The 139,186-nt window shown below is 51.2% G+C and overlaps 7 protein-coding genes across 22 annotated transcripts; 6 read left to right on the top strand and 1 right to left on the bottom strand.

The window, feature by feature from the left end:
• Positions 1 to 1,254: 1,254 nt before the first annotated feature.
• Positions 1,255 to 6,076, top strand: CIMAP1D (CIMAP1 family member D; the record flags this gene model as incomplete). Of its 2 annotated transcripts, none has more annotated exons than XM_081076845.1 (4): positions 1,255 to 1,493; positions 2,277 to 2,384; positions 4,298 to 4,411; positions 5,592 to 6,076. In XM_081076845.1, 4 exons carry the CDS (start codon positions 1,367 to 1,369, stop codon positions 6,074 to 6,076), a joined length of 834 nt encoding a protein of 277 aa, XP_080932971.1. The 2 variants fall into 2 exon arrangements, with proteins under 2 accessions (XP_080932971.1, XP_080932970.1); XM_081076844.1 differs by having other exon boundaries at positions 1,367 to 1,493; positions 2,244 to 2,384.
• A 2,256-nt stretch (positions 6,077 to 8,332) lies between these two features.
• On the top strand, positions 8,333 to 25,628 carry SHC2 (SHC adaptor protein 2). 5 transcript variants are annotated; one of them, XR_013995099.1, is made up of 14 exons: positions 8,620 to 9,163; positions 11,550 to 11,620; positions 11,993 to 12,053; positions 12,216 to 12,335; positions 12,678 to 12,731; positions 12,845 to 12,896; positions 12,986 to 13,112; positions 14,119 to 14,281; positions 14,901 to 14,958; positions 15,378 to 15,521; positions 16,240 to 16,622; positions 16,711 to 17,462; positions 19,421 to 19,554; positions 21,175 to 21,650. XR_013995099.1 is itself a non-coding variant. In XM_081076403.1 (13 exons), exons 1-12 carry the CDS (start codon positions 8,690 to 8,692, stop codon positions 19,547 to 19,549), a joined length of 1,764 nt encoding a protein of 587 aa, XP_080932529.1. In that variant the 5' UTR covers positions 8,333 to 8,689; the 3' UTR covers positions 19,550 to 19,554; positions 21,175 to 21,650. The 5 variants fall into 5 exon arrangements, 2 of the variants coding, with proteins under 2 accessions (XP_080932529.1, XP_080932528.1); XR_013995100.1 differs by lacking the exons at positions 16,240 to 16,622; positions 21,175 to 21,650 and adding exons at positions 23,772 to 23,895; positions 25,494 to 25,628 and having other exon boundaries at positions 8,621 to 9,163; positions 17,152 to 17,462; XM_081076403.1 differs by lacking the exon at positions 16,240 to 16,622 and having other exon boundaries at positions 8,333 to 9,163; positions 17,152 to 17,462.
• A 1,238-nt stretch (positions 25,629 to 26,866) lies between these two features.
• C2CD4C (C2 calcium dependent domain containing 4C) lies at positions 26,867 to 30,489 on the top strand. Its single transcript, XM_081076404.1, has 2 exons — positions 26,867 to 26,997; positions 27,556 to 30,489. Exon 2 carries the CDS (start codon positions 27,595 to 27,597, stop codon positions 28,855 to 28,857), a length of 1,263 nt encoding a protein of 420 aa, XP_080932530.1. The 5' UTR covers positions 26,867 to 26,997; positions 27,556 to 27,594; the 3' UTR covers positions 28,858 to 30,489.
• Positions 30,490 to 43,712: 13,223 nt separating this feature from the next.
• SPMAP2 (sperm microtubule associated protein 2) lies at positions 43,713 to 52,596 on the top strand (the record flags this gene model as incomplete). Its single annotated transcript, XM_081077418.1, has 8 exons — positions 43,713 to 43,761; positions 44,102 to 44,294; positions 44,541 to 44,612; positions 44,968 to 45,029; positions 45,923 to 45,992; positions 47,085 to 47,202; positions 48,057 to 48,216; positions 51,367 to 52,596. 8 exons carry the CDS (start codon positions 43,713 to 43,715, stop codon positions 51,603 to 51,605), a joined length of 963 nt encoding a protein of 320 aa, XP_080933544.1. The 3' UTR covers positions 51,606 to 52,596.
• A 470-nt stretch (positions 52,597 to 53,066) lies between these two features.
• Positions 53,067 to 75,641, top strand: MIER2 (MIER family member 2). Of its 6 annotated transcripts, XM_081075647.1 has the most exons (15): positions 53,067 to 53,111; positions 61,662 to 61,752; positions 62,790 to 62,920; positions 65,568 to 65,693; positions 66,301 to 66,424; positions 66,929 to 67,020; positions 67,379 to 67,448; positions 70,473 to 70,624; positions 71,061 to 71,142; positions 71,228 to 71,322; positions 72,981 to 73,105; positions 73,224 to 73,351; positions 73,928 to 74,345; positions 74,500 to 74,531; positions 74,679 to 75,641. In XM_081075647.1, the coding sequence occupies exons 1-14, from the start codon at positions 53,103 to 53,105 to the stop codon at positions 74,501 to 74,503; spliced, it is 1,647 nt and encodes a 548-aa protein (XP_080931773.1). In that variant the 5' UTR covers positions 53,067 to 53,102; the 3' UTR covers positions 74,504 to 74,531; positions 74,679 to 75,641. The 6 variants fall into 6 exon arrangements, with proteins under 6 accessions (XP_080931773.1, XP_080931772.1, XP_080931774.1 ...); XM_081075646.1 differs by lacking the exon at positions 74,500 to 74,531; XM_081075648.1 differs by having other exon boundaries at positions 74,500 to 75,639.
• Positions 75,642 to 80,634: 4,993 nt separating this feature from the next.
• Positions 80,635 to 108,105, top strand: PLPP2 (phospholipid phosphatase 2). Of its 6 annotated transcripts, XM_081077636.1 has the most exons (7): positions 80,663 to 80,826; positions 87,973 to 88,124; positions 88,351 to 88,625; positions 91,115 to 91,172; positions 91,402 to 91,578; positions 91,854 to 91,981; positions 106,171 to 108,105. In XM_081077636.1, exons 1-7 carry the CDS (start codon positions 80,775 to 80,777, stop codon positions 106,223 to 106,225), a joined length of 897 nt encoding a protein of 298 aa, XP_080933762.1. In that variant the 5' UTR covers positions 80,663 to 80,774; the 3' UTR covers positions 106,226 to 108,105. The 6 variants fall into 6 exon arrangements, with proteins under 6 accessions (XP_080933764.1, XP_080933763.1, XP_080933762.1 ...); XM_081077638.1 differs by lacking the exon at positions 106,171 to 108,105 and having other exon boundaries at positions 80,635 to 80,785; positions 91,854 to 93,235; XM_081077637.1 differs by lacking the exon at positions 106,171 to 108,105 and having other exon boundaries at positions 80,637 to 80,826; positions 91,854 to 93,832.
• LOC308509542 (large ribosomal subunit protein eL43-like) lies at positions 103,562 to 104,093 on the bottom strand. The gene has a single exon (XM_081077640.1). The coding sequence runs from the start codon at positions 104,071 to 104,073 to the stop codon at positions 103,693 to 103,695; it is 381 nt and encodes a 126-aa protein (XP_080933766.1). The 5' UTR covers positions 104,074 to 104,093; the 3' UTR covers positions 103,562 to 103,692.
• Positions 108,106 to 139,186: the final 31,081 nt, after the last annotated feature.

The following is a 139,186-nucleotide window of genomic DNA, read 5'->3' on the forward strand; positions in this document are numbered from 1 at the left end:
GCTCATTTTATGACCTTTTCCATAGACGATAACATTTTTACTACAAAGTTTAAAAATTGCAGAATGCATTAAAATTACTTTGCAAAATGAACTGTGGTGAGTGAATTATAACTCAATAACGCTGTTAAAAAATCATAGTGCAAAGGGGCCTGGCAACACAGCGGCAAGCAAGGGCACTGTGGGGGAGACAGGGATTTGAATTCCATTCAGCCAAGTTTCCCTGAGCCCCATCTTGGAGCTAGGCACAGCGGTAGCCACCTGAGCAGACAGGGACCTTAACTCTAGGCTGGGCTGGAGTAAATCCCTGTTGGCTTCTGGGAGGCAGTGGCTGGAGGACCACACCGCCTCCTTGGTATCCTTGCTCCTGACCTAGAGCCTTTGCTCGGCCATTGCCTTGTCCTCTTGTCTTACCTTCTCAATGAAGTGACCCCTCATCCCACCCGAACTAATACTTGGCTGGCTCCGCTCTGCTCCCAACCCTGCTCTGTGTTTTACAACACATTTAACACCTTCCTAATATACTACACTCATGTGTTAATGTATTTATTTTCTGTCCCTTCCCAAGAACATCAGGTCCTTGTCTATGGGTCCTGTTGTGTCCCCACCAACCCAAACAGAACTTAGTACACAGTCAGTGCTTAATAAATTCTTATGGAAGGAAGGAAGGAAGGAAGGGGAAGAAAGAAAGAAAGAGAGAGAGAGAGAGAGAGAGAGAGAGAGAGAGAGAGAGAGAGAGAGGAAAGGAGGGAGGGAGGGAGAAAGGAAGGAAAGAAGGAAGGAAGGAAGGAAGGAAGGAAGGAAGGAAGGAAGGAAGGAAGGAAGGGAGGGAGGAAGGAAAGAATCTGCCTTCTTGGTGCAGAGTTGGCCAACTTGCTGTATGACTTTGAGCTGCACCTCAGTTTCCCCAGCTGTAGAAATGGGGCCACAGTGCCCATGACCTCACCAGTCCCTCCTGCTATAAGGCTGTGGGTGTCATGTTTGTGGCTCCAGCTCCCTGGGGCCTGCACTGGCCCCAGCTGCCCAGCTCAGCCAGCTCCCAGGGGACCTGCTCTGCTGACACCAGATTCTTTCCTGGACCGTCCAGCCATCTGGCCGACACTCGATCCTGGCCCCACTTCCAGGCCAGCATCCACCGACCAGCCTGCTTGGGCCAAGGCCCCAAGACTCCCTGCTGAGGGACAAGGGGCTGTCTGTGCAGTCCCTGGGAGGGTGTGGCGAGGCCCGGACTCTGCCAACACCGGCAGAAGCTTCGAGGACTGGGGACATTGCCGAGACCTGCGGCCCAGAGCCACTGCAGCCGAGGAGACAGCACCAGCTGTGGGTGTTGCCAGACCCTGTGCTCCCTGTGGCCCCTCCCCTGATCACCATGGGGACCCTCAGCTGCGACCCTGCTCCACAGCTGACCTCAGCACCCCTGGGCCGGCGGGCCACAGAGTGCCAGATCCCGGAGACCGGCCTGAGGAAGACTTGTGGGACGGCCACCTTGGAGAACGGTACACACTGGCCATGGAGGGGGGGGCCAGGTGGTGGGACCCTTTCTGGGAGCCTCCGAGGACTCCCTGCACGCTCCCAAACCTCAGCTTCCTGTCTAGTAGGGCAGGTGTGGACACAGCGTCTCCATGGGCTCTGCACATATGTCCACCCAACAAGAACTAGGTACTTCGTGGGCCAGGCACCCGGCTTGGTGCTGAGGGGACAGCAGTGGTCAAAACAGCCAAGGGCCTGGCAAGACAGACACCAGGCAAACCACGAGGGAGAGTTTATGGTGTAGTGATCAGTGAGTTGGATATTCCACTCTGACGTTAACTGTGGGGTGGTGGTTAGAGTCTTGGCCCGCACCTCAGTTTCCCGGTCTGTTATGAAACATCTGGAGTTGGACTCCATGGCTGGATTTCCTGGCTCTTGTGGCACTGGCATTCCTGCAGAGACCACCAAACATTGCACCTGTGACAGTGTATCTCCGTCTGGGCCTGTTTCCCCACCTGTAACAACATATCTGTGTCTGTGTCTGGGCCTCAGTTTCCCCACCTGTGACAGTGTATCTCTGTGTCTAGGCCCGTGCATCCCAAGGCAGGAGGTGGCTGCTGGCCCTGCAGCCGCTTCCTGTGATTCGTGTCAGACTCATAATGCCTGTTTGTGGGAGGCAGCTCCTGCCCCCCATCCCTGCCATGGATGGTGCTGGGAACCTGGGAAGGGGCTCAGGGACTGGGCTCTGGGCTCCGCCCCATGGTCCGGGCACCTAGCCCCAGGCCGTGATCTGAGGGCTTTGGTCACAGGCTCTGGTCCGGGCTTGTACGTCCTGCCATCCACTGTCGGCTACATCAACCACGACTGCACCAGGGTGGCCAGTCCTGCCTACTCACTGCTCCGGAGGCCCAGCGAGGGTAAGCCCAGCCCGCGGCGGGAGTGGGGTGTGGGGAGAGGAGGTTCTGGGAGGCCTTCTGAGCTGCCAACCTCCCCCAGGGGCATTTCCTCACCAGATAGACCAAGGCCCCATTGAGTGAGGCAGGGCCACTCAACCACTGGCTTGCTGTGTGATCTCAGGAAGCCACTATGTCTCTCTGGTTCTGTTTCCTTATTGAGGAAGAGACTCCGGGGAGGAGTAGGTGGCTGGTTGGACCTGACATGCATTTGTCTTTAACACTTTGCACATTTCTTGCTGCTTGACTGCTCTGTGCCTCGGTTTCCTTCTCTGTAAACAGTGACAATACATTCCTTGCACAGTTGTCAGGATTGTATACAATGCCTGGAGACATTCATTAAATGCCTTAAAAGTAGCAACAATGGTGGGTATCTGGTCAGTTCTCAGAAAAGTGGGCTTGGAATGTGAGTGCCAGCCTCAGTTTCTCCATCATCAAGCCTGGGGCTCTGCAGGCCCTGCTCACCTCACAGCGTGTGGTGAGGGCAGAGTGAAAGTTCTTTGATGTGTGGACAGGCAGGGGTGGCAAGACAGCAGGCTGTGGGCGCGCTGGCCTCACCTCTGTGGCAGTGAGGTTTTTCCTGCCAGCACTGAGTGACGATAGGGTGAGAGAGAGTGCCAAGGGCAGGGCTGCGGGTGGCCCCCGGCCACAGTCAGCTGTCCCCTATGTCAGTGCCTATGCCCTTTATATGGATGCCCACAAACCCCATCACCCCATTTTCTAGAGCTGCTCTGAAGTCCCAAGTGGGCCAGGGTTAGGGTCCAGAAGGGGTCCCACATGGGGAGGTTGAGTCACATGGGTGGAGGCTTGTTAGGAGGGGGCAGCTAGCAGTGGCTCCTTCAGAATCAGCAAAGATCCCAAACCAAACTGAAACAGAACTCAGGAAGCAGCAAGGGGCTCCAGAAGGCAAGTGAGGGAATCAGGGTCAGATCTGTCACCAGGAAGGTTAAGAACTTAGCCTGCGGCCCAGAGCAACCAGGCTTCCCAGTTCTAATCCTCGTCATAGGACACGCCTGGGGAATCAGCAGCGGGGTGGTGGTGGTGGAGTGTGTAGACTTTGTTGAATGCTCGGGGACTTCTTGGAGGTGGAGGCATGGGACCTGGGCTCTGTGGGATGAGTAGGTGTTCAGTGGAGGCCTCAGAAGACGGGAGCTCCAGGAAGAGTGTACAGCACAGGCAAAGGCCTAGAGGTGGGAAATGGGACAAGTTGGGATGTGCTCATTTGTCATGAACATGCTTCATCACGTGTGTGCCTGGTCTCACATACGTTCACATGTACACCGAATAATACTTGTCCTACCTCCTATATATTTATACCTGAATGTGCTTTTAAAAAGTAGTAATGGCAATCACAGTCAGTGTTCCCAAGTTCTCTGTGCCAGGCACCCTATTCATGGCTGGCCTCACTTTTCAGTGTTCTTACCCAATTACTGAGGAAAAGGAGGCTTACACAGGCTCGAGGAGACAGCTCATAGAGCCACAGCTGGATTTACACGTCCAACTTAGAGCCCTCCTTTAAGCTTGTCACATGTCAACCAGCCCAGGCACTAAAAGGACCCTTAGTCGGAGCCTGCTTATTCTCACTTTATGTGCAAGTCTAACCAACCTACGAGCTGGTTCTCTAGAGCCAGTTCCCTAGCTGGTGGCAGAGGAGAGGTTGAGGGATGGGACAGCTTGGATCACTAGGGCACAGAAACGCTCGTCAAGACAAAGTCAAACTCAGGCCTGGTCAGGGCAGTCAGATCTCAGGAGGCCGAGGTCCCAACTCTCCAAGATGAGGCTGGGGGCAAGTGGAGGGTGGAGGAGCCTTAGGGCGAAGCAGGGGCACTGAGCGGGGCCATCAGAGGTGCCGTGTGGACCTGGGCTCCTCTCCTCAGCATCTCCGCAGGACACCAGCCCTGGGCCCATCTACTTCCTGGACCCGAAAGTCACCCGGTTCGGCCGAAGCTGTACCCCTGCCTACTCCATGCAGGGCCGGGGCAAGTCTCGAGGTGAGTGTCTGATCTGTGCAGCCCTGTGAGGACCCTGCCCTTTCAGGATCTTGGCGACTCTCTCGCCACTGTCCTCTCCTTCCCTTCCATTCCTCAAATTCTTAGAACTTCAGTGTCTTTGGAATGACAAAGCCCAAGATGTCAGCAGAGGGGAAGGGGGCCTCAGAAAACCTGAGTGAAGCAATGAAGGGTGACGGTGACGGTGCCCTGTTGAAGCAATGAAGGGTGACGGTGACGGTGCCCTGTGCACAGGTGGTGCCATGAGGGCAGCGGGGCTCATCCTGGGCATCGGGGTGCACTGGGCACTGTGGCAAACGTGGAAATCCCCTTCGCAGGCTGCAAACAGCTTATTTTCACCTAAAGTGCCTGATTTCATCACCCAATTCCAGTCTCCCATCCACTCACCCTTTCATCTTTTCGCCTATCACCCAATCTATTCATCATCCACTGATTCATCTGCTCATCGGCCCATCAATCATCCACCACTCACCCATCCATCTATCATCTATCCATCCATCTATCCTTCCACTCATCCTCCACCCATCCATCTGTCCACCCGTCTGTCCATTCACCCATTCATCCACTCTTTCATCCATTAATCCACCCATCCATGGATCTATCTATTCATTCACTCCTCATCCAACCGCTCACCCACCACCTATCCTTGTACTCACTCATCCTCTCAAACACATATCAGGCCTCTGCTGGGAGTCGAAGTAGATGTGACATGTCCTTGCTTTTTATAAGACCCCAGAATGGAGATGGAGTCAGACTCAGACGGGGACCATCCCACTTCAGGGTGACTATGTCTGGAAAGAGGGGAAGACCCAGGCAGGGGGCTCTCCCTGAAGGGTTGTGAGGGCTCTGCCTAGAAGGAGGGTCTGGGGAAGGTAGCAGGAAGGAGGAGACTCTGGGGCTGATGGAAGGATGAGAAGCAGCTCCCAGGAGGTGGGAATGTGAAATGGAAGGCTTGCCTGGCACAGAGTTGAGCTTGGGCCTGGAGGCTTGAAAGAGAACAGAGTGTGTGTGGAGTGAGGGAGGAGGAGAACTACCTTAGGGTTTCTTCAGAAGTCCTATGAGCTCCAGGATGCATGTGGACAAGGTGGGGAGGGGCATGCAAGCAAGGTCTTTGAGCAGGTGAGGACTGTCTATTGCCAATGCTTCTGGCCCATCCTCACAGGTCTGGAAGTGACGCCAGGTCCGGGGGCCTACAGTCCAGAGAAGGTGGCCCCTCTGCGTCAGCGGACTGCTCCAGCTTTCACCCTGGGCTCCCGCCTGCGTCCTCAGCCCCTGGACACCTCAGCCCCTGCCCCCAATGCCTACACCCTGCCCTCTCTCTGGGGTGCCCAGATCTTCGTCAAGCCCAGTAGCCCTAGCTACACAGTGGTGGGCCGCACCACCCCTGCCCGCCCCCCACAGGACCCCGCTGAGATACCAGGCCCAGGCCAATATGATAGCCCAGACCCCAACGCTTACCGTCAGCGCCGGCCTGCCTTCACCATGCTGGGACGGCCCCGTGCCCCACGCCCCCCGGACGAGACACCTGGCCCTGGCACCCACAGCCCTGAGCAGGTCACCGTGAACAAAGCCAGGGCCCCGGCGTTCACTATGGGCATCCGACACTCCAAACGGGCAGCCACCATGGCTGCAGATACCACACCCTGATGCTTCTCAGGGACAGGATACCAGCCTGGGCTGAGCCTCAGTTTTCCTACCAGAGAAGTGGGATGTGGGCAGGCCCCTACTGGGCCTGGCTTTGGCTGGAGGCAGGGTGGGGGGGTTCCTGGAGAAGCCAGGGGAGGGGGAGGCACCTCCTTCCTTCCCCTTTTCTGAACTATTCGAGGTCCTTCTAGGCCACCTGCTTCCTCCAGTCCCTGGGGGCTGTGACCCCGTGGCCCTGTGCGGGGCGCCCCAGTTTCTTCTCTCCCGGTCATGCCAGGCCAAGCCAGGCCAGGCAGAGAAAGAGACACCCCTGGCCCTCCCCACTGGCTGGCTGGAGACGGAGCTTCCTGTGTCCTAGAACTCAGTGTCCGTCCGCTAAGGCCTGGGTCCCTGACACAGCTCAGGTTTCTGCCAAACTTGGGCTCTTCCCTGCTTCTCATGGAAGCACAGCTCTTTTCTCCATCCCACCGTCTAGCTGCTTGCCAATAAATCTCTGTGGCACCAAGAGCTGTCAGCATCACACACGTGTGTTCATTTAACCCATGGTCTGTTTACATCACAGGAAAGAGATCTGAAACACTGCTCTCAACATCCAGACCCCTGACTCTGCAGCCCCTTGGGGGTCTGGCTAGGACCAGAGGAGGGATTTGGGGTTTTGAGTTGGGGGAGCCAGGTAGGCTTCTTGGAAGAAGGGACATTGGAAGTTGGGTTTTGAAGGATGTATATGAGTTTGATGTATTCTACTATTCATCAGTAGGTACTCTACAATGTTCCAAATATTGACAAAGATCACTTAGGCTTCACAACAAATCTGTACGCAGGTGATGTTTGCCAAGAGGAAATTGGACTTTGGAGGGATTGGACACTTGTCTGAGGGCACAATATGAAGCAGTGTTTGTCTGATGCCAGGGTTTGAATCCTGCCCAAGGACACTGTTCCTGCCATTCTTTCTTAGGAACAGGAAAGAAACACATGGATGGTGTCATGAAACTGAGCTCTCTGTATGATGACACCTGGGCCCAGCCTTAAAAACCCCAATCCAGAAAGGCCCTAGCGCAGGAGTTTGGCAGGGACAGACTGCCATTGTTCTTCCCCGGAGGACACGCCGCCGAGGGCAGCACGGGCAGTGGATCCTGGCTCTCCTGACTGTCGGTCTTCTCAGCCTGGGGATGCCACAGTTGACCATACACCCCTTCAGCCCACTGGGTGGACACGCACCAAGACCCCTACAGACACACTTCAAACTGCACATGTATCCCCCAAACACACACCTGGGAGGAACTCAGACCCTCTCCTCACATGCACACACACGTTCACATCTGCACACAAGATACACACAACCCGACCCTCACACAGTCCGCGCTAGTAGGTGGACCACACACGGCACACACAAGTCCAGATGGGGGATCTGGCACAGACCCAGAGGCCACGCCCTTTACCCCCACTCACCCCAGACCCCACAGACGCACAATAGCTACCACAGCGAGATAGTCGCAGGCGTGTGGCATCACCGACCCCCACCCCTCGGCCCCGTTGTGGGCCAATTGCGGCCGCACGCGCCTCCCCCAACGTCTCCTCCTCCCGGGCCCCGCAGGCGTCGGCCGGGCTGTGATCTCATCTCTGGGTCGTATTGATTTGGCTCCAGTCGGCCTCGCGCTCCTTCCCCACCTGCCCGCGCTCCTCGGCCCCCTCCCTTGGTTTCCCAGCAGTCAGCCCTAGCCTGGGGCGGGGCCGGGGGGGTGGTGGGGGAGGAGGAGGAATCGGCCGAGGCTGAGCCCGAGAGGCTGGGTGTTGGGGTGACTGTAACACCCAGTTCTCCGGTGCAGAAGGAAATCAACCCTTGAGGCCTGCCTAGGGACAGAGAGGCGGGGGCGGAAGGGGCCAGCAGGCCTGGGAGGCTCAAGCCCAAGGGCTCAGTTGGGTTGTTGCTGGACTGGGCTCCCTAGAAATGGAGGATGAGCCCACACTCCAGCCGGCGCCCCTGCCTTACAGCCTAGGAAACTGAGGCCCAGGAAAAGGCAGCAGAGGAGACACTTAGCTTTGCTCTGAGCCCGCCCCCCACCCAGCCAGGCCACCCCGGCACTCCTAGGTCCAAGTCTCCTCTGTGTGCCCTCAGACACACCTCCTTCCCTCTCTGGGTCTCAGTCTCCCCATTAGGGAATAAAGCAGGGCCTGATTTTCAAATAACTTCCGGCTGGAACAGTGGGAATGGAGAGGACTAACCCTTTGGTTTGGGGCTGTTCTCTGACCGCGCCTCCGTCCCGTTCCAGGCCTCCTTTACTCATCAGTCAAAAAAGGGAGGAAAGGAGGTGATTTCTAAGTCGGGCGAAGTAGGGGGTCTTTGCCCGGGCCCTGGGTTAGAAACATCGCTCCCTCTCTGGCTGCCGGATCCGAGTCAGCGCCGTGCCCTCGGCGGACCTCAGTTTCCCCAGCCGCCCTGCCAGGCGCCGGGACGCCAAGGGTCGGGGTCCCAGGGGCGCAGCCCCCCGCGGCTGCGCGCTGGGCCGGGTGGATGACATCACCGGGCCCGGGGCGGGGAGGGAGCGGGAGGGAGCGAGAGGGCCTCCTCCGCGCCAGGCGCAGCGCCGGGTCGGGCTGGGTCCGGCGGCCGCGGCCATGACGCAGGGTCCCGGCGGGCGCGCGTCCCCCGGGCCTCCTGCGCCCCCGGAGCCCGAGGCGCCCACCACCTTCTGCGCGCTGCTGCCGCGCATGCCGCAGTGGAAGTTCGCGGCCCCGGCCGGCTTCCTGGGCCGCGGCCCGGCGGCGGCGCGGGCGGCGGGAGATGCGGGGGTCGCGGGGGGCACTGACCCCCAGCCGGAGTCCGCAGGCTCGGCTAGCGTCCCGGCGCTGGCGGCCGCGGTTCTGAACGCCTGCGAGCCGCGCTGCGCCGCGCCCTGCCCCCTGCCGGCGCTCAGCCGCTGCCGGACGGCCGGGACGCGGGGGCCGCGGGGCACGCGGGGGACGGTCGGGCCCCCAGACGCCGCCGCCGACGAGTGGATCCGCAAAGGCAGCTTCATCCACAAGCCGGCGCACGGCTGGCTACACCCAGACGCCAGGGTCCTGGGTCCTGGGGTCTCCTACATCGTGCGGGTGAGTGCGCCGGCCGGGACCGCTGGGATCCCATCCTCCACGGACCCCAGACCTGGGGACTGGGGTTCCCCTCCTAGACCTCTTTCTCTAGGACACCCCGGGTCCTGAGAGCCGGTTGTCTCCTCTCCACCCTTCCTCCTCTCCCCACCACCCGGGACCCCCATCTCCAGCCCTCACTCTGCTGCTGGGCGCCCCCAGCGGGGAGGCACCGGGGTCGAGGTTCCCACGGCGTCACGTGGGGAGGGGCGGGGAGATGGACGCAGGTGGGTAGGGGGACACGCATGCGCAGGTTAAACATCCTCCCCCAAATCCTGTTAGGCTGGGGTCTGGGCGTTGGGGACGTCATTGGGGGCATCCTGTCCTGCTACCCACACCCCCATTAAAAAGCTCCTTCGCAGACGACAGAATCGGAACCTGCGGAGACCTTGGCCTATGGGGGGCGCTGGGGAGGGGTATCTGCAAAGGGGCGGTGTCCAGCCAGACCTCAGAATTCGAGATGTGAGACTCAGGACTTTGAATGTGGTGTAAAGGAACGAGCTGTTATTTATCCCGGTTTTTTATTATGAACCTTTCAAACATACGGAAAAGCTGGACGAATGGATCTCCTGAGCGCCCACACCTCCGGCTGTTATCCTCACGTTCTCTGCACAGTGTGTCTGTCGCTGGGTATAGTTGTGACGAACCAGTACCAAGGCCATTAAATGCTTCCACACGCCTCTCCAGCTAGCTGTCCTGCACGCCCACAGTTCCATCGTTACTCTACAAACAGTAGCTGGGATTCCAGAGTGTGTTTGACAATTTGGCGGGATTCACATCTCAGCTTGCTTTTTGGGACCAGCACCCTGGACATTGATGTGTTTACATTTGGTTGCTGCCTTTACCACAGTCCCACTCCCTGGGTACTGGGTTGAGTAGTGTCCCCCACAGAACGTGGCCTTATTTGGTAATAGGGTCTTTGTAGACTTAATCAAGTTAAAATCAGGTCATCCTGGAGTGGGGTGACCCAAATGTAATGACGGGTGATCTGACGGAAAGAGGGAAATGCGGACCAAGACACACAGGGGAAAGATGGAAGCAGAGTAGAGTGGTGTGTCTGCAAGCCAAGGATTGCCGGCCATCACCACCAGAAGCTGGAGGAGATAAGAAAGGACCGTCCCTGGAGCCTTCAGCTGGAGCAGGGCCCCCTAACACTTCTATTTTGGACATCTGGCCTCCAGAACTGAGAGAGAATACATTCCTGTTTTAAGCTGCCCAGTTTGTGGTGCTTTATTACAATGGCCCCAGAAAACTAACACTCTTGGTTAAGGTGACATTTCTCTCTGGTACAGGTAACCACTTGTTTCCTTTATAGTTAATAAGTATCTGTGGGACGTACTTTTTTTCTTGGTCAGACTTTTAAAATTTAAGGATAACATAAATATGCTACTTTAGTGTAAACAAGTCTCAGGTGCAGGGCACCCAGACTGAGCTGGACAGTGTACCCAGTCCCCTCCTGGCCAGCACCACCTGCAGCCTTCCCACTACCCCGCTTCCATCACCATAGTTTACCTTAAAAGTTGAGGTAAAGTTCACATAACAAATTTAACCACTAACCATTCTAAAATGGACAATTCAGTAGCATTCACAAGGTTGTGCAACCATCACCACTGTCTAGTTCCAGAATGTTCCATCACCCCGATAGGAAGTCACCCCCAACCCCTAGCAACTGCAAACCCACTCCTGTCTCTGGATGTGCCTGTCTGGGACGTTTCACATGGATGGGGTGATATGACCAGTGCGGCCATGTGGCCCTCCATCTGTACCAGGTACCCTCCCAGCAGCATAGGCATTGGAATGATGGTTATGGCCATCATCTGATCCTCACTCCAGGAATTCCGCTGGCTATTCCCACCTCCTCTGCCCCTCAGCACCATCTCCTGGAGATTCTGAATTACCTTTCCATGGAAATGGCGGTCGAAGCGGAAGTCCACACGCTTTTCCTGTAAGGGGTCAAAGATGTTCAATGTCTTGGTCTCCGTCTCATCTGCTTGCAGGCCCTGTGCTGGGCTCTGGGACGCAGCAGTGAGCAAGATGACCACCGTCCCAGTCCTCCTGGACTTACGGCCTAGTGACACGGTTCAATGAACAGTCACGGTTGAGCCTGGAGGAATTGAGAACAAGTTACGTAGTCAGGGAAGACACTCTGAGGCAATGACACTGAGACTGGACGTGGAGAGGAAACAGCCTGCAAATAGATGGGGGTGGGAATGGCAGGCGTCAGTGGGTCCAAACGCCCTGTGGCTATCAGCTGGACACTCAGGGACGGTGGGAAGGGCTTGGAGCCCTGAGTACAGAAGGCGTGTGAGGAGCCCGCTGGGCTGCTTGCTCACTTGTCTCTCTTCCCCAGTACATGGGCTGCATCGAGGTCCTGCGCTCCATGCGCTCCCTGGACTTCAACACTCGTACCCAGGTCACCAGGTGAGCTGTGGGAAGGGGGCGGGGACCAGGTTCAGGGGCTGTGCTGGCCCCACTGAATCAAACACCCATGCCTTTGATTGGAGCTGTGGCCCAGGCATGCGCTGGCCACTGAGAAAGAGCAGGAGGGAAAGCGCTGAGGGGGTATCTGCCAGATGCCCAGGAGCCCCCCCCCCCACGCCTCCCGTTCCCTCTTCTCCCCAAGCACCCTAGAGTCCCTGCCCCTCTGGTCCCCTCCCTCCTCGGAGCCCCTCCCCGTCTCAGAGTCTACTGAACCCTTTTCTCAGCTCATCGCCCTCTGACCCCCACCCTTCTCTGAGCTCTTGGCCCTCCGTAGGCCCCTCCCCTCCAAGCTCTCAGCCCCTCCCTCCACAGGGAAGCCATCAACCGGCTCCATGAGGCTGTTCCGGGCATCCGTGGCTCCTGGAAGAAGAAGGTAGGTGAGAGGCTGGTGGGGAAGCCATGACCACCCTCTGACCGTGCCCAGCCCCAGCCACTCTGCGGGGGGGCAGGGCTCTCTCCAGTCCCCCCACCCCCACCCTGCAGCCCCCCCTTCCGGGGCCCACCCCCCCAACCCTGCGCCTTGTGCTGCTCCCAGGCCCCCAACAAAGCGCTGGCCTCCATCCTGGGCAAAAGCAACCTGCGCTTCGCAGGCATGAGCATCTCCATCAGCATCTCCACCGACGGCCTCAACCTCTCGGTGCCCGCCACGCGCCAGGTGAGCGCCGCCTGCGCTATTCGCAGCCCCCACAGCCCCACGCAGGGCCGGCTCTGTGGACTCACACATGTGGAGCCCAGAGGGGCGGCGGGTGCAGGGGTGTGTGTGACCTGTTCATCTGGACACGAGCTGAGGCCCCAGCCTGAGCCAGGAGCCCAGGGGGGACGCAGCCACTGCTGTCACAGCGCCCCACAGTTGTCACGACGGGGTGGGGGTCTCCTGGCGGGAGTGTGTATGTGCGTGCGCCTGCGTGTCTGCGCGTCTGTGCACCGCAGTCCTCGCACCCCCTCCTGGAGCCCTGGCCCCTGGCCCGGGCTGCGCCGTGACACGTGTCTCTGGCAGGTCATTGCCAACCACCACATGCAGTCCATCTCCTTCGCTTCGGGTGGGGACACGGTAAGAAGGGGCTGGGCGGGTAGACATGGCCCCCTCTGTCTCCTGTATTGCTGGGGCGGGCTGCCAGGAATCCTGGCCCAGGGGCTCCTCCCACCCATCCCCTCTCTCCCCAGGATATGACAGACTACGTGGCCTATGTTGCTAAGGACCCCATCAACCAGAGAGGTGAGGCCCAGTGGGCCGGGTGGAGGGGGTGCTGTGTAGTGTTTTAGCCGCAGAGGCCACGCTGACGCTGTGTCACAAATGGCCCCCAGCCTGCCACATCCTGGAGTGTTGCGAGGGCCTCGCCCAGAGCGTCATCAGCACCGTGGGCCAAGCCTTCGAGCTGCGCTTCAAACAGTACCTGCACAGCCCCCCCAAGGTGGTTGTCCCCCCAGAAAGGTACCAGCCCTTTGTCCTCTGCCTGGGAGTGGGTCCACTTTGTCCCCGGTCCTCCCTCATCTGTAAAACCCAGATAAAAACAGCTCCCACTTCCGGGGCTGCCCTGAGGATTCAGGAGCCAGTCGGCATCGCCCGCATTACGTCATCATCGTCCGGGGCGGCCCACGCTTCTGCAAAGGGCCAGACAGTCTACATTTTCTGCGTTGTGGCTGCCAGACGTACAGGCTGTGGTCTGTGTAAGCAGATGCGGAGGGTTCTGAAGCGGTGGACAGGCGGCAAGCCAAGAAAACTGTGTTTATAGATGTGCAAATCTGAATTTCAATAACTTTCTTATCTTGCCAACTACAGTCCTTTGGATATCTTCGTAACCATTTAAATGTTTTATTGCTTGAAAGTGTGCAGATCACTCTTGGCTCTTGGGCTGGTCCCCGCTCTCAGCTACTTAAATATCTATTAATTGTTAGAAATTCAAACATGCAGACACCGAAGAGGAAGTATACATGTGAATTCATGCAGCCCCCCCACCCCCGACCCTTCCCTGGAGGTGAAGTGGCCTTTTTTGCTTTCGTCACCTGCTCACTTGTCCCTCACATGTGCACACTGGGTTTCACCTGTCTGGCTGGGCACCTGGGGATAAATTTCTACAGGTGTGACAATAGGGCCAGATGGTGAGGTCCTTCTCTTAAACACTGAGGGTGTCCCCCTGACCTGTTCCTGGGCGCCCGCCTGAGGTCAGAGGCAGGTGCAAAGGGCAGCAGTGGAGACCAGCTCTCCTGAGCACCCACTATAACCATGCAGTGTTCCGTCACAGGCCAGGGGTGAGAAAGACAGCCCCCAGCAAGCATTTCCTGGCTGAAGGCTCAGCTGATGGGAGCTGGCGTCTGGCTTGTCCCAGCCACCGTAGAAAGCTCAAGCCCCAAGGTCTTGGCATCCCTCAGACACCTCTGTTCCTTCTGCCCTGTGTGCTGGGGCTCTGCCTGTGCTCACACTTGCTGTCTGCCCCCAGGCTGACTGGGCTGGAGGAGCCGGCCTGGGGAGACGAGGAGGACCCAGAACACAATTACTACAACAGTGTCCCAGGAAAGGAGCCGCCCCTGGGCGGGCTGGTGGACTCCAGGCTCACCCTGACACAACCCTGTGCCCTCGGGGCCTTCGGAACCCTGAGCCAGGTCAGCCTCTGGGGATTCATGGGGGAGGGACTGGCAGGGCCATCCCCAGGTGCTGACTCCTTGGGCCTTGTCCCTAGCTTTTCCTTCTGCTCTTCCTTGATCCTAGATGGTTTTTTGCTCCCACAACCCTCCCTTCACAAACTGCACAGATACGCTAGGCCCTGTTCTCACACTGCAGATGTTGAGTAAATGATCACAGTGATTTAATCAGGGCTGTGACAGGGCTCCCAAGGAAGGTGAAACAGGGAGACTGGCTTTGTGGTCAGGAGGAAGCAATGTTTGGGCTGGGCTCTGATGGGTGAATAGGAGTTGTCCAGGATAGCGGTGCAGGGAAGAGAATGCAGATGGCGAGAGTAGCATGTTCAGGGCAGCAGGAGGGTACAGGCTGCTTTCCCAAGTGGAGAGGGCCTATGAGGCTATAGCAGGGGTGGGAGGTGGGCACAAAGCTGGCCGTGGTGGGCAGCTGGCAGTTTGAGGGGGAACGGTTAGAGGGTGTGAGCCTCACCTCACATCTGACTTATGTTCCCAGGGATTTAGGTGGGCTGGGTGAGGACACTGGGTGTGCTTGGCTGCGAAGAGTGGCTTGCACATTGCAAGAGGACCCCACGCTCTTTTTCAGGGTGCATCTCCTGCTCGAAGAGATGCCTGTGGCCTGCAGTGGGAGCTGGGCCTCTCAGGTGAGGGTAGGATGCTCTGGGGGCATGGGAGTGCCCCGGCCTCTCTCTGACTGGATGCCTGGGTCCCACTCAGTTTCTCCTCTGCATCATTTCACTTTCACTCCCCAAGCTCTTATGAGATTTGACATCATCAGTTTCTTTTCATCGAGATTTCTGGCTTCTTTTGAAACTGGGAAGGTCTGGCCCACGGGGCCACCTTCCTCCCTGGGGGCAGATGTCCCCTGCCCCATTATCTCTGCTTGGGCATTTATGGGTGTTTCACTCCTTATGGTGCTGCTCAAATGCGCGGGGACTCTGCCTTCCTGGAGGAGACAGGTACGGGTGGGGCTCCCAGGTGGGGCCCGCCCCAACCCCTGCCTCCCCAGGGCCTCTCCCCTGGTTCCCCTAGCTGACCCCACCACCCCTCTCGCCCGCTTCAGCCCCACCTGGGGACGGCTATGTGCAGGCGGACGCCAGGGGGCCCCGAGACTACGAGGACCACCTGTACGTCAATACGCAGGGTCTGGACGCCCTGGAACCCCTGCAGCCTGAGGACAGCCCCAAGAAAGACCTGTTCGACATGCGTATGTGGGGGCAAGCCAGCCTGAAGGGGAGGGTGCACACATGCCACCTGTGGTCTGATGGGGGAAGCCCAGCCTCCTCTTCTGGGGATTTTCCAAGTTGATGAGGGTGGGGTGCGAAAGTGTTTCCTATGGGACTTCCTAGTCTGATAGGGGAGGCTCTGCCTCCTCCTCTGTGGGACACCCCAGCCTCTTGGGGGTGACCCAGCTTCTTCTCCATGAGGGTCCCCAGTCTGACAAGAGGAGCCTAGTTCCTATCCTAAAGGAGTGGCTAGCATGATGGGGGAGGCTCAGGTCCCTCTTCTCTGTGGGTCTCCCCAGTCTGACAGGGAATTTAAACTCCCTTCTCATGTGAGTCCATGGTCTTAGGGAGGAGGCCCCAACCCCTTCCTATGGGAATCCCAGTTTGATGGGAGAGGCACTGTCTGCTTCCTGGGGGCCCCCCAGTCTGATGGTGGTGGCCTAATCCACATCTTGATAGAGCTGACTAGCAGACTTTGGGGCCTGTTCCTGCCTCTCTCAGAGCCTGAGAGAGGGCTCAGTCTGATGGAGGAGGCTTGTGTCCAAAATGACCTCCTTACTTCCCACATCCATTCCACGCTCTTCCACAGCACTTGGAAGTGCTGTCCAGGCAGGATGGCCCTTCTCCTTCAGGACACCTTCCTAGTTGGAGGTCCTTGAGAACCTCCCAAGCTAACTGCATATGTCTTCCTTCATAAAGTTTGCAAAGCCCTGTTCCCGTCATCTGACAACTGGATTTCTTATCATTGCAAGAATGACACGCACAGGTTTGGACTGAGCACCTACGGTGCACTGGGCACTGGACTAGGAGTGTGCCCCCCGCCCGGGCACCTCCCAGAGACCCTCCCCTGGGAAAGGAGTTAGGAGCTCCCTGTGAGGCAGCTCCCTTGGGAGACCAGCAGCCCCTGTGGAGAAAGGTGCTTCAGCCAGGCTCTCACTGGTACACACAGTGCACACACCATAGTCAGCATGCAGTACACACCCAGCACACCCAGGGCACACAGAGCTCACACTCGGCACACTGAGCACACAGAGCTCACACTCGGCACACTGAGCACACAGAGCTCACACTCGGCACACTGAGCACACAGAGCTCACACTCGGCACACTGAGCACACTCAGCGCCCACTCGGCACACTGAGCACACAGAGCGCCCACTCGGCACAATGAGCACACTCAGCGCCCACTCGGCACACTGAGCACACACAGCGCCCACTCGGCACAATGAGCACACTCAGCGCCCACTCGGCACACTGAGCACACTCAGCGCCCACTCGGCACACTGAGCACACTCAGCGCCCACTCGGCACACTGAGCACACTCAGCGCCCACTCGGCACACTGAGCACACACAGCGCCCACTCGGCACACTGAGCACACTCAGCGCCCACTCGGCACACTGAGCACACTCAGCGCCCACTCGGCACACTGAGCACACTCAGCGTACAGCTGGCGACGCATTGTGGTGCTTAGTGCAGGCCTGATGCACTGTAGGTGCTCAATCAGTGTTGTCCAGTTCTCAAGGGTGGGTCCTTCCTTCCAGCCAGGCCCCCCCTTCCCAGCAAGAGGCAGCTGCCTGCCCCCTGCCTCCTGCACCCCGTCCTCACCCGCAGGCCCCTTCGAGGATGCCCTGAGGCTGCATGAGTACTCCGTGGCGGCTGGCACAGCGGCAGCCCCCATTCTCTTGGAGGACCAGTGGCCCAGTCCCCCCACCCGCCGGGCCCCCATCGCCCCCACGGAGGAGCAGCTGCGGCAGGAGCCCTGGTACCACGGCCAGATGAGCCGTCGGGCTGCGGAGAAACTGCTCCGAGCAGACGGGGACTTCCTCGTGCGTGACAGCGTCACCAACCCGGGGCAATACGTCCTCACTGGCATGCATGCTGGGCAGCCTAAGCATCTGCTGCTTGTGGACCCTGAGGGAGTGGTAAGGCGGGGCGGGGCGGGCCGGGAAGGGGGCGGGGCGGGGCGGGCCGGGCCGGGCCGGGAAGGGGGCGGGGCGGGGCGGGCCGGGCCGGGATGGGGGCGGGGCGGGCCGGGAAGGGGGCGGGGCGGGCCGGGAAGGGGGCGGGGCGGGGCGGGGCGGGCCGGGATGGGGGCGGGGCGGGCGGGGCGGGCCGGGATGGGGGCGAGGCCTGGCTTGGAGACAGGGCGGGCCGTGCTGGCGCATGACAGGGGCAGCTTCTTAAGGCCCTTTAGATTTAATGACATACATTCCAAATTACAAAGCCCTTTACGTTTACAGATTCTGTTCCCGTTTACCAGGTACTTTAGAATTACAATTTTCCAATTTAAGAATTACAAACTATTTTAGGGTTTACAAAGTATTTTGGGTGTTACAAAATCTTTTCCAATTTCAAGGCTTTTCAGGGTTTACAAAGTACCATATTTCAACAATTGTAAGATGCACTTTTTTTTTCGCATTCTGTTGTGCCACAAATAGTGATGTCTTTGGTAAATACGGTATTTTCAGTTTCTAATGTATTTTAGGGTTCACAAAGCATGTTTCAATTTACAAGGAGCCTTAGGGTCTACAGATTGCTGAACGCTTCAAGCCTCTGATACACACTTTTTTCCCTCTCATTTTGACGTCTCTGAGGTCCGGATTATATTTTTAACCATCAGTTGCATCTTTGAACCTACCTCCCCACCCCCACCTCACCCCCGTGGTACATGAAATGGTGATGCATTTTACAGTTGCTTTGAGCCAATGAGATTTGGTCTTTTACAGTTCCTAAAGCATTTTAGGGCTTACAGAGCATCTTCCAATTTACAAGGCATTGTAGGGTTTGTGAAGCACTTTCCAGCATCCTTGGGCTCTATAGGTTACTTCCCAGGTGCTTAGGGGTGTTGAGATCTTTCTTAGAGTTTACCAAGGGCTTTAGCTCCATCTAGCTGAATCCTAAGAAGTGCCCTTGGTGGCTGCATATGCTTCTGTCTCTATATGGGTCACACTTGGGTGGAAGATGGTTGTGTGACCAGGCCCAGAAATGTGCATTTTTACTCTGTTCCCCAGGTAATATGTGCCAGTGAGCCCAGCATTGCCTGTGAAATGCCTGGCAGCCAGGGGACCCGAGGGTCTTTCTGTGCTGCACCCATATCTAGCATGCAGTGATGCTAAGATCTTCTCATTTGAAGACACAGATGGTTTTTGGATTTGGTGATTCTGATTTCCAGATCTGTATCTCTGAGATTCCAGGGGTGTGTTTATTTTCTAGGGCTGCCCTACAAAATGACCACAAACTGGATGGCTTAAAACAGTAGGGATTTATTGCCTCCCAGCTCTGGAAGCCGAAAGTCTGAAATCAAGGTGTCGGCAGAGCTGGTTCCCTCTGAGGCCATGAGGGAGAATCTGTTCAGGTCTCTTCCAGCTTCTCATGGTTGCTGGTAGTTCTTAGTGTTCCTTGGCTTGTTGACATATCACTCACTCCAGTCACTGCCCCTGTCTTCTCATGCATTCTTCCTGTGTCTCAGTGTCCAAGTTTTTCTCTTTTAAGGACACAAGCCACTGGATTTGGGGACACCTGGGTAATCCAGAATGAGCTCATCTCAAGACCTTTCACTCAATCACATCTGCAAAGACGCTTTTTCCAAATAAGGTCCTGTTCATATGTTCCAGGGGTTAGGATGTGGACATGTGTTTTGGGGGACACTATTCAACCTGCTATAGGAGATGTGGCTCCAGAATCCTGGTTGTTCTGGAGCCTGTGTCCATACCTGGTTCTGGCTCTACGAGTCTCGGACCCAAGGTGCTCAGATTTGAGTGTGCATCGGGACGTGGGCGGCTTGTGTAAACATAGTCCTGATTCAGCAGCTCTGGGCTGGCCAAGTTTGCTCCCCAACAGGCCCCTGGCGGTGCTGATACTGAGGCCTCTGACCCCACAGGTGCGAACAAAGGATGTGCTGTTTGAGAGCATCAGCCACCTAATCGACTACCACCTGCAGAACGGGCAGCCCATCGTGGCTGCCGAGAGTGAGCTGCATCTGCGCAGTGTGGTAAAGCGGGAGCCCTAAGCCAGGTGTGTAGTCAGTCACTGGCGCCGGCAGCTGCCCAGTGGCCACACTTTCTCTCCTTTTAAACACTGAGAAGGAATGAACATACCATGCAATTCACCCATTGCAGTGGATACCTTAGTGGTTTTTAGTATATTCGCAGAGTTGTGCAGCATCCCCTTGTCTAATTCCAGAACATTCCATCACCCCAAAAGAAATCCCGTCTGCAGTCACCCCCATCCCTTCCCAGCTCCTGACCATCACTAACCCACTTCCTGTCTGTGGACGTGCCTGTTTGGACATTTCCCATAAGTGGAATCACACACTGTGTGGCCTTGTGTGTCCGGCTTCTCTCATGAGCACCACGTGTTCAAGGTCCATCCACGGTGTGGCGAGTGTCAGCGCCTTCCTCCTTTTCACGGCTGCATGACACTCCAGTGTGTGGATGGGTCACATTGTGTTTGTCCATAACCTGCTGATGGACACTAGGCTGTTTCCACTTTTTGGCTGTTACAAAGAATGCCACTGTGAACATGTGTGTGAAGGTTTTTGTGTGGTCGTGAGTTTTCATCAACCTTGGGAGTGGAATGCTTGAGTTGTTATGGTAACTGTTTAATTGGTGATAAAGATCTCTTGAGGGAGGCAGCATTTGTCTACCCTGGAAGAGGGAATGACCTGGGTCTGGCTGGGCTGCTGTATCAGGTGGGGTGGGTGAGATGAGAAGGTGCACCCTTGGTCTTTCACTTTTGCTATTGGGGAGCCATGGGAGGGTTTTGAGTGGGTCAGGGACAGACAGGTCCAGGACCTCTCTGGTGAGAGAGGAGGGGCTCTGGGGTGAAACAGGGTTGGGAGGCAGTCCAGACAGTAGAGGACATGGCTGAACTAGGGGTGCGGGGGTGGGGGGTGGAGTATCATAAGCAGCTTTTGTGAAGAGACAGGATCTGGGGACAACAGGAACTGGGGGTTGGGCTCGGGGAGGGAGGGACCGCATGGGAAGGGGGCTGTGGAATTTCCCCAAAGGATGTGTGAGAGGAGCTTCTGGGCCAGGTTGGGCTGCTCTCCTGTCCCCATGACAACGGTCTCCTTTCTGCCTCCTCCCCCACTCAGTGCGGGCCTCCTCCCTGCCCCCAGAAAGGCCTGGCTGCTGGCAGAGATGGGGTTCCCAGTCTGGAGAAGGGATTCAGGGGTTGGGGGTGGCCCTATGGAACACCTGAAGTGACCTGCAGCACTCTGGGCCTGTGTGTTTGCATGTGCCAGGGTACGACCTGCTTGCCTTTTGTCCCCAGAGTTGTTTTGTGACCTAAGAAAGAATGCTGATGGCAGCTATAATCGGTGCTAATGCAGCCACTGCTGTGTCCAGAGACTGTGCTCAGCCCCTCCCCACAGCATCTCACCGACTCCCATGAGGTTGAGACAGGCGCTGTTACTAGCATTCTCATTTTGCAGAAGAAGAAACAGCAGAGAAGTTAAGACACTACCCTAGGTCACACTGGAACAGCAAGGGGGAGCTGGGCCGCTGGGCGTGAGGCCCCTCTCTGGGTCACTTTACTGCAGTGTAACTGAGGTTTGGAGCCCTGACACATGAACCTAGGTCTTTGGTTACTCTCTCAGCTGACCCTTGACCTCTCCTTCACTTTCTCCCCCAGGTGATGGTTCTAGTCTCGGCTCCTGTCCCTGCTCCCAGACACCCCTGGTGTGGTGCCCTTAAATGGTGGCTCAGCCTTTCTCTGGACCCTGGTCAGGCCGGAACCGCCGCTGTCTCTCCTTCCTCCACATGGGCCTCGAATCTCTTCTCTAGCAGGCCTTGTGTTGGGCTGGGTAATCCAGGCTGGGTTGTCCGAGGCCCCTCATTCTAAGGCCCCTCCTGCCTCCACCCTTCACCTGGAGTGAGGGTGTACATACCAAAGACAGAACCATTTCTTGCCTTTAATGAAATGATATCAGAAAGGAGCCTTCTCTCTCAGAGCCCTGGCTGAGGTCCCTATGGGGACGGAGGCACCGGCTCTTTTCTGGGCTGGACCTCAGTTCAGGAGGGCTCCCAAGCCCCTGGCATGGAGATGGAATCCTGTCCTGGCTGGCTTCAGTGTTTCCAACGGAAAAATTGGTGCACAATTTGTTTGTTTGTTTGTTTGTTTTTTTAAAGATTTTATTGGGGAAGGGGAACAGGACTTTATTGGGGAACAGTGTGTACTTCCAGGACTTTTTTCCGAGTCAAGTTGTTGTCCTTTCAGTCTTAGTTGTGGAGGGCGCAGCTCAGCTCCAGGACCAGTTGCCCGTTACTAGTTGCAGGGGGCGCAGCCCACCATCCCTTGCGGGAGTCGAACCGGCAACCTTGTGGTTGAGAGGACGCACTCCAACCAACTGAGCCATCCGGGAGCTCAGTGGCAGCTCAGCTCAAGGTGCCGTGTTCAACCTTAGTTGCAGGGGGCCCAGCCCACCATCCCTTGCGGGACTGGAGGAATTGAACTGACAACCTTGTGGTTGAGAGCCCACTGGCCCGTGTGGGAATCGAACCGGCAGCCTTCGGAGTTAGGAGCACGGAGCTCTAACCGCCTGAGCCACCGGGCCAGCCCCCACAATTTGTTTTTGGAGGGAGAACAGAGGTGCTTTGGGTCCTCAGGACAGGACATGTGCTGATGTCCCAGTGGGGGGCAGCCTTCGGGTGTCGACCTGGACTGGACATTTGGAATCTGTTTGTAATTAAACCTGGGAATGACTGCACACTAAAGGGCACTCTTAGGTTGGGGGGCTGGCCAGGGAAAAAGCCAGGCAGCATCTGATTTGGCCTCCCTGGGGCTGGAGGAGGGGGGAAGCCCAGGGCCTGGAGATGGAGAGGAGGGAGTCACGTGTGGGAGTGCGCCTGCTGCCGGGGGACAGTCTGCTCTCTCCCAGAATCCCGAACACCTCTCCTACACCTTTGTTTTTTATCCAAAGATAAAGTACAGCCCAACTCCCCTATTAAACATACCCAGTTCCTCTCTGTAAACACCCTAGTTGATCTCCCAAAGGCTACAAACCTCTCTCGAGATACTCCCGACGTCTTCAAAAAGTTCCTTGTCGTCTTCTCCAAACTGCTCCTAACTTGCCTATAATTCTGGCCTCATTTCCCAGGGGTCCCAACTCCTCTCCTCCCCATTTTCTCGACCTGCCTCCGTCACCCTCACCTATGCTTCTCCCTCATGCCCAGCTTTCTACTCTAGCATCCCGACTTCTGTCCTCCAGGCCTTCCTGCACATGGATTCTGGGCCTGTCCGTCTCAGAGAGACCTCCACTCTCCCCAGGACCCTCCTTCAACTCACCGTGGAGGCCCCTCTCCCAAAGTGGTCCCCAGTCTGCCCCACATCCTGCCAGGGTCCAGATCGCTGGAGAGGGGTTGTGCTTTGTCCCCAGTCAGCGGGCCTTTTCCCACACCTGGGGCGCCTAGCAAGGGTGTGGGAGTAAAAGTCACTCTGCTCTTCCCATAACTAGGGGTGAAGCCATCCAAAGGCAGAGACAGAAGGGGACTCTGATGGCATGTCTCTTACTTCAGAGACATGGAGACTGAGAGCTACCAGTTTGTCCATCTATTCACCCACTCAGCCACTCATCCATCTATCCGTCATTAACCTACCTGTCTGTCCGTCCATTTGTCTTTCATTCATTCACTCATTCATTCATTCATTGGGCCATCAATTCACACCCCCCATCCTAATATCCTTTAATTGAGTGCCTTGAGCTCCTCTTATGTAACAGGACTGCTGGTGGGTCAGGGGAGGCAACAGTGACCTAGCCAGACTTGTCCTCATGGAGTTAATAGTCAAATGACAGAAATCAGCAAATCACCATGAAGTGTCTAATGACAACTGTGAAAAGGCGAGGGTCCTGGGGCTTAGAGATCTCTGATCTGGCGGATGAGTAGGATAGAGTTCTGAGTGGGAGGGGATGTCGTGTGCAAAGGCCCTGTGATGTGTGGAGCTCAGCACATTCGGGTGCAGGAGGATGGGCAGTGGCTGGAGATGAAATCGGAGGGTGGGTGGAGTGGGAGCGAAGCCTAGGTGCCAGGGAAAGCCAGTGTGGACCTTTTAAGCACAGAGGTAATAAGATTCCCAAGTTGGAAATATGCACTAGGGACAGGATAAGAATGGTGGCGGCTGAGAGAGTGCACTGGGGGCTGGCCCAGGGAGTGTCAAGAAGTGTCAGATTCCAGAGATTTATAGGACAGAGAGGGGTCTAAACGCTATTTATTCATTCATTCATTGTCCAGGGTCTTGCAAGGCCGGGCACGGTCCCTCAAAGTCTCCATCTAGCACTCCTGCTGGGCTTGTGCCAAGAATTTCAGACTCAGATTTTCTCTGCTTTCACAGATGAGGAGATGGAGACTCAGAGGGGTGAGATGGCTGCCTAAGGCCGCACCACTGGGGGGTGGCAGAGCCTGGATTCGAACCCCATCACCTCTCCTGTCCTGCCCCCAGGTCTGGGGTGCCCCCACGGTGACAGCTGGGTCCCCCACCTTGTCTCCTGTCCCATTCTGTCATCTGTTATTCAGCAAATGCTCCCTGCCCCAGCCTAACCGTCAGTGGGCCCGGGGTGGGAAGCAGTAGAGATATGGCTTCATATTAAATTTTTCTGTGCAGCCTTAAACCAGTCGCTTCCTTTCCCTGAACTGGGCGCCCCCCCCACCCAGAATTGGGCCATCCCCTGTGTCTCAGTTTCCTTATCTGGAAACCAGGGATGATGCCCACCCCCGAACCTCCCACCGTGGGTTAGCCTGTGCCTTTTTGGGCCTGTGTCCCTCCTGAGAGTTTGCAGACAGGCAGCCTTCCCTCCCATTCCCCAGGGGAGGAGACTGTTCAGCCCAGAGCTGCATGGGCACAAGGTGGCTCCTCTTGCTTGGAGCTCTGGACCCCAGGCCTTTTGTCTTTGAGCCACTTTCCCTGTGGGTCCTCCAAGCCCTGCCGCTAGATGCTGCAGGGGGCCGCTATGACTCAGGCCTGGCTCCTGGGAAACACCACCCTCCTGCCGCCTCCTCGAGAACTGCCACTTTCCACTCCCCATGTACGGCAGGTCCCTGGGGGGTGGGTGAGGATCAGGCCGTTCAGCACAAGGTGGCACAACTTAGGGCGGGAGGGGCTGGTGGATACTGCCTGGGCTCCCTCCCCTGCTTGGGCCTGAAGTCTGCAGCCGCCCGATCTCTGGTTCCGAGATGCCTGCAGCTCAAGGTTTGGGGGAAGTCCTGGGGGGCTGCCACGCCTGCGAACCACAGGGCTCTGCAGAGGACGCAGCTTTTGTTGATCAGGAGAGGGTCCCGTTTATCACAGAGCCTAAGCCAGCCTCTCAGCCCCTGCCCCTTCTGGGGAGGGGGTGCTGCAGCAGCCCACAGAGCAGGTGTTTGGGACCTATCCCCTGGCACTTTTCACCTCTGGGCTTGTTTCCCCAGCCCCCAAATGTGATGGGGTGGGGAAGAGGGGTGGGGCTTCTGGCTGAGGTAGGCTGTGCTGGGGTCAGGTTCTGGGGTTCATCTCGAGGCTTGGCAAGTCCTCTCCTGGCTGAGTCCCTTTCCTTACCAGTAGCAGCTTCCGTGAAACAAAGACCAGCACATTCTGGGCAAATAGTCACCATGGTGCTGTGATATCCAGGGACCACTGAGGAGAATGGAGGCACAGAGATGTTTGGACACTTGCCAGAAGTTGCACAGCAGGAAGTGTTGGCATCAGCACTTGAACCCTGATTTAGTGGCTCCCTGATTAGAGTTGCTTAGCACGGAGTAAACCCACCGCCTCCTCCACCAGCCCAGCAACAGTGAGTGGGGAGTGAAGCCCCCAATACCCAGGCCATCCAGGCCTTGCTCCTTCCTGAGCCCCACGGTCCCTGTCCCTGCAGTGGAGGAAGGTGGCTGAGGCACCCCGAGACCCCTGCTATAGGAAAGAGTGCTGTTCCAGGAGGCATCCTTCCTGTGATGGCATGTATCCTTCCGTTTCTCTGGCAGGTTCTCATGAACGACCTCGGCATCTTGGGGACACTGCAGGGCTACATTGGTGCAACAATCCTTTCTCCAGGCAGCTCCAGGCCCAGCAGGGGCAATGACATCACCCAAGTCATTGCTCCAGAGCATTCTTCATGGTAGCGTGCTCTGTCAGGCTGTGAAGAACCCAGCCAGGCTGTCAGGCAGGGCAGGCTTCCTGGAGGTGGTGGTAAGGTGACGCATTTATTGGTATCTGTCCCCCATCAGACAGTGTTGCTATTGCACAAAGAGGGGCTCATGTTTGCTGGGTGAACAAAGCTGAGACAGGCCTGTTGGAGTCGCGGCCCCTCTGAACCTCACTTTCCCCATCTGGACGGTGGGACTCTAAACCCTACCTCTCTCCAAGCTGAGCGGTGGTGATGAAGGGGCGGGGCCTCCGTCTGGCCACATTATCTTGCTGGCTCCTCACAAACCGAGACTGGACTCTGGACTGGTTGGCCTTGGGTTCCAGTAAGGGAAACTGAGGCTGGGAGGGAGGCAAGCAGTGAGGAAACAAGGGGTTTGCGCCTGGCAGATCACAAGATAGGAAGGGTGGGATCCCAGAGGGACCCTGCAGTCCTAGGAGCTGCCAGGCCTGGGGTTTCCTCCTGTCTCTGTCTGTGGACAGCTCGCTGGTGTTCTCCCTTCTCTCCTTTAATCTCATCTTCCTGTCACAATTCATATTCACTGTGTACCTCTGGGTGCCTCACAAGGTGGCTGCGTCCTGCAGGGTTGTGTCCCCAGATCCCTGTCCAGCATCCAGTAGGTGTTCAACAGACATCTGTCGTCGCGCGTTTCTGGGGTGGCTGCACTGAGCGAGGCCCATTCACCAGGAGGAGCGGGGCTTAGCTGCTGGGCCCTTATTTCTAGAGGGAAACCCTCATCTTTCTCATCTGTAAATGGGGCAGCAGTAGGACCTACCAGCAGTAGCCCGTTGTAAGAATCAGCATTGGAGAAAGGACATTAGTCTGCTACCAGGAAAGAGCTCAATAGTAAATTCAAATGACGTTATTATTATTGCTATTATTTTACTCGTCATCAGAGATGATGCTCGGGAAAGCTTCTCACCAGAGAAAGGCCCAGCAGCAGGTGGGGATCTGCACCCCTCCCCAGGTGAACTGAGGCAGGGCTCGGGGTTTATGACCTCGCCTTCCGGGATTCGCAGGCGCGAGCGCTAGGCGTGATCAGCAACAAACAGCGATCAGCTGCTTCCCTCCTACCTACCCCCGTCAGCGCCCTGGGTCCCCGCGAGGCTCCTGGGTGCGACCGGCCCCAGGGTGGGGGCGGGAGCGGCGGCCGTACTAGGAGGAATACGGCGGCCCGGCTGGGCGGTTTCCCGCCGCCGCCGGTGAATGAGTCCGACTGCGCTGCCGCCGCCGCCCGTGTGCAAACTGCGGCCGTGTCCCCTGCGCCAGGCCCGGAGCCTTCGCTCGGAGACCCCAGCGAGTGCGCGGGACACCCTCAGCCTCGGGCCACCATCCCCGGCCAGGTGAGTTCAGGGACCACACCATGTTCCGTGGGGGCTGCTAGGACCCCAGCCCCATCCCAAGCTAAGATCGGAGGAGGAGGATGGAGGGGAGCGGAGAAGAGGGGTCAGCCGGCTGCTCTGTCAGTCCGCAGACTCCCCTTCTCTCCCTTCCCCCACCCGCTTATCCTGACCCTCAACCCAGGGAGAAGCCACAGGTGGGTGGGAGCCAGAGGGGGGGGTGGAGCTGGGACACTGGGGGGTGCACCCATACCCTGGGGTGTCTTCCCTGGGGCCTGAGCGCGGAAACCTTTAGAAAGCGCTTTGAGATCCTCAAAGTGAGGGTGGGGTCAGGAGAGGGGCCGCTGTCCCTTGGGGTTTCTCTAGAGTGGGAGCGCCCCCCCCTCAGCTTCCGTTTCACGTGGAAGTTAAGCACGTCCCTCTGGGCGAGGAGGATAGGGGAGCGCCCCCCCCCACCCCGGTCCTGGGCGCTGTCCAGGCTCCCTCCCCCCAGACAAGAGCCCCTCTTTCAGCCCCCAGAGCAGGGTGCCTGCAGCTCCTGACCTCTGCGTCTCTTCCCAGACTCTGCAGGCCCCTCCTGGTCTCCTGCCTGCCGCCTCTATGAAGAAAACCAACATGTGGTTCCTGGAGCGGCTTCGGGGGTCCGGGGAGAATGGTGGTGCTGGGGGCGAGGGGGGGGACAAGGCCTCCAAGGGGCCTCTATACAGCAACGTGCTCACGCCCGACAAGATCCCCGACTTCTTCATCCCCCCCAAGCTGCCCGCCAGCCCCGCAGAGCCTGAGGGGCAGGCTGAGCCTGGCCTGCCTCCTTTGGAGCAGAAGCTGGCCTCTGCTGTGCCCCGCCGAGTCCCCCGGAGTCCCCGGCTGCCCACCAAGCTGGCAGCTGAGAGCAAGAGCCTGCTGAAGGCGGCCACCCGGCACGTGATCCAGATCGAGAGCGCTGAAGACTGGCCAGCCGAGGAGGCTGCCACCAATGCTGACCCCCAGGCCCAGAGTGCCATGTCCTTGCCCTCGGTGCCCAAGGCCCAGACGTCTTATGGCTTCGCTACGCTGGCTGAGAGCCCCCACACGCGACGCAAGGAGTCCCTGTTCCACAGCGAGCACGGGGCCCTGGCCCAGGTGGGCTCCCCAGGTGCTGGGCGCCGTCGGGGGGGTGCCAAGGCCAATGGGGGCGACGGGGTGCCCAGGGAGGCCAGCGGGGCCCTCATGAGCCCCAGCCGCTACTTCAGCGGTGGAGAGAGTGACACCGGGTCCTCCGCTGAGTCTTCCCCATTCGGGTCCCCTCTGCTCTCGCGCTCGGTGTCGCTGCTCAAAGGCTTTGCCCAGGACAGCCAAGCCAAAGTGAGCCAGCTCAAGCATTCGGTGGGCCGCCACGGCTCCCTGTCGGCCGACGACAGCACGCCGGACACCAGCCCTGGGGCTCGGCGCCGCCTGACCCGCAGGGCCACTCCGGAGCCAGGCCCTGAGCCAGGCCAGACGCCCCGTGCAGAGCACACGGTGCGCATGGGTGCACGTGGCAGCGTGAGGCTGGTGGCCGAGTACGAGGCGGCCCAGGCGCGCTTGCGGGTGCGCGTGCTGGCCGCCGAGGGCCTATATGACCGCCTGTGCGATGCGCGCAGCATCAACTGCTGCGTCGGCCTGTGCCTGGTCCCCGGAAAGCTGCAGAAGCAGCGCAGCACCATCATCAAGAACAGTCGCCACCCGGTCTTCAACGAGGACTTCTTTTTTGACGGCCTCGGGCCAGCCTGCGTCCGGAAACTGGCCCTCAGAATCAAGGTGGTCAACAAAGGCAGCAGCCTGAAGCGGGACACGCTGCTTGGGGAGAAGGAGCTGCCCCTGACCTCCCTGCTCCCCTTCTTGTAAAGGCTCTTTGCTGCCCCTTCCTTCATCCCTCCCGTGGGTGCCCAGGGTAGACCCTGCCTCCCTCCCCACCCAAACCCTACCAGGCAGGAGGCCAGTTGACCTGGGCTGAAGGGGGAGGTGGGTTTAAACTCAGGCTGGTCTGGGCCTGACGCTGCAGTGGGCGCCCGGGCTTTCCTGGGTTGATGATGGTGGCCAGGATACAATTTTTCATGGGATTAAGTTTTTCAGAGGACAAAGAAAGGGGGCTGCTGGGTAAGAGAAAGGGCCATTTGCAGGGCTGAGCATCCCCTGGGCCCCGGGTTTCATGCCAGTGATCTTCAGAATTCTGGAAAGGAGTTCTCAGGGCGCTGGGAACCTGTGCTAGGAGGGTGGCCAACGTGGATCACAGACCTAGAGGTATGCAGTCCTGAGGCGGAGCCAAATCTTTCCCCGTATTGCACGAGTGTCCTCCATCCCCAGGCCTACCAGACACCCCCTAGAAAGCAGTGCCAGGCCTGGGTTCCACAAACAGTGCCCCCATGGGGCTGTGGGAGGCAGCTGTGTGCCTCAGAGCTCAGGCGCAGGACACGCAGATGAAAATGGGAGCAATGGCCCCTCTCCTGTTCCTGGAGCCAGACAGTGCCCCCACCCCCCAACCCCCATGGATGTTTTCTTCCAATATCTACTCTGCTTGCTTTTCGCGCACAGAGCTGCCTGTCCTGTCTGCTGCATCTGCTCAGGACCCCTAGGCCCTGCTGGGGCATCTGGAGCCTCCCTTCCCTGGAGGGGGTTGCTCAGAAGATGCCCAGAGAGCAGCCCCCAGCCCATGGCCTGGCCCTCCCACCCCTTCCAGGCTGCCGTCTCCTCCCCTCTCCTCATGGCCTTGACCTCTGGACGCCAGGGAGTGATGCCCAGTGACTGATGGCCGTGGCTTTTACTCCACGTGTGTAAATAGGTTTTGGTTAGGATAGGTGGGACAAAGGGACAAGGGGACAAAAGGTGGGCTGGGAGGACCCTCGTGGCTTTTCATGCTGCTAGGTGACTGCATGGGTTTGCTTACTGTGTCAACATGTGGGTCCTTGAGTGATTTCTATAGAGGTTTTCCAGCTCTACGAAACAGAAATGATACAGTTTGAAGCAGGGGCCAGCAAGGCCAGGCCGGCTCTGCCCCTTTGTCTTCCCTGGGCTGCCCACAGATGGACCAAGGCAGTTCATGGGGACCTTGGGGTACCCCTCCCTGTTCACACATTGTCCCTCCTGACTGTAGATTTCCAAATCTCACTGGGGGAGGAGGAAAAGGCAGATTTCCCCCAGGGCTGGGGAAAGCACCGGTGCACCCTGGAGACTAAGATGGAGGAGCCCTGGGAGCTGGGGACCCACCAGCCTCTGTCCTGTGCCTGTTCCTTCATGCTACTGCTCCTGGCTTTGTAGGGGCTCCCCCTTCACTCTGGAACCTGGGAACCACCAGGGCCAGGCTTATGGGCTAAGGAGGCAGACAGAGGGCCCTGCTTGGAGAGCACACCCCTCCCCTGCTCTGATCCTGACCTCTCCCTGCATTTTATATGCCCCTGCACTGTTTCATATCTCTGTATTCGAAGTCGACTCTGCGTAAACCTTTAAGACACCCTCCCCAAGTGTGTTTGTTTATAAATGCTGTTTTTAGTGCAATAAAGGTGTTTGGGGAATGAGGGGGCGGAGATCTGCCTTCTTGGCTGTTTAATAACAAGAGAGGAATTCTGCCTGGAATTCCAGGGAGGAGGGGGGCCCCCAGGCCCTGTCGTAACAACAGCTGACATTCACTCAGCAGATGTCTACGTGATGGCCCCTGAGGGGGCCACCCACATCCTCACCTGCCCAAGAAACCCTAGCCAATGGGAGCCAGGACTGGGAGACAGAGGCAGGGTCTGCCCCTTCTCGGCTGTCTACTGGGGACAAAGACTGGACATATGGTGCCATCACCGATGGGCACCCCTGCGGATGAGTCAGCTGCCAAAATGGGAGTGCCCTCATGGACCTACTCCTCGTTCTCATCTATTCTGCCCCAGCCCCTGCTACCACACAGGAATCAGAAAGCAAGCGTTTTGGCCAAGAGCCCAGTCCCCACCCTTGTGTCAACCACAGCCCCCCCCAGCGCGGGCACGTCTCTCCCCGCAGATCCCCCAGTCCAGGGCCCTGTCTCCTGCTCTGACTCCAGGTCCTGCTCCTTCTCTTCTTATTCCCAATGGGGCGCAGACTTCCAGTGCTGTCAGGAAGCCACCAGGAGCCTCTGTGTGGGGTTGGAGTCCTCAGCAGCCCTCCACCCGCTGACTGCCGCCAACTGAGCCTTGCTAACAAGGCCTGGTTGGGTCCCAGGATGTGTTGCCAGGGCAACCAGGCACCTTCTAGCCTCTGCCCCACCAGCCACTCAGCACTGGGCAGCCTGTGTGTATGCGGGTGTGTGACTAAGTGCATACAACCATGTGTTTCTGCACATGTGTGACCATGTGTGTGCCCTTATGCACACATGTATGTTAGTATGGTGACATGCATGCAGGAGTGCAGTCGTGTTTGTGCACAAGTGTCTTGGTGTGTAACCATGTGAGTACATATATGAACATGAGTGAAGCCATGCATGTCAGCAAGTGTGTGTGCATGTGTGCTTGCATGCCCACATGTGCTGTTTGCAGTATGGAGCCATGTGAGAGTGTGTGTGTGTGTGTGTGTGTGTGTGTGTGTGTACGCGCTGTGGTTGCCCTGTGTCCCAAAAGGACATATGGAGACCCGCAGCTTGCGAAGACCCCCCTCCCGCCTCTCTCCATGCTGGTTCCCTGCTGGGATCCAGCCTATGTCCTCTCACTCTGCCTCTTCCTCAGGGCAGCCCCCACCCCAATGAGGTTAGGCCCCTTTGATATTCCTTGTCACGGCCATACACTGCCTTATGACATCGGTCCAATCATAATGTTTGCACCTGCAGCATCCCAGTGCTCAGTCCATGGTACAAATGAAGGTGGCACCAGCACTCTCTCCTCCCAGCTGGGCCACCATCCTGAGCCTTCCTACTTTTAGAAGGGCCACGGGCATCCAGGGCAACCACTAGCAGCAGACACCTGATATGGTGCAAATCACAGAACGATGCCCCTTTCTCAGAGTGGAGCCAGCACAGTGCACAGCGCAGCTAAGCATGAGGAGACAGATGCCTGGAGACCTCATGGACACCTGGATCCAGCTGTGCCTGAAATCCACAACTGCACATTTTAGTTCAGAGGGCCAATAAAGTCCCTTCTTTGTTTAAGCCATTTGACTTTTTTTCCCTTCATTCGCAGCCAAGGAACACTGATACAGTATGTCCAGTATGAAGGAGGAGGAAGAGCGTGGAGCTAGGTGTGCCCCACTATGACAGGAAGCCTAGAGAGTGTGGCCCAGGATGAAAGGAGGGAGCCTCCATCAGGGCATTAGTCAGGGAGGGCTTTGCAGAAGGAGCAGGACCTGAAACAAAGTGGCATGGGGCAGCCGGCACATTCTGGAGGAAGGGAAGGGGCTGTAATCCAGCGCACTGTGGGCTTCTACTCCACCGCAGCCTGGCCGCACTGCCCATCCAATCCGTCCACCTCCTTCACCTGCCACCCCGCTTGGAAATCTTCCAGGCTCATCATGGCCCCACACCCTGCCCCACAGCCCATGCCCCCTTCCTGGCGCCTTGGCTCTTATGGAGCTGGCCTGCGGGCACATCTGGGAACCTGCAAATCTGAACTTCGACCTGCCAGGGAGTGGCCCATGACTTTCTACTCCGCGGTGTGGCCCCAGGCTAGTCATGTGGCTTGTCTGAGTCTCAGGGTCCCCATCAGCAACACTTCAGCCCAGAAGAGGCCCAGGCTCCTGTGTGGTAAGAGCTTATGCACAGGCGCGTTTGTGGGAAGCAGGCCAGCACAGTGTGATAATTAATATAATCACATTAGGATGATAATTGTAGGCTACCATAAGACCCTTGGGGGCCGGGCCTTCCTTGGCCTCCCTGTGCGGGGGTGGGATGGGGGGGAAGGGGCCTTTCCCCGCTGCACCCCTTGCCCCCAGTGTGGGATTCAATTAAGCTTTTGTTTTCTTCTCAGCTCCTCTGCAGGGGGTAGGGGCTGGCCCCCTCAGTCCACCCCCACTCCCGCACAGACAGGAGGAGAAAAATGACTTGAATAAAAAGGAACGGCACGGGAGCCTGCGTGTGTGCGCCCTCTCCAGGGGGCTCGGGCCGCCCATACCCCCATCCCCTCACACCCCCTCCCTGGTGGAGGTTGGGAGCATGGGGCGGGTGTGCACTGTTGTCCCTGAGAAAGAAAAAAGCTACCGAGAAGGGCTCCTTGTGGCTCACTGGGCTCAAATTTAAAAGCAGAGCTTCTCACACAAACTGGACCTGAGAGAGAAGCTGGGACTGACCCACCTGTGGGCACTGTGTTCCTGCCATCCAGCCCTTATAAAGGGGTTCCTGGAATTCTATTTCAACCAATAGGACTGAGGCTTTCCCCATCTGCAGCAGAGCCTGCAGCTATATTCTCATTAGCATCTTCACCAACCAATCAGAGTGGCTCCATTCTGACCAATCAGGACAGCACCTTTTGGATCAATCAAACTGTGATGATTTGGAGTCTTCATTTGCACCAGGATGGACCAATCAGGGACCAGGGGTGGGACTTCTGTCTCTATAAAGGCAGCTCTGGTTTTGGGAGCATACTTTCCCCTTCCACCAAAGGTTGAGGGCTGTGTTTCTTGGTCATGTTGTTGGTGCAGAACTGTCTCTCGGGAGAGGGGCCTTGCCCAGGGGCTACTTCATCCAGGTGCCATTCCACTAGTGAGCTGTCTGTTTTCACTGAATGAGATTTCCTTCACTGAACTCCAAATTGGGGGTTCCTGTTGGTGCTGAATTGGTACAAATGACCATGGGCTGAAACCAGCTGCAAAAGTGCCTCCAGTGCTCACAGCTGGCTTCCTTGCTCTCTGGGCCTCAGTTTACCCCCTCTGGACAATGGAGATGTTACAGGCACTACCCTTTAGGATTACATAAAATATGTATACACAGTGCAGGGCCCATATGGTGAGAGGATGATGCCTTGAGTCTTCACCAGGACTCTGCCAGCCCCATTTTCACATGGGGAAACTGAGGAATAGGCAAAAATGACCTGCCCAAAGCCACCCAGCTCGCAGGTGGCAGGATGGCAATTTGAACCAGGGCTGTGTGCAGACCAAGCCCTTCAGCTCACTCACACTGCCTTCTTACATCCCTGCAGGCTCATCCTTGCAAGAGGCCCCCTGCCCTTCAAGCCCTGCTTGAGCCACAGGGCCTGGGTTTGAATTCTGACAAGCCACTCTCTCTGCTGTGACTTAGTTTCCTCTTCAGTACCCTATATCCTACTCTGTGCATACGGGCAAGGGTGGAGGCCTTTGGGGTAAATCTCTGCCTTATACTCCCTCACTTGCCCAGAGACAGGATGTCAAGTCTCTGGGATACGCTGGGATGGAATGTGGGCGGTGGGGGATCCTGCTGGACCCCTGTCTCTCAGTCCCACTCACTCCCACCCCCCAGCAAACCCAGAAGGCTCTGCCGTCCCTGAAAAGAACGAGCTGCACACAGCAGCCTGGATGGACCTCAGCACTGATGTTGAGTGAGAGAGCTGGGCGCAGGAAAACACGCCGTGCAATTCCATTCACTAGAAGTTCAAGAACAGGCAATGTGACTACACTGACTGGAGTCGGATGGCTGCCACCCATGGTGCAGTGACTATGGTGACAGGGCTGAGGACGGCCTCTGGGGAGCTCTCACCGTCAACATTTTCATCTAAGTGGTGGTTGCTGTGGTGTTTATAAATGTTCACTGAGCTCATAAGGGCTCATAATATATTTTTAAAAGTTCTTACAACTCAGTAACAAAAAGAAAAACAATCCAACTAAAAAGTGGGCAAAGGACCTGAATAGACACTTCCCCAAAGAGAAATGACCCACAAGCCCATGAAAAGATGCTCCGTGTCGTTAGTCATCAGGAAATGCCGATCAAACCCATGAGAATGTACTAATTCACATCCATAGGATGGCTGTGATCAGGAAAATGAACACTAACAAGTACTGGTGAGGATGTGGAAAAACTGGAAGCTTACTCCCTGTTGGTGGGAATGCAGAACAGTGCGGCTGCTGTGGACAACAGGTGGGCACTTCCTCCAAAAGTTCCACATGGAATTACTGTGTGCCCCAGCAATTTCCCTCCTGGGTGTACCCCACAGGTACAGTCCTCAAACAAAAACTTGTACATTAATGTTCATGACAACGTTATTCACAACAGCCAAAAGGTGGAAACAGCCCAAGTGTTCATCAATGGATGGATGGGTAAATGGCCCATCCACACACTGGGGTGTCACCCGGCCGTGAAAAGGAGGGAGGCGCTGACAGTCTTCACAACGTGGATGGACCCTGAACACACGGGGCTCATGAGAGAAGCCAGACACACAAGGCCACACAGGGTGTGATTCCACTTATGGGAAATGTCCAGAACAGGTGCGTCCACAGACCAGGGGCTGGGGAAGGGGTGGGGGTGACTGCTCATGGGGATAGGGCTTCTTCTTGGGGTGATGGAATGTCCTGGAATTAGATGAGAGGTGCTGACTGCACATTGTGAATGTCGTAAATGACATGAATCATTCATTTTAAAATGTTTAGTTTTATTTTTTGTGACTTCTTCAATTTTTAAAAAAGTTTGCTGAGCTTGATACACTTATGATTTGCATACTTTACTGTATATAAGCTATATTTCAATAAAAAGGATATTAAAAAAGTTCCCAGAACCTGCCCACTTCTCTGTCCTTTTCAGTCCTTGCTGAGATTGGGCACCACCATCCACTCTGTCCACATCATCCCTCAGCCACCATCCCTTCTGGCATCACCTTTCTCTCCCCATGCTGACCACGTTCTGTTCTTTCCCACAGTCACCAGAGGACATCAAGGAAAACCAAGTTCACGTGTCCCTGCTCTACTCACCGCCCTCCATGGCTCCCACACCCCTTGGAGTAAAAGCCTAAGTCCTCCTGCGCACAGGGGACCCTGCGTGACCTGCCTTGTCACCTCCCTGCTCTCTCCTCCTCTCTCTCCCCTCACTCACTCTGCTTCAGCCACATGGGTCTCCCTGCTGTTCCCCCAACATGCCAGACACAGACCTGCCCCAGGGCCTTTGCACATGCTGTGCCTGCTTCCTGATGTTCCCTTTTCTCCTGATGTTTCCACAGACCTCCATAGGACCTTCAGTGCAGAAAGGCCTTCCTCTTACCCTTCTTTATTTTCTTTCTAGCACTCTAGGAGGGCCAGGACCACCTCCCTCCTGTCTTTCTAGGTCTAGAACAGTGCCTGGCACGTAGTAGGTGCTTGACAAATATTTGCTGAATGAATGATCCAGTGAATGACAATCAACCAGCTAAGAGACTGCATTTTCCTAAGAAGTCGGCAATGTGAGTAGCAGAGGTCAGGCGTCCTGCCACCTCCAGAGGCAGTTGCAGATGGCCCCACCCCAGCTCATGGGAAGGGCTGTTTCGTGGTCATACTAATGAGTGTTTTAACTGTACGATGATTAGCGTGGGTCAATGGGTGAGCAGCTCAAAAATTACACCAGCACATGCAGCACATATGTGGGTGCCCATCTGGGCCACGTCCTGCACGTGTCCGCCCTCACGTGGCCCCTCTGCAGGCCAGGGCAGCCCTCCCGTGCATGTGCATGCCTGGCACTGGCATCTGCCCACTCACGGGGTGGCAGGCGGGTCCTGTGAAGTCCCGGCCCCTTGTAATGGGGTGTGCCAGCCCCTCGCTGCGTTCTGACCTTGCTGTCTTCACAAGGTCCCTCCACGTTCCAACATACCTCACCTCTGAGCCTTTACTCTGTGTGTGCTCCCTGCCAGTGCACTGTCTCCCATTTCCCATAACTCCCTCCCTCCCATCTTTGTGCAAAGTCCCCTTCATGGTAAGACCACCCACCCCATGACCGCCTTATTTAACCTGCCCCCACACCACCTCGAGCCCATGCTGGTTTGCTCCCCTCTTGACACTGCCCGTGTGTGTGTGTGTGTGTGTGTGTGTGTGTGTGTGTGTGTTTGTCTCCTTGCTAAGATGTCAGCTCCAGGGTAGAGGAATTAGTCAGTTTTGTTCACAGCTGGCTCCGCCCTTTGCCAGCATGCACAGAGTAGGCACCCAGTGTATGCTTAAAGTGTGTGTGAGTGACTGACTGACTGGGAACATGGCCAGCTCTTCCTGGAAGTGTCTGCATCTGGCCAGTGCTTCCCGGTGGGTTGAGTGGTACCCCAGGAGGAAGGGGTCCATATCATTGTCTCCCTGCCCAAGATTCCCTCTGTACTCATCCCCTGGGCGGCTGCACCAAATGGCTGCACAGTGGGCAGCTTAGACAACAGAGACTTACCTCTCACAGCTCTGGGGCCAGAAGTCCAAAATCAAGGTGTCGGCAGGACTGTTCCTTCTGGGCTATCTGGGGAACACTCTGGTCCAGGCCCCTCTCCCAGCTTCTGGTGATGCCTGCCGTCCTTGATGGCCCTTAGCTTCAATCCATTGCTTCTGTCCTTCTTCTGACCTTCTGGCCTTTGACCTTTTCCATGTGTCTGTGTCCACATTTCCCTCTTCTCATCGGGACACCAGTTACTGGATTTAGGGGCCACCCTACTCCAGTACAGCCTCGTCTTAACTGGGTTACATTTCCAAACTCCCTGTTTTCACATAAGGTCACATCCACAGGTGTAGGGACTTGGGACTTGAATGTATCCGGAGGGCACAATTCAACCCGCAACACCCTGCTCGTCCTCAGCTCTTACATTGGATTCTGGGCCTGTTTACAGCAGGAGAGTCAAGTCATGCACTTCACAAGTTTACATTTTGATATAATTTCAAACGTACAGAAAATTTAAAGATATGTACCAGAAACTCCTGTAGACTCTGTCCAGATTCCCCAGTGGGATGTGTTTTGCCCTATTTGCTGTACGGTCTGCATCTACCTGTTACCTATGTGCATATATATACATAAACTGATATGCATTTCCTGAACCATTTAAGATGACATTGGAGGTGCGATGACCTTTCACTCACAAACACATCACCATATATTTTCTAAAAACCAAATTTTCTTTTATAACCCAGTACAGTTATCAAGGTTGAGAAATTTCACATTGAAACTATCTCATATCTGACCCAATGATGTCTCACTAGGGGGCCTTGGTAACCGAGCAGGTTGCCATGACAACAGATGCTGGCAGCCAGGTCAGCAGACAACAGCTCAGAGGAGCCAGCCTGGAGGATGGGGGCCCCCACCAAGCTTAGGGATGCTCAGAGTTAATAGAGCCTTGGGGACCACTGACAGTGAAATTCCCCTTGGTCCTCTTAGATCAGCTGGGGGTGTGGGGTCGGGACTTGAAAGTGTCTTTTTGGGGAGACGCAATTCAACCCAGTCCAAGTACAGTGTAAATTCCTGGGGGCACGGGGTTTAGACATTAGCTGAGTTACTGTTGGGCAAGGCAGTGGTATCTGGTGGTGGACAACCCGTCCATGTTGGGCATCTCCAAGCTGCCCCTCACCCTGCAGGCCTTCTGTGACTGCCCCATACACATGGTGACACCCCCCCCCACTTGCTCCGTCTCTCATGCTTCCAGGATTGTAGTCCGCCCACCAACCTCCTTCCTTGAGGATAGAAGCTGACGTCCAGTCCCCACCCCACGTGACTCTGGGAAACCCATCCTACCTGGGTGCTGCTTAAAACCCTCACTGGTGTCCCACCCCGTTGCTGGGGTAAGCTTATGTGTGGACCTGTGACTCCCTTCTGGCCAATAAAACGTGAGGGAGGTGGGGTGGCTTCTAGAAGCTACTGCATTCCATTCTGTGGCTCATGATGTCTTCAACTTGTAGACTTACTTGTCACGCTGCCATCTCTGGTTCTCTCTCTTCTGCCTCCTACTTCCTCTTATAAGGGCCCTTGTGTTACATTGAGCCATCAGATAATCTAGGATCATCTCCCATCTCTCATGGTCAGCCAATTAGCAACTTTAGTACTTCCTCGGTTTCCCCTTGACATACAAAAGGACACATGTACAGGTTTTGGGGATCCGGGTGTGGACATTTTGGGGGGTTGTTATTCTGCTTATCACAGGTTTCCTTGCTCCTAAAAGGGAGGCCCAGGAAAATGGTCCCTTTCTGCCTGTGGCCATTGCAGCTTCATGATGAGATGTTTCGAGCAGCTGCAGCCATTTTGGTGCCCAGCTGAGGATGAATATCATAGAAAAGGAGGCACAGCCAAGAAAACCGTGGAGCAGCACAGTGGAGAGGAGCCCAGGAGCCTCTTTTCGGAGGAGATAACACTTTGCCTCATCGCTTACGCCCGTCTGAGGCAGGATTTTTAGTTGCTTTACAGCCAAAGACATCTACAGAGAAGACTTTTAGCTTCCCCTTAGAGGCCTTGGGAATCTGGGTGTGCGTCTCTCCAGCCTTCTTTGTGACGAAGCATGGCCCTGTGATCACGTGTCAGCCAATGGGATGTGAGCAAGAGTGGTTGAGCCTTCAAAAGTAAGGAGTACTGGGGCTGGCCCAGTGGCTCAGGTGGCTAGAGCTCCGTGCTCCTAACTCCAAAAACTGCCAGATCGATTCCCGCATGGGCCAGTGGGCTCTCAACCACAAGGTTGCCAGTTCAATTCCTCGAGTCCCGCAAGGGATGGTGGGCAGCGCCCCCTACAACTAAGATTGAACACGGCACCTTGAGCTGAGCTGCCACTGAGCTCCCAGATGGCTCAGTTGGTTGGAGTGCGTGCTCTCAACAACAAGGTTGCCAGTTCAACTCCTCAACTTTTGGACTCCGACTATCTATCGCAAGGGATGGTGGGCTCCACCCCCTGCAACTAACAACGGCAACTGGACCTGGAGCTGAGCTGCGCCCTCCACAACTAAGACTGAAAGGACAACAACTTGACTTGGAAAAAAGTCCTGGAAGTACACACTGTTCCCCAATAAAGTCCTGTTCCCCTAAAAAAATGGTAAGGAGTACTAAACCTAGAAACTATCCAAGTTCCTGTCAGCAGTGTAATGGACAGAAAAATCGTGGTGCGTCCACTCAGTGGCTGGCTTCCCAGCCATGAGAAGGAACATGGACAAACTACACAGACACACTTTTGAGCTTAAGAAGCCAGACAGAAAATAACATAAACACCAAAAAAAAAAAATTATATTTTATAAAGTGAAAACCAGCCAAAACCTATCAGTGTTGTTAGAAGTCAGGACGGTGATTGTCCTGGGAGAGGGGAGAAGGAGGGGTCTGGGGGCTTTGGGGCTGTTGCATGGCGCTGGTCTGTTGTGGAAAGCCCTGCACTTAGGGTACATGGTATCTGACACTGAAAAGGAAAAAGAAAATGCCAAGAGGACGGGCCTAGTTGTCCTCCCCCTTCTGTGTGGCACTGGGCATGGGCTGCAGGTACCCAGACTTCTGCAAGGAAGAAAGGAGCTTCTGTTTTAAGAAGCCACGACCCCCTGGGTCTTTGCTGCCACTGTGAAACCACTTGCCTCTGGAGAAAGATGAACTGTCCTCGTTGCGTCCGAGAAATCAAGCCCAGGCAGTGCTCTTGCAGGGTGGAAGTTTCTTAAACACGACTGAGCAATGCTTTGCTGCTTTAGCAAGAGCAGATGGTGTATGTTTCATCCTACTGTTAGTGATGGGACATACCACACCAGGCCTCACTCGGGGCCACTCAGCGATGGGGACACCTGTGGTTGTCACGACTGGGGTGCTCCTGGCATCGAGTGGGTGGGGCAAGGGATGCTGCTGGACCCCGCCGGACAGCCCAGGACGGCCCACAGAGATGACCCAAGCATCCACAGCACTGAGCCAGAGACACCCGCTGTACATTAAGGGACATGCAGCAGATGGAGGCCCCGCGCCGCCTCCAGGGCTCTTCTGAGAGCAAGGCATCATCCACGGGCCTCACTGGGCTCTTGGCGTCTTCACCACCGGAGTAGGGGAAGTGACGGCGCCCACGGCTGCCTTTCCCAGGACAGCCATGCTGACTCCCGCCCGGCTCACGTATCCCCTGCGTTTTGGGAAAACTAGTTAGTGTTAGGCCGAGCGCGGGGCGGAGGAGCTTTGCGCATCACTGTCTCTGTCACTCCTTGAGTCTCCATGGGAACCAGATTGTGCTGGAAAGGCAGCCATGGAGGGGGTGTTGGTTCTGAGTCCTTGCTCCTGCCTCCGCTGGGGCACCCCTTCCCAGAGGCAGGAAGGCACCGGATCCCTCAGCTTTTGCCACAGAAAATGCCCTTCAGTCAAGGGCCTTTTCCATCATTGCTGAATTTTACAAATACTTAAGAGTCGCAAATGCTGAGCCCTCCCGGAGGCAGCCTAGCGCTGAATGCAATCTTGGGCAATGACTTGGCCTCTCTGTTCGAAATGGTGGTGACAATACTGAAGCCTATCTCGCAGGACGGACTGTGGGGAGGCTTCCAGGAGGCGGTGTCGCGAAGCCCAGCGGAGCGACTCACATGCCCTTGAGAGGGGCGCCCTCTTGCGGCCGCGCTGCGGTACTGCTGCTCATCTCCGGCGCTGTGGTCACTGAAAACCCGCAGTCGGCGGGGCCTGCTCTGGGTGCTGGGAATCCTGGCAGGAGCAAGACTAGGACGGTCCCCGCGCCACGGAAGCCCCGTATTCCAATGGGGCAAAAAGTCAGTTAAAAACGCAATGTGGAATAAGATCATGGTAAATGCTGTGGAACAACCACCTTAAAGTCTCATCGACTCAGCGAGGAAAGCCCTGCTTTAGGTAGGGAAGAGTGTTAGAAGGAGGTGATATTCAAAGTCAAACTGGCAAGACTCAGCCACTTGAAAATTGAGGGGCATACTCGCTGCAGGGTGATGGGGGGGACACAAGGTTGATGGGGGCGTGGGCTTCAGTAGGCCAGCAGCAGATGGCAGGGGGTCTCCCTCCTGAGGCAGACACTTGTCAGGGACACCGCAGGGCTACTGGCTGCTTTGAGAAACTTGTGTAGGGCAGGATTGCTGCAGAGCAGACAGCCCCAAATTGGTGGCTTAACATCATGAAGGAGTGACTGCACGCTGGGGTAGGCTCAGTGTGTCAGCTCTCACTGCACGTAGTCTGTTGAGGCTGGAACTTGGAGGGTGTCCTCTTCCCTCCTGTCTAGGAAGCTCACACACAGAGAAGTCTCCAGGGCTGTCAAGTTTATAGGCTCAGTGATGCCACCAAAGACCTGCCCTTCAGCTCACTGTCCTTGGACAAGCAGGTCTCATGGTCACAGAATGGCCGCCTTAGCTTCAGACATCACAGGCGGCCCCGTAAATAACCAAGAAGTGGAGCCGGGTCTTTTCCTCATGTCTCCTGTCAAGTGAGAGCAGCCATTCCTAGGAGAGCCCTGCAGACGCTCCTCAGGTCTCATTCCCAGAGCAGTCCTGGGAGGGGCAGGACCACTGGTGACTGTAACTGCCAACACTTCCTCTGGTCTGAGCCAAAGCGTCTCTTACCAGGAAGCCACGTGGGATGCAGTCATGTCTGCTCCAGCGCGGAGCTTGCCCCCAATCTAACCACTCACTCAGCTGCTCTTCCCCAGAGCCTTCTGTGGGCCGGGCACCTTCTAGGCACTAGGACATGCAGAATGGGACATCAGCCCCTGGTCTGGGAGGTGACTTTCTACAAGGTCGAGAAGAAAACAAGTCAATATTGTTGTAGATGAGGCCAAACGCCGTGGAGAAATCAAACTAGATGCTGGCACGCAGAGAGACTCGGAAATAGGGCTGCCTTTCTGAGGAGGAGCCTGCCTGGGACGTGTGTGGGCAGAGGGACCAGCAAGTGCAAAAGCACTGAGCAGGGGACATGCCTGGCTTGCTTCTGGAACAGGAAGGCAGTGACAGGGGAGGGTGAGTGAGGGGTCCAGACTGGCAGAGCGTGAGCAGTACCTGGCAATGGGCACCTGCAGAGTGGAATGCGGACACCGAGAATGTGGCCAGGCCATTGTCCTGTTGCCCGGTGACACCTGGGTGATTTGGGAGCAAGAGTGCTGGACTGGGGAGGGCCCTGTCCATGGGGGACCACCGGCAAAGTTTGACTCACAACCACCACTCGGAGGCTAAGGGCAGGTCAGAAAGGGGGCCGGATGATGATGGCCCGGCCCTCCAGAGTGCTGAGCCTGAGAGTCCAGGGTCCAAGGACCCCGAATACCAGGACTTGGATGGTGGGGTGCTGGGCTTCAAAGACCAAGAAGAGGAAATTCCCCCCGAGGAGTTGGCCGGGGAAGAATTCCTGGATGACAGGGACCCAGGAGAGGCCATCCTGCAGCTGGCGAGTGTTCTGGACAAAGATGAGGAGGATGCCGTGCCCGAGATGAGGTGGCAGGGGGTGGACTCGGGTGGAGGGGAGGGAGCAGTGTGCCCGCACCCAGCCCATGGCCCTGGGGCAGTGCCGCAGGCTGGGTCCTCCCGGGGCCATGCGGGCAGCACCCTCACTGGTCTCTGAGGCAAAGTCGGCAAACACAACCCGTCCAGGCAGCAAGTGGGTAACGGTGGAAAACCCTACAACAGTTCCCGTTTTGGAGTCAGACAGCATTCAGATGGCAGAGCTGAGAGGTCAGGAGAGGTGGCCCCCAGTCTGACAGAGAGAAAAAGAAAAGGGGACATCCCCCAGCTCGGAAGCCGCAACCAGTCCAAGCCCACACATTGCCACAGCCGGTTAGGATGGTTAGGACGTCTGGGGGACATATCCTGGGCAAACTGGGAACTGGTGAATTAAGCATTTGTGGGGAGTGATTTTTGGCCAGGGGTGCCGTCCTGGAAAGAGCCAAGTGCTGTCTCCGCTGTGACTTAGTCTGTGCGGGGCCTTGTCCTTCAGCCGGGCCATGTTCTGGGCTCTTCTCGACTATGGCCAGCCAGGCAAGAAGCAGCCCCGTGGGTCAGCCGGTGCCCTCTTTGGTGTCACCTCCCATACCGCAGACAGATGTCTGCCAAAGTGACCTCTGATATCATGGGTGCAGTAACAGGGGCTGGGGAGGACCTTTGAGCCCATTGTCTGAGGGCTCCCTGAGGCCTCTCTGTGGCCCACTCCTCCTCAGGGCCGAGACATGCACGAGCTGAGAAATCGGCCATCCTGGGAGGGGTGGGCAAATTTCTCTTCCATTGCACAGTGGAGGGAGTGGGCCACCTGGCCAGGGTCACAAGTCTGGTGCCACTGGAGCTAGGACTGCAGTCCACGGCTTCTGCCACCAGAATTCGCGCCCCCTCCCCCCAGAGGCCCCTTCGGAGGGCGAGGAGATTCCGGGGCTGGAAAGCCAGCAGCTGCAGCCTCACCACCCAACTCCCCACAGCCGGCTGTCCATCACCCAGAGGTTCCCCAGCACCTCCATGGCCAGAAGGAGGAAGAAGGACAGGCGGCTCTTCGAACTGGCAAAACCCAAGACCAACTGGCACGTCTTGAAAGACAGGTGCGGTGGCAGGCTGGTGGCCTCACTGGAGGCAGGGGTGGGGGGTCCATGAGGTGGAGAGCAGCCCCAGGGAGTCCCGTTGGTCACCCATACAATAAACTTGGGGTGAGAAGTCAGGGTGCAAACGGAGAGAAGTTGGGGGGCACAATGGTCCATGGTGGCCTCTAGATGCCGGCCACGGACAGCAAGGTGTTGAGCAAGTGGGAGCCACAGAGCAAGGTGGGGGCTGGGCCTGTGTCCTCGCAGGATGGGGTGCTGCTGTAAGGGCTATGCCTGGATCGCCCCATGCATGAGGACCTTGCAGTTCTGTGTCTACTGGTGAGTCCCAGGGGCGTCTCCTTTCTCTGTGTTCTGCCCAAGTTGGGGGGAAACAGCCAGGCCCTGGGGCCCTTTTCTTACTTTTGCCTTCTTTTTCTGGCTCCCCCCTTCTCTGAACACCAGCCTTGCTCAAAATAATCTACATTTCCCGGTGACTGTAAGACTTTTCCGAGTCTGCCCTTCTCCTGCGTCTCCATTGTCCCCTCCCTTCCCACTGGTCTCGCCACCCCATTATGCCCCAGCTACCCTGTCTGTGCACCTGTTTATGGGGTGCCCTGAGTTCTGTTTCAGAGCAGGGCGCAGGAAGGCTGTATCCTGCTCCCCTTGCCCTGAGCCATGCCCGGGTGTATTCCAGGCCATCTGTGTACTGGACGGAGAGGTTTCTTGAAGATACCACCCTCACTGTCACGATGCCCGGTAGGTTGGGGCGCCCAGCACCTCCACTTCTCCGTTAGAGGCCTCCTGGGTCAGGCGTTGGTCAGAGGTGGCCCTTGTCCCAGCGCTGGCACCTGGCCACCCTTTCTGACAGGCTGCTCCTGCTCTTCTGGGGCTGGGCCACCTCCATGTCACCCAGACCTTTGCCTGGCTCCAGTGGGGGCTGCGTCAGGGCCTCCCCGAGCCCTAATCTTCTGGGGTCCCTGCCATTTCTCCCCCATCCTCCATCTCTCAGTGTATCTGTCCCTGCCCCCCCATCCAGGGAGCTCATCTCTTGACTCTGTCCCCTGGGGAGCCAGAGCCAGCTGGAGGCTGGTCCTGGGGGTGAAGGGTATGGGGCAAACCCTCCAGGGGAAACCCCGGTTTGCATCACAGCCAAGATGGGGTTATTATTCACTGTACAAAAGGACCCTTTGCTTCCCTCCCGCAAGGGCTTCCACCTCCTTGAGAGCAATGGATCCCTTCAAATAAAACTAATTAAGGGGAGAAGGAACAGAGCAGGTTCTCAGTTGGGTTTAACATCTCCCCACAGTGGACACTAACCTGGCAACCCTAGGCTTGTACAAACTTCAGGGCCAGATCCACTTTCCCCACCAGTGGGTTGTTGGTGCCGCAGGAGCCCCATGGAGGGACTCAGGGCCTGAGCTCCCATTCCAGCCCTGCCAGCTCCATCCTGGGCGCTGTGAGTAAGGGACTTCAGGCCTCTGACCCTGCTGTCCCCAGAATGCTGACAGCAAAAGTTATCTCTGCACAAGATGTCTGGCACTGAGCTGTCTGGATGCGGTCTTGCTTTAGCACATGGGAAGTTGCTCCGTGGGAAGGAAAGCCCTGGGGGCAGGCAAGTTTAAAGTTGGGGCTGTTTCCCATTTGTGCAGCGGTGTCCCGCCGAGTGGAGGAACTGGCCCGGCCTAAAAGGTTCTACTCAGAGTTTTACAACAGCAGCAGGTGAGGGAGGGGGCCCGGTGGGCTCTTGGCAGCTGGGCAGAAAACCTTCCCCCTCCCTTGATAGAGTGCAGATGGGGAGCGCTCAGGTGCCAGGACGCAATAGTCCAAGACCCTAGAGACCTCAGCTGTCCACCTGCACAACAGGTAGTAGTGGGGACCCTACACAAAAGGCACTTAGCATGGCGCCTGCCAGAATGAGTGCTTCGGCATGTTACTTACTGCCATCATGCACAATTTATGACACAATTCCTTCTTATCACCTAAACTTTCATGCTTGTTGAAAGTGATCTTTAGAGTTCATTTTGATTACTCCTTCTAATGCATATATAAAAAGGAAAGTGTAACTGAACTAAGTTAGTTGGAGTGTGTCTGAAGGTTTCAAGTCATTTTTTTGACTCAGAGATGTTGACATGTTCCACACACTGTTTTTAAGGCTGTTTTTGTGAAAACAACTTTTCACTTGAATGCCGAATCACAGTGTAATCTGAAGATAATTTACACTGCAGTTAAACTTAACATCTGTAAACCAAGAATGCACATAACTTGACTGAGGTTATTTCAGTGGGAACAGCTATGTCTGCACACAGGCAGAGACAACTGGGGAGTCCGTGACGTCTTGGCTGGTGGCATTTATCATATAAGCTGATGTGAAAAGAAGAAAAGTCTGCCTTAGATCAATGAAACATAGCTTAATTTCTGGAGCAGAGGCACAGCTAAGGCCCGACCTCAGGAGACTCAGCAGAAGTTCACTTTCCCAGTTTTCTGCAGACACACACTATTGTCCCTTGCATTCTTGTCATTGACCGCAGTCCCAGTGACCGGATATGAGGACGGCTTCAGGACAGGGTAGCTCCAGCCTTGAGAACACTTAGGGGCTCCCATTAGGGTTTCTTTTATGAGTCTCGTCTTGGAGGTGTTTTCCAAACCCTCCACTCCCCTAGGTTCTCCTGTATACCCAGCATCAGAGGAACTGAGAAAGAGATCACACCACACACACACATACCCACACACATGCACACACACATGCACACACAAGCACAGACATGTCTCCCCCACGGCTAAGCTAGTGTCTCAAATGTGGCTGTCCCTTAGGACTATGCCCATCTGGCCCATCCCTCGGTCCACCTTGGAACATCAAGCGTCTAGTCGCCTGAGGGAACTGGCCACACCAAAAGTCCGGAATAACATTTGGAGCATAAACATGTCTCAGGTAGGTGCCTCCCTCTCCCTGGGGTTCCCCTCAGCCGTTGGGGCTCTGCCCACTCTCAGTGGGCTGGGATCAGGGGTCTAGATGGACAAATGGGAACAGACTCCAGAGCAAAAGACGTGTGACTCTGGCCAGCTCTGCCTTATTTCCGTTTATACTTAGTGCACACAGAGACCCATAAACCACAATCATCATGTTTTTAATATACATATGCAGCATCTTATTTCTTGCTTGTCCCCTCACTATTTTTACAGCACTACATGCTCATATGAAACAACATCTTACGTAACTGCCAGCTCACTCTCTGTCCTTCGAACATGCCAGTTAGTTTACTTGGCCCCTGTTGATGGGTGATGAGGGTGTTTGCAGCAGCAGGGAGCAGCATTGCACTCAAGCCCTGTGCCCCGCTGAGGCAGCTACGTGGCAATGCTCGCGTGAGCATGTGCTCAGCTTCTCCTGAGACGGGTGAAGCGCGCTCTGAAGTACTTGTGCTACGGTCCTGCCCCGCCAGCCATGCATGAGGGCACGTCGCCTCCCACATTTTTGACAGGGTCCCACCAGTGTCAGACTTTTCTGTTTTTGCCACACTTGTTGGTTTGGACTGATATTTTGTTGTTCTAATTTACATTTCCCTGGCCGACAGAGAGGATGATGGATGATTTAGGCTTCTCTTCTAGAAGGGTGGCCCAGTCCCCTGCGGATTCTTGGGCTTCTGGATTTAGAGCTCTTTACCTACGATAACCACTGAGCCTTTGCTGAACACAGTGCAGACCTACTTCCTCCCAGTCTTCCGCCTTTTGGTGTTGCTTCTGGGCTTGTTTCAGTCCAGAGTCCTTCCCCTCTCATTCTGTTTCCAGGTGTCCCAGGTGTCCAGGGCAGCCCAGATGGCCATCCCCAGTGCAAGGACTCTCCAGCTGGCAAAGCCCAGGACGCCAGCCACCCTGTTGGAAAAGTGGGACCCTGTGCCGAAACCCAAGCCACATGTGTCAGACTACAACCGGCTTCTTCACTTGGCCAGTAAGTAGATCCTCGTGTCCTTCCCCACTGGATGGGGTGGGGAATGGTCAGAAGACCTGGACGTTAGGCCTGCTTCTGCCAGATTTGTGTCTGCCTCTCCGTGTCTCTCTCGGACTGTAGACCAGCTGTTAAACCCCTACGGACGAGCTGGACCTCACAGGTCCCCAGGGTCATGGTCCTGAGGCTAAGAGCTGTGTGAATGGGTCTCCTAGCAGAACAAGTGGGTGCAGATAAGGAAGTCGAGGGCTACAGGGTTAGGGATGAGGGAGCCAAGCGGAGGTGCAAGGGCAACTTTGAAATAGTGGCCTGATTCTGTTCCGTCCTTTAAAACAAACGAAATACGCTGTCCTCCCATGACAACAGTAACGTGTGCTAGTTATAGAGAATTTGGAAAATGTAGAAGAGCTTAAAGAAGAAAAGAATCCCATCACCCAACAATAATGTAGTTTGTTGCCTTCTGGGTGTAACGCGGAGGTACACACAGACCCACAAGCATACACAGCCACACGTGTGCCTGTGAGCATACTTCTCCCAGGCGCTCTCCCTGCCCGACCCCTCCCTTCACACCCCATGGCCAATACTCCTGCGGGCTCTGCCTTCTGTGCATGAGAACCTACCCACTGTCCCCCACCCCACAACCCCTTTGTGTCACCTCTGGCCCAGTCCCCGGGGCCACCTTCACCTATTTGCCATGTGCAGCCACAGGGATCTTGCTGAATTTAAGTTGGATGCTGCCCTTTCCTGCTTACAACCCTCCCAGGGCTCACTCAGCAGGCCAACCGGCCTTTGTGACCTGTCCCCTGGCACCCCCCTGCGCTCCACTCCTGCTGCCTGAAACACTGTCCCCGGACCAGCATGGCTCACCCCTGTGCCTTCTGTGGGGCGGGGCTCCCATCTGCTGTCTGGGTGAGGCCTCTCCGAGCACTCTGTGTAACCCCAGCCTGGGCCCACCACTGGGCATCTGTGTGCCCTCTGCACTGCTCTCCTTGCGTTTTCTGTGGTCCCCTGTCATGTTCTGACATACTTCACATTTATGCATCTGTTTATCCTTTGTGGTCTGTTAAGTGCCAGGCCCACAACGTCAGAAGCTTTAGAGAGACTGTGTGTCCCCTCCTTCCGGCACAGAATTGCCAGAGTGTGTGGTTGGCTCTTTGGGTTCACTCTGCTCTCATTTCTCCAGGTTCCTGTTTCCTGTGTCTCTGGTTATTGATTGAGGGCAGCTCTTTATATCAGATGGTCACAAATCCTTTGCTGAGCATGTTGTACAATAACTTCTCCCTGGTCAGTCTGTTCTTTTAACTTTGCTCAGAGGGTCTTCTGTCTGTTTTATTCACTCATTTACCCATTCCCTTAGTATTGGCATGTTTCAGATGGACCTGTAATTATACATCCATGCGCGAGTGTGTAAGAACAGTGTAGGTTGTGCGTTTCAAACAAGAAACTTGCACGCATTAATGGGTGTGACCAGCATTTTAAAAAGTGAAATGACAAACGAATTGCATGGACTGTGTGGGTGGGAGCAAGTCTGCGGCTGTTTTGTTTCTCTGTGTGTTTTACACGTGTGCGGTGTAGCAGTGGTCAGTCACCACTGTTGTGGTCAACAGAGCTTAGAAGCCCAGATCTCACAATGGTGGAAGTGCTCCAGAATTCTCGCAGAGGAGTTCAAAGAAGGTTAGATTCTGGGCATGGCCTTCTCAGCACCCCAAGGGGCTACCGAGGCCCGAATGTTTGGCCCCCTTCCCTTTGGAAGGGACGGTCATCTGCCTGGCAAAGTTGTGGTCCAGCTTCGATGGCCTTGCCCAGTAGTCGGCCCTGTGTGGGCTTGTGCTTGCTGGAAGGAACCCCACTTTCTTTACAGCAAGGGCCCCTCCAGCGAGATGGCACCTGTCTTGCCATTTGCACAAAGGCTCTGAGCAAAGAGGGGTTTGGAACAGAGGCTGTAGCACCCCTCCAAGTCAAGGGTCCCGGAGGCCCCCGACACGAGGCTAAGGCAGTGGCACCGGTGACCACCACCCTTCTAGTCCCCCAAGCAGGCCCGTAAGGAGGGGGGGGGGAACAGAGAAGTGGTGAGAAGGGGGCCTGGCTGAGCCTCAGGGGTCCACCTCTGAGCTCCATGCATGACAACAGCCACTGGCCACGTGTGGCTCTCAGTGATGTACAAATCAATCAATTGGTTGGTCTAAATAAGTTAATTGATTTCATTCAAATTAACTAGAATAAAACTCAAGCCTATATTAGGCACTCCCTAGTCATAGGTGGCTGGTGGGGGCCATGTCACCGGTACTCCCGAGGGCCTGGCTGAGGCTGCAGGCAGCTGGGCAGTGATGGCAGGAGCCCAGGGGATCGCGGTGGGAGGCTGAGTCCTGAAAGGCCTGCATGTCCAGGGAGCTGCCCCCTTGCTCCACCCAAGGTGCCTGTAGGATCAGCCAGGGGGCAATGCCTCCTGCAGCCATTGCTCGCTGCCCCTCCCATCATGACATCTGAGGGAGGAGAGGGTGTGAAAGGGCACACGGAGCCCTCTCCTCACGTTGGCCTTCAAAGCATTTTTGGCCAGTCCCTCTGAGTCCCCCTGACTGGGACCTATGGCCATTTGAAATATTTTTTTCTTTACAAGTCACCCTTTTTAAAGTGTACAATTCATTATACTTCCATAAAAATTAAAATGTACAACTCAATCGTTTTTAGTACATTCAGAGTTGTGTGCCCATGACTACAATAAATTTTAGAACGTTCCATCACTCCAAAGAGAAATCCCCAATTAGTGGTCACTCCCTAGCTCCTGACAACCACTAACCCACTTCACGTCTGTGAACGCACCTGTTCTGGACATTTCCCATAAGTGGAATCACACACTGTGTGGCCTGTGTACCTGGCTTTTCTCATGAGCACCGAGTGTTCAGGGTCCATCCACGTTGTGGCGAGTGTCAGTGCCTCCCTCCTTCACATGGCTGAGTGACACTTCAGTCTGTGGACAGACCACTTTATTTATCCATTCCTCTATAGATGGGCCACTTGAGTTTGCCCATTCCTCCATCGCTGGATAGGCCATTGAACTTGAAAACATTGCTGGGCCCGTTGAGCTTAGGGATGTGAGCGGCTGCACATCCAGGCTCCGGTGCTGAACGCTGCCCGTCTCTCCTGTCCCCTCAGTGCCGAAGGCCCAGTCAGAGAAGTGTGTTCCTGACCGAGATCCACACTGGAGGGTGCTGGACGTCACCAAGAAGGCGGTGGCCAGTCCCCGGGTCATCTCCCTGGCCAAGCCCAGATTTCGCAAGGATCTCAACGAAGGCTACGACCCCTATTACATCTCCCGGGCCGCCTTGGTGGCTCAGGTGTCCCCTCGCCTGTATGAGCTTGCCACCCCTAAGAGCATCACCAAAAAAGTATGAGTGACCCAGGCTTGGCCCCTGAGGTCCCATCCCAGTAAACACCCAAATGCACCCTCACCTTGCATGTGTGGCTGGCTCTGAGCGGTTTCGCCTGGAGGAGGGAGGGCGGGCTGGAAGGCCTAATGGATAGGTGGAGGGAAATAATAATACTTATGTTTGCAGCCACCCTGCCATTTGTCGAAGTCACTTTCATGCGCTATCTCAGGCTTCTGCGATGTCAGGCGTCAGCCTCTGTCTTAACACCAACATCTTCCCTCTGAATCTCTTATGTCCTGACTAGCTTCTCCAACTGGATCACGGGTGTCCACAAGCACTTCAGGCTTGGTGTGACCCCCACAATACAACCGACCCCCTACCCCCACTATTGCTCTGCTCTCTCACCGCTGGCCTAAGAAAAGTGCCTTGTTCTCATGCCCCCATCAGACCCAAGCACCTGACTCAGCGTTCTGCTGGTGGGTAGCTGGGAAGGGGTGGGGTTTCTGGGTCCCCCTGCCCATTCCATTCTTCCATTGGGAACCGCCATGCACTCATTTGTGCAAGTCAGGAATCTGGGAGAAGACCTTCTGTACACCTGCAGGCTTTCCGAGTATCCTGTGGGGGTAGTCCCCTCATCTGTCCCCTCCCCGCCCACTGCAGTCCCGCATGAGGTCTCTGCCGGGCCAGCGCTTCCTCCCTGGCCTCCCTGCTTCCTCTCTTGCTGTCCACACATCTTCTTTCCTGATGCTCACAGCACAGGTCAGTCTGAAATTTAAAATGTAGCGAACCCGTTAGGAGTGTCCCGTTCAAACTCTCCCCCAGAGCCTAGCACAGGTTCAGAACGTGCAAACGGTCCCCAAGTATTTAATCAGTTAATCAACAACGACGACGAAAGACTGCAGGGCCAAGCGGTCCTCGGTTCGAGTGTGTCGCCCCCGCCCGCCCGGTCAGCACTTCGGCGCCCTGATGCTCAAAGCTCTCCCGAAGGCGCGTTCCGCGCGCCCCCCCCTCGGCTCTCCGGCTCACTAGACGGCTCGTTACTGCTGCACAGGTGCTGCAAGTTCCAGAACCACGCTGCTCACACTGCAGTCGCAATCCCGTGTTTATCACTTACTGCACTGGGTGGGCCGTCACTCCGGGCCTCAGTTTCCTCACCTGTAACGCGGGGTTTAGCCGCAGGACTGGAGCGATGAAACGGGACCTGAGCTCCCTGCGCAGGTGCGGTTATCAGCAATCAGTGTGTTTGTTCACGGCATCCCCCACCTCCCAGGACACGGCCAAGGCCAAGGTCCGGCGAAGACCCGGGACCCGGCGAACCCCGCTCCCGCCCTCCTGCACACTCGCTCGGCGCAGCCCCGTCCGCGCACCTACTGTGCGCCGCGCGCGCCCCGCCCGCTCCAGGCCCCGCCCGCCCCAGGCCCGCTCCGGCGCTCCGCCTTCCCGGGGGGCCGTAGCCAATGAGCGCACGACCCCGCATCCGGGGATCCCGGCGCGGCCACCGCCTCCCGCGCGCACACGGCCATGGCGGAGGTGAGTGAGCGGGCCGGGGGAGCCGGACCCCCGCCCCCGCGCGCCCGCGCCCACGCCGCGGCGACTCGGCTGCGTCGTGGCCCTGGGCGCGGAGACCTCCCGCTCCGGGGCTCCGAGGCCGGGCCCGGAACGCTTCGCCCGTCGGGGTCCGAGGAGCGCGGGGCTCCGTCGGCAGCCGCCCCCGGCCCCCCCACCCCCCGGCTGCCACATCGCGGGCTGCAGTGCGCATGTGCGGGCGCGGCGGCGCGGGCGGGGGGCGCGGAGTGCTCACGGGAGGGCCGCTCCGGGATGGGGGCAGGCCTGCAGTTCCCGGCAGTCCCCGCCGGGCCCCGCCGGCCCCCCGCCCGCCCCCCGCCGGCCCCCCGCCGGCCCGTTTTGCGGAAGGCGCGTCTGGTCGCGCGGTCACAGCGCCGCGCTCGCCCCACCGGGACCCCGCGTGGGAGCCGGCGCCGCAGCCCGCCCTCCAGCCCCCACGGTGCCGGGCCCCGCGGACTCGCCGGCGCTCCAGATCGCGGGCGGCGTCTTCCTCCGGGACGCGCAGTCAGGCCCTCCGGTCCCGGCGGCTCCAAGTCACTTCCCGGAGCTGCCGCTCTGTCCCGAAGCACCACCGGGCCCCGCTCCCGAAATCCTTGGGGCGGATTCAGAATTTTTCCGAGTTGAGGCTCTGCGGGGTCTGGATCTGTGATGCTTGATCAGACTCACCTGGGATCTTCTGGGATAAAGCACGACACCTCAGGATTTCTGGTCGGGACAAACCCGGCATGAAAACTTGAAGTTTGGGAGTTTCCTCGACTTGGGAACGTTGGGTAGAGCCGTGCCGACCTGCTCCCACCTTCTAGGGCTTCCGTGCGGAGGGGGGGCACTGATGCGCCACCTGGGGGCCCAGTCATTGTGACTCTTACCGCGTGACCGTTTAGTCTGGGGACGCACAAGTGAAGGCCGCTGCCAGTCAGGTCCCCAGACTCGGCCGGTGACCCTCATCGCGTGGGTGGGGCCACCACGGCCACCCAGTCAGGCACAGCCAGTTTTCAGGACATGGTGCATGTCATGGCGCGATGTTGAGTGTTTATCTCTTAGCGGAACGGGTAGGTGTGGAAAGCAGGAGTGGTTTTTCTCTCCCACTAGTGATGTTCTCAGGGGCGGCAGCAGGCCCTGCATTTCTGCCAGAGGTGTGGGCATCTGGGTTCAAGGCCAGCCCTCACCAGCCAGCTCCTGTCTCGTGCCGGGTGCCTGAATCCAAAGGGTCCTCTCTGAGGGGCATGTAGGGAAACTGACGCCTCATGGGGGCAGTGGCTGGCCTTGCAGGGGGGAGGCAAAAGCAAGGTCTCCCGATGGCCCAGCAGGGGCATGGTGGTGGAGTGTGTATGTGCACCCTTGGCTCAGGGGCATGGGTGCCATTCTTTCTGGGCACCAGGTGTCCTGGCCTGGCAAGTAGCTGTGTGTCACGGATAGAAGGGTCAGACTCCCCAGCCAGCCTCCACCGTGAGCTGTTGGGTTTGGCTGTTGACTCTGCCTTGCCTAAGGCTGAGCCCCTGGAACCTTCCCGCAGCCAGGTTCCCAGGGTGCTGTGTTACCTGTTGACAATATAGGGTGGTGCCCTCTTGAGTGAATTTGAGTGGTGTCCTTGGAGAAAGCCTATGTGTGATGTGAAGTCCCCTACGCGCCTGGCTCTGTGGGAGGTCTTGAGGATCTGGCCATGAGCAGAAACCCAACAGTGCCTGTCTTAAAGGGCCTTCAAGGCGGGTGGGGAAAGGACCAACAAGTGTGCAAATGTCAGACGTGTTGAGCCACGGCTGACCTCTGCCCAGGAGACCCCTCGCGGTTATCGTGCCTCTTATTCTGTGTGACCTTGGGCAGGTTGCTGAGCCTCTCATACTTGCGGTTTCATCTCTGAACAGGGACGAGCCAAGAGGTTGCACAGGATCTGGGATTGGGGGGCTTGCTGAACAGAGAAGCTGAACCTTATAAAGTCAGATACTCAGCTGTTGGACCGATGAAAGTGGCGATTTGTTACCTAGCAGTGAGCCTTTGATCAGGGTCAGCTGCCTGCTGTTATTGTTGCCAAAATGGCCAAGAACAGCTTGAGAGGAGACTGGAATTTTGCGTTGTTTTCCTCACAGAAGCCTAAGTGCCCAGTCGTTTGTGCTGAAAATCCCAAAGCGCTCCTTACCCTTCGGATGCAGTGCGTCTCCTCACTGCGACCCCACCCAGTGGTGTGGTCCATGTCACCCACGCCAGTCCTCCGGGCTCCTTCGTTGGAGGGACTCTGCTATCACCATGCTGCCCCAGTGCCCACAGGCCCTATCTGGAGATGCCCTGAGGCCTTGGTGACCCCAGTTGTGCAGGTCCCCGCCCCGTTTTCTCCCCCAGTTACTGTATGCCTCCGCTTGTTTGTTCTCTGTGTCCCCAACTACACTGGTAACTTGTGGGTGGAGACTGGTTTCTGGATTGACTGTCTGGCCTGGTCCAGGGGAAGCTCAGTGGGTGCTGGTCAGGTGGCACTGGGAAGCTGGGGCAGCCAAGGCCTGAGCGCCTCTGCCAGTGTGGGTGGGGGTTTCAAACCCACAGTCCTTTCATTGTCATCTTCGTGGTTCTGAGGGTGCATTGAGCTTGGCCAGGCCGTTTGTCCCTGGGTCAGTCATGCAGTTGCAGTTGGTTGGTGGCTGGGGCTGGAGGAAAGCTTCCTCGCTTACGTGTGGCTGCTGGTGCTGCCTGCTGGCTGGGACACCTCTCCACGGCCTCTGTGTAGCTTGGGCTTCCTTATAGCATGGTAGCCGGGTTCCAGCAGTGACTGTCCCAAAAGACACCAGATGGAACCTGATCTGGGAAGTCACATAGAATCCCTCCCACCACCGTCATAGGCCAGCCGGATATGCAGGGAGGGGGCGCAGAGCCCCAGCCTTGAAGGGAGACATGTCAGCATCACATGGAGAAGAGCTGTGGGGTGGGACACATGGCCACACCGCCTTGGAAAATGGAGTCTGTAGCAGTGTCCTTGGGGTGAAGCCTGGTGAGTGATGAGAAGCAGACGGACGCCGCCCTGGGAGGAGGTTCTGTGCCTGAGGCATCTAGGCCCTGACACAGGATAGGCAGTCTTCCTGCTGATGTTCATACCTCCTCCAGCAGGATCTGGGGACATTAGGCTCTGTGGCTCCTCTTGTTTGGGACCCAGTCCCTGGAAAGCTGGCTGTCTCCGCCCCTCTCCTCCTCTCCCTCGTCCTCCCCCTGCTCCCTGTTTTTACCCCCCTTTTTTGGTCTTCCATGCTGGCACATGGAGCTGTGGCTGCTGGAAACATCCAGTGTTCTGAACTGGGGCACCTGCAGCTCACCGGGTTCCAGTGTCGAGGGTGGACCACACCTGGAAGTCTATAAAGTCTGTTCCTCAGTAAATTCTAAGGGGCTTGGCGTCCCCTGGAAATGGACTTGGGGATCTGATCTTCCCCACTGTGTTTCTCTGCTCCTGTGTCAGATGGGCCAAGTGCTCAGCCTCTCCCCTGGCAGAGTGACCCTCCCTTGTTCTCACTGTTTCTTCTGGTTCCCCCTCAGTGAGGGCTCTTGGTGGCAGGACAAAGGAAGCTGGCCCTGGCCAGCTGGTCAAAGGGAGTCCCGAGAGACTGGTGTACCAACAGTTAGGAGAGTCAAGGTGGTTTTAGAGGATTTTTAATGTGCTGACACCACAGCTGTGTCCCGTGTGTGGCCCTGCAGGGTGGCCTGTGGGCTGATGGCAACCTGCTGTTTCCTGGGAGGTGAGGCCACAGGCTCGACCCGAGCACTGGGTGAGGCGCCCCACACGTGCGGGTCTGTGAAGGGCTTCTGAGTCATGGCCTGAGTGTGCTTTTCTAGTGGTACGACTCGCTCGCTGTGTGAGCTTAAGTAAGTGACTTGACCTCTCCGAGCTTCCATTCTGTTCTCTTACGAAGAGATTGATTATACAACCTCCTGGTTTTCTTGAGGACCCAGTGAGGAAATCAGCTTGCAAATTCTTACTAAACTTTTTCTATACATTTTTAAATTTTATTTTACTAGATACCCTAATCTTTCTTGCTCTCTTTCTCTCTCTCTCTCTCTTTTTTTTGGCAAACATGTTTACTAATGTATAATTCACATACCCTATGATTTACTTGTTTTAATGTGCACAGTCCAGTGGTTTTAGTATACGAGGTCTGACAATTAGGTTCGCTAATTCATCCTAGAAAAAGTACTACCTACCTCATTGCTGAATATCACTATGGTCACCTTCCCCTTGGGAAGCTCTGCACCGACGCCAGCGCCTAGTCCACCCTTCAAAGCAATTTTGGAACTCTTTTTCTGGAATGGCCATCAGAACTGTCGTCATATTACTCTTGATGTCCTGAACGTCATCAAAATGTCTTTCTTTCAATATTTCCTTTATCTCCGGGTAAAGAAAGAAGTCATTGGGAACCAGATCAGGTGAGTAGGGAGGGTGTTCCAATACAGTTATTTGTCTACTGGCTAAAAACTCCCTTTGCTTTTGTTCATCGGTGAACTCCTTTGGGACCATTTTTGCACATGCCTAGATATTCAGTGAAGATTTTCCTGTTTCTCTATTGAGGTTTGCTTGGTCTGCTGTGCTTCTCACAGTCAACCAATGATTTTGATGCACAACTTAACGAATTTTTGCAATGTTTTCATCAGTTCGGCTTGTTACTGGCCACCCTGACCTCTCTTCATCAGTGACGCGTTCTCTCCCCTCAGAAGAACATTTAATCCATTTGTACACTGCCATTTTCTTCATGCCATTATCCCCATAAACTTGGACTGACATGTCCCTGATTTCACTTCCACTCTTGCCAAGCTTAACAAGAAATTTAATGTTTGTTTGTTGTTCTAATTCAAGCTCAGACACTTGCGACAGCACACAAAAACACGCAACAACAGTAATGAATGCCACTTAGCAAGACACCGCCACACATTGACACGAACACAGCTCTGACACACTTATATACCAAGGTTATGAGACCTTCCTGAGCTGTTCGTACAGTGTTGCCAGTGTAAGTGCACGGTGGCAAGTTCTTGGACGTAATTTTCAGACGTCATATTCAGAGTTGTGCAGCCATCACGAGTCAATTTTATATTTTCATCATCACAAAAGAAACTCTGCCCTCTTGGTTGTCACCCCCATCCATTCCCGGAACCTGACCATCACTAACCCATGTCCTGTCTGTGGACGTGCCTGTTTGGACATTTCCCATAAGTGGAATCACACCCTGTGTGGCCTTGTGTGTCCGGCTTCTCTCATGAGCCCCGTGTGTTCAGGGTCCATCCACGCTGTGGCGAACGTCAGCGCCTCTGTCCTTCTCACAGTGGACACTCCAGTGTTTTGTGTGGCTTGTCTGTTCACCAGTTCTGGACATTAGGGTTCTCTACACCTTTGGCTGTTGTGAATAATTGTGCTGTGAACATGTGTGTGCATGAGTTTTCAGTGTAGACCTTCGTTTTCTCTGGGTGTTGCGAGGAGGAGAGGCTTGCCTTGTGCCCTGTGCCCTCCTAGGTTCTCACGTGCGCGGGGCCCAGTGATCTAGATGAAAGGTAGTCCGTTAGCATGTGCGACGTGCAGCGTACATTACGGGAGGCCTTGGTGACGTGAGACTTGGATGAGGGTGTGGGCTCCGGGGTCATCTGAACAAGAGATGCCAGTGAATCTTAGAGAGTGACAACAGAGGAAAGGACTGTTCTAAGGGCTGCAAGTGGTTGGAAGGTAAATACGTGGGGGAACTGGTGGGAGACCAGGCGTCAGTGAGGTCTGTGTGCAGACTCCTAGTGCCAGTGTGTCACCAGTGATACGTAAGGGGGCTCCCTTCCTGGTTTCGGGGCAACCTAATGGGAGTCTGCTTTGCTTTCAGGCACATGGGGGAGCGGAGAGCTCATCCTGTGTCTGCTTTTCTCTGTGGCCTTTAGCTCAAAATACTCCTTCTGCCAGCGCAGCATATTAAGGGACAGTACACGCTGACCCCCTGCGGTAGATACCTAGCAGTGATTGTGCTGGGTTACACTGCTCACTTTGGGAGGGTCTGCTGACCTTTTCCAAGTTGCTGCTGGGTTTGACATTCCTGCCTGGAGCCACTGCCGTTTTCCCGACACTGCCGTCTTTGGCTGGAACTGTGCAGTGAGAGCTCCTGTGGCTTTGATTTTCCTTCCCCTGAAGGTGAGTGTTTTCTCACCTGCTCATTGGCCACTTGTGCACCTCTGGAGAAATGTCTACTCAGACCCTTTGCCATTTTCCCACTGGGTTATCTTGCTAATGCTTTGTAAGAATTCTTTGTGTTTTCTAGATGCAAGTTCTTTTTCAGCTAGATGATTTGCAAATGTGTTTTCCCATTTTTGGAGTTATCTTTTCACTTTTTTGATAATGCCCTTTGAAGCACAGAAGTTTTTCTGTTTTGGCGAGATCCAGTTTATCTGTTTTCTCTCGTTGCTTGTGCTTTTGGTGTCTTATCTCAGAGACCATTGCCCAGTCCAAGGTTACAGAGATTTATCCCAGTGTTTTCTCCTAAGATTTTTATAGTTTTAGCTCTTAAATTTAAGGTCTCTGATCCATTTTGAGTTCATTTTTGTATAGGGTGTGAGGTAGGTGTTCAACTTTATTCTTCTGCATGTGGAGATCCAGTTGTCCCAGCACCATTGCTGAAAAGACTATTCTTTCCCCACTGAGTTGTTTCGTCACCCTTTGTCAAAATTCAGTTGGTTGTAAGTGTGTGGATTTGTTTCTGGATTTTCAGTTCCGTTCCTTTAATTTAAATGTCCAGACTCAAGTGTCCAGACCACACTGTTTTGCTTACTGTATCTTTGTAGTAATTTTGAAATCAGGACGTGTTCTTCTCTTTCAAGATTGCTTTGGCCATTCTGGGTGCCTTGAGTTTTCCTGTGACTTGTGAAAAGTCAGCGTCTGCACAGAACTTTCTGCTGGGCACTGCATTGTCTGTAGACAAGCTTGGGAGTACTGACGCCTTAGCAGTCACGGCTTCAGAGCCACAGATAGAGGATGTCTTTCTTTGTCTTCAGGTCTTAATTTCTTTCAACGTGTTTTGCACTTTGTAGAGTGTACGTTTTGAACTTCTTTTGCTAAATTTATTCCTAAGTATTTTATTCTTTTGATGCTATTGTAAATGGAGTTGTTTTCTTAATTTCCTTTTTGGCTTGTTAATTGCTAGTATGTAGGAATAAAAGTGATTTGTGTATGTTGCTTTTGTAACGTGCTACTTTGCTGAGTTCATTTACTAGTTCCATTTTTTTTTTAGTGGATTCTTTAGGATTTTCTGTGTCCAAATTATAGTCATCTGCAAAAAGAAAAAGCTTCACTTCTTCCTTTCCAGTTTGGATCCGTTTATTCCATTTTCTTGCCCTGACTAGAACCTCCAGTGCTCCATTGAACAGCTGTGGCGAGAGTGGGTATCCTGCCGTGTCACCATTAAGGGGTGTTATTGGTAGATGCCTTTATGAGTAAGTTCCAATCTATTCCTAGTCTGTTGGCCTTTTTAAAAAATTATTGTTGAAGTATTGTTTATATACCACAAAGTATACCCATTTAAAGTATTTAATTTACTTTATAGTATGTTCACAAAGTTTTGAAATTGTCACCTCCTTTTAGCTCTAGAACTTGTACATCACCCTAAAAAGAAATGCTGTCCTCATTAGCAGGCACCCCTACCCCTCCTTTTCAGCCCCCTCCCCAGCCCCTGACAACCACTAACCCACGTCCTGTCTGTGGATGTGCCTGTTTGCACATTTCCCATAAGTGGAATCACACACTGTGTGGCCTTGTGTGTCCGGCTTCTCTCATGAGCACCGTGTGTTCAAGTTGTGGCGAGTGTCAGCGCCTCCCTCCTTTTCACGGCCAAGTGACTCCCCATGTGTGTGGGTGGGCCACGCTGTGTGTCTCCGTTCCTCCGTGGATGGACACTTGGGCTGTTTCCACCCTTGGGCCGTTATGAATCATGCCATGAACATGCGTGTTTGGTATGGATGTGGGTTGTGTGTTTTCAGTTCTGCTGGATATGAACCTAGGAGTAGAATTAAGTGCTGGGTTATTTGGTAACTCTGTACCTTTGGCAGAATTGCCAGGTTGCCCCCAAATGGCTATTTGCCTTTTGAAGACTAAGTCCCTGCAGGCTGGGACCCTTGTGAAATGGGCTGCGGCCAGTGACTGCTGGCTGTGTATGTGCAGAAGGGCTGTGTGTGGCTCACCTGGTCCCTGTGGCCTGGGTGTGTGATACGTGTTTCTGCTACAGGTGGGGCCAGGCCCGTTGCGGTCCTGGTGAGTGCCGTTCCCACTTGGAGATGAGGACACTGAGGTTCCCGAGCTGCTGTGTCAGCCCCGTGTGTCTGCACCTCCCTGTGCTTGACTCAGGGGCAGGGGAGTAACTTCTAGCAGCTGCGCGCCTGCGCCCGCTCGTGGTGCTCCCTTCTTAGCCCTCAGAGGCAGTTCACGTTACCCCCACCCCCAAGCCCATGGAGGCCAGAGCCCTGGGCCCCCGGGAGCTGTCGGAGGGCTGTGGCTGGCTGAGCTGACCCTGCCTTCTTCCTTTGCAGGCCTCCTCGCTGGAGAGGCAGAGCCCCCGCGTGGCCGCCTGCCTCGCTCAAAGCCTGTGCCCTGGGGAGCCCGGCTTGCCAACGACAGCAGGTGCTCCTTTGTCCCCACCTTCGTCCTGCCCAGGTCGCCAGGGCCATTGCAGCTGTGGGAGACAGACTACGCGCTGGCCCTAGGGTCCAGGGACGGGGTGGACACAGTCCCACCGTCGCCAGGACTACTTCCCATTCTGTAGCCATGCAGGGCAGACCAGGAAAGGTCACAGCCCCTCGGTCCTGGGTGCCCTGCCCGGCTGACAGGAAAGCGGGTGCTGGGTGAGCATCTGCCCCAAGCTGGCCACTTGCCCTTCCCGCTCGGCCCCTGCCGTGTGCTTTGGACCTATGTGGAGTGCCAGCCGTGGCTTCGTGGCCCTGGCTTGGGCTGAGACCTGGCTATTTGTCCCGTTCGTGGAGACAACACATCCTGCGTGGCTCTGTGGGGAAAAACCCAAATCTGGTCACACCTACCACCCGTTCGGTCGTGCCCATGACGCTGCTATGGCCCTGCTGAGGGAGACGAAGGGATGGGCATTTGTTGGGCCTACTGTGTGCCGCCCATTGGCTGTCCCTGCACTGTGCCCCACTGTGACTCACGGAGTTGGGTGTTCAGCATCAGCCCTACATTTCCAGAGCTGAGGGCCTTGCTCGAGTTTTGTGGGGACCGTGGGACCAGGTGTGGTCCTTTTGTGCGCTTCCCACACTGACTCAGCCGGCGCTTATCTCGTGCGTGTCACCCAGGAAAGCACGTCCCTGAAGCCTCAGAATACTGTGCAGTTAGCAGGGGAGCTCTCCTGCCAGGCATTCTTCTGTTGGAAGACTGACAATGCTGAGCACCAGTGCACACACATAGCCCCGTGTGCACACGCGTGTCCACGCACACGTGCACAGAGGTGTATGCACACGTGTGTATGGACATACGCACGTTACAACCTTCCACACAGCTGCGTGCACACACGTGTGCACTACACACATGGCCACACACTGGTGGCAGCTGGGCCACTGTCGCTTCCTCTGCCCCAGCTGTCTGCAGTCTCAGTGCAGTGACGAGGACGGGCAGGGTGAGGCACTCATGCAGCTGGTGTCCTTCCACAGGGGTGTCCGTGGGCTCCGCAGAGCAGCAGTTCAGCCTCGCAGACATCCTGTCGCAGGACTACGGCATCCAGGGGGAGTGTGAGGAGGCTCTGAGGCCATCTGAGCAGCTGCACAAGGACGTGGTCTCCCAGGTACGTGTGCCTGGAGTGCTGCTGGGTGAGCGTCATGGTTTCTTCATTTGGCTAAACTGGTCCACATGCTGCAGAGTCTGCAGTGATAAGTCCTGCTTGCATACCTGTGTGCTGGGAGCTGAGGTCACAAGGCACAGGACACAACTGGCCCTGCCTTCCAGAGGCTCTAGGGCCGTGGACCAGTGGGGTGGCTGGGCACTGAGCCTGCCATTCTCAGACTTTGGCTTCAGGTCCCCCTATGCTCGTGATAGTTACTGAGGCCCTTGAGCAGCTTTGTTGATGGAGTAAACCCTATTGTTAGTAGAGATAATGTATTTTTGTGAAAATGAGAAAATAACGTTTCCAACACAAAAACAATTAGGGAGGAATGGAATCGTGTTACATTTATGTAGCCCCGAATGCAGAAGCAGCTAGGAGAGGGCATCTGCGGTGAGCAGCCATGGGCCTGTGACATGCAATTCTGATTGAACTGCATGCGGCTTAATACAGCTCTGTTCCTGGGAAACGCGGGGTACCCAATGGGCTTGTGACATAATGATGGTTATTTGGTGAGGGACCAAAGTTCAGCAACTGGTCGTTTTGAAAAGGGTGATCACATATGTCCAGCGAGCCTCCTGCACTTGGTTAAGTCACCCTCCACTCGTCTTGAACTTGGCGTGGACCTTCACCTGGGTGTGGTCTTGTCACCTGTGCATTGATGACATGTTTGCAACACCATGGTTCCCTGATGTGTAGCTCCACATGTCAACAGAGTTCACAATCTAAGATTTAAACACACACATTTGTTTCAACCGTGCACTACTGCAGGGCTTAAACTCCAGACATGTATTTTCTCACAGTTCTGGGGCTGGAAGTCTCAGACCAAGGTCTGCAGGGGCGGCCTCTTCCCAGCGTGCAGGCACTCATTTCTCCCTGGGTCATTAAATAGAGGAGAGAGAGCCCCATTGGAGCCGGACCCCATCCTTATGACCTTTAAGTTTTTCTATAAAGGCCCATCTCCAAATACAGTCATGTTGAGGACAAGGGATTCAATACATGAATTTTGGGGGGGACACAAACATTTACTCTATAATAGTGTCAACACTGATCTCATCAGGTGCCTTGTAAGTATTGGGAATTTTTTTTTAAGGACTAATCATAGGGCATTTATTTAGCTTGATGCCATGTGTCACTTGGTATCAATTTTGTCTTGTAACCAAATCAGATGTTTTCTCTTAAAAAAAAAAAACACAACACAAAAAACGGGTGACCGGTTGGCTCAGTTGGTTAGAGTGTGGTGCTGGTAACACCACGGTTGCCGCTTTGATCCCACGCGGGGTACTGTGAGCTGCGCCCTCTTAAAGAAAAAAAAAATTAAAAAAGTTCAACATAAATTTAAAACTTTTCAAAGCTGCCCTAAGCCCAAAGCAGATATTTATTAACTAAATTAGATCTAGATTTTTTTTCAGATATAATTAAAAGCTGATTAAGAAAAAGAAAGAATATACTATCTAAGGTAAAAGCAGGAACACTCGCCATTTCGTATTACTTTACCAGAGGCTGTGGCAATCTGTCAAGTTCATGTGGTCAGATCCAAGTTTTCCAAAATTACAATTTTTTGCTTAAAAGCTCAAGTTTCCCTTTTATAGCAACCAGGCAGTTGTTTCCTCTGAAGTAGCAGCCTGCTGGGGTCCTGTCGAACTCCTGACTGGAGGAAGGAGGCTGGGGCTGGGGTGGGGTGGAGGGGCATTCTCTCAAGTAAAGATGGGCTGAGTGATGAGGGCAGCTCGCTTCTGTCACCAGTGCCTCACGTTGGGGTGTGGCAGGCACTTCCTACGTGCTTCCCATTTCCTCACGCAGAAAATTAAAATGACGTCTGCTCAGGGTGAGGTTTGGTAAATCAGTACTCTTACACAGGATGTTCAGTGAAGCTGGCGTCTTTGGGTGGCAGTCAGGAGTGGGGAGAAACAGATGGGAAAACAGTACTGGGAGGAAGGTGATGATAGTTCTAGTCTCTTCTTTCCAGTAACGAAATGTTTCATTTCGGTTTCTTGTTGTATTGCGTTGGCTCCAAGTGTCAAAATAGTGTAAGTAGCTATGGCGCCCTTCAGCGTGCCTTCCTGTTCCGAGGGGTAGGCTTGCTCTGGCCGTGCACTGCTGACCAGGAAGGGCTGACAGCGTCCTGTGACACTAACGGGGCGTCCAGCTCTGTGCTTCGTACTGGGAGGGCTTTGTAAAATTGGAGGTGGACACTGGATGTCACCGGACGCCTTTTCTGTGTTTAATCAGATGATCATGGCTTCACCCCTGGTTTATCGGTGTCCTGAGTTGTGGTAGGTTCCAGGCAGTGCACCGTCCTTGCTTTCCTGGAGCCAGGCCTGCACCAACCCGAGCAGGGATGCTTTTCTGAGCAGCACAGTGTGGCCCTCCAAGGCTGGTGACCTTGGGCACACAGCTGATCTCTCTGGGTTCTGGTGTCTCATCTGCACTTCTCCCGGGTGTCACAAGGGAGTCCTTGGGTGATGGTCTGGGCCTGGGGTCTGGCTGGGGTGAGTGGCTGTGAATGTGACAAACTGGTTCTGGTTCTGGTGGCTGATGGGACTCGGACACGAGGAGGGGGAAGCGACGCCCGGAGCAGCCCCTGCTGACAAAGCGCTGTCCCCCTCAGAGCAGTGACATGCCCCTTGATGAGCTGCTTGCCCTCTACGGCTATGAGGCGGCAGCCCCCATCTCAGCGCGTGAGAGCGAGGGCAGTGATGCCACGGCCCGCCTCCCGGACATGACTCTGGACAAGGTGAGGGTCCCCCTGGAACTGGTGGGAGGGCTCCGGGAGGGCAGACGAAGGCTGGAGGAGCAGATGTGCTGTCAGGACCTGAGGCCTGGATGGCTTAGAGGGCCCTGTCTTCCTGTTCCTGAGTCTTGGTGCAGCCGGCTGTAGTCTCCTGCCCAGGCTGGGATGGATAGACCCTGACAACAGGCTAAGGGGGAGCAGAATAGAGACTGGCCTGGAGCAGCGCAGCTGGGAGGGAGGCAACCCAGTGAGGCCCCGACCCTCTGGTCCTGACCAGGTCGGGGCGGTGTCAGGAGGGCAGGTCTTAGTACTGAAGTGAAACCAAAAGCGCGAGTGGAGAAAGCAGTGAGGGGCTCCGACTCTCCCCGGCCATGCGTCGGCTATGTCCCTTTCCAGGCTGTAGGGCTATGGGATTGGGAACGACACTCGGAGCTGGCGCCCTGCCCTTGTGCCTGGTCCCGCCTGCAAAGTGGGAGCACAGACCCATGTGAGCCTGCAGTGCTCCCAGAGGGAAACTCCTCTAGAAATCAGTGCCGTGGCTGCTATTGTTAGTGTTATCTTAAGACTATGAAGACAAACTGCAAAATGTTCTCTACTTTCTTGTTAAAAGGAACAAATAGCGAAGGATTTGCTTTCAGGGGAAGAAGAGGAAGAGACACAGTCCTCAGCCGATGACCTCACCCCATCCGTGACCTCGCATGAAGCCTCTGACCTCTTCCCTAAGCAGAGTGGACGTAGGTGTCTGCCTGCTGTTCCCCCCGGGCTGAGCAAGGCTCTGGTGGTGCACACAGAGGGGCCCTGCGCTGTTGGGGGCAGGGAGCTCAGGCACCGATGGGTGGTGCCACTGGGGTGCCCTGTTCTCGGCCTGAGCTCCTCTGGGGTTCCCACCTCCCGGGCTTGTGAGCTGAGACTGAGTGGCTTTGGTTTCCAGGAGGAGGGACCGTGTTGGTTCCTGTAACCAAAAGCATGTCCGATTCAGGGGCAGTGCCCTCAGAAGGTCGTCCTCCCCAGGAGGCCTGGCAGTGTGAGATTTAGCAAGTCCCGCTCCTGTGCACATGCCCTGTGCTTCTGTCATTTGGCCAGGCCTGCGATGCGCCTCTTACCTGGAGAAGCAGGCGTGGGGGTCAGGGGGATGGAGAGGGTGGAGGCTACAGCAGTGGAGACCACCGTGGGGGGCCACTAGCCTGGGGGGCCACCTAGTGCCACGGTGTGGCCCACCTGCTCCCCTCTTCCCAAAGCCCACTTCCTGACTGGCACAGACAAAGAGCTGGGCTCTTCCACCTCATCCGACACCGAGGAGGACCCTCTACCTGCCAACAAATGTAAAAAGGTGCGTGGCTCTCGCCCTGTGGCGCCCTCGTCGTGGGCCTCTGCCTGTTCTGGGGCAGGGGTGGGCGCATGGCTTATGAGGGCTGGGCTGGGATTGAGCCCGTGCTCTGTGACGTCTGTTGGCCCCGCAGTGTGGCCCCAAGGTCCTTCCTGCACACCTGGGTCCTCAGGCCCCACCCCCAGCCCGCCACATGACTGGCCGCACTGGACAGACGGACAGATAGAAGGGGACCCAGCCTTCTGCTCGCAGACCACAGGATTTGGCATCTGCGGGCAGATTGCACATTGACTCAGCCCTGGGCTCTGGGCTCAGAACCACACTGCACCTACCCTGACTTCCCTGGCCTCTGCCTTTGCAGGAGATCATGGTTGGGCCCCAGTTCCAAGCTGACCTCAGCAAGCTGCACTTGAGCCGCCATGGTGAGAAGAGTAAGTGGGGCCCGGGTGGTGGGTGAGGAAAGATGAAAACTCTGCTCCAGCCAGGAAGGAAGTCGCTTCATGCCCAGCCTGAGCGAGTGCCCAGACCTCAGAGGGAACCTAAGGGGACAGTCTGGTCAGGTGCTCGCCCTGCGCCACCTGTAGGACGGCCAAGGCTGGGCCGAGGAAGCCGGAGATTCGGCCCCCTGCCAGGGCCTCACACTTGTCCTCTAGGCACATGCTGTTCCCTGCTCAGCCCTCAGGTCTCTGCCTTACCTTGTCCCTGTCTTGTCCCAGAGCCCTCTCAGTACCCCCTCCTGGACTTGATCTGTCTGTCGATCCCACTCCAGAGTTTAGTGGCCTCTGTTATCCTGAGACAGGAATTGTCACCTCATTTGCAGGTGAAGAACAGGATGGGGGTCACCTATCTATTGACTTGTCCTGTGTATCTTGCCTCAAGGCCCCGCTGGCCTTGGGCTGGCACCCTTGGCTCAGGAGACTACCCAGATGGTTCAGCAGCCAGGATTCGGGGGCAAGAGGGAACAGAAGGGAGACAGGGACGCTCAGCAAGGAGAGCAAGGCCTCCTGGGGCCAGAGGCTGCGCATAGGTGGGGTGGGGTCGGCTGCTTGGGTAAGGACACGGGACAGGAAGGTGACTGAAGCCGACCACACAGGGGCACCACCCACACCGCTCAGCTAACCCTTGGGCCAGTGTCCGTCTGCAGTCTGTCCCCCTGCAGGCAGCCGTGCTCCTTCGTCCCGTGGAGATGTTCACACCGTGACATTAAGCCTACGCGTGTGGTCCGTTGTGTTGTGGATGACCGTCCTCAGGCATGTCCCAGTGGACATACTTGCTCCTGGAGAGGTGGCTCGGAGGCACCTGGTGGCCTACATTAGGGGTTCCTCCCGCAGCGCGCAGGAAGTCCAGCGCTCTCCTCTCTGCAGCGCTTGACACTGTTCTTCCTGTTGGTTTTAGCCGTTCCAGTGGGTGTGACTTTTGTCTGTCGCCTGGTGGTTTTCATTTGCATTTCTCTGAGGAGTATGTGTGTGATCTACTTGGGTATCGCCTGTGAGGTGCCTTCTCGAGGCCTGTGCCCACGTTCTGATTTGTGGGGCCCTCCTGTGTTCCTTACACACGTTCTGTGTGGGCGCTGTGCATTGCATGTTTCCTCCCTAAACATGGAGGATCTAGCCCCTCGATCTTTGCTTGAACCCACTGTGTGTCGGGGCTGTGATCTTAACTTAGCGTTGGAGGTGAGTGTCTGGGCCTCTGCTGCTCGGCACCACACACTGGAGGGCATTGTTGCCCCTCTGTGTCGCAGGTGTGCCTGTCAGACAACAAGTGTCGGTGGTGTGAGCGCCGTTTCTGGGTCTGGGCTCCACTGTTCGCTCTGGTCTGAGCTGTGGCATGCCTACGCCGAGGCGCATGTTCAGCCCCTTGTGACACTGCCTGCTGTCTGTACTTTGTGTCTGTCCTTGCCAGGCTTCAGGTCAGGGTGACGCCATGCTCACCAAGGGTTCTGGGAAGTGCCTTTCTCTAACAAAATCAGAAAATTTGTGTGAGGTTTTAACTGTTTTTTTTTCAGATGTTTGGAAGTGTGCCTTAGTAAAGCTTTCTGGGTCTGGGATTTATTTTAGTGTCATTTTTGTGGAAGATTTTAAATTATGAATTCAACATATTTAATATAATTCAGTCTGGAGCTTGCGTTTCTGTTTTGATACATTCTTGAGGGGTTTATCACATTAATAAATTAATTTTATTGTAAAAAAGATCATGATATTCTCTTATCTCTTAATGTCTATTTAATCTATAGTGACGTTCCCTTTTTAAGTTCCGATGTTGCTGTTTTGCATTTTTCTCCTTTTAATTCCCTATTGATCAGCCTTGTTAGGGGTTTGTTACTTTTATTACCCTTTACAAGGAGCTAACTTTCTGCTTATTGATTTCTCTCTGTTGTCTGATTGCTATTTGATTGATTTTTACTTTTATCTATATTTTTTTCTGCCTAGTTTACTTCATTTTAGTTTGTCATTCTCTCATTCACATTGTGATACCTTCTCTGACCCAGGGGTTACTTAGAAGCGTTGTGTGTTGTGTTTGATCTCCAACGTTGGGGATTTCCTGGTTATCCTGCGGTCTCCAATTTCCAGTTGAATTCCTGGGAGCATGCTCTGTGATCTCAGGCCTTTGAAATGAGTTGAGCCTTGTTTTATGACGAGTTTTTAGTCAATTTTGGTAAATGCTCCTTTCTGTCTTTTCATATTTGGAAGTGTATTTTCTGTAAATGGCATATTTTGGGATCTAATTTTTTACCCAACCTGATAGTCTTTTGCCTTTTAATAGAGAGTGTTTAATCCAGTTAAGTTTTGGACTATTTTTCGTGTAATTGTGAAAATGGTTGGGACTAGGTCACCATCTTCCATGTGTTTTCTACTTGTTCCATCTGCTCTTTGGTCCTTTAGCTTTTTTTCTTGTCTTCTTTTTGATTAATCAAATAGTTTTATTCTGTTTTTTCCTCCTCTTTGGCTGATTTCAGCCAAAGTCCACTTCTTATCCTTCCTTAATGCACCTGCTCTCCACTGCCGCCATGGGGCAGGACTCCTCTCCCCTGAGCAAAGCACACTTGTATGTGGCTTGTGTGGTGCTGCGCTTGGTAGTTGTGGCCTAAACGGGGCCACCTGGGACCCAGGCCTCACTGCTGCCATCAAGTCCGGGCTCTTCACACTGCTCCCTCGGGACTCTTTTCTTCAAGGCTTGCAAACTGCGCAGCCTTCCTTCCAAAGGCCATGCTCAGAAGTCCTCCTCTGCCCGCCCTTCCTCATTATTCCGACCAGCCTGGGCCTGGTGACCTCTGGGCCTAGAGGGGTGCGGAGGGGGTGGGCCCAGCCCATAAGAACTAGACACACAAACCAGCACCTGTCTTCTGGAGGTGCTGTGATGGCGGGCCTGGTGGGTGTGTGTGGTGGGTCAGTGTGTGCTTCTTGAGGTGTGAACCACATGCCTGCAACTGACCCTGGCCCTCCTTCTGCACACAGTCTATGAGAATGAAGACCAGCTGCTCTGGGACCCTACCATCCTCCCTGAGAGAGAGGTGGAGGAGTTCCTGTACCGGGCAGTCAAGCGGAGATGGCACGAGATGGCTGGGTCTCAGCTCCCGGAGGGAGAGATGGTGAAAGACAGTGAGCAGGTAGGCAGTGCCCTGGGGGAGTTGGGGAGGGATGAATGTCCTCAGGGTCCCTGCCTGATGGTGCTGTGAATGCCCCCGATATCCCTGCTGCAATGGTGTAAACACCCCCAATATCCCACTCTGATGGTGCAAACACTCCCAGTGTCCCCTCCCCAATGGTGTGAATGACCCTCAGTGATCCCCCGCCCTGATGGTGTAAATGCCCCAATGTCCCCACCCTGATGGTGTGATCACCCCCCCACACACCGTGTGAATGCCCCAATATCCCTGCCCTGGTGGTGTGAACTCCGCAACGTCTGCCCCCGATGATGTGAATGCCTCAGATAGTTCTGCTCCGATAGTGTGAAGACCCCGATGTTCCCACCCCAATGGTGGGGTGAATGCCCCCACTGTTGCTCAGTGGTGAGCAGGTGGGAAGAGGTTCTCGCTCCCCTAGGCGCTGTATGAGCTGGTAAAATGCAGTTTCAATGTGGAGGAGGCCCTACGGAGGCTGCGGTTCAACGTGAAGGTGATCCGAGGTGAGCGTGTGCCACACCTGCCCTACCCTTTGCCTGCTGCCCTGCTCTGAACACTGCTGACACCACTGCCCCCTCCTGGTGGCAGATGGGCTCTGTGCTTGGAGTGAGGAGGAGTGCAGGAACTTTGAGCACGGCTTCCGAGTTCACGGGAAGAACTTCCACCTGATCCAGGCAAACAAGGTGAGGACACTGCCAGCCTGGCTCCCACCGGGCTGCACCAGGGGCTCATTGGGACTGGGAGGGGCTCAGGAGTCTGGGCACGTGGCACCCTCCACCCCATAGCGTGAGTTCGGCACTCCCCTCACCAGCCTCCTGCAGACTCTTCCAAGCCAAGGGCTAAAGCCCTGGTTCCCACGTTGCTGCATGCCTGTTATCATCTTATTCTAGTCTCTGCCAAACCGTGTTCTATCCCCAAGCAAGCTCCAATTATAGGAGAGAATGTGCCCGGAGGTGAATTTTAATACTTGTGTCTGTCCCTCACCCACTGCTGTGGTCGTTGGCAGCGCCTTGCCGTCTCCCTGGGGCAGAACCTGGAGGCTCAGTGCCAGTGTCGATGCTGAAGCACTGGCTCCTGGCCTGGACCCACCCTCCGCCCCGCTGTGTGGGCCAAGGGTCTCCTCGTTCGATCAAACCAAAGAAACAGGTCCTTCCTGACACATGTGGCAAACACCCATGAGCAGAGGCGCTGCCAAGTGCCAGGTCCCGCCCTCCCCTATCCCTGAGTCCCCCGTCCTTCCAGCTCTTGGACACTCTCCCTTGGCCTCTGGCTGCATGTGTCTTCAGCCTGAATTTCCCTGTCTGTCACCCTGCGGTGTCCCCTTCTCACCCCTTCTCCAGTGGGGTCCTGCAAGCTGCCCTGGCCCCTTCCTGTTGCAGTGGCGACAAGGCTTATGGAGAAGCAGGGCCTGCTGGAACCTTGCTCATGTTCAGGGCTCCTAGTCCCTCCCTGGGAGGTAGTCAGTGAGGCGTCTCTGGGCCGATGTAGGGGCAGGGCGCTGCTCAGCTGACCGCGCCGTGTCGCCCCAGGCAGTGCTGGGTCCTCTCGTCGGGTCAGCATCTGCTGGCCTGGCGTGGCAGCCCAGGCTGCTGCTGTGTCAGACTCTCCCATGCGTTATTCTCATATGCCCGCCCCGGTCGCCATGCACTGTAAGTGGTCACCATGCTGGCTCCGGGAGGCTGTGACGCTGTCTCCCAGTCCAAGGGGACGACGCGTGTGTGCCCGGCCCCTGGGTCCCAGGCCTCCGAGGCTCTGGTGTCTGTCCCCACCCTGGGGACTAGCGGGGGTGCTCACCTTGTAGCTCCAATGTGGGAAGACGCCCCAAATCACAAGAGGTTTCGCCAGGTGGCATCCAGCTCCATGCGGATGTCAGTCTCTAGGGTGTCGCCCTGTCTTTCCGCGTGCTCGTGTACGTGATCTGAGTATGTGACCATGAAGCCCCAGTGAGTCCTTTAATGGTGTCTCGTGTGCTCACAGACAGCTCTCCCTCGGGTATTAGTGACGCGCCATGGGAGAAGTGGGCGCAGCCAGGTTCCCTGCCGTCCTCTCTGGGTGGGGTCTCTGTCCCTGGTATCCGCATGAGGGCTCGTTGTTTACCCTTGCTGGGCCTGTGACGAGCAGTGGAGGAGGGAGATGCTGCCATCTATGGGGGCTCATGGACCCAAAGTGAAGGAGAATGGGGTTCCAGGCCAGCAGGCGGCGGAGCTCTCTGAGGTGGCAGTGCCATCATACTCAGGGCGAAGGGAGGAGTCCCAGTCCGGGGTGGCCTATGAGCCTCAGATGGGGGTGGAGGTGGGTGCAGAGGGCTGCGCCCAGGTGACCGACGCGTGTTCTCCATCAGGTGCGCACAAGGTCCGTGAGTGAGTGTGTGGAGTATTACTACCTGTGGAAGAAGTCTGAGCGCTACGACTACTTCTCCCAGCAGACCCGGCTGGGCCGCCGGAAGTACGGCCCAGCAGGACCCACGTATGAGCAGCGAGCTCCCAGCAGGATCTGGGGTCGGGGGGACTGGCAGTCCTGGGGAGCGCCTCCCACCTCAAGCAGCTATCCCTCTGCAACCCCCCATGGTGCCCTCTTTCTGCAGGGATGTGGATCAGGACCTGGACGGCAATGACCCCGATGGCCCCAGCCATCCCCGCTCCTTGCAGCCCCTGCCCCCTGCCGCTGAGGGCCTGGGCCTGGAGCAGGACCCCCTGACACAGATGCACACAGGTGAGAATGTGGGGGCTCCTTAGCCCCAGCAACCACGTGGGAAATCCGGGGGTGTTGGAGCCCTCTCCAGTGTCCTGGGCCCAGGGCCACAAGGGAGCAAGACAAGGCCTGGCTTGTGACTTCAATTTCTGAAGTGACCACAGATAGAAGGACAAGGACCTCTGCCGTCTGGGTCTGTTGGACTCGGGTTTAGATTGATTGTCCCCTGATTCCAGAACCTGGTTGGTTTCTTGATTTGCCTGGAAGTGCGTCCACATCTGCCCACCTGGAGTTGCCTGTCATGCACTGTGCGCTGAACTCCACAAACCCTGCTTTCAGCTTGACTTTGCAGCGTTTGTTTGTTCTCTTGAATGTCTTGTGTTCCATTCTATTCGAAAAGCGGGAGTCACAGTCTCCCAAGGCTGGGCCTTAGCCCAGGCACACAGATTCCTGGAAATGGCTTCTTCCGTGTTCGTATGTATCGTGTGTGTCAGTGAAGAGGGCCCATCGGCTTTGCTGGGCCTCACCTGAAGGCAGTGTCACCTTGAGCCGGTGCACCTTAGTGTGGCCTGGCCTCAGTGGTACTCTCTCCCACAGAGCCACCAGGAGTGGATGGCACGGCCGGCAGTCGTGCGGAGCCCCAGGAGGGCTCTGGTGGCCTCCCGTCCTCAGAGCCAGGACCCCATCCGTTCCAGCGGCCGGACACGCACCTGGCTGTGTCCCAGCCCCGGTGGCCCCCAGCGCTGGCCGAGCCAGCCTCCTGCCCCCCAGCTGCAGCTGTCCCGGAGCCCAGCGCCGGCCCAAGACTTGCTGTGGACCTGGCCCTGCCCACCGAGCTGCCTCTCGTCCCCAGCCAGGAGGGTTTGGACGGGGAGCCCGAGGAGGCTGTGGCCCCCGCACAGGTGTCCCTGTCAGTCACTGAGTTTGGACTCATCGGGATTGGGGACGTGAATCCTTTCTTGGCTGCCCGCCCGGCGTGCCCGGCTCCTGGGCTGCACGCGGAGCCCCTGTCACAGTGAGTGTGGCCCCCAGCCCGGGCCCCATCCTCAGGCCACTGCGGACAGCGGGAGGGTCTGCCCCGTGCCCGAGGGTGGTGTGGCCAGCGGAGCAGTCTGTTTCTTTAGTTTCATTCTCTATTTTTAATTTGGCTTATTTATTTTTTTGACTAGGTAATACATTCATATGGTTCAAAATCCAAAAGGTACAAACGGGGCCAGTGGCAGTCCCCTCCCACCCTGCCTCCATGCTCCCTAGGCACACGTGACAACACGGTCTGCTGGGGGCGGCGAGGTCGGGAGCTGTGTGGCCTGTGGGACTGGCTGACGCTCTCTCGGTTCTCCCACTGCAGCTGTAACGTGATGACCTGTTGATCCCTGGCCACATGTGGGCGCGAGTGGCCCAGACTGGACTTGGGGCCACTGTGGGGCCTGCCCGTCAGTCTTCCCGATCCTTCTTCTTGTGGGCCTCAGGCCAGGCCGTCTGCTTCAGAACATTTCAAGGACTGGGGTGAGCGGCGGCCGGGCTGTCGGCCCTGCCCCTCCCCACACAGACTGGCACCACCACCACGGGACCCAGGCAGCTGGGTGCAGAGACCGGCCCCACCCAGCCAGCAGAGGCGAGGAAAGGTGGCCCTGCCCATGGGGGGGGGGGCGTGAGGCAGGACGCCGTCCGCACCAGCAGCCTCGCCCAGGGCACCCTCAGCACTCTGCTGGGCTCCGTTTCCTGCACCTGGCAGGACCACGGGCTGCCCCAGCCCAGGGTGGTGGGCAGCTGCTCCTGGTGCCAAACCCCACGGGGCACACAGCCATATACCTCGGCGTTGGCCCCGCCCCCCCGGCCTCGCCCGCTGTCCACTTCAGGAAAAGCCGCACTTTATGCCCTCCTGCCCCTCCAGCTCTGCCCGAGGCCCCTCAGCAGCCTCAGGTGTGTGTTCTGGGACACAGGTGACTGACACTCCCTTGGTACAAGGCCCATTGCCTGCAGTGCCCAGGGGCTGGGTTCCAGCCCATTCTCCTGACCCTGCGGGTGGCATTTCTGTTGAAGCCCCCGGCAAGATGGGTCGGGGTCCTAGTCCTTCTCCACCCCAGTCTCCCTTGTTTTATTTATGTTTCTGTTTACAAATTGGAGTGGGGTCCTCCAGGGGGGCAGGGCAGCACTCCCTGCTCCTGGGTGTCACCAGGAGAGTTTTGGCTTGAGCCCATGTAGAGTGGGACTTGACCTCCAGTCACCCCACCAAGGACCACACTGTGAAGTGATAACTGCCTTGAACCCCTTGCTGTTTTATTTATTAAACTTGATTTGAAGCCCCCTGGGTGCCTCGTGGTGGACTGGGTGGGGCCTGAGGACGTGTTGGGGAGCTGCAGGTCACCCTTGTCACTTAGTCACTTGGGTTGCCAGGCAGTGTTCCAGGATCTGGGCTGAGTGGGGACTGTGGCATGGGGGCCGTGGTCCGTGTCACAGAGATGCGAGGGAGGTGGTCAGTGAAATGGAGGGGACATGTAGTTCGAGGCCTAAAGGAGAACCAGCCTGCTTTGGTTGGCCCAGTGAGTCAGGCAGGGGCTGAGTGTCCGAGAGGCTGCTGGGCCAGCCAGCAGGTTTTGTCCTGAGGGCCCTGGAGGGGTGAGCAGGGGCTCGGGTCCAAATGTGCAGTTTTCAAAGCTCCCTTGGTGGCTGGGTAGGGGCAGGGGACACGACTGGGTGGGACTGGCCTGGATTGAGATGTCCAGGGGTGGGGGAGAGGCGACAGTCCCCAGCATTTGGGGCTTAGTCCTTGCAGAGCTGGTCATGCCAGCACTGGGAGCAGGGCGTCTGGGGTTGGGGCGTGAGGCCTTTAGGATGATTTTAATTGGACTCTTCTAGTCTGTTTTCATCTTTATGTGCTTCAGAGACGTGTCCCTCCCATCCCCTGGTTTGCTCTGCTCCCAGCAGGAAAGCTGCCGTGGACCTCGTGTGTTTTCCCTCTGGCTCCTTTTAAGCTTTTATCTTTGCCCTGGTTTTGAACAGTTTGGTGTGTAGCCTTTCAGACTGGCTTCTTCCACATGGCGATGAGCACTAAGGCCGCTGCATGACCCTTGGGGCTCGTGCTGAGTAATACCCATCATCTGCTGGCTGCCAGGCATCACCCGCTCCGCAGCTGATGGACGGCACTTCTGGATGCAGCCCGTTACTGCGGGTTTTCATGTAGACATTGGGGCAAACACCAAGGGCTGACTGACAACGAGAGTGTCTGGTTTGTCAGACCCCAGTGCTGTGGCTCCGTGGCCACCCACACTGCACACTGTCCCTGTCCCCAGCGTGTGCATGGGGCTGTCCCCTTGTGTGTGTGCTGGCACCTCATGTTCCGTAGCCTTTGAGAGCTGGGCACACATTTCTCCGCCAACACTCCTCGTCCCCCTGTTCGTTGTGAAGCACTTTATTTTTTCATTTCTGGCAGGGTTAGCATTTTAAAGATGTTTTACTGACTCCTGGTTTCTAACAAGAAATCGGCCATTCCTATTTGTATTTTCCAGAGTGTAACCCGTCTGTTTTCGCTGATTTCCTCTTGTCGGGATACCAGCCTTTGAGTGTGATGTGCCACTGGCCTCCGCACCGGGGCCTCTTGGGCCCCAGGCTGGTGCCTTGCACTGAGCTGGGCCATCTTGGCCATGACTTCTCGCTCCTCTGGGTCTCCAGTGACACAGGGGAGCATGGGTATTGTCCCACAGATTTCTGTGCTTTCAGATGGTTCCTTTTGACCTGTTCTCGAGGTCACTGGTCCTCTGTTCCGTGTTGCAGATGCCATGTGGGCTGTCCTTAGGTGTTCCACTGTCCCCCTTCTGTTCCCGTGCCCACCCTTCCTCTGCATTCGTCCACAGCCCTTACCACACCCTGTGCTGAGCTGTAAGGACCCATGGAGGTGGTGGGTGCCCAAATGTCCCATGGGTGTCCGCAGGTCGCTGCTGGGCTGTGGCTTTGCCTTGCTGTCCAGCAGAGGCCACTGCTGCCCCACTGCCCAGCCGTTTCCCTGATCTTGGCCAAGCCGCCTCTGGAGTGAAGTCCCCCGAAATGCCACCCCCGCCAGCAGTGGTCAGGGAAGGGGGGATCGGGCCGCACTCTCCATGAAGCCAGTGCCTGTGGGAGTAAGGCGCTCACAGTCCAGAGCACCTGTTGTCCCGGTGACCTCAGGCTGCGGGACTGTCACTCTATTCATAGGTCACTTTTCATTCAGCGAGCACTGATTGGGTGGGTGCCTGCTGTGTGCGGTCCCTGTCTTCCTGGGGCTGGGGGCTGGGGACGACATAGGATAAGCTGATGAGCAGACACAAACTGAGACGCTGCCCGAGCTTAGAGCTGGCAGGTTCGGGGTAAGGCAGGGGATGGCACTGCAGGAGGGGTCGTCTGTGTGAGGCGGAGGGTTCCCAGGACGCCGACCGGGAAGGTTGTCCTGTCCCTGGCTTGGGTCGTGGGGCACTTGGGGACTGGGAAGTCCTAGTACTGTGTGCAGGCCTCATTTGACTGATGCTGGCTTCTGCCTGATGGTGAGCCCAGGGACCTACCCCCACCGTGTTCCATTCAACCCTCCACTGGTGCTTCCTAACAAGACAGGGCCACCCAGCCACCCAGAGGACTCCCAGTGTGGCCTCGGAGACAAAAGCCAATAGGAAGGTAGGAGTGGTGGCCGCTCAGGTGGCACCTTTTTGCCACGTCCCAGACTTCTTCCTTCATCTTCACAGCACTCCTTTCGGGAAAACCTGGAGTCCATCAGGTTGAGCTGAGACAACAAGGTGATGAGAACTGACACCCTTATGGGCTGAGCGTCACTGTTTGGGGGTCACCACCAGGCACGAAGGAGCTGGGCAGGTCTCTAGGGTACATGGGTGAGACCCCGGTACCCTCAGTCCCCTTCCAGCCTTGCCATCTGCAGGTGAGGGAGAAGCCATCCAGGCCTGACTCCCAGCCCAGACTCTGTCTCCCTAGCAGGCCTTCCTGGCCTCAGATTCTCCCAGTAAAGGGTCAGGTGTGGAAGCTTCTCTGGGAGACCCCAGCTGGCAGGTGTGGAAGCCCGGACCCCAATCCTAGCCCTACTCCTTGCTGCCCTGCTAGGTTTTAATCCTGACTCTGCCCTAGTCTTTTAAGCACAGAGTGAGGTCAGTGGGATAGGCTGAAGCCACACCAGCTCCAGCCCCATGCCCTCCTTCCAGCCAGTCTTCCTGCTCCTCAGGGAACAGGCCAGGCTCCTTCCCACACACAGCCTCTGCCTGCAGGAGCCTGGGCCCGCCGTTCTGGGTCTCCAGGGCAGCTTCCATCCATGCTGCCCGCACCACCACGTGCCCTTTTGGCAGGTGCCTGAGAGCTGCCAACAAGCCCCTCACACATGAGGTGCCCAGTAAAGAACCTCACATTGCCTTTACACCAATACAATGTTGCACCTTCTCCACCTGAACTGAAAGTGTCACTAGGCTGTCAGGACAGCACCTAGAGGTGCAGTCACTCGATTGCAGCGAGGTTAAAGTGAAAAAAAAATGCAGTACTGATGATGACGCCAGCTAACATTTAACATTTTTGCCAGGCTCTTCCTGTATTTTGTCAGATAATTCTCAAAAATCCCTGATTCGGTACGTGTTACATGCATGCATGAACCACGGCAGCCGGAGTCTTGAAACCTGCCTTTTCCCGGGGCTCGCTTAGCCCGGTGAGTGGCAGCAGGGGAAGCCAATGATCAGAGCCCGAGCCCGCCCGGGGCGGGGTCGCGCTGGGTGGAGCGGAGGACGCGCTGGTCCTAGCGAAAGCTCCACCCCTGCCCAGACACTAGAAATCCCTCCAGTCAAATAAACAGATCCTCTGGCCGCCTAGGAGGAAGTCTGGGGGCGAGGGAGGAAGCTGCCAGTTTTAGGTTGTGCCCCGTCCAGCTCCTTGGGGCGTGCGGTTGGAAGGGGGCGGCGGTGATGTGCCTCCCACGCAGCAGAGGGAAAATCCAGGTCCATAAATTTCCAAGCCTGGTCCTGTCTTGGGGACAGGACCTGATTTATTTCCAGTGTGTGGGAGGGCCGGAGGTGTCTGCCAGCCTGCTTGAAGAAAGTTGATCTGGGGCGCAGGGGACTTGACCCAGAGACACTCGTCCCTGGACTCCGCGGCGTAGACTATGGCGGCATAATAGCAGAGGTCTTTTCATCCTCCAAGGAGGCAGGGTTGAGGGGGCTCTGAATTCAAGTCCCAGCCGCTTGACTTTGGGCCAGGGGCCGCCCCTCTTTGGACCTGGCTCCCTTCATCTGTAAGGAGGGCCGAAATCGTCCTCTACAGGACCTTTGGAGCTGGTGGGGTGGTGAATGTGGTTTAGAGGTCAAGGGCATTGGACCCTAGGGCCAGGCCGCCTGGGTCCCAATCCCAGCCTTCTTCCTACTGTGATCTCGAGACCCCGCCTGTGTGTCTCCTGGGTCCTGCCGGATGAAGGTAGGGCTCTCCTGGAGATGTCACACTCAAGTCCTCTCAGGTGGTTCCAGCCAAAAGGATCCAGTGTGGCTGTGTGGACGCAGAGTGGATGTGACGGCCCCCTCGGGCCTGTTTCTCTGGCGTGGGTGCTATTGATGCCCAAGTGCTTCCCAGCTCAGGGCTCCCTGGGACCTGGTGGGGTGCAGGGCGCAGGATGTGAGCGAGTTCCTACCTCCTGGCACCTCCGCTCTCCTGTCAAATGGGGGCGGGGCAGTGCCTGGCACAGACGGCCTCTAGGATCCAGTGGGTGGCTGTTGAACCGATCTTCGGAAGCATCAGGAGAAAAGAAAAAACTCTGCAATTAAGCCACGTCCCCCCGTCAATTTTTAGGCGCTTCCTGATTCAGGGTATGACGTGCCCCGCCTCAGTGCCATTCCCCAGTGAGGAGACCGAGGCGCAGAGAGGGGCCGGAGCTCCAGCCGCCTCCACCCGCGCTGCCGGATCCGCCTACTCACCACTCCCTCTCTCCCTCTCTCCCCCCTCCTTCCTTCTCACCCCCGCCCTGCCCCCGCCCCCAGACCCAGCTGGCCCAGTTCGTGAGTGACCCGAGCGTCCGTCGGGACCCGGACACTCTGGGTGACCCTGGACTCGCTGTCTTTGAGCCTTAGCCTCCCCGCCTGGTGGGGGTGGTGAGTGGGGGGGGACTGGGCGCCGACGACCCCTACCAGGTCAGAGACCCCCTCCTCCTCCTCCGTACCCCAGGGCCCCCGGCCGCCCAGCACACCCACCCTCCCCACCCGGCTCTTTCCAGCGCGCAGCGGGCGGGGCGGGGGCAGAGTCCGCCCCCGAGCCCGCCCCCTCCCCTGGCCGCCCCGCCTGCCCGCCGCTGCCCCGCCCTGCCCTGCCTTCTCTTCCCCTTCCCTGCCCTGGAGGGCCAGGCTTTGTGGCCCTGTGACCCCGCGGCCAGGCAGGGGCGCGACTAGACGCGCTGGGACGGGCGTCGGGGATCGTGGGAGCTGCCCGGGGCGGGGGCGGCATGGAGCGGAGGTGGGTCTTCGTGCTGCTCGACGTGCTGTGCGTGCTGGTTGGTAAGAGCCGCGGGGACTTGGGTGTGGGGGGACTCCTTCCCAGGCCGTGCCCTCCCCGGCCCCGGTTGTAGGGCGCTGGGATGGTGGCCTGCAGCTCCTCCACCCGTCGGGGGTCCCCTCGAAGTGGGGGAACTCGGGGAAGGACACTCGGCGCCCTCCCAGCCTCAGTGTCCCCCACCTGCGCGGGGTTCAAGAGTGGGTCGCGAACGGCGCCGGGGTTGGCAACCACGCCCGTAGTAGCAGGAAGTCGCCGCCGGGGCCGCACGCGTCCCCCGCCCGCCGCGCGGGCCCGGGCAGTGAATCACGCGGGCCGGGCCCAGCAGGGCGGGCTGGGTAGGGGTGCGGCCGCGGGGCCCCGCCGGGACAACCTCCACGCCTCAGGCCCCGGACGCACTGCGCGTCGGTGGGATTCGAACCCTCGCGGTCCCGGGAGACACGTAGAGACAGCTGGGCCCCAGGCTGCGGGTTAGCCGGGCCACCGGGCGGCGCGACCGAACCTGTTGGGCAGCTTTGCGGGCCAGGCTGGGGGAGGGGGCAGCCCAAGGCCCCCTCCCCGCCCCTCCCCCTGGGTTCTGGGAACAAAGGCTGAGTGTTTGCACGGGGGATGTGAGGACAATGGCCCCGGAATTCTTTCCCCGGCGGCCGGTGGGGGGGGGAGGGGCACTCCGGGCCAATATCCTTCCCCATTTGGTTCTTGCTGCTGTGACGGGGACCGACGGGGACTGAGGGGACTGAGGGATGGGGGGGGGGTCAGTCCTGATGGACGGCAGAGACCAAGTGCTCTTTCTGTGTCCCAGGTGAGACCTCTTTTGGGGTGGGTCAGGTGGCAGCAGGAAGAAATCCCCTGGTACCATATCCTGAGCACCTATGTTATTTAGTATTTGTGAGGCACTTACTGTGTGCCAGCAACTAAGTGATACGCAAATAACCCTTTTTCTGCTGTCGACTGAACAGTAACATCGGCTAGGTAGTCCATCACCAAAAGGGTTTATTCTGGAAAACGAAAAAGTACTGCAGCAGCATGAGTATGTGCAGACCTGAGGAGCGCGTGCTCATTCTGCCCTATGTCAAGATGGTGGACATGTGTATGTGTGTGTATATATATGTATCAGGGAGACAAGAAGTTAGAGCCATAGAGTGTTAGGAAAAGTGTGTTGGGACCTAGAGTTCGACGAGCCCAGCTCTGTCCACACACCTCCCAGCCTGACTAGTTTCCTTAAAGTCCCAGTTCATCTTTGTCATTGCCACCTTTTGATGAAGATCTTTCTCCAAAAGTACCGCTGATCAACGGTCAGGTCTTCTGTCTTCACTCTTTTTATCCCTCGATGTCAGGAAGGACTTCTGGGTGTCATCTCTCACATTAGAAGGAAAGTGCATGGATGGGGAACAGCTCATGTCCAGGGTTAACAGACAACAGGTGCAGAGCTTAATAACAATAAGAATTTAAAACAGGATTAGAACAATATAACCTACTCTACATGACAGGTTTATCCCAGGAGTTCAAGCCTGGGATAAACAAAGACCATTATTATCTTTGATACTTCAAAGTTCTTGATGACAGATTCAACAACCAGAAATGTTCCCCCCTTCCACAATAGCTTCAGAAATGTGTATAATGGCAAGTTCCTTCCAAGGAAAAGAGAAAGGTGAAGTAAGAATCAGTGGTAAGAAGAGCTGTGCACGGTGGTTCAGTCGTGTGACAATTATTTCCTTCAGCGGCCACCTGTTTTAATTTTTGACAGCTGTGGTTTCAGACCATCAGACAGTCCGCAGTTCCAGTCAGGTGTCGCCTTCTTTAGGTGACAAGTATATCCAAGAGTTACTCCCTGCAGTTTAGCAGCACAGGGGTTAGTCAAGGGTACCTGGTAAAGGCCCTGCCAGCGAGGCTGGAGGGAATCCTTTTTGAGGTGTCTTTCCAGTAAACAAAATCTCCAGGTTGCAGTGTAGATTGTGAGTTTTTCATTTCCCTGGAGTGCACTGTGAAAATGTTCCACCAAAGCATGATTATTGTCAATAGAAGCAATTAAGCCTCTCCAATATTGAAGTATGTCTCCTTTTACCCACTGTGAATCGAGAGGATCAGGAACCACACATGGGGCGTCCTATAATTATCTCAAAAGGTGAAAGCTTGAGTCCCAAAAGGGGTAGACCTAAGGTCTAAAAGGACTAATGGTAAGGCCAAATACCAATTACTAATGGTAATGGCCAAATACCTTTTGGCCAAGGTATTTGAAGTTTCTACAGATTTTTCAAATTGGGTCTTAATTCAACCAATGCTGAAGATTGAGGATGGTAAAGCACAGTGAAAATGTTGTGGAACTGGCCAAATAGCACAGACTTGCTTTAGCACCTGACCAGTGAAATGGGTTGCTCAGTCACTGTGGTCTTGGACAGGAGTTCACCAAGCGGGAATAATCTTCTCTAACAGGACTTTAGCCACTGTAGCTGCATTAGCTTGTCTACGAGGCAAAGCTTCAGTCCAGTGAGAATACATACACATCATGACAAAAAACGTATTTGTAACCATGAGATGGGGGAACTTTATGAAATCTATTTGCCAGACCTCAAAAGGCCCATTCAGCAATTTAAATTGTCCAGGGGCAGTGTGAACAGGCTTCCCTGGGTTATACTTTCGACAGGTGGGACACGTAAGGTGGGCACTGTTTTTATCCTTGTTAATATCTCCCCACCATATTGGTCCATGAATGCTACCATTTTGTCAGGGGACCGGTGCACATAAGGTAGTCAGGAGTGGGAATTTTAGAGTGTCTGGTAGGATTGGGTTGTTATTTGGTCCGAACCAGAGCTTATTCTCATTACCAAACCAGTAATTGTTGGATATCCAGTCTTTTCTATCTTCTTCAGAAGCTGGTTGTTGGGCTTCTCTGGCTAGTTTTTCTAAGTTACCAACTCGAGAAGCCTCTCTTTGAACCATGACAGAGATGTGACGGCTGCTGATGCCTTCTTAGCAGAAATATCTGCAAAGTGATTTCCTTTAGCTTCCAGGGGTCAAGGTTAGAATGTCCTAGAATCTTAATAACAGCTAAAGCATCAGAGAAAACCATAGTGTCCAATATCCCTGAACATGGGGACCATTAGTAATTTGATCTCCATTGGAGGGAAGGAAAGCACAGTGTTCCATACATGAAAAGTTTCCATATATGAAGTCATGAACTGCTCCAAAGGCATATCTCCTGTCAGTATAAATGCTGATAGTTTTCCCCTTGGCTAAAATGTGAGCTCCAGTGAGGGCGTATCATCCAGCCTGCTGTGCTGAAGGGGCCAGAGGCAAAGGCGCTGCCTCGTTGACTTCAGACGGAGATACAACAGAATAAGCAGCTCATTACTTACGTTTTCATTTTGTTAAGTGTGGACCGTCTGTAAACTAAGAAAGATCAGCTTTACCTAGAGGAGTCTCCTGCAAATCGTCACGAGGAGTCAGGACGTGACCTGTGAGTGTCAGCAGTCCTGAGGGCCTTCCTCAGTCTAAGAAGGAAGAAAAGCAGCTGGAGTAAGGTTACTACAACGTGAAAGGGTTATAAATGCAGATGCATTTCATAGGAAGTAGGGGACTGAAAGATGCTGGGTGTGATGAGAAAACAGGAAAGCTTGTGATATGTGAGTGACAACCATGGTTAGATGGGATCCCCGACACCTTCTCTGTGGCTTTAACCAAAAGGGCAGCAGCCTCAATGGTTCTAAGGCAAAGGGGGAGGGGTATCCCCGAGCCACAGGGTCCAGTTGTTGACTCTAGTGTGCTGGGGGGTCTATGTTGATCCCATGTTTTTGAATGAGCACCCCAAGGGCATGTCCTTTTCATTCACAAAAGGACAAAGGGAATCTGATAGTTAGGATGCCCAAGAGAAGGTGAGTTTATTAACTTTAAGGCTTTAAAAGCTGTCATCTACAGAGGTTTTGCCATAAGAGAGAGATTTGAGGTCCAATTCTGGCGAACGGCAGGCCCAGGCTCCTGCAGGCAGAGGCTGTGTGTGGGAAGGAACCTGGCCTGTTCCCTGAGGAGCAGGAAGACTGGCTGGAAGGAGGGCATGGGGCTGGAGATGGTGTGGCTTCAGCCTATCCCACTGACCTCACTCTGTGCTTAAAAGACTCGGGCAGGGTCAGGATTAAAACCTAGCAGGGCAGCAAGGAGTAGGGCTAGGATTGGGGTCCGGGCTTCCACACCTGCCAGCTGGGGTCTCCCAGAGAAGCTTCCACACCTGGCCCTTTACTGGGAGAATCTGAGGCCAGGAAGGCCTGCTAGGGAGACAGAGTCTGGGCTGGGAGTCAGGCCTGGATGGCTTCTCCCTCACCTGCAGATGGCAAGGCTGGAAGGGGACTGAGGGTACCGGGGTCTCACCCATGTACCCTAGAGACCTGCCCAGCTCCTTCGTGCCTGGTGGTGACCCCCAAACAGTGACGCTCAGCCCATAAGGGTGTCAGTTCTCATCACCTTGTTGTCTCAGCTCAACCTGATGGACTCCAGGTTTTCCCGAAAGGAGTGCTGTGAAGATGAAGGAAGAAGTCTGGGACGTGGCAAAAAGGTGCCACCTGAGCGGCCACCACTCCTACCTTCCTATTGGCTTTTGTCTCCGAGGCCACACTGGGAGTCCTCTGGGTGGCTGGGTGGCCCTGTCTTGTTAGGAAGCACCAGTGGAGGGTTGAATGGAACACGGTGGGGGTAGGTCCCTGGGCTCACCATCAGGCAGAAGCCAGCATCAGTCAAATGAGGCCTGCACACAGTACTAGGACTTCCCAGTCCCCAAGTGCCCCACGACCCAAGCCAGGGACAGGACAACCTTCCCGGTCGGCATCCTGGGAACCCTCCGCCTCACACAGACGACCCCTCCTGCAGTGCCATCCCCTGCCTTACCCCGAACCTGCCAGCTCTAAGCTCGGGCAGCATCTCAGTTTGTGTGTCTGCTCATCAGCTTGTCCTATGTCGTCCCCAGCCCCCCGCCCCAGGAAGACACGGACCGCACACAGCAGGCACCCACCCAATCAGTGCTCGCTGAATGAAAAGTGACCTATGAATAGAGTGACAGTCCCGCAGCCTGAGGTCACCGGGACAACAGCTGCTCCCGGACTGTGAGCGCCTTACTCCTACAGGCACTGGCTTCATGGAGAGTGCGGCCCGACCCCCCCTTCCCTGACCACTGCTGGCGGGGGTGGCATTTCGGGGGACTTCACTCCAGAGGCGGCTTGGCCAAGATCAGGGAAACGGCTGGGCAGTGGGGCAGCAGTGGCCTCTGCTGGACAGCAAGGCAAAGCCACAGCCCAGCAGCGACCTGCGGACACCCATGGGACACTTGGGCACCCACCACCTCCATGGGTCCTTACAGCTCAGCACAGGGTGTGGTAAGGGCTGTGGACGAATGCAGAGGAAGGGTGGGCACGGGAACAGAAGGGGGACAGTGGAACACCTAAGGACAGCCCACATGGCATCTGCAACACGGAACAGAGGACCAGTGACCTCGAGAACAGGTCAAAAGGAACCATCTGAAAGCACAGAAATCTGTGGGACAATACCCATGCTCCCCTGTGTCACTGGAGACCCAGAGGAGCGAGAAGTCATGGCCAAGATGGCCCAGCTCAGTGCAAGGCACCAGCCTGGGGCCCAAGAGGCCCCGGTGCGGAGGCCAGTGGCACATCACACTCAAAGGCTGGTATCCCGACAAGAGGAAATCAGCGAAAACAGACGGGTTACACTCTGGAAAATACAAATAGGAATGGCCGATTTCTTGTTAGAAACCAGGAGTCAGTAAAACATCTTTAAAATGCTAACCCTGCCAGAAATGAAAAAATAAAGTGCTTCACAACGAACAGGGGGACGAGGAGTGTTGGCGGAGAAATGTGTGCCTAGCTCTCAAAGGCTACGGAACATGAGGTGCCAGCATCTTCCACTCTTGCACTGCCTGTTCCCTCTGCCTGGCTGTCTTCCCCAGACCTCCCTGGAACTTCTCACCTCCCTCAAACCACCTTCTCTATGTGGCCTACATGACAGCCCCTATTGAAAGCTGTAGCCACGTCCCGGACTCCAGCGATCATTTACTTATTCTGTATTTCCAACCCCTTGCAGCCCCGTGAGGAGAGTTCTGTTTTCTTCACTGAGTCTTTCTCCAGACTCAACATCTAAGGTGCTCAATACCGTCACTGAAGGGTCTCTGGGACCCTTGAATTTGTCCTTTTGGGAGGAGTTTCTCTGCCGTTCCCCTCCTCTGGAATTCAGCCCTGAGAAGAACCACACCCTTTTGCACTTGTCATGTGCCCTGCCCCAGGCAAAAGGCACCCTCCCATAGAGCAGGGAGTTCTCTGTCCAAATGCCTTTGGCTCAGCTCAGTGCCCGGGCGACCTAGCTTTTCATGATTTGGTCATGACTGTGGCTCTTGAATGTGTCTTTGGACAGAGCTCTGGGCTGGGTGTGTCTCGGTCACTGTGTGGCCGGCTCAGGGACAAACGTAAATATAGGCATCTCAGCTCTGCCCCCGGTGTGTTCCTGATCTCTGGCAAGCCCTGGAACGAGGAGCAGGGAGCTCTCCCTTCTTTTAACAGGTGCTCATTGAACATCTGCCTGGGCTCCAGGGAACTTGGCCCCCCACTTAGGTGCTCACAGATGAGTTTGGGGACTCAGTCAGGGGACTCGTCAGTGATTGATTGCATAATTACACCCAAGGACCAGGAGGTAAAACGGAAATGTCCTTGTACCAGAGTGATAACGGGTGGGACTTTCAAAGTGATAACGGGTGGGTAGATGGAGCTGAGCCTGGAGGGAAGTTAGTCAAAAATGTTTTGGGTAGAGAGTAGGGCATAGGGTGGGTGCTTTCTGGGTTTGTTCAAGGAGCAGAAAGGAGGTGGGAGGGAAGTGAGTGAGTGGAAGGGGCGGGGTGGGGGTTGGACCATGGGCCTGAGGAGGACTTTGTTGTTCGTCTGAGGATATTGGGGAACACCAAGCGGGTTTTAATGGTGTCAGCAGTGTCTCACTTGCCACGAGGAAAGCTCCTTCTAGCTGTGTGGTTGGCATGGAGGTGAGGGAACCAGAAGGGAGGCCGAGGTGGGTGGGCAAGTACCAGACAAAGGCTGGCCTGTGTGGCTCTGGCTGGTGCTGGAGGAGAGCCACGCGGCTAATCAGCTTCTTTCCCCCAACCCCAGCCTCTCTGCCTTTCGCCATCCTGACGCTCGTCAATGCCCCGTACAAGCGAGGGTTCTACTGTAGCGATGACTCCATCCGGTACCCCTACCGTCCAGACACCATCACCCATGGGCTCATGGCTGGTGTCACCATCACTGCCACCGTCATCCTTGTAAGGCGGGAGGGGCTTGGAGGGCGGGGGTCAAGGTCTGCCTCCAGTGGTATTTGTGGGGAAGAGGGCCCCCTTTGGAGTTCCCCATTCCCCAGCAGCCTCAGGGAAGCCAGGAACCCTAAACACCTTTCAGTGGGAGGACTGAGTCCCCGAGCACGTGCCTGGTGGAGACCACACAGTTGCTGTTGGGCCCCAGCGAGAGGCTCCTTAGTGGCTCCCTTTGCAGGTGTCGGTGGGGGAGGCCTACCTGGTGTACACAGCCCGTCTCTATTCCGGCTCCGACTTCAACAACTATGTGGCAGCCATCTACAAGGTGCTGGGGACCTTCCTGTTTGGGGCCGCGGTGAGCCAGTCCCTGACAGACCTGGGCAAGTACATGATCGGCCGTCTGCGACCCAACTTCCTGGCGGTGTGTGACCCCGACTGGAGCCGCGTCAACTGCTCCGTCTATGTGCAGGAGGAGGTGTGCAGGGGCAGCCCTGCCAATGTGACCGAGTCCAGGTGGGTGCTGGACAGCAGTGCTCACTCTGGGCGCTGCTGGGGGCCAACCCACAGACACTCCCACTTGCAGGGGACAGTGCAGGCCGGGGAAGGGCTGTCAGCAGCTGGATGTAGCAGGATGAGTTGCCGGATGGAGCCGGGGTCGAGGCACCTCCGTGGGTTGAGCACAGGCCAGGAGCAGACCAGCAGGTGCCAATGGGCCTGAGTCCACCAACAGGGAGGCGGGGGGGACATGTTGGGCTGAACAGAACAATAGGCGTGGGGAGCAGTGACCTACCTCCCCTAAATTTCAGGCCCCATCCTCATGCTTTTGATCTGTCTTCTTAGCACCTCTACTGATAAACTTTTCATTTAATTGACTTCCTTATTTCCTTTTTTACAAAATTGAAATAAAATTTGCTAACTTAACCGTTTAATATATGTACAACTCATTGATTTTTAGTAAATTCAGTGTTGTGCAGCCATCTCCACCATCTTAACCCACCATATTTTCATCACATGAAACAGATTCTGTGTCGGTCAGCTGTCTCTCTCCCCAGCCCCTGCCAACCAAGAACCCACGTCCTGTCTGGGGATGTGCCTGTTCTGGACGTTTCACATACATGGAATCACACACTGGGTGATCTTGCTTGCCTGGCTTTTTCAGCATTTCAATGTTCACCCATGTTGTAGTTTCTGTAATTTTTTCCTTCATGTACTCTGGGACTCCATTGTTAGGTGTATATATCTTTGTAGTTGTTATATGTTCTTGAAGGATTGACCCTTTTATCACTATTTAATGTCCTTTCTCCCTCCTAATATTTATTGTCTTCATGTCTGTTTTGCCTGATACCATCCGTGTTTCCCTGAAAATAAGACCTAGCCATACCATCAGCTTTAATGTGTCTTTTCGAGCAAAAATTTATATAAGACCAGATCTTATATAAGACCCGGTCTTATACTATAGTAAAATAAGACCAGGTCTCATTAATTTTTGCTCCAAAAGACGCATTAGAGCTAATTGTCCGGCTAGGTCTCATTTTCGGGGAAACACGGTAGTAGTATAGGTGCTCTGGATGTCTTTTGGTTTCTGTTTGTATGGAATATTTTTTCCATTCTTGTACTTTTAATCTATTAAAAGTCAGAGAGTTTAAAGAGAGTCCCTAATGCACATCAATTTTTTAAAAGAATTTAAAGAGAGTCCCTAATGCACATCAATTTTTTAAAAGAATTTAAAGAGAGTCCCTAATGCACATCAGTTTTTTAAAAGAATTTAAAGAGAGTCCCTAATGCACATCAATTTTTTAAAAATCCATTCTCCAGCCTCTGCCTTTTAGAAAGTTTAATACATTTCATTCAATGTAATTACTGATAAGGAAGGACTTCTGTAACTTTGTTATTTGTTTTCTACATTTTATATATATTATACATATATAAATAAATATATATAATATATAAATACATTATTTATATTTATATATAAATATATATAACATTTATATATCAATATATTTATATATAAATATATCTTTTATATATATATACACACACACATATATATATATATATATATATATATATTTGTTTTTGCTTTGTTTTTCATTTCCTCTATTACTGCCTTTCTGTTAAGTGCGTATTTACTATGCAAAGAGTTTATGGATATATATTGTGAAATAAGTCTAGTTAACATTGTCAGCGTGTATGCAGTTGTTTATTTTTTAATCGTAGAGGAAAAAACGAATTATAAACCAAAAATATATCAATACTGACATTTTATTTGGTAATTACCTTTACTGGTGTTTTTTTATGTGTTAGTGTGGATTTGAGTTACCATCTAGTATCCTTTACTTCTCCTCAGAAGACTCCCTTCACTGTTTCTTGTAGGGCCAGTGTATAAGCGTGGAACTCTCTGGGTCTTTGTTTATCTGTCAATGTCTTAATTTCTCCTTCAGTTTTAGAGGATAATTTCGCCAGACAGAATTCTTGGTTGACAGGTTTTTCTGTTTCAGTTCTTTGAATATGTAATCCAGTGCTTTCTGGCTGGCATGGTTTCTGATAAGAAATCAGCTGCTAATCTTATTGTGTCCCTTGTACACAATGTGTCCCTTCTCTCTGATGCTCTCAAGAAAGTCCCTGACTTTTGGTAGTTTGATTATAATGTGTCTCTGTGTGGATGTCTTTGAGTTTATCCTACTTGGAGTTCACTGAGCTTGGGCATGTAGATTAATGTTTTTCATCATATTTGGGGATTTTTCAGCCATTATATTTTCAGATATTCTATCTGCCCCCTACTCTCTCTTTCTCTCCTCTCCTTTTGGGACTCCCGTTATGTCTGACATCAGCCGTGTTTCCACATGAAATTCTCGCTCATACTGTGGGAAGTGCTGCGTGGGTGAGGGGGGGTTGGGGGGTTGGGGGGGGAGCAGGACCAGGCATGTAAAGGCATGCTGCGTGAGCCGCCGGGTCTCTGCCCCGCGGTCTCCTGATGTACACTGCCCGTCCTTTCTTAGATTATCTTTCTACTCCGGACACTCCTCCTTTGGGATGTACTGCATGATATTCTTGGCGGTGAGTCGATTTTTCCATGACTTGCTTGATATGGAACTGTGGCCAACTCACCCACCTTCCCTGGGCCTCAGTTTTTGCATCTGTAAAATTTGGGTGGAATTGCTGATGGGTGGGGCTAGGTCCTTTGTTCACACACTGGAGGCTCTTGGTCTCAGGGCTGCCATCTGTGCAGTGGGTGTGGGGTGAGCGCCACAGGCTCCTGGGCTAATGGCCGCCCTCTGGCCCCCAGCTCTATGTGCAGGCACGGCTCTGCTGGAAGTGGGCACGGCTCCTGCGGCCCACGGTGCAGTTCTTCCTGGTGGCCTTTGCCCTCTACGTGGGCTACACCCGCGTGTCTGACTACAAACACCACTGGAGTGACGTCCTTGTGGGCCTCCTGCAGGGGGCGCTGGTGGCCGTCCTCACTGTGAGCTTCCGGGCCCGCTTGCCCCCTTTCTCCCTTTTCCAGGTCCCCAGTCCTCTCCACCCCCATCTTCCCCCTAAGAGCCCACTGTTCCCTTCCCAGTTTCTGCTTTTCTCATTGTCCCCTACCCCCACCCCACCCCACACTACCCATCCCCTCTTAGGTTCCACCACCTCTCACCCCTCCCCCACTCCCTTCCCAGAGCCCCATTCTTCTCCACTCCTGGATTCTGCCCCCACCCCTGCCAAGCCAACTTTTGCCTTCCTCTCATCTCCCAGGTTCGTTATATCTCCGACTTCTTTAAGACCCGGCCCCCGCAGCGTTGCCTGGAGGAGGAGGAGCTGGAACGGAAGCCCAGCCTGTCTCTGACGCTGACCTTGGGCGAGGCTGAACACAACCACTATGGGTACCCAGTGGCCAACTCCTGAGGCTGGAGCCTCCCAGGCAAGGGCCTGTCTGGGCCCTCGGGCTGTGGGTCGGCACGGCCGTGGTGCTGGCAGGGCCCTCACCTGGGATGGTGACGAGGGCTCTGGGCTAGTTCCCACCCGCGGGGGTCCACTACCCTACCTCCTGTGCACTGGCCCAGGGGTTCTGGGGGTGCCCAGGACAGCCCTAGTGTTTGGAAGGGGAGCATTGTCCTCATAGGTCTCTCAGTACCTCCCCCTTTTGTTGGTTAGGGAAGGGACCAAGAGATCTGGATAAATGCTGTTTTTGTAAAATGTAATGTATTTTAGTAAAATAGGGCATTTGCTTGACAAATGTTATCAGAGCCTCTTCCTTGTGGCCATTCTGAGGACTGTTCTGCCACAGAGTTGGGGGGCAAGACCTTCCCTTGTCAGGTTAAGACCCTCAGCTGAGCTTAGGTATTTGAGCAGCTGGGGAAGTCCGCAAGACAAATGAAAGTAAGAGCCAAGCCTTTAATCAGCCATTTCTTCAAAGTACAGAATGGTGTTAAAAAACTTGCAATTGGGAGCTAAATGTGCCCAGCCGACAATGCAAGGAAATATACACATGTATTTCAACCTGTGTGTACACACTAATCTTAAGGTTTTGGTGTGGAACTGCCTATTTCCACATTAAGCTTAAGATGAATTTATACCTTTGTCTCCAGCCTGAGCCATTATCACATGGATGCTCTATCACTTCCCCTTGCTTCTCTCTAACTTCTCACTCCAACCATAAGCAACCTGGCTCACACTACTTGCCATGCACTTAATTCATTGCTGGATTCCAGATTCCAGAAAGAGTGGGTTCAGGACTGTGAGCTATTAAACCCAAGGGGAAAACCTTCATCAAACAGAGTCCATTGTGTACGTCAGTGTATTTTGCTCGGGTCAAGAGATCCTGTTCATTTCCTAAGTTATGTAGGTCAACATCTTTTGCCCCATCACTACAGTGAGTTTTCTTCTTATATTTCTAATACAGTTCCATTCTTGGGGACATTCTGTATTCCATCCTATGACATTCCCACATCCTAAAAACTTAATTTGAATAGATTATGATTGATTCTTTTGCCTGTAACAATCTTGAGTTTTTATAAATGCATAGTGGCAGATACCTGTCACTGAAGTATCTTGTGGAACATTCCAACCCCCACCCTGTGATTTACTGTCTGTAGTTTTGCCTTTTCCAGAATGTCATATAAATGGGGTCATACAGCATGCAGCCTTTTCATACCAGATACCAATATACACGTAAGGTTCATCCATGTCTTTCCATGGGTTTGTGGACATTACAAACATTTAAACCTGTAGAAAATTTTTATGAGAGTTTACAGTTGCCAGGAAGAAAGATTATTTAAAAATTACATATTTTACTTTAGTATGTCCAGTTCTTTGCAATCAAAAAAGTTCTAGATGACACATAAGAGTCAATAATCCCTGAGACTTTCTCTGTACACTGGGTGGGGGTGCAGCTGGGGGACATGAGGACACTGGGTGGGATCAGATCTTAGGGGAGCTGCTGAACAGTTCTGTCCCTGTTCCCTGTTCTGGGAGAGGAAACCCCAGAACAATGAGAGAAACCGCAGGAGGAAGAGGTCCTGGATGACTAATTGATCTGTTTGTATTTTCCTTATGTTAGGGTCCATTTTCTTAATGTTTAATTTTACTAGATCACTCATTTCCTGTAGGTTTCCATTTTGATACAATAGGTTTCTCTTATTTTACTCTTAATTTCTCCTCCAGAACTGTTATAATTAGTGAACAAATATTGATGGATTATTTTTATTCACTAAAGTCTATATTTTATTCAGGTCCCCGGATTCAGGCTTAGTCTCATTGCAGCACCTCTGTCTGCTAAGCCCTCACTAACCATACAACCAGACAGGTTAATGCTGACAGCTGGGGTACCCAGTGACTGAATCAGAGTGGTATGATAGGAAATGAGACCAGGAGGGAAGACAGCTTGATAAAGATTCTCAACACTGTTGATAATAGAGACTTTATTCTTTAGCCTGGGGGTGCGGGTGGGGGAGCTGTTGATAGTTGTGCACAGGAAGTGGCCGGATTAGATCCCTAATTTAGAAAGATCAAGCTTGTCACTGTGGAGGTTGAACTGGATGAGGGAGGGATGGGAAGCAGGGAGACCGGTGAGAACACTAGTGAGAGGCGCTCTGGCCTGAGCTGAGGCGTGGACCATGAGTTTGGAGATGAGCAGGGTTTGAAGACCAGGGAGGGGCTGTGGTGAGCACTGCCCTGTGGACGAAGCTGGCACAGATGCCAGAGTCAGCACTCAGGGGACTGGCTGTGTGGACACCAACAGGAGAGCTCATTCTGCCACCAGGACACTATTTGCTAATAGTCCTTCTATTTGCTCATAGATCCTTCCAGCCCATGGAGGTAGAGAAAGGACTGAGAAGGGAAGAGGGAGGGGGAGTGAGGGCCCCATCTCCTGTGGGGCAGGAGCTGACCTGCATCACCTCACTGATCTCACAGCCATCCTGAGAGGGAGCTGTTATCCCCACCTGACAGGTGAGGAGACTGACTTCCCATGTCTTTGTCTGAAGTCACACAGCTAGTGCTTGGAGGAGACAGAAGCCAGCTCTGCGCCTGTCTGAGGCTCACGCACCCCTCCATAGGGAAGGTGTCACCCCAGACTCCATTCTGAGCAGCCAAGAAGCTCTCATCCATTGTGAGCTCAGGGAAAGGGAACACTGGCAGAAGCAGATCTGTGCTCTTGGCTGAGGAAGAACAGATTTTAAAATGCCAGAGGACAGGAAGGGCATTAAAGTGGGGGTGTCGTCAAAGGGATCTGGTGCTGGTTGTGCTCCTTTGAAGGGCAAGGCCACCTGCGCCCTCCCCAGCTGCCTGCCCTGGTCCCACCCCAAAACCAGTCTACGTGAGTGAATGACAAGCTGGACCATTAGACTATGTGCAGATTTTCTTCAGATAGAATAACCAAGATCAAAGCCAGTACTGCAAGGACTATTTGGATCACTCTGTTGTCCAGAACCCCATGTGTGCAAGCTCTACTAGCCCATCTTGGCCCATTTTGGCCTTGGTTCTGGACTCAGAACTGTGTTAGAATCAGTCTTCCGTTTAAATACCAGTGAAATGGAGATAATTTTCTCTGTCTTATGTGGAGAATGGGAGTAGTAGGTGAGATGAGGCATGTGAAGGGCCGAAAACTGGATTTATCTCAAAGTGAGCTTAGTATCAAGAGTCTGGATTGTCATTTTAATGCGGAACAAGGAAACACACTCACTGCCATCTTGTGTGCATTTTGGGAATCTCTGAGTGCAGGTCACCTGGTAATGCTCATCTCTGCTCTCATTTACTGTGTTTCCTTGAAAATAAGACCGGGTCTTACATTAATTTTTGCTCCAAAAGATACACGAGGGCTTATGTTCAGGGGATGTCATCCTGAAAAATCATGCTAGGGCTTTTTTTCCGGTTAGGTCTTATTTTTGGGGAAACATGATAGTATGTGTGTTGAGAATAACACCTGTATGCAGGTAACCAAGAAAAGCTATTCTTTGCTGTCATCTAATGGGTGTCTTGGGAATAAAACTTGAGTGGAGAGCAGGAAGCGCTATTAATATTTTCTGCAGTCATCAAGTGGGCATCTTAGTGATAACACCAGACGGTAAGTCACTAAAAAGACCTCACATGCTGCCATATGATGAACATTCTTGTGAATAACACCTGAGTACAAGTCATCAGGAATCTCATCTCTGCTGTCATCTAGCGTGCACTTTGAAAATGACACCAGAGTGAAATCCCTAAGAAACACTCTTCTCTACTGCCGTCTAGTGAGCGACTTGAAAATAACACCAAAATGGAGGTCACCATGAAAGGTTATTCTCTGCTGTCATCCAGTGTGAATCTTTTTTTTCCTAAAGATTTTATTGAGGAAGGGGAATAGGGCTTTATTGGGGAACAGTGTGTACTTTCCAGGACTTCTTCCAAGTCAAGTTCTTGTCCTTTCAGTCTTAGTTGTGGAGGGCGCAGCTCAGCTCCAGGTCCAGTTGCCATTGCTAGTTGCAGGGGGCGCGGCCCACCATCCCTTGCAGGAGTTGAACCGACAACCTTGTGGTTGAGAGGTTGCGCTCCCACCAACTGAGCCATCTGGGAGCTCAGCGGCAGCTCAGCTCAAGGCGCCATGTTCAACCTTAGTTGCAGGGGCCGCAGCCCACCATCCCTTGCGGGACTCGAGGAGTTAACCGGCAACCTTGTGGGTGAGAGCCCACTGGCCCATGTGGGAATCGAACCGGGAGCCTTCGGAGTTAGGAGCACGGAGCTCTAACCGCCTGAGCCACCGGGCCGGCCCTCCAGTGTGAATCTTGACTATAACACCTGAGTGCAGCTCACCAGGAAAAACTCTTTTCTGTTAGCCAGTATGCCTCATGGGAATAACACCTGAGTGGAAGTCTCCAGGAAACCCTCTTCTCTGCTGCTATCTAGTGAGCATCTTGAGAATAACACCTGAGTAGAAGTCAAGAAGACTTCCTCTCTGTTGCAATCTAGTGTATTTCTTGGGACTGATACCAGAATGGAGGTCACCAGGAAAAGCTATTCTCTGCTGCTGTCTAGTATGCATCTTGGAATAACATCAGATTGAAAGTCACCAAAAAACATTTGATGTTGCCATCTAGTGTGCATTTTGGGAATTACACCAGGGTGAAAGTCACCAGGAAAAGTTACTCTCTGATGGTATCTAGTGGCCATCATAACAACAGAGTGGAGGTCACCAGAAAAAGGTATTCTCTGCAGCCATCTAGTATGAGTCTGGGAAATAACACCAGAGTAAAGAGCACCAGGAAACACTTTTCTTTACTGCCATTGAATGTGAATCTTGAGAAAAACACCTGAGTGGAGGTCAGCAGGAACATCTAGTTCCCATCTTGGGAATAACACCACAGTGGGGGTCACAAAACAAAGCTATTCTTTGCTGTCATCTGGTGTGCATCGGGGGAAAATCATCTGAGTGCAGGTCATCAAGAAAAGCATTCTCTGCTACCATCTAGGGTATATCTTGAGAATAACATGTGAGGGAGGTCACCAAGGAATGCACTTTTCTGTCCCATGTCGTGAGCATCTTGGGAATAACACTGGATTGGAGGTCACCAGGAAAAGTTATCGTCTTCTGTCATCTAGGGTCCATCCTGGGAGTAACACTTGAGGGCAGATCAGCAGTAAATGCTAATCTTTGCTATCTTGTGCATCTTGGGAATAACAGTGGAGTGGAGGTCACAAGGACAACTTATTTTCTGCAGTCATCGAACATGCATTTGGGAATGACACCTGAGTGCAGACCACCAGGAAAATCTATTCTCTCCTGCCATCTAGTGTGTCTCTTGGGAATAATACCTAAGGGCAGTCACCAAAAAAGGCGCTTCTCTGCTCTCATGTCATGGCATCTTGGGAATAACAGTTGAGAGCAGGTCACCAGGAAACACTCTTCTCTGCTGTCAGGTAGTGTGCGTCTTGGGAATAACACCAAAGGGGAGTCACCAAGAAAGGCTATTTTCCGCTATTATCTAGTGTTCACCTTGGGAATAAGACCAGAGTGGAGCTCAGCAGAAAGTTATTGTTTGCTGCCTTCTGTGTGCATCTTGGAAATAACACCTGAGTGCAGGTCACCAGGAAATACTCCACTCTGCTGCCCTGTAGAGTGCATACGGAGAATAACACCAGAGTGGTGGTCACCAGGAAGTTATTCTCTGCAGTCATCTAGTGGGTATCTTGGGAATAACACCTGAGTGCAGATCACTGAATATAAATTATTCCAGTTACCATCTAGTATGCTTTGGGAATGACACAAGAGTGCAGGTCACCAGCAAAGGGATTCACTCAAATCATCTTGTGTGCATCTTTGGAACACTCTTGTGAACGTCACTAGAAAAAGTTGTTCTCTCTGCCATCTACTGTGCATTTTGGGAATTACACCAAAGTGGAGGTCTCAAGGAAAAGGCATTTTCTGGTGATATCTCATGCCAGTCTTGGGAGTAATACCAGAGAGGCGGTCATTAGAAAAAGTTGTTCTCTGCTGCCATTTAGTCTGATTCTTGGGAACACCTGAGTGTAGGTCACCAGGAGACATTATTCTCTGCTGCCATTTAGTGTGCGTAATGAGAATAACAGCAGAGAGGAGTTCACCAGGAAGGATTATTGCCTGCTATCATCTAGTGAGCATCTTGGGGATAACACTTGTGTGCTAGTCACCAGGAAAAGATATTCTTTGTTGCCATTTAATGTGTGTGATGGGACTAACACCTGAGGATAGGTGATCAAACATTCTTCTCCCCTGCCATCTGGTGTGCATATTGAGAAGAACAACAGAGTGGTCAGCAGGAAAAGTTATTCTCCGAGGTAATTTAGTGTGCCTCTTGGGAATTGCACCTGAGTGAAAGTAACCAGGAATGATATTCTCTGTTGTCGTCTAGTGTGAATCTGGGGAACAACACCTGAGTGCTGTTCCCTGAGTGCTGAGTGTGGTCACCATGACACTCTTCTCCACTGCCATTTAGTGAGTATATTAAGAATAACGGCAGAGGAATTCATCAGGAAAGTTTATTGCCTGCTATCATCTAGTAGGCATCTTGGGAATAACCCCTGAGGGCAGGTCACCAGTAAACACTTTTTTGCTAACACCTAGTATGCATAATGAGAATAACACCTGAGTGGAGGTCAGAAGGAAAAGCTAGTCTCTGATGCCATCTCTTGTGCATCTTAGGAATAACATCAGAATGGATGTCACGAGGAAACACTGCTGCCATCTAATGTGCATCTTGGGAAAACAGTGGAGGTTACCAGCAAAATATTCTCTGCTGTCAATCAGTGTGCATTTTTGGAATAACCCTGAGGGCAAGTCACAAGGAAACATTCTTTTGTTGCCATGTGTGCACATCTCAGGAATAACAGGAGAGAGGAGTTCACCAAGAAAAGGTATTCTCTGTTGCTATCTTGTGTTTTTTGGCATAACACTAGAGTGGAGGTCACCAGGAAAGGTTATTCTCTGTCATCTAGTGGGTATCTTGGGAATAACATCTGAGTGTAGGTCACCAGGAAACACTCCTCGCTGCCATCTAATATGCGTCTTGGGAACAACACCTGAATGCTGCTCAGAGTAAACACTCTTCTCTGCTGCCATCTAGTGTGTTTCTTGAGAATAACACCTCAGCGGAGGTCAGCAGGAAATGCTATTTTCTGCTGCTATCTTGTACATTTTAGGAACAACAATGGAGTGGAGGTCACAAAGAAGATTTTTACTCTGCTGTCATCTAGTGTGCATCTTAGGAAAAATACCTGAGTGCACGTTACCAGGAAAAGCAATCTCTCTTGCATTTTGTTTGTATCTTGGGAATAACGTGAGGGAAGCCACCAGGAAATGGATTTCTCTGCTCCCATGTAGTGAGCATTTTGGGAATAACACTGGAGTTGAGATTACTTGGAAAAGTAATCTTTTTCTGCTGTTATCTGGTATGTTTCTTAGGAATAACAACTGAGAAAAGTTTACCAGGAAGCACTCTTTCTACTGCCATCTTATGTTCCAGTTGATACTAATACCTGTGTGCAGGTCCACCTGGAAAAGCCATGCTTTGCTGCCTTCTCAGGTGCATCTTGGGAATAATCCCAGGGTGGACTCAGTTAGAAAAGCTATTTTGTGCTGCCATCTAGTATGTATATGGGGTGTAACACCAGAATGGTGATCAGCAGAAAAATTATTCTTTGCTCTCCGAAAGTGTGCATCTTTGGATGACCACCTGAGAGCAGGACACTAGGAAACACTGCTTTGCTGCCACCTAGTGTGTGTCTTCAGAATAACACTGGACTGGAGTTGTGCTCACCAATTAAAATCTACTCTCTGTTGCCATCTAGTGTACTTCTTGGGAATAACTCCAGAGTGGAATCACCAGGAAAAGCTATTCTCCTGCTCTCTTTTGTGCATTTTGGAGTAATAACAGAATGGAGATCACCAGGAAATGTTATTCTTTTCTTCCATCTTGTGTGCAATTTGGGAATAATACCTGAGTGCAGGTCATCAGGAAATGCTCTTCTCAGCTGTCATCTAACATGCATCTTGGAAATAATACGAGTGGTAGTCTGCGAGAAAAGTTATTCTCTGCTGCTATCTAGTGTGCATCTTGCGTATAACACCAGAGTCCAGGTTACCAGGACAAGCTATTCTCTGCTGCAATCTAGTGTGCACTTTGGAATAACACCTGAGAGCTGGTCACTAGCAATCATTCTTCTCTTACGCAATCTAGTGTGCATCTTCAGTGTAACACCAGAGTGGAGTTCACCAGAAATCTTGTTCTCTGCTGCCATGTAGTGTGTGTCTTGGGAGTAACACCAGAGTGGAGTCACCAGGAAAATCTCTTCTCTCTCCAAAGGCTTCTCAGCCAATGAAGAATGTGTCAGACTCAGGGCCATGGGCCAGGTGCAGTCATCTGTGCCCTTGTAGCTTCCCACCGGAACATAGAGTTTGTAGGTGAAACCTGGGGAGGGCTTGGTACACCCTGAAGTAACTGCCTTCTCACCTTGCTCTTACGCATGCCTTAAGCCACCCTCACCTCTTAACTCCCTTTTTTTTCCAGGGCAGATTTTGAACTATCAGTGTGCTTAGAGAGCCTCTGTAGGTTACCATACCTGGGGTCAGTTGGGTGCAAACTAAAGATTAATTTTTCTTGTGAAAGGCAGCCCAGTAGGACCAGACCAAAAGTAACCCAAGTCTGAGAGTCTAAAGCTTGGGTATGAAAGGCCATCCAGAAGCCTGCAGGAGACAGAGTGCTACCTCCAGGGAGAGCTGGGGAGGCAGTCTGTGGTAGGATCCCAGGCTCTTGCCTGGGGGCTGAGGCTGAAGGAGGTTTGGAGATTCCATTCCAGGTGCAGCACTTTCAGGAGGAGCTGAACACCAAGTTCCTCTGGCAGCTTTGCTGGAACAGCGAAACCCACCGCACAGCTGTGGTAAATAGACCTGTTCAAACAGTTGGGGTAGAGTCTGTCAGCATTGCCATGGCATAAGGTGTACTGTCCAAGGCTGGGATCACTCTCAGGTTTAGAGGGCTGGCCAGGTGTGGGAACTTCAGGCTTTGGGGGAATTAAAAACATATATAGAAGATCTTGGAAAACAGTGACTATTCAGCCAAGGCTACCCCAAGGGATCCCAAAGTCATAGGCCATGCACATAATCAGTAACCATGGCCTGGCAGCAGCTCAGCATCCCCAACCCTACATTTTCCATCTCTTCCCATGACCATCTGGCCACCTCCCTCATTCTCTGTCAATGTCCATATTTGTCAGACTAGGTTCACAATTCACTCTTTTCATCCCATGTCTTCACTTTCTGACAAGGCTGAGATCCTGCTCCTAGTCAATCCCCCCTCCTCTCCCTCCTCACTTCTTTTTAAAAGAAGATTTTTATTGAAATATAGATAACATACAATATTGTGTTAGTTTCAGGTGTACATCATAGTTATTCAACAGCACTCACCTAGCACTATACAGAATTATTACATTATTGATTTTATTCCCTATGCTAAAGAAGTGATCACCGTGACAAGTCCAGCAACCATCTGACACTGTACCACGCTATCGCAATATTATCCATCTTCCCCCTTTTACAATTTTCAATTAGAATTGACATTCAATATTATTTTATATTCATTTCAAGTGTATAGTATAGTGGTTAGACATTATTATAATTTAGGAAGTGATCCCCCTGACTAGTATCACCTGGCATTATACCATATTATTTTGCCATATTATTGATTATAATATTGGTTATATTCCCTATGCTTTACATCCCCATGACTATTTTGTAACTACCAATTTGTATTTCTTAATCCCTTCACCTTTTCACCCTGCCCCCTAGTCCCCTCCCATCTATCACCCCGATTGATCTAGTACCCATCTGACATGACATATAGTTATTGTTATATGTTCAATATTATTGACTATATTATTGACTATATTCCTTATGCTATACCCTACATCCCCAAGACTGCTGTGTAACAACCAATTTGTACTTCTTAACCCCTTCCCCTTTTAACCCACCCCAATCCCCCTCACACCCGGCAACCATCAAAATGCTCTCTGTATCTGTGAGTTTGTTTGTTTCATTTGTTTACTTTGTTCTTTAGATTCCACTTATAAGTGAAATCATATGACATTTGTCTTTCTCTGTCTGACTTACTACACTCAGCACAGTACCCTCTAGGTCCATCCATGTTGCAGATGGCAAGATTTCCTTCTTTTTCATGGCTGAGTAATATTCCATTGTATATTTGTACCACCTCTTCTTTACCCATTCATCCATTCAGGGACACCCAGGCTGCCTTCAAATCTTGGCCTTTGTAAATAATGCTGCAATGAGCATATGGGTGTTCTCGAAGTAGCATTTTGGGTTTGTTTGGATAATACCCAGAAGTGGAATTACTAGGTCCTTCTTTGTTTCTTGTTTTAGTCTTTGCTCTAAAGTCTATTTTGTCTGGTATAAATATTGCTACTCCAGCTTTTGTTTGTTTCCATTTTCATGAAATATCTTTTTCCATCCCTTTACTTTCAGTCTTGTGTGTCTTTCAATCTGAAGTACATCTCTTGTAGGCAGCATATGTAAAGGTCTTCTTTTCTTATCCATTCAGCCCCCCCCTTCTTTTGATTGGAACATTTAATCCACTTGCATTAAAAGTAATTATTTACAGGTATGTAGTTATTGCCATTTTATTATGCATATTACTTATTTATTTATTTTTTTGGTCTTAAGTCCCTCTAAGATTCCTTGTAATACTGGTTTGGTGGTGATGAACTCCTTTAGTTTTTTCTTGTCTGAGAAGCTCTTTATCTGTTCTTCGAGTCTAAATGATAGCTTTACTGGGTAAAGTGATCTCGGTTGTAAGTCGTTACTTTTCATCACTTGGAATATTTTGTACCAACCCCTTCTGGCCTGCAAAGGTTCTGTTGAGAAATCAGCTGACAGTCTTATGGGGGCTCCCTTGTAAGGAACTAACTGCTTTTCTCTTGCTGCTTTTAAGATTCTCTCTTTGTCTTTAACCTTTGGCATTTTAGTTATGATGTATCTTGATGTTGGCCTCTTTGGATTCATTTTTAAATTTTATCTCGAAGGAACTTCTTTTATTAGTGTGACCATCTATAGCAACTTGAATAATTCAATCCTGCGAATCCTTGTGCACAAACTGAAAAATGAAGAGTGTAGATTTTTGCAAAATTTGTTCTGAAATTCTAATTGTTTCACACTGATTTCTGAAAATGCTGATACAATGGTCAAAGAAAACATGAAAAGTTAAGAGGAAGCATATGTCATCCTATCTTTAGAAACATTAAAAAATATTAACTGTGATTTACAAAATGAGTTTGCAAAATTTGAACCAATGTATCTCAAAAAAGTTGAACTGGCCAAAAAACCCCAAACTTATAAAAAAGCTAAGACACATACCTAATCTGTAAAGCTTATACTCTTATGTCATATATCACCTGGCTACTGAAAAATTAGAAGGATTTTATTTTTCAAGTCTTTTATGAGAAAGCAAAATCAATGCAATGCAAACCCGAACATCTAATTAATAAAGTTAACAAACTAATTTTGTTACATAAATTAACCCATTTATTGTAGGCTAGCAATATTTCAATTGTGGAGCATCTACTGGTCATTCAGTTACTTCAGTCTTCTGATGGCAGACTCTACTGTGATGGCAGAAGTGGTGTTGTAGCTCCAGGCATCACTGGCAACTGTTTTCACGCAAGAACCACAGTGCCAGATCCCTACAGCTTGTCCCTTCATCTTGTTTTTGCCACAGAAGGAGCAAGTGTACTTGGCATGCTGGCTGATTTCAACTTTCTTCATTTTCCTGAAGGAGGCACCATAACAAGTCCTGTATTTACCAATGATTCCAACCTTCTTCGTGTATTTAGCCATGTCACTGAAAACCAGGCCGGAACCCAGAAAACTGTTTGGGTTCATCTTGTTTGGGGCTCTCTGTGCTTCCTGGGCTTGTATATCTTTTTTCTTCACCAGGTTAGGGGAGTTTTCTGTCATTATTTCTTCAAATAGGTTTTTAATTCCTTGTTCTCTCTCTTCTCCTTCTGGTACCCCTATAATGTGAATCTTGTATGCTTCATATTTTCCCAGAGGCCCCTTAAACTCTCCTCAATTGTTTGGATTCTTTTTTTCTTTTTGCTGTTCTGATTGGGTGTTTCCTACTATCTTATTTTCTACATCACTTGTTCGATCCTTTGCTTCATCTAATCTACTGTTGATTCCCTGTAATGTATTTTTCATTTCCATTATTGTATTCTTTATTTCTGACAGGTTCTTTTTCATGTTTTCTATCTTCATTTTTATATTTCCTATCTCTTTGTTGAAGTTCTCCCTGAGATCACTGAGCATCCTTATAACCAGTGTTTGGAACGCTGCATCTAGTTGATTGCTTGTCTCCATTCTGTTTAGTTCTCTTTCTGGAGCTTTAATTTGTTCTTTTATTTGGGACATGTTTCTTTGTCTCCCTATTTTGGTGGCTTCCATGTGTTTGTTTCTATGTATTAGGTAGGGCTGCTATGTCTTCTGGTCTTAGTAGAGTGGCCTTATGTAGTAGGTGTACTGTGGAGCTCAGTGGTGCAGTCTTCCTGGTCACTTGAGCCACGTGTGTCCCTTGTGTGGGTTGTGTGTGCCCTCCTTGTAGTTGAGCCTTGGTTGCTATTTGCACATCAATGGTAGAAATTGACCCTTGGGTTCATTGGTTGTGAGGACTGGTTGGGACTACAGTAGAGGAGTTGTGGTGCAGGGGCTGACTCTACAGAGCAGGATCTGCCTCAGCAGGACTCTGGTGCCTGCCCAAGGAGAAATTTGGACACAGAGACACACACAGTGGGAAGATGATGTGAAAAGGCACAGATAGAGACAGGTCTACTAGTCAAGGAGAGAGGCCTATGACTCATCCTTCCCTCACAGCCCTCAGAAGGAACCAATGCTATCAACACCTTGATTTTGGGCTTGTAACCTCCATAACTGTGAGACAATATATTTTTGTTCTTTAAGCCCATACTCTGTGGTAGTTTGTTACAGCAGGCCTAGGAAACTGAGACAATGCTCTATTTAAAATTGCAGCCACCCCACTGGTACTGCCAATCCCCTTTACCATGTTTTTTAAATTTTTCCCATAGTACTTGTTACCTTTCTAAAAATCTAGCTATCCATCCATCCATCCATCCATCCATCTGTCTCTATCATCATCATCATCATCATCATCATCATCTATCATTTATTTCCTGTGTTCCCCTGCCAAAATGAATCCTCTAGAAAGAATCTTAGTTTTAAATACTGAATATCCTCTGTGCCTCATATAGCAGCTTTCTCAGAGTTGGCATTCAATAAATATTTGTCAAGTGTTGAATGAACTGATGAAGAAATTAACGTTAATCTGCTGAATCTGGAATGGGGAGGTGCCATAAATTTATTGCCAACCAATAAGCAAAATATATATGTATTGATCTTTTGGAAAAAAGGAATGGGATAGCATAGTTATTGGCTCGTGAAGCCACAGTACTTGCCACATGGAGATACATCCTAACAGATATAATAATCCTAACAATTATTATAAAGGATGGTACATGTGGATCTCGGCAATCAAAGTCTGAAATCTACATGGAAGACCAAAAGAGTGAAAATAACTGAGACTATTTTGAAGAACAATACAAAGGGCTTTGACCTATTACTTGTCAAGGCTCACAGTAGTGCTATAATGACAACACAATGATGTATCAGCATAATGTAGACCAAGAATTGACAAACAATGGACCATAGGCCAAATCTGACTTGCCATCTGCTTTTACTGGACCATAAACTTTTACTGTACCACAACCATGCTCATTCATTTATGTATTACCTATGGCTGCTTTTGTGCTATAATGGCAGAGTTTAGTAGTTGCAACAGACTGTAGCCCACAAGACCTAAAATATTTACTAAATAATGGTTACAAGCTGAATTGTATTCCCCCCAAATTCCTATGTTGAAGTCCTAATCCCCAGTAACTCAGAATGTGAATGTTTAAGGTCTTTAATTTTTAAACATTTCAAATTAAAATGAGGATATTAGGGTGGACCTTAACCCAATAAAACTGGTGTCTTTATAAGAAGAAATTGGGACACAGACACAGAGGGAAGACCACGTGGGGACTCAGGGAGAAGATGACCACCCCCAAGCCAAGGAGAGACGCCTGAGAAGAAACCAACTCTGTTGTTATCTTGAGCTCTGTCTTCCAGCCTCCAGAACTATGAGAAAATAAAGTTTTGTTGTTTAAGCCACCCAGTCCGTACTACTGTATTATGGCAGCCCTAGCGAACTAATACACTGGCCTTTTACAGAAAAGCTTTGCAGACCTCCACTGTAGGCAAATATCAGTGGAACAAAATAAAGAGACTAGAAACAGACTCATGTATGTATGTGGTAGGCAAAATATTGGCTCCTGAAAGATGTCCACATTCTGATCCTGGAGCCTATGATATATTTCTTACATGAAAAGAGGGAACTAAGTTTGATAATCAGCTGACCTTACAATGATTATCCTGGTCTTTTGACCTACAGAACTGTAAGATAATACATTTGTGTTGTTTTAAGCCATTAAGTGTGTGGTAATTTGTTATGGCGGCATAGAAAACTAACACTATATATACTGAGGATGTAACAGATCGTTTAACAAATCAGTGGGGGGAAGGATGCTAACTCTACATTTGAGTCTGAAACTTTTAGAGCTTTCCTTTCCACACTTAGTATTTAATCTAGCTAGGATTTATTTCAAATATATTGTGAGACAGCAATCTTTTTCCTATTACCATATAGCTGTCTCATTTTTCCTGTACAATTTATTGAAATCACATTGTGAACACAAAATGTGATATATAGGTGATGTATTACAGAATTGTACACCTGAAACTATGTAATTTTACTAACTATTGTCACCCAATAAATTTTAATTAAAAAAAAGAAAGATCTTTGATCAATTTTGAGTTACTTTTGGTACATGGTGACAGAGAGCAGTCTAGTTTCATTCTTTTGCACGTGGCTTTCCAATTCTCCCAGCACCATTTATCGAAGAGGCTGTCTTTTCTCCATTTTTGGCTTCTTTGTCAAAAATGATCTATCCATATATATGTGGGTTTATCTCTGGATTCTTGATTCTATTCCATTGGTCTGTGTGTCTGTTTTTCTGCCTATATCATATTGTTTTGATTATTGTTTCCCTGTAGTACAAACTGAAGCCTGGGAGTGTGATACCAGCACTTCACAGGGAGTGTGAAGTCAGCATTGTTCTTTTTTCTTCGGATTGATTTGGCTATTCGGAGTTTTTTGTGGTTCCATACCAATCTGAATTTTTTTTTGTTGTTCTATTTCTTTAAAAAATGCCATTGGGATTTTGATGGGGATTACATTAAATTTGTATCTTGCTTTGGGTAATATGGCCATTTTAACGATGTTGATTCTTCCAATCCATGAACACAGAATGTCTTTCCATTTCTTTGTGTCTTCTTCAATTTCTTTGAAAAATGTCTTACAGTTTTCAGCATATAGACATGTGTGCTCCAATATTCATTGCAGCTTTATTTATGGTGGCCAAGATGTGAAAACAACCAAAGTGTCCTTTGATAGAGGATTGGATAAAGAAGATGTGGTATATATACACAATGGAATACTATTCTGCAATAAGAAAATATGAAATAGTGCCATTTGTGACAACATGGATGGATCTTGAAATTATTATGCTGAGTGAAATAAGTCAGAAAAAGTCGAGGATCATATGATTTCACTGATATGTGGGATATACAACTGAAAGCAATAAAGAAACAAGACAAACAAAGAAACAAAAACTGTTAGATAGAGACAATCGTTTAGTGGTTATCAGAGGGTAAGCGGGGAGGGAGGAGGTAGATGAGGGTAAGGGGGATCAGATATATGGTGATGGAAGAGAACTGACTCTGGGTGGTGAACATACAATGTGATATATAGATGATGTAATACAGAATTGAACAGCTGAAACCTATGTAACTTTAGTAACCATTGTCACCCCAATAAACTTTAATTAAAAATTTTTTTTACTTCTTGCTAATTTTCTGGGGAAACTAATTTGCATAAAACCATTATTTCTGTTCATATGCTATTATGAATTTTTGAATCTTTCAAGTGTATTTTAGGACTGTTATCATTACTAAGAAGCAGGAATTGAATACCTGACAGGCCTCTCTGCTATTGCTGTCAGAGATTTTAATTTCCCACATCACTTAAAGCCTCCGGTGCCAGAGCAGAAGGACTGGGCCAGGAGAGGCTGAGAGTGCTGGCTTCAACATGCCCCTCTTAGTGCCTGCAGCCCTCTGCTCCAAACCCTCTTCATAGAGCAAAAACTTCCACAGAGGATGATGGGATTTTGTTTTCTCTGCCCTGGGATCACACTGACACATGATCTGTATGTCCCAACCTTCTCGCATTACCTCAGTTGAGCCCAGGGGAGAGCCTGGTTCTGCCACGAGTGTTGCTTACCTGAAGTGTTGACCTTGAATCGGAGTGGTCTTTTTGTGTTGTACCCAAGGGCTGTCACACAAGCACTCCAGGTGGTTCCTGCTAATAGACAGTGAGGACTGAGTTGATCTGGCTGCAGAACCAAGGGGTGAAAAGAAGGCAGACAATCTCCCCCAATCCCCACTGTTCACTGGAGGAGTTGAATCCCTCATTTTTTTTAGAGGGCAGGACAGTACAAAGCAATCTGGCCTCCCTCCTTCCCTCCTACCAGACCATGTGTTGGTGAGGGGCAAAAATAAAAAACCCAGTGTCCTCCTAAGAGAAGAAATCACCAACATGGGGAAGGCAAATGTTGAGGTTCACAGAATGAACCCTGGTCTCAGTACTAGTACTTTGGTGTGTAGGTCATTCGGTTCTGAGGGAGTTAGACTTACAGCAATGGCAGCTGCTACCACACTGCTGTTGTGGGGCACAAGGTAGCATTTTTCCTGAGGGAATTGGCTTTGCAGCGATGGCACAGTTGGCCGCCTGCCATAATGGCGATTTGAGGTGGAGCCCAGGTCTGTTTTAATTGAAATTAAACTAAGGGATCTCAGCATAAGCTGCTGCCTCAGTGCTGCTGTTTTTGTTTGTTGGTTGTTTTTTTAAGCAGTTAGGAAGACTCATTTCTGTGGGCACGTGCCTGCATTACCGCTGAGGCACGAGTGCCACACTGTGGTCACTTTTGGATTGAGTCTGGATCTGTAGTGTGCAAACATGCTTTATGGAAAGGGCACCAACCGCCACCACTTTTGACCCACAAAATTGTAAGATAAGACATTTTTGTTCTTTTAAAATATTAAACGTGTAATCATTGGTTACAGCAGCATCAAGAATGAACACTGCATGAGTACTGAAAACATAATCCAGTACAGATTGGTGGACAAACGATGCTAACTGTACATTTCACTGTGAAATATTCAAAGCTTTCCTTTCCACATTTAGCATGTCATCTAAGATTCATGGTAAATATATTGTGAAACAGAAAACTTTTTAAAAAAATCAACCAAGTGGGACTCTTAATTCTAGAAAAACAAATGACAGTATATTTTGTGCAATATAAAATTGAAAAGTTTGACAAACAAAACTATAAACAGAAGAATTCTGCAATGATATCATAAAAATGGCGGTGCCAGGTGAGACTCTGTAAAGCTCCCCTGGAATTTACAACTAATCGAACAACAATAACGCCACAAAGGACTCCCTGCACAGCAGACAGGCAAGACGAAGAGGCCCACTACTGAATTCACCTGAGGGTGGGCAAATCTCGGGAGTGAGGGAGGAGGAAAGGGAGAAGTGCAGAGACTGAGCCTCGCGGGCGCAGGACGCAGACCTAGCTCAGTGCTCCGAGCTCGCTGCATCCTGGAACTACCGCAGCTGCAGGAAAGAGAAGAACTCGGACTGCTAGGGTTCCACTTATGGCCCACAGGGCTGAGGGGGCAGCATATAACACGGCTGAACCCAACGCTCATGGCACAGACCTCGGAGAAAAGACTGAGGGAAGAAGGCTGAAAATGGTGGTTTAAGCCCTCACTGCCGAGCAGAGAATGGAAGCCTTAGGCACAGAGACTAGCTGCCCCCTCCCTACCCTCCCAGAGCTCACCCCGCCCCCACCTGCCCAATGCTAGAAGCGGAACAGTAGCAGTGTCAAATTGAAAGAAGAGAATATTTACAGTTCTGAGAACTGTGGTCCACAGACACTGACTCACAACCCAACTAGTTCCGGCAAACGGGAGAGAGCTGTGGAAGCAGAACCGGCTGTGGTGGAGGTCGCAGCCATTGCTCTGAGCCACATCTCACAACCCAGCAGGAGTCTGTCCCCACCGATGGGGGCGGATTCCTGCAGGAGTAAACAGAACTGCTGAAACATACAGGCTCTGAATCTGGTGCAGGAGGAGTTTTGGAACTTCAGAAGCTCTCCACATGCCCGCACGGAGACTACGCCCTATGACTCAGGCAAAGTGTTCACAGAGGAGAAGCCCACCTTCCAGGGAAACCCCCCATTGTGTGAAAAGCTGGAACAGTGCAGAGAAAACAACACTACAGTGTGAGAGAGAATAAAAGGCTGCAGTTGGAGAGAAAATAAAACATTCTACCAACACCTACTGGAAAACAAAGGAAAGACCTCTTTCTATCAACCTGTTGCAGAATACTCTCCTGTAGATGTCTAAGAAGAGAACTAATAAATCATTAATTGCCATGAATAACCAAGGCAACAAGACAGCTAAGGAAGAAAATAAAAAGTCTCCAGACAATGAACTTAAAGATATGGAAATATGTGACTTACATGACAGAGAATTCAAAATTGCAGTTCTTAAAAAACTGAACGAGATGCAAGAAAACACAGACAGACAGTTTAATGAACTCAGAAACACAATCAAAGGACAAAATGAACCTTTTACCAAAGAGATGGAAAATTTTAAAAAGAACCAAGTACAATTTCTGGAGATTAAGAACTCAATAAAAGAAATGAAGAGTGAAATAGCCAGCCTAGGTAGTACAGTTGACCAGATGGAGCAAAGAATCAGTGACACAGAAGATAGAAATCTGGAAATAGCACAGATGGAAGAAGAAAAAGACTTGAGACTTAAAAGAAATAAAAGAACTCCACAAGAACTTTCCGACTCCATCAGAAAGAGCAATATAAGAATAACGGGCATACCAGAAGGAGAAGAAAGAGAGAAGGAAACAGAGAGTATATTCAAACAAATAGTCGATGAGAACTTCCCAAACTTGTGGAAAGAACTGGATCCTCGAATCCAAGAAGCAAACAGAATACCTAATTACCTCAACCCCAACAGGCCTTCTCCAAGGCACGTGGTATTGAAGCTGTCAAAAATCAACGACAAAGAATCCTCAAGGCAGTCAGGGAAAAGAAGAAGGAACCTACAATGGAATGCCCGTTAGAGTATCATCAGAGTTTTCAGTAGAAACTCTAGAAGCCAGTAGGGAGTGGAACAAAATATTCAAACTATTGAAAGAGAAATTATGAGCCAAGAATAATATACCCAGCAAAGATATCCTTTAGATATGAAGGAGGAAAAAAGACCTTTCCAGACATACAGAAGCTGAGGGAATTTTCTAATACACGACCTGCACTACAAGAAATACTAGAGGAGGCTATTCGACCACCATCAACAGGGACAATTTGTGGCAACCGAAACATAAAAAGGGGGAGAGTAAAGGCCTGAACCAGAATAAGGGAATGGAGAAAGAAAGTAAGCATGCTGAAGAAAATGGAATACTCTAAATATCAAACTTTCTTTTACATAAACTTAATGGTAACCACTCAAAAAAAAAAAAATCCAGAACTGAAATATATAACATAATAAAAGAAGAAACAGAGTCGGAAAAATCATAGAATTTTTTCTATGAGTTTTCTATGATTTTATGTAGTGAAAAAAATCACCACACAGAAATAATAGACAAGAACAAAATGGCAAAGAAATAATGGAGACACAGTCTTACCAGAAAACTAAAGATAGAATAATAAGAAATCCTCACATATCAATAATCACCCTAAATGTAAATGGACTGAACTCACCAATAAAAAGGCACAGAGTAGCAGATTGGATCAAAAAACTAAACCCAACCTTATGCTGCTTCCAAGAGACACATCTCAGCTACAAGGACAAACATAGACTCAAAATGAAAGGGTGGAAATTGAAACTCCATGCAAATGGTATCCAGAGAAAATCAGGTGTAGCCATTCTGATAACAGATGAAATAGACTTCAGGATAAAAAAGGTAACAAGAGGGCCGGCCGGTAGCTTAGGCGGTTAGAGCTCCACGCTTCTAACTACGAAGGCTGCCGGTTCGATTTCCACATGGGCCAGTGGGCTCTCAACCACAAGGTTGCCAGTTCAATTCCTTGAGTCCCACAAGGGATGGTGGGCTCCGCCCCCTGCAACTATGATTGAATACGGCACCTTGAGCTGAGCTGCCGCTGAGGTCCCAGATGGCTCAGTTGGTTGGAGTGCTGTCCTCTCAACCACAAGGTTGCCAGTTTGACTCCCACCAGGGAAAGGGGGCTGCGCCCCCTGCAACTAGTAACAGCAACTGGACCTAGAGCTGCACCCTCCACAAGTAAGACTGAAAGGAAAACAACTTGAAGCTGAGCTGCACCCTCCACTACTAAGATTGAAAGAACAACAACTTGACTTGGAAAAAAGTCCTGGAAGCACACCACACTGTTCCCCAATAAAGTCCTGTTCCCGTTCCCCAATAAAATCTTAAAAAACAAACAAACAAAAAAAACCACTAAGGTTTTTTTTTTTTTTTTAAAAGGTAACTAGAGAACAAAACAGACATTTCATAATGGTAAAGGGGACTACACAACAAGAAGACATAACAGTCATCAATATTTATGCCCCCATTTAGGGAGCACCAACATATACCAAGCCACTACTAACAGAACTAAAGGGAGAAATTGACCAAAACACAATTATACTAGGGGACTTAAATACATCATTGACAGCTATGGATAGATCATCCAAACAGAAAATAAATAACAAAATAGCAGCCCTAAATGTCACATTAGATGGAATGGACATAATTGACATTTATAGAGCATTTCATCCTAAAACATCAGACTATACATTCTTTTCTAGTGTGTTGCGTCCCTTGCGACGAGGGTTGTGGGGAGTGAGGAGGGCGGCGCAGGGTTAAACAAAGACAGTAGCCATGAATAGAGTTTAAGTGGGGCCAAGGGACCTGCAGCCTCAAGGACTGGACGCCCCGAATCGGGCCTATGCATTAGCTTTCATTAGTTAGGTGGGGAAGCAAAGGAGATAAAGCTTGTCAATCTCAAGATCTGTGAATTCCATACATCATAATAGGAAACTGACTCAAGCCAATCACCCTTGCCTGCAGGCAGCTGAACCATAAGTCTCAGGATGTATGTACTTCCCCAAGGGACAAAACCTTTATGCATATGACTAGATGGAGAGCACATCATTGAATCACTTCCCTTGCAGGTTTTGGGAAGGAATGCAGACACAGAGGCAGAGGCTTTCCTTAGCCCAGGGACGGTGGGAGGCTGTGCCCACCTCTGCCAACCCTGTGGATTCTCCTGTTGGTCCCCACTCGACTGCACCTGGCTTAAGTTGTCCTCCCTGTAGGGAATCTTACTTGTCATTGGCTGACCAGCCATCTTTTTGAGGCCAAACAGGGAGACATAAGGTGTAAGCACAAAGGTGAAGCAAAGTCCCTGAAAGGATCCGTCTCACAGACTCTCCTTTCATTAGGGGCAGGTATGAGGAGACAGACGGGTAGGCTGCTGCGTGGTGACACTAGTGGACATGGAACATTCTCCAGGATAGACCATATACTAGGACATAAAACTCAGCCTCAGTAAATTTAAGAAGATTGAAATCATATCAAGCATATTCTCTGACCACAAGGCTTTGAAATTGGATATCAACTGCAAAAAGAAAGTAGAAAAAACCACAAACACGTGGAGATTTAAAAACATACTTTTAAACAATGACCATGTCAAAGCATAAATTAGAGGAGAGATCAAAAGATACAAAGAAACAAATGAGAATGAAAATACATCCTACCAAAATATTTGGTATGCAGCAAAAGCAGTTTTAAGAGGGAAATTTATATCATTACAGGCCTATCTCAAGAAACAAGAAAAATCCCAGATAAATAACTTCATGTTACACTTTAAAGAACTAGAAAAAGAAGAACAAATAAAACCCAAGGTCAGCAGAAGAAAAGAAATAAATGCAATAGAGAACAGAATGACAATAGAAAAATTAATGTGACAAAAAGTTCTTTGAAAAGATTAACAAACCCTTAGCTCAACTCACAAAGATAAAAAGAGAAAAGACATTAATAAAGAAAATCAGAAATGAAAGAGGGAAACTTATCACGGACACCACAGAAATACAAAGGATCATTCAAGAATACTATGAAGGACTATATGCTACCAAATTCAATAACCTAGAAGAAATGGACAAGTTCTTAGAAACATATAGTCTTCCTAGGCTGATCATGAAGAATCGGAAAATCTAAATAGAGCGATTGTACCAGTAAGGAAATTGAATCAGTCATCTGAAACCTTCCCAAAAGCAAAAGTTTGGGACCAGGTGGCTTCACTAATGAATTCTACCAAACCTTCAAAGAGAATCTAATACCTGTCCTACTCAAACTCTGTCAAAAAATTGAAGAAGAGACAATACTCCCTAACTCATTTTATGAGGCCAACATTATCCTGATACCAAAACCTGCTAAGGACAACACACAAAAAAAGAGAACTACAGACCAATATCCCTGATGAATACAGATGCAAAAATCCTAAACAAAACTAGCAAATAGAATGCAACAATGCATTAAAAAGATTATTCATCATGATCAAGTGGGGTTCATCCCAGGGGCACAAGGATGGTTCAATATCCGCAAATTCATCAATGTGATACATCACATAAACAAAATAAAGGACAAAAATCATATGATTATATCAATTGATGCAGAAAAAGCATTTGACAAGATACAAGATTCACTTATGATTAAAACACTTAATAAAATAGGTAAGGAAGGAAATTACCTTAACATAATAAAGGCCATATATGACAAACCCTCAGCTAATAACATAATTAACAGTGAAAACCTGAAGCCCTTTGCTCTACGTTCAGGGACATGACAGGGCTGTCCCCTATCACCTCTGCTTTTCAACATAGTGTTGAAAGTCCTTGCCAGAGCCATCAGGCAAGAGAAAGAAATAAAAGACATCTAAATGGGGAATGAAGAAGTTAAATTGTCACTCTTTGCAGATGACATGATGCTACATCTAGAAAACCCTAAAGACTCCACCAAAAAGCTATTAGAAACAATAAATGAATACAGTAAAGTTGCCGGCTACAAAATCAACGTACAAAAGTTCATTGCACTCCTATATACTAATAATGAAATCTCAAAAAAAATAAATTTAAAAAAATTCCTTTTGCAATTGCAACAAAAAGAATAAAATACCTAGGAATAAACTTAACCAAGGATATGAAAGACCTACATGCTGAAAACTAAGACATTTTTAAAAGAAATTGAAGAAGACACAAAGAAATGGAAAGACTTTCTCTGCTCATGGATTGGAAGAATCAACATAGTTAAAATGGCCATATTACCCAAAGTAATATACATTTTTAATGCAATCTCCTTCAAAATCCCAATGGCAGTTTTTAAAAGTAATAGAACATAAAAACATCAGATTTGTATGGAACCACAAAAGACCCCGAATAGCAAAAGCAATGCTAAGAAAAAAGAACAATGCTGGAGGTATCTCACTCCCTGACTTTAGCTTGTACTACGGGGCAACAATAATCAAAACAGCATGGTATTGGCAGAAAAACAGACACATAGACCAATGGAATAGAATTCAGAACCCAGAAATAAATTCATAAAATGCTCTTTGAACCCAAGGTCCATAAGTTTAGTACCTATGTTTTCTTCTATGCGGTTTATTGTTTCAAGTCTTATGCTTAAGTCTTTGATCCATTTTGAATTAATTTTGGGACATGGTGACAGATAACAGTCCAGTTTCATTCTTTTGCACGTGGCTTTCCAATTCTCCCAGCACCATTTATTGAAGAGGCTGTCTTTCCTCCATTGTATTTTGGGTTTATGTGGTTGTATGTTGTGGTTTTTGTGTTGTGTGTTTTGTTGAATTGTGTGCCGTGTATTGTTTTCTTGTATGTTGTCTGTTTCATGTGTTCTAGTGTGTTGTGTTATGTTCTTTTTTTGTGTTGTGTGGTGTATTTTGTTGTGTTGTTTTTTTGTGTGTAGTACATTGTTTGGTGTTGATTGTGTGTTGTATTGTGTTTTGTGCTGTTTTTGTTGTTTGTTGTGCTGTATTGCGGGTTGTGTGTGTTGTGTGTTGTGTTCTGTTCTGCGTTATGTGTTTGATTGTATGTTGTGTCATGTGTTGCGATGTGTTTTGTGTTGGTTGCACATTCTGCTGTCTTGTGTGTTGTGTTATGTTGTGTTGTGTGTCAATGTTGTGATTTGTTGTTTTTATGTGTAGTATATTGTATTAATTGTGTTCATTGTGTCTTGTATGTATAGTGTATTGTGTTATTTTTATTGTGTGCTGTGTGTTGTCTTGTGATGTTTTGTTTTGTGTTTCTTGTGTTATTTGTGTGTTGTGTTGTTTTTGTGTTGTGTCTGTCATTGGTTATGTATTGCATTGTTGTGTGGTGTGTATTCTGTTGTGTTATGTTGCGTGTTATGCGTTGGTGTGTTTTGTGGTGTCGTGTTTGTTGTGCTGTTGTGTGTTATGAGTTTATGTGTGTTGCATGTGTGCTGTGTTTTATTGCATGCTGTGTGTTGCAATTTGTGTAGTGTTTTCTTTTGTGTTGTTTTGTGGTGGGTTGAGTGTTGTGTTTTGTTGTTTGTTTTGCTGTGAGATGTGTGGTGTGTTTCTCTTTTTTGTGTTGTATGTTTTGATATGTGTTGCGTGTTATGTATCTTCTGTGCATTGTCTGTTGTATGTTCTGGTGTTTTGTTGCATGTTGTATGTTGTTTTTTGTGTTATTGTGTGTCACATATTGTGTTGTATTGTGTCATGTTTTGCAAGTTTGCTATGTATTGTGTGTTGTGCCTGTTGTGTATCTTGTGTTGTTATATGGTCTGTTGTGTGTTGTGCTGTGTTCTCTGTGTTGTGTTGCTCTGTTTGTTTTGTGTTGTGTGTTCAGTTATGTTGTTGTGTGTTCTTTTGTGTTAAGTGTTGTGTTATGTTGTGTGTTTGTGCTGTGTTGTATTGTGTGTTGTGTTTTTGTGTGTTGTGTTTTACGTTGTTTTGTCTGTTATTTTACATTGTGTGTTGGTGTCGTAGTGTGTACTTTTTTGGGTGTTGTGTTGTGTTGTGTGTTTGTTGTATTGTGTCGTGTGTTGGGTGTTTCTTGTATGTTGTGTTTGTTGTATTGTGTGTTGTATTGTGATGTATTGTGTTTTTATGTTTGCTTTTGCTTTTGTGTTGTTTTGTGTTGCATGTCTTGCGCAGTTAGTTATGTTCAATGTTGTGTATTGTGCTGTGTGGGTTATGTTGGATGTTGTCTAGTGTTGCTCGTGTTGTGTGTGTCCTGTCACATGTTGTGTTGTGTGTGCTCTTATGTTGTTTTATGTATTTGTTTTGTATTGTGTTTTGTGTTTGTTGTGTGTTGTGTTTTGATGTGTTGTTGGGTGTTTTCTGTTCTATTGTGGTGTTTATTGTCTTGTTTGTTGTATTTTGTTGTATGTTGTGTTTTGTTGTATTGTAGTGTCTTGTGTGTCTTGTGTTGTACGTTGAATGTTGTGTTGTGTTTTGTGATGTGTGTTGTTTTGTTATGTTTTTATGTATTTTGTGGACTGTGTCATCTTTTATTGTTTTGTTGTATGTTGTATATTGTGTTTTGATGTGTTTTTGTGTGTTGTGTTGTGTATTGTGTTGTATGTTGTGTTGTGGTGTGCGTCTTTCTTTTGTAGTGTTGTTGTATGTTGTATGTTGTGTGTTATGCATTGTGGTGTGTTGTTTTGTGTTGTGTCTCGGTTGCGTTTTATGTTTTGTGTTGAGTTGTGTTGTTGTATGTTGTTTTTTTACTGTGTTGTGTGTATTGTGTTGTGTTATGTTTGTTTTGTTGTGGGTTGTGTTACATGTTCTGTTGTGCTATGTTGTGTGTTAATGTGTGTAAGGTTGTTTTTGTATTTTCTGTGTAGTGTTGTGGTTATTGTGTTTCATTTTGTGTTGTATTTATTTGTAATTTTAGTTGTCTTTTTCTCTGTGTGTTATGTAGTGTGTAGGATTTTGTGTGTTGTGTTGCTTTTTGTGTATTGTTTTTTGTGCTACCTTGTCTGCTCTGCTGTTTGTTACGTGTTTTCTATTTGTTATTTGCTGTGTGTGTTGTGTGTACATTGTGGCATTGTGTTTTGTGTGTTAGGGTGTTGGATGTTTTATTTCAGGTTTGTGTGCTTGTCATGTGTTCTGTGTTGTGTTTTTTGTATTTGTTTTATCTTTAATGTAGTTTTGTGTTGTGTTGTTGTGTGCTGTGTTGTGTGTAGTGTGATGTGCTGTTTCATGCTGTTTGTTGTGTGTTGTTTTTGTGTTGAGTTGTGTGTATGCTGTGTTGTTTTCCATTACATGTGTTGTGTGTTTTGTTGTGTGTTCTGTGGAGTATGATGTGTTTTTGTGTATTGTTTTGTGTTCCGTGTTAGTTATGTTGTTGTGTGTTTTATGTTATGTGGTGTGTTTTGTGGTGTGTGTTGTGCTGTGCGCATTTGTTGTGTATACTGTATTTTGTGTTGTGTCTTTGTGTGTTGGTTTTGTGTTGTGTGTATGTGTTGTGTGTGCGTTATGTGTTTTGTTGCATGCTGTGTTGTTCCCCCCCCTTCTTCCACCTCCCCTCCCACCCCCCACTCTGGTTGAAGCCATTGTTTCTCAGTCTAGTTGTGTAGGACACACTCTCTGGCCCATGCTGGTGTTATCTGGTATTATGAGCCTTGTTTGCCCCCCTGCTGAGGCAGTCAGTCGCTCACAGCAGCTCATGGCTATGGCCACTCACGCTGGCCACCGGCCACCCATGGTGGAACACGGTAACCCAGGGCAGCACACAGCAGCCCCGGGCAACACACGGCAGCTCACACCAACGCCCCGGTGCTACAGACACCCTGCTCTAGGGAGAGGTGTTGTTCACCATCTCAGCTGTAGAGGGCGCAGCTCACTGGCCCCTGTGGGAATGGAACTGGCGACCTCGGCTTTAGGAGCGCTGCGCTCCAACCTCCTGAGCCACTGAGCCGGCCCTGTGTTGTGTTATTTTGAGTGCTGTGTTGTGTGTTGTGTTGCGTGGTTAGTTATGTTCAATGTTGTGTTTTGTTATTTGGTAGGCTATGTTCAGTGCTGTGTTGTCTTCTGTTTGTGTGATTTGTTCTGTTGTGTGATTGTGGTGTGTTGTGTTGCTAAGTGCTATATGTTTGCTGCTTGTTATTTGTCGTGTATTGCCTTGTGTGTTTTCTGTTGCAGGTTATATGTTGTGTCGTGATGTGTAGTTGTGATGTTGTCATGTATCATGTGTTTAATTTGTGTTGTGTGTTCAGTGTTTGTTGTGTTTCTGTGTTTATTATCTGTTGTGTTGTTGCATGTTGTGTTTTTGTTTGGTGTTGTGTTGTTATATGTTGTGTGTTGTCTATTGTGTTGTGCTTTGTGTGCTGTGTTGTGTGTTCTATGTTGTGTTGTTTTGTGTTATGTGCAGTGTGTTCTGGTTTGCACATCTGTTGTGTGTTGTATTTATTGTGTTTTGTTGTATGTTTTTGGGGAGTGTTTTGCTATGTATTGTGTTGTGTTGTGTGTAGTGTTGTGTGCTGTGTTGTGTTGTATCATTGTGTGTTCTGTTTTATCGGTGTGTGTTCTGTTCTGTGTTGTGTGTTGTGCTGTGTTGTTTTGTGTGTAGTGTTGTTTGTTTTGTGTTGTGTCATGTTTTTGTTTTGTGTTTTCTGTTCTGTTCTGTGTTGTATGTTGTGCTGTGTGTCCTATGTTGTGTGGCTGTGTGTTCTGTGTTATTTCTGTGTTTTGTGTTGTGTTGCAGTGTGTTGTGTTCTGTGTTTTTTCATTCTGTTTTGTGCTGTGTGTTGTTGTGTGTTGTGGAACACCGGCATATTGTAATTGAATGTGCTCTAAGGCAGCTCAGCGAAAGCTGCTGCCTCAATGCTGCTGACATTTTTGGGCAGTGGCACAGAGTTCTCTTTGTGGGCACGTACCTGTACCTGTTTTACCCCTGAAGTGAGAATGCCACACTGTAGTTTCTTTTGTGCGGGAGTCTGAATCTGTTTTGTGGAAAACGTGCTTTATGCAATCAGCACCATCCACTGCTACTTTTCACTGCATAAAGAGAAAACATTTGTAAGAGAAAACATTTGTGTTATTTAATGCAGTTAGTGCACTGATTTGTTACAGTAGCATAGTGAACGAACACCATATTCATTCCAACATAATAGGTTAACAGGTTTGCAAACAAAGGATACTAACTGTGTATTTCAGTATGAAACTTTGAGAAATTTCCTTTCCACATTTAGCAGTTCATTGATCTAGAATTGATTCTGAATATTGTGAAACAACAATCTCTTCCTCAAAAAGCAACCAAGTAAGACTGTCATTTCTACAAAAACAAACGACAAAATTTTTTCCCAATATAATAGTGAGCAGTTTAAGAAATAAATAAATAAATGTTGGAAGCATGTAGGGATGACTGTGAACTTCACAGATTCACAAATCTTAAAATTAAGGGTGATATTAATGAATATGATTCTGAGACAGGTTACTTAGCATGTCGTTAGGTAGACAGGGAGGTCCCTGGTAGAATAAACAAAGACAGCCATATCCTAAAACTCCAGATTTTGAAATCACTCCTTTGCTCCAGAACAAAATGTAGCAAGACCTTGAGGTTAATCATAAAATTCCTTTTGGCCTGACAGATGGAACAGATCTGATAGATAAGAGTGGGTTATTTTGCTAATTCCTTCAGGATGGGCAAACAGAACAAATCTGGTAGACGAATTTCACTAGAAGGCACCAACTCCCCTTTCCAAACAGGCAAAGGAAGGTATAAAAGTAAGAGCTTTTGCCTCAGTTACTGGGCACCCTCATTCGGGACACCCTCCCACTCGGGAGCTCTGACCCTTTGCTTTCAATAAACTATTCTCTTTTTAAACTCTTGCCTCTCCTGAATCCATGTTTCTATTCTTCGGATTCACGAGACACAATTCCGGCACTCACTCACTCAAAAGTCCCCTACATCATTTGGGGACTCACAGAGAAATATTCCTACTTCACTTCATCACGAAACTTGTTAACATTTAAGAATCTGCATGAGTCAGTGAAACAATAATTTCCAAATACATAATGCATGATGTTCCAAAATCATACATGATGAAACGATTTAATGAGAAAAAGAGACCAATGGATTTTAACGTAATATTGTAAAAAAGTTAAGCTGTAGAAGAATGAATGAATGAATGAATGCGATAATAACTTCAACCAGGATTGGATTTGGAGGATCAGGGGAGCTCTCACTGTTACCTCCAGTGCAAAGCCCATAGGAAAGAACTTCTTAGTCATAACAGCCCTCCAAACTCCTTAATACAGTGGTACCTCGGTTTTCGAATGTCTCCGTTGACAAACATTTCGGTTTACAAATGCCATAAACCCTGAAGTAAATGCTTCGGTTTTTGAACACGCCTTGGAAGCCGAACACGTCATGCGGCTTCTGTGAAGTGCAAGATCCTGAGGCCTAGCTGTCGGTTGTTTTTGAACATTTCAGAACTCAAACAGTCTTCCAGAATGCATTACGTTTGAAAACCGACGTACCACTGTATAAAAGATCTTCCTCTGCCTTTGCTGGGAACTATTAGCATGGTGGTCCTTTTGTGTGGCTTTAGGTTCTGCATTGCAAATTGTTTTTTCTGTGAAACATTTCTGTTGGAGGAATATCAGGAGGACGTTTTATTTAAAGTGAATACCTGTATGATTTTAGGTTGTGCACTGAAACTCAGTCATCCCTTGTTCAGCCTGTACTTTCTAAGAGTAATAGCCACCATTGTCTGACAAGTGTATTAAAATACCCTGTGCTTTTCCAACTATATACCTTTGTGTAACCTGATTTTGTTTATATTCTTCCACAAAGACAACACCTGCATAGTGAATGCAGAGGCAGATATGAAAATCCAGCTATTTCTTATTAAGCCAGACATTGGAAGCATTCCCTGCCACCCACAAAATGTGTAAAAATTCTACTTCTCACTAATCATCTGGGAAAACTAATTTTTATAAAACTGTTTTTTATATGTTATTTTGAATTTTGAATGAGATGAGTGTATTTTAGGACTTTTATCATTTCCACGAGCAGGGACCTGAGTACCTGCCAGGCCTCGGTGTTATCACTGTCAACAATTTTAATTTCCTGTATCATTTAAAGCCTGCATTTCCAGGGGCAGCAGGACTGGGCCAGGAGAGGCTGTGTGTCCTAGTTTCAGCACGCCCTTTCCTACTGCCTGCAGGCCTCCTCTCAAAACCCACATCATGAGGCATGACTCCCACTGAGCATTCTGGGAGTTGTCCTTTCTGCCCCAGGATCGCACTGACCCATGACCTGTGTGTCCCCACCTGCTGCCATTAGGTCAGCCGGCCCATGGGAGCCAGCCTGGTTCTGCAGCCAGTGTCCCTTACTCAAAGTGCTGCCATTAAATTGCAGTGGTCTGTTTGTGTCGTACCGGAGGCTCTCGTGTGAGGCCTCATACCTCCTAATAAAGAGTGAGGACTGAGTCAATCTGGCTGCTGAACCCAGAGGTGAAATGGAGGCAGCCAATCTCCCCGAGTCCCTGCCTCCCATTCAGGGGTTGAAGTGGTGAGAGGAGGTGAATCCCTCCATTTTCAAGGTGGTGGTGATACCGGCCAAGAGAGTGCTCTCCCCCGCTGAAAAACTTTGTTTTCTTTCCTATGGGGATTTTAAGTTTTCTTTTCCCCACTTTCTTAGCTTCTACCCCCACTTCTTAATTATTTTGTGAATCAGTTTCTTAATCTTAGGCGACAGATTGTTTTTAGCCTGAATCATAAAAAGTATTTTTACCTCCTCCTTTAGATAATTACACTGAAACTTGTGATTTATACTTGCTGATTGTAATCATTGAAGCCTATTGTTTTTCCCAACCCTTTCTGGGTGCAGCTCCTGGACAATTGACACCACCTGAATGACCAGTTGAATGGCCACAGGATCCACAGAGCTGACAGATTTTCCATCACGTAGCCACCCCACATCAATAGGTTTGAGCTCTGCTCTTTAAGCCAACACTTTTAAATTTAATTAAAATCTATTTTTCCTTATCCAGGGGCCTTGGGGATGCAGAGGATACCCCAGCAAGATTACCAGTCACAACCAAAGACACAGTCTTCCAGGAGACTCCTTTCTCTCATCTAAGACCAGATAGGGCGAGAGTTACATGTGTCACGCAGGGCATCCAGCGGGGTCTCAGCTCCCGCTCCCCACATAAGAACGCAGGACACGGTGAGGCCAAAAAGGAACACCCACGGAGCCATAGATGGGGGAGTCATATCACTATATTCTTGCTGGTGGCTGGGTTAGAGAAACAGGAAGCAGGAGCCACACGATCCGTTACTTGCTGTCCGCTTCCTGCCAACCAACCTCATTTGTTAGCTGCAATCTGCTCTTGCTAGCTCAGCCACCATCTTCTTGCTAGGGCCCATTTTCTCTGTTAGTGTAGCCACAGCAGTTATATTAGTGGCCAATGGTCACTGGTTACACCTGACGGCCAACTAGCCACAGCTGACGGCCAACTAGCCACAGCCGAGGGCCATTTACTACCCGAGCCAGCACCCCTCCATGTGAGGCCGAGAGCCTGGAAACTGCTCTGGGTACTGCAGTCTTGTTTATGGGAACCCAGAACTGTTCCCCGGACCAGCAATCTGCATTGATGGCTACGGGGAAAAAACTGTGACTGTAAAAGCCATTTCCTTACCACTGGGTATAGGAAGGCTTCCCCCTCGTACCTACAAGGTTTATGTCTCCCCTGTTCTGGAGTATATTCTAGGGGTGGACGTGCTACATGGCCTCAGCTTACAGACATCAGTAGGACAGTTCCGTCTCCGGATCCGGGTGGTGAAAGTGGTGATACGCAGGCATGCTCACCACCCTCCTCAAGTGTTGCAACAGCCCTGGTGCGTGGTTACAGTGCGACAGTACCTCCTGCCAGGAGGGCAGGAGGAGACTGGTGGTACCCTAAGAAGCCCAGGAAGTCTGGCTGTGCCCAGAAGAACTGGTGGTGCCCTGAGAAACTTGGCTATGCACAGAGAGCCTAGCTGTGTCCAGGATATTGCATTCACCTCCAGGCTCCTCGCACAGGGACCCTTGCGGAAGACGCTTGCTGTGTAGATTGTGAGGCGAGACCCTGTAGGGGTGGAGTGTGGGGACAGAGACCCAGAGAGTGGTTTCCAGGCTCTCGGCCTCACATAGAAAGGTGCTGGCTCAGGTAGTAGATGGCCGTCAGCTGTAGCCAGTGAGCCATTGGCCACTAATATAACTGCCTTGGCTGCACTGGGGAGTGGGAGTCGGTCGGTTGGCAGCAAAGCGGACAGCAGGTCACACGTTGTGTGAATCCAGCCTCCAGTGAGACCATAGTGGTATGACTCCCCTACCTATGGCTCCATGGGTGTTCCTTTTCGGCCTCAACACATCCTGCGTTCTTATGTAGGAAGTGGGAGCAGAGACCCCGCAGGCCTCCCTGCACAACAGAAGTAAATGATGACTGTTAAAAAAAATGAGGTAATAACCCCTTGTCAATTACAGGTGTCAATCAAGTGGCCCCACACCTAGGGAGGAACAGCCCATTCTAAAAAGAAAGGAAATAAAAACTTCAAGTCCTTGCCTGTCAGCACCTTTTGAACCACATTTTTGCTCAGGCCACTCCTATCTCTTTGGAGTGTACTTTCTCTTCTAATAAACTGCTCTTTCATCACTTTATTTCTGTGTCTCATTCAATTCTTTGCTTGAGACGCCAAGAACCTGGACATCATGCCAAGAAGGGCCCACTCTCCAGTAACAGCAGGACAGTGCAAAACATTCTGGCCTTACTCCTTCCTGCCAGGCTGTGTGTTGGTGAGGAGCAGAGGTAAAAATAAAAACAAAAACAAAAACAAAAAAACCCCCAACCCGTGGCCTCCTGAGGGAAGAAGTCTCAGAGAAAGGAAAAACAAATGTCCAGGTTCTCAGCATGACCCCTGGCCTCAATACTGGCACTTTTGGGTTTAGGCCAATTCAATTCTAAGGGACCTTGATTATGGCGGCAGCAACTGCTTCCACATTGGTCTTCTAGGGCCCTGAGGCAGCTTTGGTTCCAGGGAATTTGCTTTAAAGTGATGGTGCACTCAGCAACCATGAGGTTGATATGGCTGGAGCCAGGGCCATTGTAATTGAACTTGCTCTAAGGCAGCTCAGCTGGAGCTGCTACCTCCAAGCTGGTGCCAATCAGGGTAGTGAGGCAGACTCTGCTCTGTCCTTCCTTTACCTCAGAGGTGGGAGCTCCACACTGTGGTCCCTTTTGGGCAAGAGTCTGGATGTGTTCTGTGATAAAGTGCTCTTTAAATTGCCACCATCCAGATGATGTCACAGAAATGGTGGTGTGAGGACGGTTTCTTGAAATCTCTGGAAGTTACAACAAATTGAACAGCTATAATTCAACAAAGGACTCCCTGCACATCATACAAGTATGCCTTAGAAAATCAACTGCAGTGGGCAAATGGGGCTAGGAGGGAGGGGGGAAGAGCGAAGTGCAAATCGTGGGCTGCAGGGTGCAGACTGGAGCCATAGCCTCGGGAGAGGGAAACATTCAGGCTCCTGACACACTCCTTGTGACTCACAGTTCTGCCTAACTGATTAGCATACAAGGTGGCTGTGGGGACAAAGCCCCAAAAAACAGTTTCCAGGCTCTCAGGCTCACATAGAAAGGTGCTCACTCGGGTAGTAAAAGGCCATTAACTGTGATCAGATGGCCATCAGCTGTGGCTAGTTGGCCGTCAGCTGTAACCCGTAAGCCGTTGGCCACTAATATAACAGCTGTGGCTATGCTAGCAGAGAGAAAATGGGGGCTAGCAAGAAGATGGTGGCTGGCAGGCGCGGACTGCTGTTAGGCAGATTATGTAGATCCTGCTTCCTGTGTCTCCAGCCCAGCGGCCAGCAAGAATATATTGGTTTGACTCCCCTACTTATGGCTCCATGGGTGTTCCTGTTTGGCCTCACCGTGTCCTGCGTTCTTATGTGGGGAGCGGGAGCTGAGACCCCGCCGGACGCCCCGCATGACAAATGGCGCAGCGAGCAGGGTCGCCCGCACGACACATGGCATAGTCAGCAGGTGCCGGCCAGAGCTCTCCGAAGGGCAGTGGAGCGGTTTGTGCGTATGAAAGCTCAGTCTGAGGAAGACCAGGAGGAGCAGCTGCCGGAGAGCTCGATCCCCGTGGAGGGGTGGGAAGACATGGATGGTTCCCCAACCAGCAGAGGCTGGAGAAAGCGAAGGTTGTTGCCACCCTGTGGGCTGGGAACTGCTTGCTGAGGCAGCCCGGATGCAGGACTTGTAGTCCCAGGAGAAAACGCTTGCTGAGTCCTCCTTGGGAGATGAGGGTGAGGTCAAGGTCATCCCTCACCCCTAGGACAGCCCTGGCGAATAACTATGGACTATGAGGAATTGCCTTCTATCCCTGATTTAATGGACGCTTGACTGTTTGGGAGCATACCACCATGTAGTGGGACTGGCGGATGTTTGCTTTTGTGTCTTGACCGGCCGCCATTGATAATATGTAAGCACCTTGATGTGAGCCTCTGTTGTTCCAGCACAGTACCCGAGAGGCCCAGAGAGAGAGTGGCAGTGCCCTGAGGCCCTGGCTGTGTCCAGGAAGTCTGGCTGTGTCCAGAGAGAGTGGCAGTGCCCTGAGAGGCCCTGGCTGTGTCCAGGAAGTCTGGCTGTGCCCAGAGAGAGTGGCAGTGCCCTGAGAACCCTGGCTGTGTCCAGGAAGTCTGGTTATGCCCAGAGAGAGTGGCAGTGCCCTGAGAAACCCTGGCTGTGCCCGGGAAGACAAGTGGTACCCTAAGAAGCCCAGGAAGTCTGGCTGTGCCCAGAAGGACTGGTGGTGCCCTGAGAAACCCTGGCTGTGCTCAGAGAGCCTGGCTGTGTCCAGGATATTGCATTCACCTCCAGGCTCCTCGCACAGGGACCCTTGCGGAAGACGCTTGCTGTGTAGATTGTGAGGCGAGACCCTGTAGGGGTGGAGTGTGGGGACAGAGACCCAAAAAAGCAGTTTCCAGGCTCTCGGCCTCACATAGAAAGGTGCTGGCTCGGGTAGTAAATGGCCATCAACTGTGATCAGATGGCCAGCAGCTGTGGCTAGTTGGCCGTCAGCTGTAACCCGTAGGCCATTGGCACTAATATAACGGCTGTGGCTACGCTAGCAGGAATGGAATGGGGGCTAGCAAGAAGATGGTGGCTGGCAGGCGCGGACTGCTGTTAGGCAGATTATGTAGATCCTGCTTCCTGTGTCTCCAGCCCAGCGGCCAGCGAGAATATATTGGTTTGACTCCCCTATCTATGGCTCCATGGGTGTTCCTGTTTGGCCTCACCGTGTCCTGCGTTCTTATGTGGGGAGCGGGAGCAGAGGCCCTGCTGGATGCCCCGCATGACAAATGGCGCAGCGAGCAGGGTCCCCCGCAGGACAATGGCTGAATCCAGTGTTTGAGGTAGAAAGTGAGAATGGAGGTTTAAGCCCACACAGCCAGGCAGAAATCAGAAAACAAAGGCATACAACCTGGTTGCCTCTCTCTCACCCTCACAGAGCTCATCCCACTCCCACCCTCCTCAGAGTTAGAACTAGGCTTCAGAAGAAACAGGTAGCAATGTCAGATAGAAGAAGAAAATATCTACAACCCTCAGAACTGCATAGACAGTCCAGTCTACTCAGGTGACACGGAAGGAACTGGTGGGGGGGACAACAAGACAGCTCTGGGCTTGTTGGAGCCACAGGCTCCAACCGCCTTTCCACATCTGACCCTGCCCCCACCTTTCTGGGTAGATCCCTGTGGGTAATCAGAGCACCAGAGACACACAGTCTCAGCATTCAGCTGAATGGGAAACACTGGCTGTGGTGTTCTCAGAGTGTTTTCACAGGCTGGGACCGAGACTGCACTGACTTTGTAGAAACAACCGACCACGCCCCATAGCACACTGGAAGCCTGCCACAGCCCACCTAAAGCTGGATTGCCAGGGGCACTCTGGGCATCTGGTGGCCGGCCCCACTTCTACAAGCTGCTTGGAGGAGGTTTTTTTTTAGCAGAAGACAACCCACAATGACCAGGGTAGACTGCTAGAGAGCCAAGACCTGCTCCGCAACATAAATGGGTGATGGCCGGACTTAGCGTATTTTTTTCTCTTCTCTTTCTTCATCTTCCTTTTTTTAAAAATTCTTTTTTCCTCTTTTCATTCTCTTTTCTCCTTTCTCTCTCTCTTTTTTCTTTCTCTCGCTTTTTTCTTTCCTTCTGTTTCTTTTTTTTCTTTTTCCTTTTTCCTACTCTTTTGTTGTCGCTTTGTCTTTTGTTTATTTAGTTTTGTTTTTGGGTGTTTTTTATTTTTTTCTGTTTTTTTGTTTGTTTGCTTTTCTTTTGTTTTCTTGTTTCTATTTCTTTTGTATTTTTGTTTGGTTTGATTGTTTGTTATGTGTGTGGTTTTGAGTGAGTGTGTGTGTATTTTTTTTGTGTTTTTTTTGTGGAGTTGTCAAAGGCTCCGCACTGATCCAGGACCTGAGACTACACCAAATCTGTAGAAACCACTGACCACAGCCTGCAGCTGCCTGCAATGCCACCTCACCCACCTACAACTGCATTGCCAGCGGCACTCTGGGCTCCTGGATGACCAGGCCAATCCCCACAAACTGAGGAGGAAGTTTTTTACAGTGGTGAACAATCCACAATGGCCTGGGGAGATTTTGTTGGTGAACAGTGACCCAAAAACTGCCCCACAAGCACTTGGGAGCAGCTCTTGGGAATTTTCAAGTTTGTGGTGGAGGCTGGTGGCAGTGTCCTAAGGGTGGATGTGGGGACAGAGTCCCAGAGAGCAGTTTGCCTCCAGGCTCCTTGCACAGGGACCCTCGTGGAAGACGCTTGTCACGCAGATTGTGAGGCAAGACCCTGTAGGGGTGGAGTGTGGGGACAGAGTCCCAGACAGCAGTTTCCAGGCTCTCGGCCTCACATGGTGGTGTGCTGGCTCGGGTGGTGGATGGCAATCGCTGTGGCTAGTTGGCCGTCAGCTGTAACCAGTTAGCCAATTAGCCATTGATACAACGGCCGCGGCTGCGCTGGTTGGTCAGTTGGTTGGCAGGCAGAGAAGCGGACAGCAGGTTGCAGGTCGTGTGGATCCAGCCTCCAGTGAGACCATAGTGGTGTGACTCCCCTACCTATAGCTCCGTGGGTGTTCCTTTTTGGCCTCACCATATCCTGTGTTCTTATGTGGGGAGCAAGGCCACCCCACATGACAGTGTAATACAGATGTTCACAGGTCAGCTTCAAATCTCAAATCAACAGTCTATCTTTACACCTAAGGTTGTAAGATCTGAATCTGCATTAACATCGCAAAAACCACAAGCCACATTTTGTGACTCACTTGAACTCCATCCCATTCAGCTAGTGTTGCATCACAAGGGCACTCTCAATATCAGGTCAACCAGCCAGACATATGTCCCTAAGGAGCCTCTTTCAATAGTTGGGCCTTACGGGCAATGCAACAGGCATACCCTGGGCCTTTTGCTAAGCTGCCTCAGAACCAATATTGGTGGCAGCCAGCCTGAGTTCATAGAGAGGTAATCCCCACATGCCTCCAGGTCCAGCACAGGCAGCAGCCAACCTCATACAGCTTTGAGTCACCAACCAGGTAGCCACCAGCTGGTAACAGGCAGGGATGAAATTTCCCTGCATGGGAGCCCCACCCAACAGACACCAGAAACAATACATCCAGGCTAGTTTTAGCCCAAACCAGGGCACTACCTGGTTTGACCTACAAGCAGCACACCCAAAGGGAATACTCAACAGGTGCAAGAGCCACAGGGTTTAAACTTTTGCTGGGGGGGGGGTCAGTCCTCACATAGTAGCTCATACACTGTGACCATTGCCAATCCTCATAGCTAAGTCAGCCTGGGAGTCAATCCCACCCACTGACACGCCAAAAGAAATCAAGGCTCAACTACAAGAGGAGAACACTCACAACACAAGGGACACCTCTGGAACACATGCACAGAAGATTAGAGAGACTGGGAAATTTGACTACAAAAGATACATACTACATAAGGTCACACAGCAAAGACTGAGAGACTTAGGTGATTAACCTAATACGTAGAAGCAAACATAGAACGACAGCCAGAATGAGGAAACAAAGACATATGTGCCAGATAAAAGAACAGAAAACTTCCAGAAATGGAACTAAATGAAAAGGAGGCAGTCTACCTACCAAATACAGAGTTTAAAAGACTGATGATAACAATGATGAAGGAACTTAGTGAGAATTTCAACAGAGATAGTAAGCATAAAGAAGGATATAGAAACCATGAAAAATAACCAGTCAGAAACACAATGACTGAAGTGAAGAATATACTAGAAGGAATCACCAGCAGATTGGCTGAAGCAAAGGATCAAATAAGTGATTTAGAAGACAAAGTGGTAGAATTCACCCAATCAGAACAACAAAAAGAAAAAAAGAATTTAAAAAATGAAAATGGTTTTGAGAGACCTGTGGAACAACACCAAGCACAACATGCGCATTACAGGAATACCAGAAGGAGAAGAGAAGGAGCAAGGGATTGAGAACATATTTGAAGAAATAATGGCCAAAAACTTCCCTAACCTGGTGAAGGAAAACAACATTCAAGCCCAACAACAAGGAAGCACAGAGAGTTCCAAATAAGATGAACCCAAACAGGCCCACACCAAGACACATCATAGTTAAAATGGCAAAGGTTAAAAATAAGAGAGAATCCTAAAAGCAGCAAGAGAAAGACAGTTACCTTCAAGGGAGTTCCCATAAGACTATCAGCTGACGATTCTACAGAAACTTTGGAGGCCAAAAGGGAGTGACAGGAAATATTCAAAGTGATGAAAAACAAAGGCCTACAAGTAAGATTGCTCTACCCAGCAAGGCTATAACTTAAAATTGAAGGAAAGATAAAGAACTTCCTAAAAAATAATAAGCTGAAGGAATTCATTACCACCAAGCCACTATTGCAGGACATATTAAAAGGGTTTCCTTAAGCAGAAGAAAGGTGAAAACAAACTAATAAAGACCAGAAATATGAATAATTAAATGGCAATAACTATGTAACTATCAATAATCACTTTAAATGAAAATGTATTAAATGCTCCAATCAAAAAACATAGGGTAACTGGGTAGATAAGAAAACAAGGCCCATACATATGCTGTTTATAAAAGACCCACCTCAGATCAGAAGACACATACAGACTGAAAGTAAAGGGATGAAATAAGATATTTCACACAAATGGAAGTGAGGAAAAGCTGCGGTAGCAATACTTGTATCAGACAAAACAGACTTTAAAATGAAGATTATAATAAAAGACAAAGAAGGGCTGTTGTCACACAGCAGCCTAGCAGACTTCCCCCTCCCATGTCTTTTCTTAAGGAAGGAATAGTCTGTGAGACTCTGCATCTCTAGGATTGTATATTTCTCTCTATTTAGTCTCCAAAAGAGGGTTTGCGGCCAATGATGAATAAGATCCCCCATGGGGGGGACAAATCAAGCCAGGCGGAACCCCATGGAGACCCGATGAGCTGCCTTAGAAAGATCTGGGAAGAGGCCTTGTCTGCCCTTCCCCCTGCCTGGGAAAAGTGGCTGCTGGCTCTGGCTTTGTCCTCTTACCTAATTGGGAGAAAAGTCTTGAGAGTGATAAGATTAAGCTCTCTGCTCAGCTCTGTGAAATAATTTCAACATGTGATATATGTCCCTTAAAAGAGTTGCAGACCTCACCTCAAGGACTTTCTGCTTCGGCTGTTTGAAGGTTAAAATAATTGGCTCGGGATGTTTCTATAACATGATAAGTGAGTCTCACAGACCGTGCCAAAAACACTGCTACTCCCTTGTGTGCTTATCAATGAAAACCTCCAGTCGGCTTTGTTCTGGGCTCCAGTCTTTCAGAACTGTGAGACCCCTGGCCTTCTGAGATTTAACTACATTAAGTCTCTGTATGTTTCTTTCTTAAAACTTAACCCAAAGCCGCCCCTTCTTACACCCTCACTCCCCGTGTTGCACTGGACGCAACAAAGGGCACTACATAATAATAAAGGGATTGATCCAACAAGAAGACATAACCCCAGTAAACATCTATGCACCCAACATAGGAGCAATTAAGATATTGACTGACATAAAGACAGAGATGAATAATAACACAATCATAGTAGGGGACTTCAACACCCCACTGACACCAATGGACAGGTCCTCCAGACAGAAAATCAATATGGAAACAGCTAACAATTTTCACCCCAATAAACTTTAATTAAAAAAAACACAACAGTGGCCTTCAGTGACACATTAGACCAGTTGGATTTAATTGATATTTTTAGAGCATTTCACCCCAAAGCAGCAGAATATACAATCTTTTCAAGTGCACCTAGAACACTGTCAAGATAGACTACATGCTACGTCACAAAACAAGTCCTAATAAATTTAAGAATACTGAAATCATATCAATCATCTTCTCTAACCACAGTGCTATGAAACTAGAAATCAATTACAAGAAGAAAACTGGAGGCTGAATAACATTCTACTAAATAAAGAAGAGTCAACAAGGAGATCAAGGAAGAAATCAAGATACCTTGAGACTAATGAAAATGAAAACACACTGACCCAAAATCTACGGGATGCAGCGAAAGCAGTACTAAGGGAAATTCATAGCAATGCAGGATTATCTAAAGAAATAAGAAAAATCTCAAATCAACAGTCTATCTTTATTCCTAAGGGAATTGGAAAAAGAACAGCAAGATAAGCCCAAAGTGAGTACAAAGAAGGAAATAATAAAGATCAGAGCAGCAATAAATAAAATAGAGACAAAAAAAAAATACAAAAGATCATGCAAACCAACAGCGGGTTTTTTTATGAAAAGATAAACAAAATTGAAAACTTTTAGCCAGGCTAATCAGAAAAAGAGAGAGAGGACCCAAATTAATAAAATCAGAAATGAAAGAAGAGAAATGACAACAGATACCACAGAAATAAAAAAAAAAACAGAAAATAAAATAAAAATTAAGAAATTACTATAAGCATCCGCCAACAAATTAGGCAATTTGGAAGAAATGGGTAAATTCCTAGAAACACACAATCTTCCAAGGCTGAATCAAGAAGAAAGAGATATGGGGCGGGTGGGTGGCACAGTTGGTTAGAGTGAAAGCTCTGGGCAACAGGGCTGCCAGCTCGATTCCCATATGGACCAGTGAGTTACGCACTCCGCAATAAAAATGAAGTCAGTGAGCTGCTGCTGAGCTCCTGGGGTACCAGATGGCTCAGTTGGAGTGCGGGCTCTTAACCACAAGGTTGCTGGTTCGACTCCCGCAAGGGATGGTGGGCTTTGCCCCTGCAACTAACAATGGCGACTGGACCTGGAGCTGAGCTGCGCCCTCCACAACTAAGATTGAAAGGACAACAATTTGACTTGGATGGAGCTGATGAGTCCTGGGAAAAACACACTACTGTTCCTCAATAAAAAAGTCCTGGAAATACACACTGTTCCCCAATGAAGTCCTGTTCCCCTTCCCTAATAAAATCGATTACTACCAATGAAATTGAAGCAGTAATCAACAAGCTCCAAACAAACAAAAGTCCTGGACTAGATGGCTTCACAAATATTTTAAAAAGAACTATCACCTATTCTCAAACTATTTCAAAAATATCCAGAAGGAGGGAAGGCTCCCAAGCACATTTTATAAGGCCATTATTACACTGACCCCCAAACTGGACAAAGACATTACAAAAATAAAAGAAAACTATAGGCTGATATCCCTAATGAACACAGATGCAAAAATTCTCAACAAAATATTAGCAAGCCAAATTCAGCAATAAATTAAAAAGATAATACAAGATAGCCTCTTCAGTAAGTGGTGAAGGGAGAATTGGAAAGCCATGTGTAAAAGAATGAAACTAGGCTGTTACTGTGTACCAAAAGTAACTTAAAATAGATCAAAGACCTAAACATAAGACCTGAAACAATAAATTGCGTAGAAGAAAACAGAAGTACTAAACATATGGACCTTCAGTTCACAGAGTATTTTATGAATTTGACCTCGAAGGCAAGGGAAGCAAAAGCTAAAATAAATGAATGGGACTGTATCAACTGAAAAGCTTCTGCACAGCAAAAGAAACTATTGACAAAATAAAGAGGCAACCAATGGAATGGGAGAAGATATTTGCAAACAATGCCTCCAATAAGGGGTTAATATCCAAAATACATAAGGAACTCATAAAACTCAACAACAACAAACCAATTAAAAATTGGGCAGAGGACATGAATAGACATTTTTCCAAAGACGACATACAGATGGCCAATAGACATTAGAAAAATGCTCAACATCACTAATCATTAGAGAAATACAAATAAAAACCATAATGAGATATCACCTCACCCCAGTCAGAATAGATTTGTCATTAACAAGACAAATATTAACAACTGTCGAAGAGGCTGTGGAGAAAAAGGAACCCTCATACACTGTTGGTGGGAATGCAGATTGGTGCAGTCGCTATGGAAGGCAGTGTGGAGGTTCCTCAAAAAATTAAGAATAGAATTACCATATGACCCAGCAATCCCTCTCCTAAGTATCTACCCAAAAAATCTGAAAACATTTATCTGTAAAGTTATATGTGCTCTGATGTTCACTGCAGCTCTATTTACTGTGGCCAAGACATTGAAACAACCAAAATGTTTCGATAGATGAATGGATAAAGAAGATGTGGTATATATACACAATGGAATACTCTTCGGTGGTAAGAAAAGATGAAATAGGACCATTTGAGGCAACATGGATGGATCTTGAGATTATAATGCTAAGCAAAATAAGTCACACAGGAAAGTCAGGAATCATGTGATTTCACTGATATGTGGGATATAAAATTGAAAGCAACAAAGGAACAAGACAAATAAAGAAAGAAAAACTCATAGACACAGACAATAGTTTAGTGGTTACCAGAGGGTAAGGGAGAGGCGGTTGGTAGAGGAAGGTAAACGGGATCAGGTGTATGGTGATGGAGGGAGAAGTGGCTCTGGGTGACGAGAACACAGTGTGATATATAGATGATGTGTTGCAGAGTTGTGCACCTGAAACCTATGTAACTTTGCTGGCCATTGTCACACCAATGAACTTAAAAAAAAAATCATACACCATGATCAAATAGGATTCATTCCTGGTATGCAAGGTTGGTTCAATATCTGCAAATCAATTAACATGAAACCCCACATTAACAAAATGAAAAATGAAAATCGTATGGTCATATCAATAGATGTAGCAAAAGCATTTGACAAAATCCACCATCCATTTATGATGAAAACTGTAAGTAGGAATAGAAAGGTCATATCTCAACATAATTAAGGCCATACATACGATAAACCCACAGCTAACATCACACTCCATAGGGAAGAGCTAAAAGCATTCCCCTTCAGATCGGGAACAAGGCAAGGATGCCCACTCTCACCACTTTATTCAACATAAGCGGTCTGACAATTAAGTTCGTGAACTTGTTGCAACAATATTGCTAACCTTTTTGGTATCAGAGGCATTATTCATTATGAATTTGTACCAACTGGACAGTAAACCAAGTTTACTCTTTGGAAGGGCTGAAAAGTCTGCGTGAAAAAGTTAGATGACCTGAACTTTTTGCCAACAATTCATGGCTCCTGCATCATACAATGCACCAGCTCACAAGGCACTGTCTGTGAGGGAGTTTTTAGCCAGTAAACAAATAACTGTATTGGAACACCCTCCCCACTCACCTGATCTGGCCCCCAGTGACTTCTTTCTTTACCCGAAAGGAAAACATTTTGATGACATTCAGGACATCAAGGGTAATTCTGATGACAGCTCTGATGGCCATTCCAGAAAAAGAGTTCCAGAATTGCTTTGAAGGGTGGACTAGGCGCTGGCATCGGTGCAGAGCTTCCCAAGGGGAGCACTTCGAAGGTGACCGTAGTGCTATTCAGCAGTGAGGGATGCAGCACTTTTTCTAGGGTGAGTTCACGAACCTAATTGTCAGACCTCGTGTGTGCCACATCTTTATCCAGTCATCTATTGAAGGACACTTGGGTTTCCATGTCTTGGCCACCATAAGTAATGGTGCAATGAACATCAGAGTACATATATCTTTACAAATAAATGTTTTCAGGTTTTTTGGGTAGATACCCAGGAGAGGATCATATGGTAATTCTATTCTTAATTTTTTGAGGAAACTCCATACTATTTTCCATAGTGGCTGTACCAACTTACATACCAACAGTGCATTAGGGTTCTTTTTTTCTCAACTGCCTCTCCAACACTTGTTATTATTTAGTTTGATAAAGTCCCATTCATTTATTTTAGCTTTTACTTCCCTTGCCTTTGAGGTCAAATTCATAAAATCCTCCTTAAACCCAAAGTCCATCAGTTAATATCTATGATTTCTTCTATGCAGTTTATTTTTTCAGGTCTTATGTTTAGGTCTTTGATCCATTTTTAGGTTAATTTTGGTATATGGCAACAGACAGATAGCAGTCTATTCTTATATTTTGCACGTGGTTTTCTAGTTTTCCCAGCACCATTAATTAAAGAGGCTTTCTTTTCTCCATTGTATGTTTTTGTCTCCTTTGTGAAACATAATCTGCCTGTATGAGGTCTGACAAGTCCATGAACCCACCCTAGAAAAAGTGCTGCATACCTCATTGCTGAATATCACTATGGTCACATTCTAAGTCCTCCCCTTGGGAAGCTATGCACTGGTGCCAGCGCCTAGTCCACCCTTCAAAGCAATTTTGGAACTCTTTTTCTGGAATGGCCATCAGAGCTGTCATTGAATTACCCTTGATGTCCTGAACGTCATGAAAATGTCTTCCTTTCAATATTTATCTTTGGGTAAAGAAAGAAGTCACTGGGGGCCAGATCAGGTGAGTGGGGAGGGTGTTCCAATACAGTTATTTGTTTACTGGCTAAAAACTCCCTCACAGACAGTGCCTTGTGAGCTGGTGCATTGTCGTGATGCAAGAGCCATGAATTGTTGGCGAAAAGTTCAGGTTGTCCAACTTTTTCATGCAGCCTTTTCAGCACTTCGAAATAGTCAATTTGGTTAACTGTTTGTCCATTTGGTACAAATTCCTAATGAATAATCCCTGTGATATCCAAAAGAGTTAGCAATATTGTTGCAACAAGTTTGCGAACTTAATTGTCAGACCTTGTACATAGGCCAAGCTGTACTACAATAAAATATCATTTTCTTTCTTATTGGTTTATAACTTGACTAATCAACCAATATATGACCCAGAGGACTCTCAGATGGTATAGACACAGAGCCTCCCATGTTAGCGTAAGACACAAAGGAAAAGGAGGGTAAAACAAACCACAAACAAAAAACAAATTACATAAAGACAAACCAAAGCCAAACGTACTCACAAACCAAATCCTCAACAAAGAAGAACTGGGGTTCAGAAACTGGTCTCCCGTCAAAACTGGTACTGCAAATGGGTCTTGAGAGACCCCAAATGACATAAAAGCCCCCAAACTGGTACCAAATGGGTTACTCAAATGAGGGCCCCAAATGGCATCTATGCCCCAATGGGAGACCAGGGAACCTGGTCTCCTACCAAAGCTGGTACTGCAAATGGGTCTCGAGACCCCAAATGGCATAAAAGCCCTAAACCAGCACCATTGATGGGGCTCAAATGAGGCCCGCAAATGGCATAGATGCTCCAAAAGGAGACAGAGGATTTCTGGTGCGTTCTCCGGTCTGACAAGTTCCAGACTTCAAATGGGTCTTGAAAGACCCCCATGTAGCATAAAAGCCCCAAATGGCATAAAAGCCCAAAACCGGCATAGCAAATGGGTTTCAAATGAGGCCCTAACCTGCAGTTTCCAGAACCAGACAACCATTTTCTTTCCACCAGCTTAATCGTTTATCGGTGTCCAACACCGGGAAGGGGAGAGATTGGAAAAATCCTTGAGAAAAAATGAATTATCAGCAGCTGCTAGGAAATCCCTGCAACAGCCTCCCCAGGGCGTCTGCCACAAGCAGCTGTGGGTCTGACTGCTGGCTGCGGTGCTCTGTCCCCTCTCCCTCCCTGGTGGGGGGGGGGGGAGTGAGCTCACCAGCTCCTTGTCCAGTCTAATCCTATCCCTTGGTGGTTGCCAATTTGTTACCATGCAAAAGGTCTGGCTGCTCGCCGCATGAAAGCCAAAACTTAAGAGGTGAGGTTGGTGGAAAAAGGAGGTTTCATTAAAAAATGCCAGCATTTAGGGAAGACAGTGGACTCCCTTCCTTCTCTCAGTACCGCCAAAATGTTTTATAAACATGCAAGAAGGGGCAGAACAAAGGAAGGAGAAATTGGCTAGGTAACCTCAGGAAAAAGCGCTTCCCAGAGGCTGGTCTGCCCCAGGGTCAGCAGTGCATCTCGTAAGATGCCAAACTTCTCCCAAGTCACTGTGCAGGCATGGGCACGAAGTCGACAGACACTGCAACTGGTTTGCAAAGTAAATATGTAGCAAACAGAGTTATTAAGATTGCGCGGGAGGGGAAGAAACAAAGAAAAAAATATTTTCCAAAAGTCCCAAGCCAATCCTTAGTCAAATTGAATTACATCAGAGGTTTAAATTTCAAAAATAGAAGACATAGGGCCACCATTACATAACCAGTAAAGACAACAGCAAACAAATCACAGCTCTATTTGGCTTGAGAATCTACAAAGGCTTTAAGAATGTGTCTTTATTTAGCATAACGCCCTCCAGGCTCACCCATCTTGTTGCAAATGTCAGGATTTCCATCTAATTTTTCTAGTTTTACATTATGATAGGTTTTTAATGAGA

This window comes from Rhinolophus hipposideros (genome assembly GCF_964194185.1).
Source record: "Rhinolophus hipposideros genome assembly, chromosome: 16".
NCBI classification, from domain to species: domain Eukaryota; kingdom Metazoa; phylum Chordata; class Mammalia; order Chiroptera; family Rhinolophidae; genus Rhinolophus; species Rhinolophus hipposideros.

Coding starts and splice junctions, on each gene's coding strand:
- SHC2 (XM_081076403.1), top strand. CDS start 8,690: ATGACGCAGGGTCCCGGCGGGCGCGCGTCCCCCGGGCCTCCTGCGCCC. Junction 12,732..12,844: donor TCGCTTCGGGTGGGGACACG/GTAAGAAGGGGC, acceptor CTCTCTCCCCAG/GATATGACAGACTACGTGGC. Junction 15,522..17,151: donor GAAAGACCTGTTCGACATGC/GTATGTGGGGGC, acceptor CCTCACCCGCAG/GCCCCTTCGAGGATGCCCTG.
- C2CD4C (XM_081076404.1), top strand. CDS start 27,595: ATGAAGAAAACCAACATGTGGTTCCTGGAGCGGCTTCGGGGGTCCGGG.
- MIER2 (XM_081075644.1), top strand. CDS start 53,796: ATGCTTGATCAGACTCACCTGGGATCTTCTGGGATAAAGCACGACACC. Junction 67,021..67,378: donor CTGCCAACAAATGTAAAAAG/GTGCGTGGCTCT, acceptor CTGCCTTTGCAG/GAGATCATGGTTGGGCCCCA. Junction 73,352..73,927: donor CCTGACACAGATGCACACAG/GTGAGAATGTGG, acceptor TCTCTCCCACAG/AGCCACCAGGAGTGGATGGC.
- PLPP2 (XM_081077634.1), top strand. CDS start 87,843: ATGGAGGTGAGGGAACCAGAAGGGAGGCCGAGGTGGGTGGGCAAGTAC. Junction 88,125..88,350: donor TCACTGCCACCGTCATCCTT/GTAAGGCGGGAG, acceptor CTCCCTTTGCAG/GTGTCGGTGGGGGAGGCCTA. Junction 91,579..91,853: donor CGCTGGTGGCCGTCCTCACT/GTGAGCTTCCGG, acceptor CTCATCTCCCAG/GTTCGTTATATCTCCGACTT.
- LOC308509542 (XM_081077640.1), bottom strand. CDS start 104,073: ATGACAGAAAACTCCCCTAACCTGGTGAAGAAAAAAGATATACAAGCC.